This window comes from Perognathus longimembris, chromosome 6 (assembly GCF_023159225.1).
Source record: "Perognathus longimembris pacificus isolate PPM17 chromosome 6, ASM2315922v1, whole genome shotgun sequence".
In the NCBI taxonomy this organism is placed as follows: domain Eukaryota; kingdom Metazoa; phylum Chordata; class Mammalia; order Rodentia; family Heteromyidae; genus Perognathus; species Perognathus longimembris.
Window position 1 is genome coordinate 66,741,355 of NC_063166.1, and position 141,076 is coordinate 66,882,430.

The window sequence follows — 141,076 nt, forward strand, 5'->3', positions numbered from 1 at the left end:
CCTTTTATCTTGTATGTAAGTGTATCTGTTTTAGGGAGGGGAAGGAGGAGCACAGAAATGGTTGGACAAAGGGCTGGGAATATGGCCTAGTGGCAAGAGTGCTTGCCTCCTACACATGAAGCTCTCAGTGCAATTCCCCAGCACCACATATATGGAAAATGGCCAGAAGGAGTGCTGTGGCTCAGGTGGCAGAGTGCTAGCCTTGAGCGGGAAGAAGCCAGGGACAGTGCTCAGGCCCTGAGTCCAAGGCCCAGGACTGACAAAAAAAAAATAAAAAAAAAAAAAAGAAAAAGAAATGGTTGGACAAAGGGTGAACACGCCCTTGGCACACTGTAGGTCACAAGCAGGCTTGGGGGACAGCTCTCACCAGAAGGCAGGACGTGGCTGTTTGATTGCAGGTCTGTGCTTCCCTCTGCATGGGGCAGGGGGTGTCAGATGTGGAGTAGCTGTCCTCAGGGCCGTCACAGAGCCCCCAATGATGGGAGGAACTTGGTAGGTCAATGCCTGGGTGAGTAAACTGCCCAGGAAATAAAACCAGAGAGGAAGGGGCTGGTCTCCCACAGTTCCTTCAAGGACAGCCACCCCAGAGACCTAAGAGCCTCCCACGAGGGCCCACGTCCTAAGGGCTCCCCCACTTTCCAGCATCCACACTGCAGGGCAGGCCTCCAACACAAGGGGGGAAAGTCACCCAACCCCAGGAAGTGGCCGAGTCCTTCTTGGCCTTGCTTCGCCACTGGAACCACTTGCACCTAGAACCTTTTTTTTTTTGCCAGTCCTGGGGCTTGAACTCAGGGGCTGAGCATTGTGCTCATTGTGCTAGCACTCTATCACTTGAGCCACAGCACCACTTCTGGCTTTTTCTATATATGTGGTGCTGAGGAATCGAACCCAGGGCTTCATGTATGTGAAGCAAGCACTCTACTAGGCCATACTCCCAGCCCCGCATCTGGAACCTTTAAATCATCTGTGTTACGATAGTCTCTAACATAAGTGCCACACAGAGAGTTTATGTATTGCTAGGGAATAAGGGCAAAAATTCTGTATATAGGGCTAGGGATATGGCCTAGTGGCAAGAGTGCTTGCCTCGTGTACATAAGGCCCTGGGTTCAATTCCCTAGCACCACATATACAGAAAACGGCCAGAAGTGGCGCTGTGGCTCAAGTGGCAGAGTGCTAACCTTGAGCAAAAAAGAAGCCCGGGACAGTGCTCAGGCCCTGAGTCCAAGCCCCAGGACTGGCCAAAAAATAAATAAATAAATAAACTGTTTAAAAAAAATTCTGTATATATTTAGGATTGATGAAAAAAATTCAGAACGTTTTCTACTCATGGTTGAATTTTATAAGAGTGGAGCACTTCGCTAAGGAAGGCTGACCACAGCTGGGAGATGTGTGCCCCTTGTATGCAAATACTTGGCTATTCCCTCCCTCCCTCCGTCCTCTCTCCCTCCTTCCTTCCCACCTCCCTCTCCCCTCTCATCATCTGTGCTATATACATCTTGCCTTGCTCAGTTTGGAATGGCAATTATAAACACCTCTAAAGAGAAAAGGTGAATGGCTTTGAAAGCTTTACATCTTTTCCTATCTTCTGAACTCATTATTTTAAAATGCCTTAATGAAAATTGAGTTTGGATTTGGAATCCACTTGATTATAAGAAATATTATATTTGTTAAAGACAGAGCTACTTGAATATTAAAATATATTTTAAATGGTAAGCTTTGGGATGGTTTTAATTTTTCTTTTAGCATCTGCTTGAGGTCACACTGTCTTTTAATACTGACAACAAAAAAAATCTGAAGAGATTGACATTTACTAGTGGCCTTGATCAAGAATTAATCTTAGGGGCTGGGGATATAGCCTAGTGGCAAGAGTGCCTGCCTCGGATACCCGAGGCCCTAGGTTCGATTCCCCAGCACCACATATACAGAAAACGGCCAGAAGCGGCGCTGTGGCTCAAGTGGCGAAGTGCTAGCCTTGAGCGGGAAGAAGCCAGGGACAGTGCTCAGGCCCTGAGTCCAAGGCCCAGGACTGGCCAAAAACAAAAAAAACAAAACAAAAAAAAGAATTAATCTTAGAATTTTAATTGTAAAGCTGCATATACAAAAATGTGTATCATCTGTCTGTCTATCTGTCTGTATCTGTGTGTCTGTTTCTCTATCTCATTCTGGGAGTCAAACCTAGGCATGGTGTTAATTAAGCCTTGAGGCCTGGTGCCAGTGGCTCACTCCTGTAACCCTACTCAGGAGGCTGAGATTCGAGGATCATAGTTTGAAGCCAGCCTGGGCAGGAAAGGCCATGGGACTCTTATCGTCAGTTAACCACTAGAAAATCAGAAGTGGTGCAATGGCTCAAAGCGGTAGAACACTAGCCTTGAGTGAAAGAGCTCAGGGACAGCGCCCAGGCCCTGAGTTCAAGTCCCATACAACCAGAAAAAAATGTGCCCCAAATCAAGCTCCTTAATATATATATATATTTGCCCTCTTGAGCCACAACACCACTTCCAGCTTTGTTTATTGGTACTGAGAAATTGAACCCAGGGCTTCATGCATACTAGGCAAGCACTCTACCACTAAGCCACATTCCCAGCCCTCTTTTTAAAATTTATTATTGTCAGTCCTGGGGCTTGGGACTCAGGGCCTGAGCACTGTCCTTGGCTTCTTTTTGCTCAAGGCTAGCACTCTACCACTTGAGCCACAGTGCCATTTCTGTGTATGTGCTAAGAAATCGAACCCAGGGCTTCATGTATGCAAGGCAAGCATTCTACTGCTAAGCCACATTCTCAGCCCGAAATGTAATTTCATTTTATTGTTTCTTAAGAAACAATTTTAGATTTTTGTTGGCCGTGGAACTTGGTATCAGGGCCTGGGTGCTGTCCCTGACATCTTTCACTCAAGGCTAGCACTCTACCACTTTGAGCCACAGCACCACTCCTTGTTTTTTTTTTTGGTGAATTATTGGAGATGAGAGTTTCAGACTTTCCTGCCTGGGCTGGCTTTGAACTATGATCTTCAGATACAGCTTCCTGAATAGCTAGGTTTACTGGTGTGAGCTACCAGCACTGAGATTTTAGAACTATCTTATTTAGGTTTAGTCAAAGTTATTACTTCATATATATTATGAAATGTGTTTTATTTCTTTCATCAGCTAGGAAGTGTGTGGCCTTTAATGCAAATACAATGCTATTCTTTCTCTACTTCCCCCACTTCCTCTCCCTTCCCTCCCTCCTTCCCATGTAGAAATGGAATGACTTTTGTTTCCAATACCCATAGACAGTTCCTTCCAGCGCTTCTAGTGTTATTAAAAATTTTTCTGCATGCGTGATGGCATGTATAAGGATCACTGAGTAAAAAGTTAAATTTTTGTGAAATGTTATACAGCTAGGAAAAAGAATGAAGATAATAGCAAATTGATAATGGTTGAAGATGCCAAATGGATACGTGGAGCTTTATGTATGAACAACTTCTAAAAAGTTCATTGTACAGGTGGAAACAGCAAGGGCTTGGTGGCATTCAGGTGGCTGAGGTAGAAGGATCTGGAATTGGAAGCCAGTCTAGGCTACATACTGAAACCCTGTTTTAACACTAAAAACCATTTGTGTAAAATAAAAGGGGGCAGGAAGGAGATCAAAATCTATGTGTGTATTTCCCTGTGTGTGAAAATTGTTTCTGGAAGCATGTGCAGAATCTAGAGTGCAGACTTGAATGGCTAGGGTAGGGCCACCTTGAATGGAGGTGCTTAACCCTGGGAGGGCCAGGGCAAGTTCTGAATCTGGTACCCCAGGGTTTCAAGTGTAGGTATCCCTTCTGCAGATCAGGATGAGGCTGGAGGCCTTGGGGAAGGCCAGCTGTGGGCACTGAGCCACACAGCAACCTGGCTTACAAGTCACACCATGGCCACCAGGGGGCAACCAAGCCTGCTCCTGAAAGCCAGAGCCAGGCCTGCCCCAGCTGGAGATGGCCCTGAACTCCAGGAGGAAGGAGGGGTTTGCAGACCCAGCCCCAACCGCCAGCTTGGGCCCCGTGGCACCACCTCCTCCGAGAGAGTCCTCAGCTCAATGGCACCCACCCAGACCTCTTACCTCTATTGATTCACCTCAAATCGCACTCATCCATGGCTGCCTCCCTAACTCCATAGAGAGGGGGCATAGGGGTCTGCCAGGTGACCCAAGGTGACAAGCACATCTGGCCTGTTCACCTTCAAATCCAGTGGTTACCAACTCACTTTGTCCTCCACAGCAGCTGGAGTAGGTCTGTGATCCCCGAACCGCCCACCTTCTCCAGCTCTCAGGACCACGCTGAGACCCTTCACAATCCCCTGGCTTTGTGGTGAGGTCCTCTGGGCCCCACACATGCCTTTACCTCAGCCTGCCATGGGCTTGGGCACACTGCACGTGTGCTAGGGATTGAACCATGTCGCTCAGGGCTCTACTGGTCTCCGGCTCCCTTCCATAGCTCTGGATCCCATTCCAGCTCCCACCCAAGATGCTTCCCTGCCTCAGCTCCCCAAAACTCAACTCCCCGTTAACTTTGGCCGAAGGGCATCCACGAGCCATGGCTTCAAACAAGTCTTGTCTTCACAATTACTACGTCTCGCTGTTCCAAAGACTTTATCTTTTTTCTCTAGAGCTCTTCTATCTGAAGTTCTGAGACCTTTTCTTTTTCCCTCCTAGGTCTGAACTCAGGGCCTGGGCACTGTCCCTGAGCCACACTCCATTTCTGGTGATTAATTGGAGATGAAGACTCATGGACTTTCCTGCCCAGGCTGGCACCAAACCCCAATCCTCAGATCTCAGCCTCCTGAGTAGCTAATATAATGAGCATAAGCCACCAGCACCTGGCAAAAATGCTCGCTTCTGACTCCTCTGAAGTCCTTTATGTTTGATCAGAAAGCTGTAACAGATCCTTCTAGAAGAGCCAAGGCAGCCAGAGCTGGACTTGTGTGTCTTGTCTCCTCTCCCCCACTGGACCTTCTCCAAAAAGCCATAGGCTTTGTTAGCTATAGAAGCCCCCGGGTACTGGGCCGAGTGGGGGTTCAGCCAATACTGGCTGAGTGGCTATTTGATGGTTGTTTGGGCTGGGCGGCAGCCCCAGCCCCAGCAGGTAGGTACTCCATCAATGCACACGGCCCTCCTGGAGGGGGAGGAGGGACTTATCTGAGTCCCCCCCAGCAGATCAGGCAGGAGGCAGGACTGACCTCCAGGAAGCTGGGCAGCTTCTGCTTTCCCCATCTCCCCTTTTCCCTTCCCCATGACCAAGCACACATAGCCCAGGCTGGTTATTCACCAAGTCAACACAGTTTATTACCGAACTTCACTTTCACCTTCACACAGACTATTTCAAAGAGCTGGAACAAGTGGGGGGCGGGTGGGGGTAGGAGAGGGACAGGTGCCCCTCAGGAGCCAGGACCCCTGGCTTCCCTGGGCCAGGGCAGGGAAGGAGCATTAGGCCGTCAATCTCCGGGCACCAGCTCTCCACGTGCACGCGCACAGCAAGCCAGCAGCTCCTCACACATAAATACAGACACACTTAACAAAAATAGTATATCATCTTCACAAGGAATAAAAACTAGTCTCGAATATGTACAGCAGAGAGCCCGGGGCAGCCAGAGCTGGGCTGGGACCCCCCCAGGGATGAGACAGGCCGAGGGTGGAGCAGAGGAGAGGGAGGGAGGCCTAAAAGGCTCTGGGGCCAGGCCACACTGACCTTGGCAACCCAGCTGCCCAGGCTGGATGGGGATGGGGAACAAATCTGCCCCGCAGGGTAGGACAGAAACCTCTGGTCAGCCCCCACCACCCTGGGCAGCAGGCTCTCCTCCTGCACTTTCTGCCTGAGATAGGGAAGACCCCAGGCCTCCCACAGCTGCTCCCGGTAGCTCCCTTCACTTCTGGACCGAGGCCCCTGAGCCCCAGGTCCTACAGGCAGCAACTCAAGACAAAGATGCCACAGGCTGGTCTTGCAGGAAGCGAGGCAGCTGGAGCCATAAACAGCTCTGGGACACCTGTCTTGGGCCCAGTTGGTCCCTCAGTCATGGTGGTGGGAGCCAGGAGAGAGGGGTGGGGAAGGGACTTGGGGTGGTGCTAAGACCGAGAGGGCCACCCCAGCTTTAGCATGGGTGCCTCGGGCGGCTATGGTTCCTTCCCTCTGGGGTGGGGCTGGCCTCCAGGCTGAGAGGCCTTTGGGGAACATTCAGACTAGGAGTTGGGGACTTGACTTTGGCCAGGCCAGAGGGGGGAGGAGTCCTGGTCCTTGCTTTTCCATCTCAAGCAGCCCGAATGCTTAATTAGTGAAAAGCGGCCTCAAAAGGCTCCTGGGGGGTGGAGATGGAAGGAAGTGGGGTCCCAGGTCCACAGGGGAATGGGAAATGGTCAATTCTGAGGCCACAGACATCAAAACAAAGGCAACCTAGTCTCTCTTTCTGGGGGGAGAGGTCCAGAAAACTTTCCAGCTCCCTGCCAAGAAAGCATACTCAGGAAGCTAAGGGGTAATACAGGTTCTATCCACGAGGCAGGCCCTCCTGACCCTGGCCCCTCCACCTCATTCTTACCAGCCTCCTTGGGGCGAAAATTTTGTGGTTTTTGAGGCCAAGAGGATTGAAGTACAGGGGAAGGTGGCTCTCATAGAAGCGTGGTGGATTCTAGAAAACTAACAGCAGGGGACCAGGTCTAGACCCAACCCTGTGGTGGGGTGGGGTGGCGCGTGGGCTGCATGTAGTGGTTCTCCTGGTGGCAATGGTGGTGAGAGGAAGGGGTGTGGCAGGGGCAGGGCGGTGAGTGAGCGGTCAGTGTCTGGTCATTTCCGACTGAAGAGCGAGCCCAGCAGAACCACTCCTGCCACAGTCATGCCCGTCAGGAACCAGCGGTTGAAGCGCTCCTGGCCCTTCCGACTCTCAGCAGCTGCATTGTTCCCGTAGAGTTCCACAAAAGTGTCCTGAGGGGAGAGAGAAGTGGGAGTACCATGTGAATCCTTCCACAGCAGGGGCTTGTGGGAGAAAGGGGACACCTGGTGACAGGGTACTTCTGGGCAGAGGCTCCTTCTAGAAGGAGCCTGATGGTTGGCCAGGCTGGCAGTTGTGTGGGTAGGGATAACAAGGACAAGGGGGAACACGCACGCACAGCCCCTCCCAGGAGGAGGTGAGCAGCAGCCCCGCCCCAAGCTTAGTCAGGAGAAAGGCACATGACCCAGGAAGGGGGCGTGGGCTCATTCAGCCTGAGGTGCCAGGGCGGTGGAGCTTTGAAGACAGCCTGGAGCACCTTTCTGTGAGTAAGGGAACAGCCCCATTCATCCTCATCCTCCCACAGGGCTGCACTAGGCTCTCCTCCAAAGTACAGAACAGGAATGCGGTGTGCCAGTTACCTAGGTAACAGACTTGGGGGGGGGGCGCATCTGCACAGAGCCCTCCTGGGGGTGGACTCTACACTGATCTTCCAGGCTCAATGTCCAAAACTGAACCCATCTCTGCTACCCTCTAGTCTTGATTTTCTCAACACTTTTTTGTCCTTTCCTTGTTTTTGTTTTTGTTTTGTTTTGTTTTGCCAGTCCTGGAGCTTGGCCTCAGGGCCTGAGCACTGTCCCTGGCTTCTTTTGGTTCAAGGCTAGCACTCTGCCACTTGAGCCACAGAGCCACAGAGCCACTTCCGGCTTTTTCTGTTTATGTGGTGCAGAGGAGGAATGGAACACAGGTCTTCCTGCCTGCTAGGCCAGTACTCTACAGTGAGGCCACATTCCCAGCCCCCTCCCTTTTTTTGAGGCAGGGGCTCACGGAATTTTCTACCCTTTGCTTCAGCCTCCTGAGTGCTGGGATTGTAGGGTTGCTCCACTGTGCTCTGCTTTTTGCTCTTCAGCACTTTTCATAGGCTGGCTATATGCTGTGCTCTGCAGTGACTGGTGTCCTGTAGCAGATGGATCTGGATGAAGGTAGAGACCCTGTCTTGTCCCTGTATATCAGTACCCAGAATCGGCTCTGGCATAGCTCCACAGCCATGGGCTACAGAATGTCATCAGACCTTTTTGTGTGTGTGCCAGTACTGAGGCTGGAACTGAGCACGGCCCTGAGTTAGCATGATCTGTTCAAGGCTGGAGGTGGAGGGGATTAGGAGGAAACAAAACAAAAAAGAGGAAGATGTGGTTCTACTTTTGTGCTTTGTGGTGGTTAATTGGAGATAAGAGTCTCAGACATTCCTGCCTGGGCTGGCTTTGAACCACCATTCTCAGTTCTCAGCCTCCTAGGTAGCTAGGATTATAGACTAAGCTATCCAGTGCCTGGCTGGAGTGGCTCCATTTTTTTTTTTTTTTTTTTTTTTTGCCAGTCCTGGGGCTTGGACTCAGGGCCTGAGCACTGTCCCTGGCTTCTTTTTGCTCAAGGCTAGCACTCTGCCACTTGAGCCACAGCGCCACTTCTGGCCATTTTCTGTATATGTGGTGCTGGGGAATCGAACCCAGGGCCTCATGTATATGAGGCAGGCACTCTTGCCACTAGGCCATATCCCCAGCCCGGAGCGGCTCCATTTTAATGGTGATCCTAGAACATTAAAAGTGGAGCCGAAGAATTCCTGTCGCCTGGCCTAGTGCAACTGTGGCTCTCATAATGTTCGGGCGCCGTGCCTTCCTCTCCTTGCCCGTCTGTGAGGATGCTGGCAAGAGCCAGCCAGCTGGGCTGCCTGTCACATGAGAGCATAGCCCTGATCTTCCTCTTCCTGCAAGCAGCCCAAGGTGCCCTGTAAAAATGGTTACCTTCTTGACCCAGAAAAATGTCACAAACTCATGCACATCAGGATGCCTGTCTAGCCAGCCTAAAGATGGGAGTTCAAGCCTCAGGACTGCCCTAGTCCTCACCATCATGCAAATCAAGAGGTTCAAATCTTCACTTTAACAACACTAGAGAAAGGGGTGCGAAGTGAGGTTCCCCAGTGGTAGAGTGCCTGCCTGCCTAGCAAGTTTAAGGCTAAGAGTTCAAACTATCTACTACCACCAAAACAGCAACAAAAAGCAAACCAGAGAAACTGCCCAGGCTAGGAAAGGTTTGTATATCCCAAAGTCAACAACATCTGAATGCTGTCACTGTAAAGCAGCAAGCAACAAGTGCCATTCTAATGTTATGATGGCAGAGTAAGTTGAATCCAGGCCAAAGTGGGGCTAGACACAAGTCAGTGGCCCAAAGTACTGAATTTTTACTACACAGAGGCAAAAACACAGAAAGCAGTGCTGAACTGGAGGTTTTGCACGCAGATCCTCTGGTCGCTGAACATAGCCAAGTGACCAAAACATTCATCGTGCACCACAGGACCTACAAGGGCTCCTGGTTAACGAGATGATCCTCCCTGAAAGGAACACTGTTCCTATACCACAACAGGAGGTTGCACAGGAGAAACAGGTCCCAGAAGAAACTTAGTGCAAAGGGATAAATTCAGCAAAACAGAAATACAAATAACAGTAGCACACACTTGCTGGCTCCAACCCCCATCTTCAGATCTCAGCCTCCTGAGAAGCTTAGGCACGAGCCACTGACATTCAGCTATACTATGGGCTTTGTTTTGTTTTGTTTTTGTTTGCCAGTCCCAGAGCTTGATCTAAGGGGCCTGAGCACTGTCCCTGGCTTCCTTTTGCTCAAGGTTAGCGCTCTACCTCTTGAACAACAGCGCCACTTGTGGTCTTTTCTGTTTATGTGGTGCTCAGGAGGAAAGGAACACAGGGCTACGTGCATGCTAGGCAAGCACTCTACCACTAGGGCATATTCCCAGCCCTGATGAGACTCTCATCTCTAAAGCTGGAAGTAGAGATGTGACAAGTGGTAGAGGGCTAGTCCTGAGCAAAACAGCTCAGGGAGGGCACCCTAAATTCAAGCCCCAGTACTGGCACAAGAAGAAAAAACTTTACTATATACAACTATGGTAGTGTGAGCACAGTACCAGCTTTAGATGCTAAGTGTTTGCCCTACTCTGAATTACGTCATTTTCTGTGTTACCGTTTAGGATTGGTAAGTACACTCTGATGTTTATGCAATAAGGAAATAGCCCAACAACACATTTCTCAGTTCACATCTTGGTTAAACAAAAACGTACTTAAGGGAACACACGTCCTGCATGTCCACTTAGCACCGGTCACTGTAATTGCACAACTGCATTCCGTCAGTCCTCCAAGGAGGACGTGCCCCATTTCACGGATGAGATGCCTGAGGCTGCCTGAGCTGTCCCTCCATGGGGAGCGTGCCTAGCCTGTGCTGGAGGTGAAACCCAGTGTTCCAGCCTGGGCTGCTCCAGCAGGACACTTCCTTTCTGCTGGGGGAGGAAGTGGCCCGTCAGGTCAGCAGTGAGGGAAGGGTTATGTGGAAGGAAAAGGAATGTGGCCACAGGGCTGAGGTGGGGCCCAGGACAGGACAGTGGCCGGCAGTGTCTCCATTCCCTCCCCCCCCCCCCCCAATCCTGGCTGGTCTCTGTGGGTGTTGGCAGAATAAAAACCAAAAACCAAAACAAACCTCTTAGGAGAGGTCTGATTTTCCTGCTCCCAGGTTAGGTGGGCCCAGAAGACTTGATGGTGATGGGGAGAATTCTAGACTGTGTGAAGCAGAGACCTTAGGCCATGGCCAGAAGGCATGGGTTAGCCAATGTCCCATACGGAACCAGGGATTCGGGGGTCACGGGTAGATCAGGAGAGGCCTGGCTCCTTCCATGGGAATGTTCCTCAGGCAGAGTGCTGGCAGCCACAGGAAACTAGGCTCTGGGGCTGGGCTGGAGTAAACAGGCCCTGTCCCTGCACAGGCACAAAGTGTTCACTGTCCAGAACGTCATTCCGGGGTGGAGAGGGCGTCTGCGTTCCAGTGCCACAGAGAACAAGGCACTGATGGGCTCTGACGTGTGAGCAGCTTCTTGCCAGGACAATCTCCACTTCAGAGCTCCTTTTCCTGGAGGGGAGGGCGGGGGTGGAGGCAAGGGGGTGGCTTCCTTAGTGCTTCCAAGGGTTTGCTTCTAAAGGGAGCAAGCAGAGTGGGGTGTGCTGTTCTAGGGCGGGGGCTGGAGAGGTGGTGGTGTGGGTATATTTAGCCTGCAGTTCACACGACATACTTGGAAACAAACAGCCATTTTCTCAGTGGGCGGCTGCTCTGGGTAAATAAACAGGATTGCAGAGTGGCCCTGGCCTGAAAAAGCAGAGATAAGCCCCCATGGCTCCCTGGGTGGTGGTCACTGATTTTAGTTAGGCCTAGCCCAGTGGGGAACAGGAAAGATGGAGGTGGAATCTCTGCAGCACTCAGCCTGAGTGAAGTTTCTCTTTGGAGCTGACTGCTGCCCTGGGACCCACGTGGGAGTTTTTAGGACCCCGGAGGACAGGCAATAGCTAAATGCTCTCCACAAGTCACCGGGATGCCTAGCCAGGCAGCCTTCACACACCAGGAAGGGCTAGACCGCCTATTCTTAAGTGTCTCACAGCAGGGTTCTGGAAGACTTCGGGTCTCTTGACTCAATCTCTAGGAAAGGCCTTGGCTGGGACCACTTTCAAAGTCCTTCAACACTCCAGAGCTTCTGGCAAGTTACGGCCACACCTGGGGATGGCTGAAGTTCCTGTCTGTGTGCTTGTCTCACCTACTAGTCTTGGAGTTTGGTGTAGGTGGAATAACCTGACTCCAGGCAGCTGTCCAGAGGCAGCCAACTACACGACCTAGGTCCATTCTGCAGGACACAACCACGGGGACAAGGCTGGCGTGATGTCTAGAGGGAGAGAGCCTAAGTGCAAGAGACCACCCACCCATGTCACCTAGGGTTGAACTAGTCCCTGCCCAAATATAATCTCTGAATTCCTGTCCTTTTCACCTCCCACATTTGTGCTTCATAGTATGGTTGTGAGCAACTTACATCACCTCTCTATTCCACATTATCTTCACTTATTAAACAGTAAGAACAAAATAATAACTGTTGCTATGATAGCTGATCTTTTGTCAGTATCTGAATATTTTACTTGTTCCAGGCATTAAGCTAAAGCACTTTCTCCTACTTGGCCATCTTTCCCAATTACTTGCACAATCATACTCACTTAAAATTATTTGTCCTGTTTCCCCTACTGAATTGTGACTTTTGTCACCCATATATCTAGAACCTAGTGTTACACCTGGAACACAGTAGATGCCATTCTAAATGAATTCTGGAATATTTTCATGGTGCTTCTCAATAGCCTCTTTGCAAATCTGGGAATGGAGGTCTTTTTTTTTTTTTTTTGCCAGTCCTGGGCCTTGGACTCAGGGCCTGAGCACTGTCCCTGGCTTTTCTTTGCTCAAGGCTAGCACTCTGCCACTTGAGCCACAGCACCACCTTTGGCCGTTTTCTACATATGTGGTGCTGGGGAATCGAACCCAGGGCTTCATGTATACAAAGCAAGCACTCTTGCCACTAGGCCATATTCCCAGCCCGGAATGGAGGTTCTAATTTATACTTAGCCCCTGTCTAGGCTGGGATCTGTCAGAGTTCCGGCCTGCAACTCATTCTGATTTCCCATCTTGCTATCTCAGTCCCTGCTATCACTTCCCATAGGAAAACACAACCCCCAGTGGCAGCAGCTGACACCTGCCCAGAGATGGTCTTCTCTACTTCTGCAGACCAGCTCACTAACCATCTCCACGTACTACCAGCAGGTACCACCATTACCCATCAGCTAATGGCTCCGAGACATATAAAGGATGTATGTCTAACCTATACTACCAGCAGGTACCACCATTACCCATCAACTAATGGCTCTGAGATACATAAAGCATGTCTAACCTGCTCAAGGTCATGCTGCAAGCTCATGGCCTGGCCCACACCAACAGTCTGGCCCAGTGCCTTTGTTCCTAATGATTCAGCCTGTTCTGCTCCGTTTCAAAAGGACAGAACTTCTCTGGCCATCATCATGGACCAAGTACATGCACCTGTGTGAATAAAGGAGGTTCTCCTTCGCAGCTCAGGTGAATAGAGACTTAAGATGCTACGAAACCTGGCCAGTGGAAAGCCAATTTTAAGTCCCAGTAATGGTTAGCAGCAAACTCTAGATTCTGGGCCTGATTCAAGGCCCTGAGAGTGAAGTGGCCAGAGGCTACCAGGCAAATGAATGAGTGCTGGCCTAGCAGTTGAGATGTACCACCAGGGAAAGGACATAATGAAAACCAGGAGGGAACGGGAAACCCTTCTCTGGGAACAAGCTCCTGTGCCAGACTGCGCTTCCTTCCTCTTGGGTGACTCTGGAGCTCACCAGGCCTGGGCCCACCACTTCCTTCCTGTTGGTTATTTTGGGAAAGAGGTAGGTGGAGAAGAGGAAGGGGTTGCTGGCAGCCAGGGAAAGTGCTAGTGACATCAGGTCAGTACCTTGCCCTGGCCTTGTCACAGCCCTGTATAGTCAGGCTGAGTCACTCTGCAGAGTCACTTTCTCCTCCTGGCCTCAGTTTCTCTGAGGGCAAAGCTAACAAATGCCTGCTCAGTGGACAAACAAGGCTGTGTTAGGAGGTGCTGGGTGATGGCAGGGAGGGGGAGGGGCCACCAGAGAGGCCTTATCATTGTCTCTTGGCAGGAGCTGCAGTCCTAGACTCGGAAGAAGTGAGGTTTGTGGTTGAATTCCACTTCCCTTGGCTTTCCTGGGGGAGCTGTTGGCCTCCGTGATGTGAGAGGAACAAGCCTTTCTTCTCTGCCCTGGGGAGCCTAAGCCTGGATGTGGGCAACTGAGTGAGAGGCAGCTCAGTGGGGCTTCAGGCGAGGGTGTGAAGGGGTGGAGAGCTAGACAGTGCAAGCCTTTCGGCTCTCGAGACTCATTCTCCTGCACTGACCTCACAGGGTGAGAAGAGGGGCAAAAGCACTTGGTGAAGCCAAGTGACCTCAGGATCACTAGCTCCACACGGTGTCCTGAGGGGCCCACGCCAGCTGGGTTTCAGGGAATCTTTGCGGCATGCTCACTACACACACTGTGTTGTGTTAATCTTCCTTCAAACTCTGCCTTCCGCTGCCAGCCTCTCCTCTCCACAGTTGGTTCTAAGAAGCGGGGCACAGATGTGCTCATTTCTCAGAACAGGAAGTGGTTGTGCAGGGTGAAGATAACACCTCCACTGGGAAATTGAGAGAGCTATCAGGTGGCCCACAGTATGAGTGGGGCACTCATCTCCCCAGCTGGGAACCAGGCTGCTGGGCTTGTGGCCTGGAACAGAATTCAAGCAGGCACTTCCTGGGACAGAGCTCAATGGGGGCTCACGAACAGGCTGATATGGGAGCAAAATGACAGTGGATATTCACTAGGCAAGTGCCTCAGGTATAAACACACTCTCAGTCCTCAGACAACCATTCTCCATGTGTAAAGAGGTAAGGTCTACACTGATCACTAGTGTGGAGTCAGAATCCCTGCAGCCGGGCTCCAGAGCCCATGCACTCCACCCCTCCTGGTGGTGGCTACACTCACGGATTCTTCTCCTGAGTGTGAGATCTCTTCTCGGTTTCAGTGTCCCTAGATCATTCCTGGCGACTATTCTGTCACAAGTAAATGGCCACAACTTTCCATTCCCCTGCCAGCATTTTGGGTGTGAAGGTCCAACGTGCGCTATTGGAGCAGGCAGAGACTCAAGCATGACCTTCCAACTCCATCTCGGCTGGAGTTCGGAGAGTGGAGTGCCAGGCCACACAGGGGTTGTTTCCTGCAGGTCAGCTGCACCGTACTGCGGAAGTTCCTAGCTATCCCCTTGGCATTCCCTGCCTATACATATGTGATGTGGAGCTCCCCTCTTCCCCCATTCCTCTTTCCTCATGGCAGGCTGTGGCTCTGGCTCTCTGTTCTCTGCTGCTTTCTTATAAGTCTGTCCTAAGAGCTGTACAAGAAGGTAACACTGAACTGGATGCTGGTGCTCACATCTGTAATCCTAGCTACTCAGGAGGCAGAGATTGAAGGCAGTTCAAAGCCAGCCCGGGCAGGAGAGTCTGTGAGACTCTTATTCCCAATTAACCACCAAAAAGCAGGAAATGGAACAGTGACTCAAGTGGTAGAGTGCTAGCCTTAAGCAAAAGAAGCTTAGGGACAGCACCCAGGCCTTGAGTTCAAGGCCAAGGATTGGCACAAAAAAGGTAATACTGGCAGGCAGAAGCAGCCAGGCCAGCCTTGCTCAGAGCCTAGGCCAGGTCCTGCTCCTTGTTTCTTGTGTGTGATGGAGGTGCTTTCTGAATGAGAACAGGCTGACTTAATTTCTCCCACCAAGTTGGGGTCAGAGCACAGAATAGGCAGGCAACCAATAAGTCTGGTAACTAGAGTAAATTGTTTTATTTTGGACTACATCTGTAAAATGGGATAAAAATGATATATGTCCAAAAGAATACTGTGAAGACAAACAGTAATATAAGCAAAATTCTTGGAACTGTGAAATGGGGAGGAAACTTTGAACTGTTACATTTTTTTTGGCCAGTCCTGGGGCTTGGACTCAGGGCCTGAGCACTGTCCCTGGCTTCCTTTTGCTCAAGGCTAGCACTCTGCCACCTGAGCCACAGTGCCATTTCTGGCCGTTTTCTGTATATGTGGTGCTGGGGAATCGAACCCAGGGCCTCATGTATAGGAAGCAAGCTCTCTTGCCACTAGGCCATATCCCCAGCCCGAACTGTTACTTTTCTTTTAGATCGAGTTTTGGCTAGAGTCTTGGTGTTCTCCATGGCTCTGAAGGGTTTCCTCGGCTTCATCTAGTCATGGGCAGAGAGTACCTAGCCTGAGGGACAAATAAGGCCTGGGACAGACACATATGCTTCTCATCCACTGTGTGTGTGACCTGTCTGCTGCCTGTAGCAAAAATGTTATATGACCTGTAAATGTTATAAATATGCAAATAGCCTTTGGTATAAAAACGGTCCCCACCCTACACAGGGCCAGCCAGGCTGCTTTACTCACATACCATGTTCTGTTGGCCTCAGGACCGGTCCTTCTGCCTAGTTCTCTTCTACTTATCTCTTACGGTTACATGTTACTCGTTAAGGCTGTCCATTTTGTCCTCCATTTGTCTATGTGCTCTGGCCCCTGGGCCAGAGAACATACTGAAGAGAACAAAGGCCAGTTGCCTCTCTTCATCCTTATCCTAACTGTTTGACAAAACTATGAGGAGGCCCTGAGATATCAGGCAATTGGGCAGGGTATCTAGCATTTTCCACATACCAAGTCCTCTTAGGCTCAGGTAGGGGGACTTTAATAGTAATCCACAAAGACAAGAGCCAACCTGTTCCCTAAATACAACTGCCTTATGGGTGTGTGTGTGTGTGTGTGTGTGTGTGTGTGTGTGTATCTTTTAGCTTTTTCACTCAAGGCTGGTGTTCTATCACTTGAGCCACAGCTGTACTTCCAGCCTTTTGGTGGTTAATTGAAGACAAGAGTCTCCTGGACTGGCTTGGAACTTGCCTAGCTATGATTACAGATATAAACTGCCAGTGACTAGCTTCCTTCTGGGGTCTTTGCCTCTAAGTGTGCCATGGTTCAAAGTAGCTTCTCCATCCCCTTTTCTCAAAGCCATGTTCTCTCTCTCTTCCAGGGCAGCTCAGGGCAGGCTGCTGGGGGAGGAGCACTTGGCCCACAGGTGGTGCAGGTGGGTTCTTGTTAACCCAGGCAAACTAATGACGAAGTTGGGAAGTCTGTTTCTGCCTAGGACTTTCCCCAACTATGATGTGAAGATCAGCTCATGGCTCCTACCAGGACTGCAGTGTACAGAGGAGAAAGAGGAAAGTAACTCACAGGGGGACGAATGAATGACTACCTCAATATTCAAAAGATCAAGTCATCAGTGCAACCAATCAGAGTAGAACTTGTTGCTACAAAAGCATCTGATCCTCTTCCACCTTAAAGCCTTATTGCACCTGGCCCTCAAGCCTACAGGAATGCCAGGAAAGGGAGAAGCAGCAGACCCAGCACAAGCCCTTCAGAGTGGCCTCTTCAGAGGTCAGCCCAGTGGCCTCGACCTCTTCAACCCAGCACTGCCTCCAACTAGTCCAGACAAGTCCTGAGTATTTTCAGCCAACCTTTATCTGATCGGAAATGTTTGGAATTCCACAGCAGAAGGCCAAGCTCTGGAGGATTTGGGGATGGGTGCAAATTTCTGCAACACCCTTCTTCCTGCTCTCCTTCCCCAACTAAATACAAATACTCTCTCACATACTCCAAGTAACCCAAAACTCAAAGGTCAAAGCTCCCAGGGGTTGCATTTCCTACATTCCAGTTTCTTTAGTCTTCTTTCCTTTTCATCTCCACCCACCAAGTGCACCACCTACACAAGGTGCAGAACTGCAAGATGACAGAAAAGGTACAGCTTGTCTGCAGCTGCCCAGGGGTCCAGAGGTATGCTGTTCCCAGGCAATGACTTCCCAGTGCACTGACAAACTACAGCACACTCCCCATGTGACAGGGCATGTGGGCTGTTCAAAGGCCTCAATGTGATTGAGCTGTGGCTCATGACATGCCTGAGTCAACTCCCTCTCTGAGCAGATGGGACACAGACCCAGAGGTGGTGAGGGGACACCTCCAGAGGCCACTCACAGGGTCAAAGCCCAGACTCAAGACTTCTGACTCCTGGAGTCAGAGTGGCTTCTAAAGCATGTTCTATGAGGGCCAGGCTGCAGGACCTGCGCAGCAAGCCCTTTACCTGCTAAGCACAGGATGAAAACAGCCACACCTACTTCATGGGTGTAGCAGTCAAGGATTAAATGGTACATGGTAAGTGCTCAATAAACACTGGCTGTTATTATTATTGTTATTATTTTGTCAGTCCTGGGACTTCAACTCAGGGCCTGGCCACTGTCCCTGAGCTTCTTTTGCTCAAGGCTAGCACTCTACCACTTGAGCCTCAGTGTCACTTCTGGCCTTTTCTGTTTATGTGGTACTGAGGAATCGAACCCAGGGCTTTGTGCATGCTAAGCAAGCACTCTACCACTAAGCCACATTTGCAGTCCCATTTTTATTTTTTTGTACAGCTAAAGATGAGTAGCCCCATTTGGGCTTCTCATAGTACCTTTTACCTCTTGCTGTAAACAGACATGCTCACAAGTGTGAAAAAGAAGGCTGGAGCTGATAGCTGCTCTCCTTAGTCCCCTCATGCCTGATGGGACTCTACTAGGCCAGCATTTAGAGTTCCTCACTGTACCTGGTCAGTATCTTAGAAACAGGTGTCCAGTAGCTTGGGTGGCACTGTTTACTATGTTTTCTAAGATGGGACACAACTTGTTATGACCTTCATACATTCATTCATTCATTCACTAACTCTACATGAAGTGCCCACTAAGTGACAGGCACTGTGGTTGTGCTGGAGATAGAGCTGTAATAAATCAGGGAAGGACACAGGCAATAAATATGTCATAAGCGTTAAAGTGTAAATGTGAGCAAGGGGTGGAAAAAAACACAGAAGACAAGATTTGATTGTGTGGTCAAGGAAAACTTCCTGAGGAGGTAATGCTTGATCAGAGTCTGAGTGATGCTTGGGAGCAGGTACTGCGAGGACCTGAGCAGAGGCAGTGGGCATAAGGGCACAGGCCATGAGCTCCGCAGGAACATGCTCTTAGGACAAAAAACCCACTTTTCAAAGTAAAGCTGAAAGAACTGCTGATGGACTGGATTAGATAGACTGTGCTGTGGGAGCTGCTGCCTTTCTGGTCCTCTTTCTCATCTACAAAAGGTAGAGAAAGGAAGTGGAGCTGTGGCTCAAGTGGTAGAGCATTAGCTTTCAGCAAAAAACTCAGTGCCCAGTCCAGGTCTGGATTCAAGCCCTGGGACCCACACCAAAAAAAGCAGAGCAAGAGGCCCTTCAGGATCTTCTAACTCGCTAAAGTATGGGGACCTAGAAAAAGAGGGAAAACTAGTTCTGCTGCTCCTATGAAGACAAAAACTACGTGCTGACCTTGAGCACTGGATGGCAGGGAGGAGGAAGCCAAGGGCTGAAACACAGAATGTGGGGTACAGGGAAGGCAGGGGTCTGCCTAGCCAGGGCTGCTCTACTTTCAGCACATAAACTACCAGGCACATGCTGGGCCTCAGAGTAACAGACTCAGGTGGAGACAGAGGTGCCTTGTGCTTTGTGCTAGGAGAGAAGGGGCCATCAGAGCTGTGTTCAGACCTCTCACACAGTGGGTGCTCTGTGATTGGTCAACTGAATGAATGAGTGAACAAGGCAATACTATAAGACCCAAGATGTGTGCAAGAACTTCCCAAGTCCTTCCAAATACAGTGAGCTTGGTCCAAGGGATTCCTCTCCTGTAATTCCTGTGTCTATTTTCTGAGTCAAGTGCCCTTCTGCATGAACAGGAGACTAGCTAGTCTGAGACTGGGAGCTAAACAGACATATCTGGTCCACTCTAGTTGCAATTTCAGACATTATTTTGGTCTTATCCACCTCCTACCTAGTATTGTTTGCTTAACAATTTTCTATGATTTGATTTACTTGACTTAGGTGAATATATTGATAATCCCTATTTTCAACCTTAGTTCTCTTAACAAAAAAGGCTGCTTTTCCTGTATCTTCCTCCTTTTTAGTAAATGGTAGCTGACACCCAGAGCTTAGAGTCACCCCTCAGTCCTCTTCTCTGCCAGTACATCCAGTGGATGTATATCCTGCTGTATCTAAGTTCAGCACTGCTTACGCCTCCACTACTGCCATCCAGTCTGAGCCCGCACCACTCCTTGCCAGTCTTGTAGCAGTCTCCTCCCTGGGCCCCAGCTCTTACCCACCCCACGATCCCTTCACCACCAGTAGTCACAAGTGTCAGCAAAGTCTGCTCCTGTCTGCTCAAAACCTCCTTAATCTGCCTATCTCACCCAGAGGAAGAATCAAAGCCTCTCAGCATGGCTCACACTAACCTTCATTTTTTTTTCTTTTCTTTAAACTACCCTCTCCCCTGCTCAGGGTTCTGGCCACACCTATTTCTTTGACTCTCCCTCAAACATACCAAGCATGTCCTTTTCACCTTGGGAACTCAGTATGTATTTCCTCTATCTGGAATATTCTTTGCAACTGTTTTAGTTGACTTCTCCAGGCTACTCCCTACATAGAGGCACTGCCATGCCTTTAGCTCAGAGGCGTTTTCTAATCACTCTCTAAGACAAATATCAAAGACTGCCTCCCTTTCCCGCTCATCACTCTGTCACCCTGACCAGCTATAAACCCCAGGAAGACAGGTGTCTCCAGTAGCTACATTTGGTAAACGAATAAACAAAAAGACAATATATTACTACAATAAATAGAAAATGAGTATCATTTGCCATAGTTAGAAATCCAGATAAATATACTATTAAAATAAAACTGCTGGAGCTGGGAATATGGCCTAGTGGCAAGAGTGCTTGCCTTGCATACATGAAGCCCTGGGTTCGATTCCCCAGCACCACATATATAGAAAACAGCCAGAAGTGACGCTGTGGCTCAAGTGGCACAGTGCTAGCCTTGAGCAAAAAAGAACCCAGGGACAGTGCTCAGGCCTTGAGTCTAAGGCCCAGGACTGGCAAAAAAAAGAAAGAAAACTGCTGAGTCAGGTGCCAGTGGCTCCCACCTGTAATCCTAGCTACCCAGGAGGCTGACATCTGGGGATCATGGTTCGAAGCCAGCCGGGACAGGAAAGTCCATGAGACTCTTAACTCTAATCAACCACCAGAAAAAAGGAAGAGGCTCAGGTGGTAGAGTGCTACCCTTGAGCTGAAGAGCTCAGGGGCAGCGCGCAAGCCCAGAGTTCAAGCCCCATGACCAACAAAAATAAAATAAAGCAAAACTTCTGTTTGTAAATCACCTCCAAGTCTTACTTGTCCAACACCTTACTGAAGAGATAGGTGAGACCAGGGGCAGGAGAGAGCTGAGGCAGCACTGGACTTTGGCTGGTTCACTGGCCTGAGCTTCTTCCTGCCCTGGGCCTTGCATATCTCCCTGGAAGATTCCTATGTAAGGGTGTAGGGTGGAGATCAGTAAGTATATGATCTGCAAAGTAACAAAGAGATATACTATGGACAACTTTGGACCCACAGCCTTGCTCCCCCAAACACAGACAAAAGACAGGAAGTGTGACTTGGGCTGGGACCCAGGAAAAGTAACTTGGGCTGGGTCCACAGTGCCTGCCTGAGGACCAGAAAAAGCCCTCCTGTGCCAGGCACAGAGTTGTCAGTTATGCTGAGGAGAACAAAGGCAAAAGAGGAGTGTGCCAGGCTAGAGGGCCTCATGGGGCTGCATTGTGGAGGACGGGCACGCACAAACCTGTACGTGAAGTCCATGGAGACCAGACAGCTGAGAGTAGAAATGAAAACAGGTTGAGTCCCAAAGGGTGGCAGCTTCTATCCCGTAAACACTAACCAGACAAGCAAGGGGGGTCAGGTGCAGGTCAGGGGACCCAACTAAGCCCAGGGGGAAGATGGGACCTCCTAGTCTCTTCTGTTAGTGACAATGACTCTAGGTTGAGAGAAGAACCACCAATCCAGCCACCAATCATACTAGGGGCAGAGCTACCACACCAGTCTCCACCTTTCAGATCGCCTCTTGCAACACTCTCTGCAGTTCCAACAAGCTCTGCCTGGACTGTCCCTTGAAGATGTGATCTCTATTTAGAGGGGACCATTCCTTTCCTATCCTCAGGGGCTCAGCAAACATGGCTGCAGGTGCAGGCATGAAGCCAGAGCGGCAGTAACTGCCCAGCCAGCAGTGCCTGACCTACATCTCATGGTTGGCTGCATGAAAGAAAAATACCAGGGATTTCCGTTGGTGTTCACCAGATGCAGCTGGTTTAAGGAAGTCTGGGTGCCTGCTGAGAGTAGGGCAGGACAGTAAGAAGCCAGCTGGGGCAGGCCTGAGGCCCCCAAGAGCTCTCCAGGCCTTAAGAGATCTATCTAGACTTCACACTATCGTCATCTTTCCGGCAAGGTCCTCCACTATGGCTTTTTTCTTCTAATTATTATCTGTATTAAGAATGAGAGAAGAGAGGCTGAGGAGAGGACAAGGGAGGACAGCAAAAGGAAGGGGTAAAGAGGGCATAAAAAGCAAAGGGAAAAAGAGGGAAGGGAGGGCAAGGATGGAGAAGAGAGGGGAAAAGGGAGGAGACAGAAATAAGACCAATTCATCTGGGAAAAAAGTTCCCCAAACTAAACAGTTGCTCTTCTTATAAACCAATGGTAGTTGCAGAGGGTTTACTTCCTCAAAGTGGGAGAGAAGAAAGCAATTTGAGGGAATGTGGCGTAGCGGTAGAGTGCTTGCCTAGCACACATGAAGCTCTGAGTTCCATTCCTCAGCACCACATGAACAGAAAAAGCCAGAAGTGGCGCTGTGGCTCAAGTGGCAGAGTGCTATCCTTGAGCAAAAAGAAGCCAGGGACAGTGCTTAAGCCCTGAGTTCAAGCCTCAGGATATTTTTTTTTTTTTTTTTCTGCAGTGGCAACCTGGCTATCATCATCTCAGCTGAACACTAGGGGCCTCACTTTCTATCTGGCAAGTGCAGAGGACTGGTCAATGATCTCTAAAGCCCTCTGTCTAGCTCCAAAGCCCTATAACATTAAGAAGCAGTGGAGTCTAAGAGAAAGGAAGCTTTCTAGGCTGACAAGAGACAGCTTTAATTCTAACACTGCCTGCTTGCCTGCCTGCCCTCCTTCCTTCCTTTCATGTTAGGGACTGAACTCAAGGCTTTGCACATGCTAGACCAGTGCTCTACCATTGGGCTACACTTCCAGCTCTAGCACTTCCATTAATTAATTATTGAGATACTAGTGTTCAAACTCAGGACTTTGTACCACTAGGCAAGCATACTGTTTATCAGCTGACCCACTGCCCTGGCTCTACCATTTAATTGTATGGCCCTAGAAAAGTCCCTTCTTGGGGTGTGGCTCAGTGGTGGAGCACTTGCCTATTAAGTGCAAGGCCCTGGGCTCAAATTCCATATGCCACCAAGAAGAAAAAAAGCTCTGTTACCTTGATGGCATCTTGCTTTCTTCATCTACAAACCCAAGGCCAGAAAGCATGTGAAGCAGATACTGCAAGCAGCTTTGGTACTGCCAGGCCTCCCTGGTGCTGTGTACCCATCAGCATGCCCCAGCCTCCCAAAGGGCTCATTCTTTATGTTGTGGTCTTTTCCATGGGCTTGCAGTCTCATGAGCTAAGCTGTCAAGAGCTAGGCCTTTGATTTATACTTCTCTCGCCCTGTGTACTACCCCCATTTGCACATCTATCTTTGAGAATGAATATGTTCCAAGAGGGCTGGAAACATGACTAGTGGTAGAGTGTTTGCCTACCATGCATGAAGCCCTGGGTTCAATTGCTCAGCACCACCTAAACAGAAAAAGCCAGAAGTGGTGCTGTGGCTCAAGTGATAGAGTTGCTAGCCTTGAGCAAGAAAGAAGCTCAGGGACAGTGTGCCCAGGTCCTGAGTTCAAACCCCAGAACTGGCCAACAAACAAACAAGCAAGCAAACAAACAAAACAAAAGAATATGTTCCAAGAGCTGTGACACAGGAACCTTACTTCTGTAGTTGGGAAAGCGTTAAAGATCACAAAGGTAAATTCCTTGCTCAGGACCAGGAAGTAGGGTTCGGAGCCCAGGTGTGAGTCTGAAGGCAGAGCCTGTGCTCTTCCAATCTTCCATAGCAGACACGTGGATGAAGGTGGACTATGGAAAAAACTTGGAACTCAAACTCTCAAGACTTCAGTAGCCTCCAAGGGAAGAGGAAGACCCCATCTACCTATCCTGGGGAGGCCAGAAGCTCAATGAGCTAATGGAAGCATAAGACAAACTTTAGTTTGTGATTTTATCCTATTACTTTGTATCCAAAGCCTATGTTTGCCCACATTCAAGGAGAGACAGGAAGGGGCAAATCTGTTGATTACAGGCCATTTCTGTTCTCTAGCATCTAGGCCTCTTTTCTCTTTGCCACACCTGGTCCATCCTTCCAGACTTTACCTGGAACCTTCCCCGGCCACAGAGTGGAGGAGTTCAGAGTCTCAATGGTATCACTTTTTTGCTGTGCAACTGTGGGAGGATCATTTATACTCCGAATCTGTCTCAGCATTAACCTGTTTGCTAAGGATTCTCATTATGGATGCTCTTTCTCTTTTGACCTTCCCTGAACTTTGGAATAAGGGTTATTCCTCCCAAGAGGCAGTCTGGATGCTCCTTAAGAGCACAGGTCTTAGGAGATTAACTTGGGTTTAATTCTAGTTTTCTGCCACTTACTGGCTGGGCCAGTCACCATGGCATACTATTTAACCCTTCTAAGCTTTAGTTTTCTCATCTAAAAGCCTTCTTTTGTTGGTAACTTTAGACTGCTAGACAATGTGCCTGGGGCTGTATACAGTAACAATTTCACTTGATACATGGAAGTGTTATTTTGTATTTAGGGCCTGGTACTAGAGGACACTCAATAAATGCCCACTCAAATGCCCAAAGGAAGAGTACATAGAGGCAAAGATTCTCCTGTAAACTGGTACTGCTACAGGTCTAGGCTGGCAATATTTGTTAAGATCACCCAGCAATTCTACTTCTGGTTTATCCCTCACAGCTCTACTGTATTCACAACATAAGGACCAAATGAAGAAGAAGACTACTCATGGATTACCACTATTATAACTGCAAAAGACAAGAAATAAGTATCTACCAATGGGAATGATTAAAGAAAATAATGAAAGAGTACTGTGTGTGGAATATTATGCAGCTATCAAGGTATACAAAGCACTGGGTATGTAGCTCAGTAGTAGAACACTTGCTGAGTATGCATGAAGCTCTGGGTTCAACCCCCAACATGGCCAAAACAAAGAATGGGGGAAAAAACTTTAGGGACTCATACATAATGATCTCAAGCAATTCTGTAGAGTGAGAAATTGAGTCCTAAGAGCACATAGTACATAATCATTGTGTAAAAACAGGGAACCTGGCAGGGGCAAAAGGGAGACAACCACACAACTGGTTATCTATTCTAAGAAAAAAAATACTATTGTTGGGTGAGGGGAGTCCTCTCACAATACATCACTCCTATAGTGTAGCCAACTACACTAGCCAATCTCGACTCGTTGGTCCTCAGTTTCTGTCAAACTAGAAGGGACCAGAATCAACGATGAGGATCCTCTATGCTCTGGGTTACATCTGCCCAAGTAGAAGAACGGGGGAAAGGTTCTGTTCCTTCCCTTTCTTTCTCTAACCCCCTACTACTCTCTCTCTGGTTGGCTATTAGGACTTCTGAAAGCAGATGGGAGACTGAACTGGCTCTGGAAGAAAAATAAATGTCTACTAAAAGGATGCTCTACATCTCAGAAATAGTCCATGAAAATGTAAAAAAAAAAAAAAAGAGTGGTGGGACATTGCGCTGGTGGCTCATGACTATAATCCTGACTACTCAGGAGGCTGAGTTCTGAGGATCATAGTTCAGAGCCAGCCCAGATAGAACAGACTGAGATTCTTATTTCCAATTAACCATGAGAAAACTAGAAGTGGAGCTATGGATCAAAATGGTCAAGTGCTAGTTTTGAGCAAAGGAGCTCATCCAGACCCTGAGTCCCATGACTGACCAAAAAATAAATAAATAAAATAAAAATAATTTTCTGGGGGGCTGGGATTATGGCCTAGTGGTAGAGTGTTTCCCTCATATACATGAAGTCCTGGGTTCGATTCCTCAGCACCACATATATAGAAAGAGCTAGAAGGGGCGCTGTGGCTCTAGAGGTAGAGTGCTAGTCTTGAGCAAAAAGAAGCCAGAGACAGTTGCTCAGGCCCTGAGTCCAAGTACCAGGACTGGCAAAAAATAAATAAATACAATCAATTTTGGGGGTAGCTAAAACTCCAATAGTGGGTCCTGTGCACTCATTTAGCTTGCTTGCTTGGCTGGCATTCTTACTACTGAAGCCACATCTCTAGCCCAGATGTTTGCTGGTTATTTTGGAGATGGTAGTCTCACACACTGGCATCTGGCTTAATGTTATAGAATCTATAGAGAATGTTTACAAGCCAATCAATCACTTTGAAGTTCTACAGACCAGGATGCACTCAGCTCAGTGTTAGACTTTTTTTTTGGTGCTCCTCCTGGGGATTGAACTCAGGGCCTAGGCACTGTCCCTGAGCTTTTTTTGCTCAAGGCTAGTGCTCCACCACTGAGTCACAGCTCCACTTCTTTATTTTTGTAGTTTAGTGGAGAGGGTCTCCGGACTTTCCTCCCTGCCCTGGCTTTGAACCATGATTCTCAGATGTCAGCCTCTTGAGTAGCTACGATTACAGGTGTAAGCCACCAGTGCCCAGCAATGTTAAGACTTTTTATATTTTTATAAGGGAATTATTTACGGGTCAGCCAACCACTTTGGAGGTTTAGAGACCATGATATAGATTAAACTTGTCATTCAAATTGGGATGTTCTTGGTATATGATGCTGAGAATCAAACTCATGGCCTTTCACATCTTATCACTGAGCTTCATCTCCATCACTATATGAGACTTAAACATGTACTTTGAAAGTAGAAAGATGTAGTTGGTGCTGTAGTTCCAAGAATTCAATAGTCTGAGGCTCAGGAGTTTGAGATCAGCCTGGGCAACTTAGCAAGACAAGATGATAAAATGAACTCATCACTCAGCTTTTACAATTATCAATTTGATGCCAATCTGATTTCATCTGTTCCTCAACAACCCTTGGACTTATTTTGAAGTAGATTCCAGACAATCCTTAATGTACTTCTAATAGGCAAGGAAATTTAAGTACAAACACTCACTAACCACAATGCCATTAGCATGACTAAAATTTGAAAAAAGCCAACAAAAACCTTGGAAGGGTTTTAAATGTGATCAAAACTCTTTCCCAAAGAGGGCACCTTTGTTCAATATGAAATATTAATGCAGTGTATATAATAGGCCCTAGGTACAAGTCAAGTCATAAATAATTCAGATGTGTAGCCATTTAAACCTACTGAAATAAAAGTATTCCACTAACAAAAATACTAAAGTGACAGAAGAGTCAATTCGAGATCTATTAAAGGCTTAAACGTGAAAGGCAAACTTAAACACCTTAAGAAAATACAGACAAAAGTCTTCAGGGACAAGTGAAGAACGAAGGATTTATTCAATAAGACATGAAAGTTGTAAACCATAGAAGAAAATGCTCAACTACATTAAAAGAAATTCTAGACAAGACACAATAAAAGTAGAAAATAAACCACAACCCAGGAGATGATACATTTATAACGTATAGACAAAATACTAATATTCAGAATACTTAATAATGTCTATAAATCTACAAGTGACAGCTAAAAGCTAACTGAAAAGAAAACAACACGAAGACCTAAGCAGACATTTTACAAAGAGGAAATATGGTCAACAAGAGTCAAGATTCTCAGTCCCACTTGTAATCTGAGAAATGCAAATGAACATCTCACACATACCAGCTCCGTGAAAATGTCTGTCCGTTATGACAGATGTAAATACAATGGAAAACATATGCTGTCCTGACAGAGTAAACACAGGAAAATGATGTGGCACTGCCTTCCAATCAGGTGATTCCATTCACTGAACACCTTTATAGTAGTGATTCTGAAAGGGAGGTCCCAGGACCAGAGGAGGAGGAGCAGCAGCAGCTGAGAACCAGTTAGAATGCAAATTCTCAGGGCCCCAACCAAGACACAAACAAAAACTGAGGGGGAGCCATCAAAGCCATATGACTTAAGTCCGGGTGATTCCAATGCGCAGCTAAAGTTTGGCAATCAGTGACTTAACTAGGGAACTTTTTTTCCCCCAGTCCTGGGGCTTGAACTCAGGGCCCGAGCACTGTCCCTAGCTTCTTTTTGCTCAAGGCTAGCATGCTACCACTCGAGCCACAGCACTACTTCCAGCCTTTTCTGTTTATGTGATGCTGAGGAATTGAACCCAGGGCTTCATGCATGTTAGGCAAGCCACATTCCCAGTCTCATCTAGGGAACTTGCGTGTGCACAAGGCAAGAAGCACACAAAGGCAAGAAGAATGCAATGCTATTGTATTCACAATAGCATTGCCTGAAATAGAAAAACTATAGAAATGACCTAAATAACCATTAACTGTAGAATGGATACATAACTTCAAACAATCATACAGAGGGGTATGAAAAATGAAAAGACAAACATTAACTACAGCTGAATATGAATGGAGATCACAGTGCTGAATGAGAACAGCAAACCGCAGAGGAGCACACACAATTCCACATCTAAATGAAAGAGTTCAAGAAATACTACCCCAAGCTGGGCACTGGTGGCTCATACCTGTAAACCTAGCTACTTAGGAGGCTGAGATCTGAGGATCGTGGTTCAAAGCCAGCCTGGGCAGGAAATTCTGTGAGACTCATCTCCAATTAACCATCAGAAAAAAAAAACACACCAAACAAACTGGAAGAGGTGCTGTGTCTCACAGTGGTAGAGTGCTAGTCTTGAGCAAAAGAGCTCAGGGACAGCACCCAGGCTCTGAGTTCATGAGCTCCCTCTCTGAGTTCCCATGACTGATGAAGGAAGGAAGAAAGGAAGGAAGGAAAACTCAGGTCAATGAGTAAGGGAGTGACAATGACTGGGGAGGGGCATAAAACTGGGTGATGAGTTTTTTTCCCCTGGTCTTGAGAGTGTATATTTAAACTACATACTTTGAGATAAATTTCCTTTAAAATTATGAATTGGACTAGTGCACTACTGCTAGCTACAACTATAGCCCATAACATGCTGTGTCTAAAGGGTTAAACCTGTTTCTCCGCCTGTGGGAGGGAGGGCAGGCAGCAGCTGGGGCACTGTGGGAGTTCCTGGCTCCAGCAGGCTCCAGCCTGGATCAAGCCTCCCACCCCGGGAACTGGCACCTGGGCAGGGGGGAGGTACAGTTCTGGACAGGTGGCACCTGCAGCCCTTGGTGACCTGATACATGTGAGAGGAGCTGGGCCCAATTTGATAGACTGTGGGCTTCCTGTCAGAGCCCCTCCAACTGGAAAGTTTGTAGGTGGCAGCCTGGGCTGGTAAGAAGGGGATGAGGGTCTAGGTGGCAGGCTGGGGGGGTGGGTGGATGAGGAAGTGGGTGGGCTGGGCTCAGATACCAGGGGAGGTGGTTGGGATTAGCACCTGCTGAGAGTGAGATTAGGTTTCTTGGGAAGGGCTCATCTATCTAATGCTCTCTGAAAGCTGTCTCTCTGTGGCTTTTCTCTGCTGGACAGATGGTGTCTGAGTGGCCTCTTGGAGAGGGCTCCTTGAGGAAGGAGATGGCCTAACAGGCCTGGGGACTCCCTGCTTCCAACAGTAATAACAATGGCCTCCACTAATTATTACTCAGGATGACAGGCACTACCCTAAGCACATGCCTATTTAATTTTCATAGCACCCAACTGCCCGTGGCCCCGACAGAAGGCCGTACATTTGGGGAATGTGAGGGTTGAAGTTAAACACTTGCTCAGTTTCCAAAAGCAAGCAAACTAGGACTTGAAATTAAGCAGTCCAACTCCAAGGCTCTGACAGGAAACCATCATTGGCTATGAAATCTTCCTTTCCTTTTCTTTTTTTTTGCTAGTCCTGGGGCTTGAACTCAGGGCCTGGACACTGTCCCTGAGCTTTTTGTGCTCAAGAATAAGGCTCTACCACTTTGAGCCACAGCACCATTTGCAGCTTTTTAGTAGCTATCTGGAGATAAGAGTCTCATGGGCTTTCCTGCCTGGGCTGGCTTTGACCTCGGTCCTCAGATCTCAGATCTCAGCCTCCCAAGTCAGGATTACACAGGCATGAGCCACCAACATCCAGCTGGTATCCTTTTCTTATTAAGCAACTTCTGCCACATCTCTGCCTTGATATAAACTACTGCCATCACCTGTCTGACTTCTCACTGGTCTCTAGCTCCTGCTCTTGCCTATATACATTTTCCAGTGACCAAAAAGATCCTTCTAAATCTTAAATCAGAACCTGTCAGTTCTTGGCTCACAATTTCTCACTGCCTTGCTGCAGCTCCCAAAAAAAAGCCAAGTCCTATGTGGCCCTCCAGATGTGAACCCTAGCTACCTCTCAGGCCTGATTTCCCACACTTCTCTTGCTTTCTGCCTCACTGGCCTTCAGGCTGCTCTTTTTTGGGGCTTGGCTAACGCCTCTATCTGTAATGCCCTTCCCGGCAAGTGTCTGCAGGGATAATGACCTGCAATCAGATCCAATGTCACCTTGTCAAAGGCCTTCCCGACCACCCTAGCTAAAATAGAAACATTTTCTTTTTTTTTTTTTTTTTTTTGCCAGTCATGGGCCTTGGACTCAGGGCCTGAGCACTGTCCCTGGCTTCTTCCCGCTCAAGGCTAGCACTCTGCCACTTGAGCCACAGCGCCGCTTCTGGCCGTTTTCCGTATATGTGGTGCTGGGGAATCGAACCTAGGGCCTCATGTATCCGAGGCAGGCACTCTTGCCGCTAGGCTATATCCCCAGCCCCAGAAACATTTTCTTATCCCTATGCCTTTACCCTAATTTATTTTTGTCTGTGGTCCTCCTTCTACCTGACATGCTATTTAGAATTTTTCTTCCCTACTAGAATGTCCACTTGGCGACAACAGAGACTTTGGTTTGTTCACAACGTATGCCCAATCTGTATGTAGCATACAGCAGAAACCCTTATTTGTTCATGAACAAATGAATGAATGAGCAACATCCCTTAGGAGATGACTCAGACTGAGGGGAGGAAGGCTGTTGGAGTGCCCTTGGCTTTCTATCTCCCATGATCTTTGGTAAGCCCCAAGGCAGTGGTCAATGTCCTTCCCTATTGTGAAATGTCCTGGGTGCACAGTATCAGTGTCATCTACTAGCTGGCAAATATGCACACAAACAGGGACACAGGGACAGGGAAGTTGCAACAGGGCTGGTTCTGAAAGGATGAGCCTGACACTTGGAAGCCAGAGCCAGTGGGCTCTAAGACATTTATTTCTACCTGTGTATCCTTGCCTTTACTATGTTGATTCAGTCCTTGTACTATCTACACTTGGGTTTTTATTCTAATGAATAGTCACTGAAGCCAGGTGACAGTGGTTCACACCAGTAACCTAGCTACTCAGGAAGCTGACATCTGAGGATCATGGTTCAAAGCCACCCCAGGCAGCAAAGTGCATGAGACTCATCTCCAATTAACCATTAGAAAACCAGAAGTGGTGCTGTGGTTCAAAGTGGTAGAGTGCTAGCCTTCAGTGAAAAAGCTCAGGGACAGTGCCCAGGCCCTGAGTTCAAGCCTCACAACTGACAAAAATCATTGGATGGCTGAGTATGGTGGTGCATATCTGTATTTCTAGTTGGGGAACACAGGCAGAAGGATTAAGTTTGAGGCCAGACTTGGGTACATAGCTAAGACCCTGTCTCAAAAACAAAACAAGAAAAGCACAAAGAGACCAGGAAGGAGGAGAAGTGGTATCCTGGTCTAGGTAAGCCACGATAGCAGATGCCAGAGATGATAGATGCCCTCTCACATTCTGCTTCCCAGCATGTGCCCTGGCTATTTTGCCTGCCAAATAGGAAATGACAATAGCACATGCTGAGACATTATATAATTTTCCCACTTACTAGTACAACCCACCTCATCAGTCCTCCTAACATTCATGAGATGGGTCCTAGAAGGGTCCATACGTTACACAGAAGAAAACTGCGTCTCTGAAAGGCACAGACACCTGTTAAAGATTATACCAAACAACTGTCAGCCTCCGAAGTCTGCCTTTTCCACCTGATATGCCTCTTCTAGGCAGCTATCATCTATGTCTTACCCAGGTTCCAAAGTCCACTTTCAAACCAACCTTTTCCAGAAAGCCTTCCCTGATATCATCCAATGGCTCGTCCCTCTGTGGAGAACCTGTCAATGACCACATCTGGCACTCCCCTAGTTCTAGGTGCACTATGCTGTCCAGGCTGGCCTCATGGGAAGACCTATCCTCTCACCCATGTCCATTCAAGAGGCTCATGCTACTGTGCTTGGCTTTGAAGGCTTGTGTAATTTCATGTGATATGCCACTGACCTCAGGAGTCATGTACCCTGGGTGCCATCTACTTTGCACGTGAAAATAGTATATTGCTGAGAGAGGCAAAGTCACAGTCACAAGTCTCATGATGTCCCATCACTGTATTATCACCTTTTATTAAAAAAAGAAAAAAAAGTACAGGGATGGGGATGTGGCTTAGTGTAGAGTGCTTGCCTAGCATGCATCAAGCCCTGGGTTTGGTTCCTCAGCACCACATAAACAGAAAAAGTGGCATTGTGGCTCAAGAGGTAGAGTGCTAGCCTTGAGCAAAAAGCTGGGGACAGTGCTCAGACCCTGAGTCCCAAGACTGGGGGAGGGGAAGAGTACATAATTTACTCTTCTTTTTGGTCACTGGGTCAAGATACCTCCAATACATTGTACCACGAAGACTGTTCTGTAAGCAGGATTTTTGTTTATATTTTTGTTTAATACGGGGACCAGATACTAAAAGCCTTAAGGTCAAAACCCACACATACCATTTTGTTTGTTGACCCTACAGTGCTGAGAACAGGGAAGATCAGAAGGGTCAAGAATCTTGTCAGGGTCACAGGGCTAAATGAAAATAGATAAGAGACAAGGAGTCTTCCTAGGAATCCTCCCTGCACCTCAAGGACACTGACCCTTTTCATAGGACAGCTTTTCCCACGAAAACTAACCTCTTAGCTCCTTAAAAAGCAGCGAGCATCACTGGTTCTAGTCATGACCCTGAAGAGGTAGGATATCTATGGCCTTCTCATTCAGAAGCTTACAGAGCAGGAAGGGGCAATGACTTTCAGTTCCCGTAATGTCTAGAGCGGCAGCTGATTCAGCTAGATGATGTCACTTTCCCAAACCTCCTGACCAGCAGCTGAGATGGTAAAAGCAGGAAATGGGGGATACTCAACTGGCTGAGTCCAAACATGCTTGCGGCAAAGGCCTGTTACAACCCCAAGCTGGGGAGGCATCCTTCTGCAGATGAGCTTTCTCAGAAGGGCAGTCAATGTCCCCCAAGACCTTTGCTCTGAGAGCCTTTTGCTAAGCAGTTTTCTGTACACCCTGAACCATGCCATTTCACTTATTCCCCCCTTTTTTTCTTTGCTGGTCCCAGGGCTTGAACTCAGGACCTGAATGCTGTCCCCAAGCTGCTTCTGTTCAAGGCTAGCACTCCAATCAACCCCTTGAGATATAGCTCCACTCCTGGCATTTTTTGGTAATCTATTTATTTATTTATTTATTTTGGCCAGTCCTGGGCCTTGGACTCAGGGCCTGAGCACTGTCCCTGGCTTCTTCCCGCTCAAGGCTAGCACTCTGCCACTTGAGCCACAGCGCCGCTTCTGGCTGTTTTTCTGTATATGTGGTGCTGGGGAATCGAACCTAGGGCCTGGTGTATCCGAGGCAGGCACTCTTGCCACTAGGCCATATCCCCAGTCCCTTTTGGTAATTTACTGAAGATAAGAGTATCACTGACTTTCCTGCCCTGGCTGGCTTTGAACCACAAATCTTCAGATCTCAAGCCTCCTGAGTAGCTAGGATTACAAGCCACTGGGCCCTTTTCAGTTATTCTGAGGGTGAAGCAGTGTGGAAAGAGTGGCTTTGGAGCCAGAGCAATCAGAGTCTGAATCAAGGTTTCACTGTATTCAAGCTTAAGGATCTTTTTTTTTTGGCCAGTCCTGGGGCTTGGACTCAGGGCCTGAGCACTGTCCCTGGTTTCTTTTTGCTCAAGGCTAGCACTCTGCCACTTGAGCCACAGCGCCACTTCTGGCCATTTTCTGTATATGTGGTGCTGGGGAATCGAACCCAGGTCCTCATGTATATGAGGCAGGCACTCTTGCCACTAGGCCATATCCCCAGCCCAAGCTGGAGGATCTTAAGACATAGGTTCAGCTCTCTGAACCTCAGCTTCCTCTGTGGGAAATATAGTAGGACTACCACTCCACTTATCATGCAAGGTAGGTGGGAGAATAAAGGCCTGGCATGGGTTAGGTGCTCAATAAATAGTAGTCACCATTATTCCCAATGGATCTCCATAGTTGAGATTGGAAAGATCATCATCTTTAGCACAAAAGGGAAACAAAGGCCCATGCTGGGCCCACCAGTATCAGAGCTAATTGTGTAAATGGGCCCAAGTTTTGGACAAGTCAAGTTCAATCCTGCCTTGCTTTTCTCTTTGCAAAATCTCTGCTCAACAGCTAGGAAGGTGGCTTAGCGATAGTGTACTTAACTAGCATGCATGAGGCCCTGGGTTCAATTCCTCAGTACCACATACACAGAAAAAGCCAGAAGTGGTGCTGTGGCTCAAGTGGTAGGTAGAGTGCTAGCCTTGAGCAAAAGAAGCTTAGGGGAAGTGTTCAGGCCCTGAGTTCAAGCCCCAGGACTGGCAAAAAAAAAAAAAAAATCTTTGCTCAAAATACTCCAAGGCTGGCCATCTCCTCAGTCTACTCTGGGTTCAAATGTCAATTTTGGCAGACCTTCCCAACCAGTGTGTGTGGTATATAGCTATTCCCTCAGACAATCTATTACATGACACTACAGAACTTAACCTACTACCTGAAATCAGCATATGTATTTGTTTCTGGGTCTCTGTCTCATGAAAATAAAGGGTTCAGTAAAAGCAACATTCTTGAAAGCCTGTTTGTTCCAGCCCTATCCAGCTCTTTGCACAGTGTCTGGCACATAGTCTGCTATAAATATCTGCTGAATCTCTAGATGAATGAATGCAAAGGCAAACCGACAATGGCCCTACACTTACTCCTCTGCTCACTGTTAGTTCAAGGCTCTGATTCTCCTTACAGATGCTGGGACTGCCACCTGGGAATCGGTGGCCTAACAGGTGGCGAGTATAGGCATCTGTGCTTGGCAATGATTCATCTGACATACTGTACCAGGGTTGCTGCAGAGGACCTCAAGCTCCCCACCTGACAGTCCTAAAAATGTGGTTCTAGTTTCTTTCTGATTTTATCACCTAGCAAAAGACATATTCTAGACCAGACACAGGCTCTACACATACTCCAAACTATGGCCCATGAGCGTCTTGAGTCCAGGTCTACCCCATGTCTTAGCTCCCATGGGTCTCTTCCCCAGCCATGTAAGAGGGTCCAGTAAAAATCAACCTCTGCCTCCCTTTGCTAGTACCAGGACTTGAACTCAGGACCTCATGTTTTCACTTTACTTGCTCAAGGCTAGTGCTCTACCACTTGAGCCATACCTCCAATCTAGCTTTTTTCCTGGTTAATTCAATGGAGACAGGGATGTTTGCATTATGACCCTCCAGGTTCCAGCCTTCTGAGTAGCTAGGATTACAAGTGCCTGGCTGCGATTAGATTTTCTAAAACCACAACTTTCAAGAATCTAGACAAGCTGGTATGCCTAAAGTTCTAGCTGCTAGGAAGAAGACATGAGAGGAACACTTGTGACCAGAAGTTAGAGATCAGCCTGGGCAACATAGCAAGACTTCATCTTAACAAAGATTCAAAACAACAAAAACTCGGGCAAAAGTTATCATAAAGGATGGTAGGAAAAGTTGGTTTAGTTCAAAGGGAGGTGAGGTATGCATATGAGTGAACTAATCTTAATCCTGGCTCTTGTTTTTCTTACTGATATTCTCTCTCCACCTGACTCTCTAGGCTGATTTGGGGGGGGGAGGGAGTGGGGGGTTGCTGGGCCTGGGGCCTAATAAACTCAGGGCCTGAGTCCTGTCCCTGAGCATTTTTTGGGGGGGCTCAAGGCCAGGCCGCTACCAGCTCCACTTCCAGCTTTTTGGTGGTTAATTGGAGTCTCAAAGACTTTACCAGGGCTGGCTTTGAACCTCAAAACTCAGATCTCAGTCTTCTGAGTAGCCAGGATTACAGGCACCAGCCACTGGCACTGGACTTATATTTCTGATTGTATGAATTTTCCTATGTTGCTTCCAACTCTATAAAACAGAGTTAGGTTCCAAGAAAAAAATAAGAGTTGATCCAATTTTCTATTTGAGGCTAGAGTGGTGCATGTTAAAAAAAAAATATTCCAAACAACTCATTACTTATTATAACAATTAAGGGTAAGTGACAAAAAAAAAGTAAATCACAGAGTAATGAGCATTCAAAATGAAAGAACATAATTCCCAGTAGCTTCCCTTCCCTGGGCCTCAGTTTTCTCAGGTCTTAAATTTGTTCATTTGTTTAATCATTCCAAAACCATTCACAGAATGTTTACTACCTACAGAGAACAGTTAGTTGTGCGCCAGAGACACAATGATGAGCAAACCAATGTTCCAACAAATCATGGGACTTGCTGGGGGTGTAGTTCCATGATAGAGCACATGCTCATGAGCATATGGCATTGGTTCAATCCTCCTCCCATCCCCCAGCAAGGGAAGAGAATCATGAGGCTTAATTCTACTAGAAGACACATTGGGGGAGGGGGGGAAGGGAGCAAAGACTTTTCAGATAGAGATTATTGCTATGGCAGAAACATAAAAAAGGAAGAGACTAGAGAGTGATTTACAAGTAACCTGGTTACTTTAAAGATCAAGGAAAGCCTCATAGAAGAGATGACCTGTGAGATAAGCTGGGCCAACTGTATGAACCAGAGAAGTAACAGCAAGGACAGAATATTTTGGGCAGAGGAAATTAAAAGGGACAAGGATTTAGGACCAGAATGGAGCCGGAGTGGTTTGGGGAGAGAGAAAAGGGATATGATGAGGAGATAGCTACAGCTCATACAGACCTCAAGTTTAGTAAGGATTTAATGGAGGGCCAATGGAGGATGGTAACCAAGAATGTGATAAAAGTTGAACCTGTTTTTTTTTTTTTTTTTTTAATGTTTGTTTTGGGGCTTGAACTCAGGCTCTGGGCACTGTCCCTTAGCTTTTTTGCTCAAAGTGGGTGCTCTACCACTTGAGCCACACAGTGCCACTTCTGGCTTTTCAGTAGTTAATTGGAGGTAAGAGGCTCACAGACTTTCCTGCCTGGGTTGGCTTCGAGCTGTTATGGGAAATCCTCAGATCTCAGTTGCCTGAGTATCTAGGATTACAGGCATGAGGCACTGGAACCCAGCTCAGCAGCTGATTTTTTAAAGACACTTCTGGCTTCAGTGTTGGAGCAGGAGTGATTTTTCTAAGGTCCTTTTCTGGCCCTAATCTTCTGCCTTTTGTCATGTCATTCTGTGCTCCCATGAACTGGTTGCCTGGGCAAGAAAGATGAGAAGGAACTCTAGTGACAGGAGATGGGTGGTTCCAGAGCTGGGCAGGAAGAACAGGCAATCTGGTAACTTGTTCAGCAGATAGTGGGAGTGGCCCACTCTGGGAGGGGTGAGAATCCTGGCTTGGAAAACATCTCTGAGCCACCTGTATTGTTTCTACCTCCTGTGTGGCAGTTTCTGCCAATGACACAATACTCAGGAATGCACACCCCCACATACACACTCTAATCTTCCGTTTACAGAGGCATAGTTGTACTTTGCATTCCTCCCAGGATTTAGCTCAAAGGTAGCCTACAGGAAATGGTCGATAAAGAGCTACTGATTGATTAATGAAGAGAGGGAATAATCTCAGCCATTAAGCAAATATTAATGAGAACTATGAGTACTCCGTTGGTCTCTGGGGGGTGCAAGGTGATTAAGATGGCTTTCTGGTTTTCACTGAAGTCAGAATTCAGCAGAGAGACCAAACACCACAGACTGCTACAAAGCTGGATACAACAGTTAAAGCAGCAACACTTCCTAGACCCCTTCTTATCCAGAGGTAGGAGGAAAATGACTTCACACAAGGTCTTAACTTCTCTACACCCCATGCTCCTACAAAAAGGAATTAAGAGTACCTATCTCAATGAATGAATTACAAAACTTAAATGTTGATTGGCTTTGTTAAAACTACTAGAACATCTGTGCCAAGCACATGTATATCTCATTTCATCCTTAACAAAAACCCTGTGAGGTAGCTATATTTATTCCCAACTAAGGCTCAGAAATGGGCTCAATGTCCAACAGCAGGTATATGATGAAGACCATATTCAAACCCAGTGCTATTCAATTTTAGCACCCATACTTCACAATAAAATGATCCCTCTCTCATATACACAACAAGGATTCCATAAAGGAATCTTATGTTCTTCCAGAGAGTAGGTATTGTGAAGTCCAGAAAAAGGCCTTTTTCTCTTTCACTTAGAAGGACTCTAAAAAGGGTTTAAAGGGGTTAGCCTAGGTTGTCAACTGTAGGCTTTGCTATGGAGTCCAGATCTCTCTTATTAAGGCTTGTGGTAGTAAATATGGAACCCCACTTGCCACTACAAAACCCAATCCAGAAATTTGCCCCACACACCCAGCCACCTGCAAGGACAGGCAGGCAGTTTCCTCTGTGCTGACTTCTTGTCTGGTCCTAGAGGCCTCTCAGTTTCACCACTAAGCCACCAACCTGAGACCTAATACTTGCACCTGCTGCTTGACCCAGTCCCAGGAGACCCAGACTCAGTCTTGGGCTCCCTCCCTGGAAGCTGCCCTAAAGGGTCATCTCTAAGAGGCTCCCTGAGGGCTGTCCTGACATGGTAACTCCTAGGGTTCCACCTGAATGTTGGTGCTGTGGGCACAGGGACATTCTCCTCCCTGAGAAGCAAAAGGAGCATAAGACAAGGGCCAGTTCTTATTCTGAATCAGAGGTGAGCGTGGGGTGAGGCTGTTCTGCTGTTAGTTTTATGTTCAAGCAGCACTTGAGCTCCCACTCAGAAGTCCAGCCTAGGAATACAAGGATATCCTAGGCTTAGGAGTCACACCCATTTTCTACTTCCCATCTGAGTCATACTCAAGAATCGAAGCTTGCCTATTAACTTTGATGGCAGAAGGTGGCCAATGGCTCAGCCATGGATTACCAAGCCTCAAAGGGAGAAAGACCTAGACTTCTACTCTGCACTACTACATGTATTAGACACTTTACCCACACCATTTATTTGTTATTAGGAATTTTTTAACTTGGCCACCAACAGTCGGCCACCTAGTGCTAGGCCCAGTAGTAGCTGCTGAGAGTGAAAAAGGTTACATTTTCCATTCCCAATAAACTCAGAGCACCCCATCTTATAAAGAATGACTTATTTTTTTATGGGTGTCTAGGCTTAGAGAAGTATCTTGTCCAAATTCACAAAACCAGGTAAGTGATAAGATACCGCTTCTATTAAAACCAGGTCTTGTTGGCTCAATGACTGAATGAATGATATAGCTATTGCTGGGATCTGAGTCAAGGAGCAGCAACAAATGCAAACATTTATAGTTCTCAAAGTGCTTTCTCATCTATCACCTCCTTGGGGCTCCCTGCTAGCCCAAGAGAGAGGGGCAAGGCATGTGTTATCTTTCTTCAACACACGAAGCAACAGGCAGAGCCTGGGCGAAAGGCTTACACAGCCACACAGCAAACAAGGGGTGGAGGGGTGGGTCCTAGACAAACTCCAGATTTCCCATGATGCTCTGTTCAACCACTTAAACTCATGTTAAACACCTACCGTATGGCAGGCATTTTCCTATTTCACTTTATATATTTAACTTATTAATGCTTCCAGTAAGTCAACAAACAGGGAGGAGGGTCACTGCCTTCCTGGAGATCCTTAGCAAAGATCAGAGAAAATAAGCCCCATTGCCAACTGCCTAGTCAACAATATTGTACAAACTGTACACGTTATGACTTGTGGCCCCGGAGAGGAGGTGAGCGAAGACCCCTGGCTTCAGAAATCTTAAAAATCTCCAAGCTCTTAGGCCAGTCTAAAAGTTTGCTCTTGGGGAGTAGCTCCACCAATAATCACAGCAACTTGAACACCAATCTGATAATAGGAATAATATAGTAGCTGTCGTGCTGAGTAATTACTATATGCCAGGCTCCAGGCCAAGTGCTCCATGCTGAATATCCATGCAGCTTGTCTGTTATTTTCATGCCTACAAGAGGGTTTCATGAAAAGCGCTATATATTATCCTCTTTTTATAGGTGAGGAAACTAAGGCTGAGAGCGATTAAGCAATTTGTCAAGGATAACTAGTGAACAAGTGGGATTCAGCATTCATTTGTCCCAATTTGTACCTAATTCTACCAGCGATGGAACTTCTCCTGGCAAAGTAGGCATCAGAAACACCAGGAGCTTCCAAGAACAGCAAGGGTGTCTAGAGTCCCTATGCAGGTCTTCCCTTCTCTGTTGACTCTAAAATAAAGACATTTGTAACTGCTACTGGCACCCACCAACCCTCTACAGAGGGACATAGGGGAGTGGGAGCAGAGACTTTTCTCCCTAGGACTGGCAGGGAGGAGTAAGGAAGTAAGTCTGTTCTTTCCTTCTTTGGGCAAGAGGCCAGTCCATGTGACAGGATGCATGTTCTTTGTAAAGGAACCCCTTGAGGGACATGCCAAAGCACTTTTTGGACCCCAAAAGCCTAAGAGAATGGCACAGCCTTGAACAGCAAGCTAAGCTAAGTATCTGTATGCATGGTAACTAGGTCATCAGGTTCCTGGAGAAGCCAGCTGTGGCTGGGGGAGGGGAAACTTTACAGTCTACCAAGATCCCTACTTCCCTTCAGGCCCCACCCTCCCTGAAATCTGCACCTGCTTCCAAATAGACTCCTCCCCCAACTGGGCCCAGCTGTCAACAGGCCCCCAGTGCTCCACTATGCCCTTCCTTGAACCTGAAACATTGTGTTCCTTGCCAGAAGATTCCTTATGGTCACCTGGGCCCTTTGGAGAAGGTACCATGAGGCCAGGAAGGGGTGGCCTCTCTGGGAAGCTAGTTTTGCTTCACCAGGTAACCAAGAAAAAAAGCTGGGCCCCTTTGGTCTTGCCCAAGGCACCTTACTGCCATTGTTGCAGCAGGTGGCAGGAGACAGGTGATGTTTACCCTGTGGAGGCCAGAGTTGCCAAAAGGCTTCAATCAGTCCTTTGAATCTGCACCTGGCTCTTAGCCCCAAAATAACCAGGGCAGCCTACCTGATCTGCAGGTCACAAGTGCCTTTGGCTTTTACTTCCCTGAGGCTCTGCCTTCTGAGCCCTGCCAGGAAAGGAATCTTTCTCTTGGGGGTCAGTGGAGACCTGACTGCATCCCACGGGTGTTCTGGGCCTCTCCCTTCTGAACCTACCTGTACCATTAGCCACCTCCATCCCTTTGCCCCAAGTGCACTGTCAGCAGCCAGTCACAGGCTCCTATTAACCGGACTAGCTTCCTATTTTTTTTTTCCTTTTTTGTGTGCCAGTACTGGGGCTTGAACTTAAGGCCTCACACTCAAATGCTTTTTGCTCAGCTTTTTTGCTCACAGCTGGCAAAACTTGAGTAAACTACTAACTGGCTAATTGGGGATAAAAGTCATGCAAATTTGTCTGCTGGAGATGGCTTCAAACCAAGATCCTCAGGTCCCAGCCTCCTGAGTAGATAGAATTACAGGTGAGAGCCATGGTACCTGCCCTGCTTGACCAGCTCTATTGTCAGCTCAGATCTTTTTCATCTCTAGCCAGGTTGCCTGGTCACCCATATCCCAAATTCTTCAAACATACCCATCCTCCATATCTGGCTGGCTGGTTCTCACCCATCTAACTTGCCTCTGTCATATTCTTTTGGAGCTGGGCTCATGCAGTAATCCCAGTGACTCAGGAGGCCAAGGTAGGAGCATCAAGGGTTCAAGGAGATCCTAGGCTACCTAAGGGAAACAGTCTCACAGTAAAAGGGCTGGGAATGTAGCTCAGTAGTAGACCTCTTCCCTAGCAATGCCTTGGGTTTGATCCCTGCTACCACAAAAAAAAAAAAAGCAAGTTTTTATGGTCTACTCCTTCCTAATAGGAATTAAGTGACTTTAATATGCCAAGCATTTGTTAGATACCAGAAATGAAGGCATAAAGAGAAAGGTCCTATATTGTGGGAATGTATGCTTTCCTGAAAAAGACAGTTGACACCTGAACCATAAAGAGACATCCCTCATGAGATCTGGAGACAGGTCTAGTGATCAGGAAGTATGTATAGTACAGAGTCACATTGCTGAGAAACCTACGGCTAGTCAAGCCATCAGTGAGTGACCTCTTCCCTTCCTGATTGTTTCCACTGTTGAGGCAGAAAAAATCTAAACTGGCACTGCAACTGGCTAGGGGAAAGGTGTAAGGTGCTGATAGAGGCTGAGGGTGGAGGCCTATGGGCCAAAGAATCAAGTAGGTAGCTGATGGTGGAACTGGGCCCATTTGGCAGAAGCCCAGGGCACCTGTAGGATGTAGCTAGCAGGTATAGCCTCTTCCACTGTTGGGAGTCTATACCACAGATTTAGTACAGCCATTCATCAAGAGTTTTTGAGTCTACTACAGCTTCAGATGAGTTGGCACAAGGCACGTCTCTAAGACTCAGTTTTGCCTCTTACCGGGTATATTACTGTGGAGCCTTTCTGAGCCTCTGATTCTCCTTCACACCAGAAGTTGTAAGGAGCAAGTAGGATGGTTATATTAAAGACATAAGTGCAGCACCTGATAGAAAGCAAGCTTGTGGCACACAATAGCTTTTTTTGGCCAGTCTTGGGCTTGACCTCAGGGGCTTGGCACTGTCCCTGGGCTTCTTTTCGCTCAAGGTTAGCGCTCTACCAACCAGAGCCACAGCACCACTCCCAGCTTTTTCTGTATATGTGGTACTTACTGAGGAATTGAACCCAGGGCTTCATACATGCAAGACAAGCACTCTACCACTAGTCCATATTCCCAGCCCCATACTGTAGCTTTTATCATTACTAAAAACACTTCTGCCTTTCACTTTCTCACATCTTGCTTACTCTGGTAAGTTGGCATTATCCTTTCAGGCTAGTTTTTGGTGCCAGTGAGGAGTCAAACTGTTTCAAATATGAGTTCAGAGTTTTGTCTATATGTCTGTTGGAAGTGAAGAATACATTTTTTTTTTTTTTTTTTTTGGCCAGTCGTGGGCCTTGGACTCAGGGCCTGAGCACTGTCCCTGGCTTCTTCCCGCTCAAGGCTAGCACTCTGCCACTTGAGCCACAGCGCCACTTCTGGCCGTTTTCTGTATATGTGGTGCTGGGGAATCGAACCTAGGGCCTCGTGTATCCGAGGCAGGCACTCTTGCCACTAGGCTATATCCCCAGCCCAAAGAATACATTTTGGATACCCCAAATAGCAGATTTCAGAGGCAAGGGCCCTTAGAGATGACTGAATCAGGAGGGACCTGACCCCATCAACGGATTAATCCAGTCGATTCATAATAAGTTATTGGATGGCATTCATTAATAAGAAAAGAGAAGAGAGAAGACGAAACTCCCAGGACACCTCTGAGCAATGAACCTAGCCTTGAGGGAGGCAGGTGGCATTGGAAACACTAAAAGCCTGAAGATGATTTCTATGTCCTATGAAGCCAAGTGCTGTGGGAACTAGCCTCACTGTCTCTATTTCCTTCCTGGAAACCCATCTCACCTATCTCGTCACTGCCTAGAAATGACAAACACAAAGGAATCTGGTAAATTATCAAATATTATCATGTACATAAAAGGAACTGTCATTATGTTTAGACTAAGGTGGTGGTAGTGTTTTGAAGCCAAACACCCTGATTTTGAATACTAGTCTTCCTGGTATTACTCGGAGAGTCCTGGGCAATCACTTTTCTTTGAGCCTCTGTTTTCTAAACCCTAAAATAAAGATACCACCTATCTGGTAATTTGTAAGGATTTGAACTAAAAAGTATAGGCTTCAGAGCAAGACAGACTTGGCTTCAAATTCTGAGTCTACCTCTTGCTAAGTATGAGCCTTCTCAAATCTGTGTCCTACATTGACAAGGTTGTGGGGATAGTAACCCACAAAGCTGACGTCAGTCAGTAAAAGCCTGTCATGTAGTGAGCACTGGATAAATGCCAGCAGTCATCTAGACACCAGTGAACTACGGACAAGAACACAGTGCAGTATTTATAAGTAGGAGCTTTGAAGTTGCCCTTCCAAGCTTGACCACTTACTAGTTGTGCAACCTTTGTGTGTACCTCTCTCTCTCTACCTCAGTTTCCTCATCTGGGAAAAGGAGATGATAAAAATAGGACTTACTTCACAGTTGCTGTGAGAATGGAATCAATTAGTACATGTTAATGCACTTTGAACAATGCCTGGCATAGAGTAAGCACTCAATAAATGTTAGGTGCTATTAATAGCAATGCTAACAATAATTATTAATCACCAAGTGGAATAAGAGGGAAGGGCTGTTTAATGCTGGGACGCTGGCATCCAATGGAATAACTTCAGAGAAGTGCCTGGGCAGCTATTTGTGGCCAAGTTTTCAGCCTGCAGGAAACTCATCTGTGGAAAGGACACGAGGCTGGGGGCTCCTGGGCAAAAATCCCAGTCCCTCTGACCAGAGGCCAGTCTCTGGGGAGGCGAGCCAGGTTCCACGGAAGGGACACTGTGTACCCGGTGGTGCCTGACTCTGACTGGGGAACAAAGGCACGTGTGTGGCCAGGGAGGAGGGAGGGGAAAGCTTCCCTTGAAGAGCAGAACAAAGGATCTGAAGCATAGTTGAGTGCATTCCAACCCCTCCCAGGCCAGCTCCCATTCCTCAGATGATTGTCCAACAAGGTTTTCAACCTCCAAGCTTCCTCCAGAAAGGTGGGGGGGAGGGGCATTTCACTCCACCCACTGCCGACTCCACCCTCCATCTCCAAGAGGCAGGATTTAAGTATACCCAGCCCCAGAATCTCAGGAATCTGTCCTATTCAGGAGTAGGCAGGAACCCCTGGGAGATGGCACTGGACACTCCCAACTGACAGGTTTAATGCTCTCTAGGGGGAGTCTGACTAAAACTGCTCTCGAGGGAATGAACGAAGGAGGGAACCCAGGAGTTCTGACAAACTCCAGGAGCCTAGATTGGGGTGTGGGGAATGGCCTGGGAGAATTAAACAGAAAGGCATTTTTCTCAATCTTCAAGAGAGGATCACAGGCTAGAGGGAAAAGTTAGGAGAAGGGGGAAGGGAATAGGAGCAAAGAAAACTGACAAGAAAGGGAGAGTTCTGTCCCAAAAAGTAGTTTGGGAAACAGGGAGGGCGAAGGCAGGAGACACGCGTGCACGGGGTGGGGGTGACTCTAGGGACATCACTTTCCCGTTTCCACACTCTTGCCAACAGAAATCCGGCTGCTGGGCTAGGACAGGAAGTAGTCCATGGAAGTCACTGCAATGGCATTTCCTGAAGAGCAAGAGAAAAACCTCTAGTTCCAAGGGGTACTCTGGAGTCTGCCCCCAAAGCTTAGAGCTTCCTGCAAGCTTGGCCTGAGTCTCCTAAGAGTTGAAACCAAATGGCAAAAGGTCTCCTAGGTGGTCTCTACAAAAACATTGACAACAATCAATATGTAATAAACGGGGGGGGGGGGGGGGGCAACCAAGCACTTGGTGACTCATGCCTGTCGTCCTAACTACACAGGAGGGTGAGATCTGGAGGATCTCAGTTTGAAGCCAGCCAGGGGCAGCAAAGTCTCAGAGACTCCATGTTCAAAATAACAGGAAAGAAGCTGGACTGAAAGCATGGTTCAAGTGGTAGAGCATCAACCAAGTTTGTAGGCCAAGTGAGCAGGAGATACTGACTTTGAATCCTGCTACTAGAAAAAATAATGAAAATAAAAAAGGAAAATAAAAATGGGAGGGCAGATATGATTAAAGGAGAATTAGCTCATTGAATCCTCAGAACAAAGTATTGCTACAGTAGCCACTTCAAATTAAAAGACTTGTGCCAGCATCACTGAGCAAATGAGTAGTGAGGTCACTTCATCTCTCCTGTAAAAAGGAGATGCCATCCTTCCTGCCTACCTTCCTGGATTTAAAAAAAAAAAAGGCAAGGTGAAAGAATAAACAAGCACTTTGTAAGCTGTGGGCTTTGTCAGTGTAAAATACATTCCTGTGAGCCAATGAAAAAAAGACTATGCCGGTGCCAGTGGCTCACACCTGTAATCCTAGCTACTCAGGAGGCTGAGATCTGAGGATCATGGTTCACAGCCAACCCTGGCAGGAAAATCGAGACTCATATCCAATTAACTACCAGAAAACCATAAGTGGCGCTGTCTCAGGTGATGGACCACTAGTCTTTGAGCTAATAAGCTCAGCGGACAGCACCCAGGCCAAATTCAAGCCCCACTACTGACAAAAAAAAAAAAAAAAAAAGGCTGTAGGCCCTGGGGTGAGGTAAGATACAGCATACAGCATCTGTCCATACAGGAAGCAGAACCACCTTGATGGAATCTGCCACAGGCGGAAGGCCAACAAGAACCTGGATTCCCTAGGCTGTCAACTTCAAGGCTCACATCTTGCAGAGAAACTGGGGGCCTGGGAGTAAAGTGATTTTACTTGGCTAGAATAGGGAGCAAAGTCAGACCAGGGATTATGGAGCTTCTACCAGGACAGAAATGCTGTTAGGGACTGTGCTGAGGGTGTGCTTGTGCATTGCTATGAGAAAAAGGGAGGTTGGATACTTAAAATTCTATGAAAGGTTGTATGAGTTCTGTAGTGAAGACATTAAAAAGTATTACTGAGCTGGGTGCTGGGTGGTTCATGCCTATAATCCTAGCTACTCAGTATAAGGTTTACTAAAGTAGGTAACCGATGAAAGAAAACACGCAGTATTCAGGCAGGAGAGAAGAGTTTAGCCTGTGGCCTAGAAGAGAGTATTCAAGCCGGAGAGAAGGGGCGACCAGGGCGACCACCCACCCGTGCCTTATCTAGAACAGGGGCAGGGAGGTGTGGCCAGGTGAGGGGTGGTGGCTCCCTCTAGGTATGCTAGCTACCTAGGTAATACAGGTTCGTACTGGGCAGAGACTTTAGACAGGCAGGGGCATCTGCATCGAGCCCTCCCAGGGGACTCAGGAGGCTGAGATCTGATGATGGTGATTCAAAGCCAGCCCAGGCAGTAAAGTCACTGTGAGACTTATCTCCAATTAACTACTCAAAAAACTGAAGTGGTCTTATAGCTCAAAGTGGCAGACCACTAGCCTTGAGCAAAAAGAGCTCAGGGACAGGGCTCAGATGCCGAGTTCAAGCCCCATGACATCTTCCCCCCCCCCCCCCCCTGCAAATTATCAACATGTACCGCAGGCATACATATTTTTTTGGTCCTAGCACTAGGGCTTGAACTCAAGAGTTTTTCACTCTTGCTTGGCTTTTCTGTTCATAACTGGCACTCTATCACTTGAGACATGGTTCCAGTTTGAGCTTTTGGTGATCAAAAATTGCAGATTCTCTCAATGAATTGCAGTCTCCCAAAATGTCTGCCCCTCTGGCTTCTAATCAAGTTCCTCAGACCTCAGCATAGTTTGAATGGTCTTCACCACCACCTCTAAGGCTCAAGAAGGTCAAAGGTTACACAGCTAGCCAGGGAACACAAACAAGCTGCTGGGGTTTTTGACAAAAATATTTCTACAGTGGAGAACCATACATCATAATACCACAACATTTGCAGAGAACTGAAGATTGGACCCGAGTCTGGGATCCACAAGTGGCTACAAAACAGTTTCCAAGGTAGAGAGATGGATTCATCAATAAATACAGCATTTGCATGGTCATACTATCTGAACCTTCCTATCTCTTCTACATCAAAGCTACTATGCCTTTTCATCTGGCAGTTGGACCAGCCTCTCTTTTGGGTTCCTGGTGAGAGCATTGGGCTCTCATTTACAGCTCAGTTCTTACTGTGGTTTGTAATGCCCCTGGCCCCAGCTACCTTTCCCTTCTCCCCTAGAACCATAATCTCTGCCTTACCTCCTACTATCTGCCCCTTGCTCTTTCTTCTCTGTCACACTAGCCCTTTTGCCCATCCCTGAAAATGCCAAGCAGATTTCCTTTGGAACACACATCTACCATCTCACCTTCACAGGTGTTGGGGGCTCAGGACATACCAGCCCAAAATATGACTGAATAGACAACCTTTGTTTTTCTTTAGCATATTTTGAGCTGGCTATTCTGAGAAAATACAGGCACAGAAGGAAGTCTTAAAACTGTCAACTTTATAAAAGAAACAGCTAATACAGGAAATGTAATCAATAAAAGTATTACTTGTCTGCTTCAGACAACTTCTATTACCTGAGACACTTCATCTGTATAACAAAATAACCCTGACCCCCTCTGTACATTTTCCCCTCACCTTCCCAGAACATGGCTCCACCTTACCAGCCTCAAGTCTCTACTCCTTTTTTACTTTTTTGGAGGAGGCAGGTACTAGGGCCTGAACTAAAAGCCTTGCACTCTTGGCTTTATTGCTTCCGGCTGGTGTTCTACCACTTCAGCCACACCTCTTCACTTCTAGCTTTTTGCTGATCACAGGTTAAGAGTCTCAGACATTTCTGCCTGGTGTGGCTTCAAACCACAATCCTCAAATCTCAGCCTCTTGGAGTAGCAAGGATTAGAGGCTTGAGCCACCAGGCCAGATGGCTGGATCACAATATTTATTTATTTTGCACTGTCCCTGGCTTCTTCCTGCTCAAGGCTAGCACTCTGCCACCTGAGCCACAGCGCCACTTCTGGCCGTTTTCCATATATGTGGTGCTGAGGAGTCGAACTAAGTGCTTCATGTGTCGGAGGCAAGCGCTCTTGCCACTAGGTCATATTCCCAGCCCCTGGATCACAATTTTCAGCTTTAATTTTGTTGTCAGCTTCATACTTTGGTAGGCTATGTTCTATGCCTCAACCTACCTTATCTTCAAGGCACTTATTGCTACCTGCTACACATATGGAGTCATACATAAGGATATTTTGTGGTAGTACAAACATTAGATTGTACTCATGTAAACTAAGACAGCTTCAGTGTCACCAGACCATATAATCTTATGGGACTGCTGTGCTATATGCATCCTCTTTTGACAGAAATGCCATTATTATTGTTGTTGTTATTGTTATTGTTATTTGGTCTCTGTCCCCCACAGTGAGTACCATGAGACAGAAACTCAGTTTTGCTTACTGCCCAGTGCCTAGAAAATCCTGGCATAGAGGAGCTCAATACACCCTGAATCAAAGAAAAAATGTCTTTAAGTTAAAGGGCCACTTCCATTACCATTACTCTTTCATGAGGCATCTGTGTGCTTAAGACCTGTGCTCAGTGTGGAGGAAACTAGTAAGGGGGCAAGGTATGGACTCTACCCTCAAGAGGCTCCCAACCTTGCAAGACAGTACAGCAGTTAGAAATGTCTTCCCTGCACCAACCAACTGCTGCCGCTGGCCTCTTCCTTGCACAAGGTATATTGGTGACCCTATCATGAAAAAGACTGAGTTTCCCTTCATACACAGGAAGCTGTTGACATATTCTTCCAGGCTAAACACAGAAGATCCAGTAGAACTGTCTAATTCCAGTGTACCAACTGGGAATGATGACATGCCAGGCCGCTGGGACAGAAGAGAAGAGGATCAGGACATAGTGATCCATTCATGAAAAGAGGGAGAGTCTTAGGAAGACCCTGAAACATAGGTTGGAGAGAGACAGAGATCTTACTAAATCAAGGTAGTAGTAAGATCCTTTTTCTGCAGATGAGTTCACTGGAAATTACCCCTAAATCGCTGCACATGCAGTGAAGTGAGAAACAACCACAGTTGCTAAAAGAAAGCCCCGTGATGGGAAGACACAGGAAAAACCAGGGAGGGTGAGCATAGAAAATGCTCAAACATAGTGGCTTTAGGACAGGTGTCTGTAGAGGAAGCATCAGCTAAGCAATTGCTATTTCATGCAGCCCACACATGTCTGGTGGTCACCCACAAAAAGTCAAGAAATTCTTCCAGGTTCCACTGGGGTCCTTAAAAATTACCTGGGTAATTTTCAAACAGCAGAAGGGCTGTTTCCAGACTTCCCAGGAAGTCTGGAAATCCCTGTGATGGCAACAGACTTTAAGAGCAACCTAAAATGTACATGCAAAAGAAATGGGTGTTCCAAGGGGGAGCCCCTGAGACATGTCTACCTCATTTGGGGATCTGAATAAGATTACTGAAAATTTCCACGTTTGGGGTTTCTAAGGGGGTTTCCCCAAGAAAACCACAGACGCTCCAAATTTGCAAAGGGAGCTGAGGTATTTTAAGCACGTATCTGTGATGATGAAGCCCCAAGAAATCACCTATAGATGTTAAGAGACCCCAGAGCCATGTGGCCTGGGAAATCCAAGTTAGGTTTTCTCCCCACATTGTGGGCCATTGATCCCTCTCACCAACAGTGCTTCCATCAGGTAAAAAGTTTCTCCAGAGGCAGCTAGACCAAAGTGGCCTAGCCCTCACCCTCCTTCCCATTGGAAAAGACCCAGAAATCCTTCCATCTAGGGGGAAGATCATAATATTCAGTAAATATTTCAGGAATTGGCTTTGTTTCCTAAGGAGTAACTGCAGGGGGTAAAGTTCAGTCCCCAGAAGGAGTAAACCCATTCATTAAAAGAAGTGTTTCCACCCTACAATTAAGCTAGGGAAGGGCTTTTATTCTAGATTCTTTACTGGAGTCAAGCTATGGCAGGTGGGTATCATTATTCCATTTTACAGGTGAGAGAGACCGACTACAGAGACAAACAGGTTCAGCTTTTTTCCAGGTGACTCAGGCAGGCAGCAGTATGACTAGAGGCTGGAATTCCAGTCCTTAGAACATCATCCTGCAATTAAGCAGAGATACCAGGGGCAGGCCACCTCCCTGTACTCATATGGCTGTCATCTACTGAGGGCCTGAGTAACAAAAACAAACCCAGAAAACCACCTGACATCTGAAATGTCTGAGTTTCACCAGTGCCTGAATTTGTGGCTAGGCACACCTTTGGGAATTTGCCACCAATGACAAAGACACTGTCCTTCATACTGTTACCTCAACAATACCAAGATCACAGCTTAGAGCTAATACCGTCACAAACCATGTGTTCAGTCCAATAGCATCTCTGTTCTCTATGCCAGTCTCTTTGGGTTACTTCACTACTTCCTGAAGAACTTAGCATGGATGGGAAGAGGCCAAGCATGGTATAAATTCTTACTTAGATACTTAACTGGCTTAGAGACAATCTAGGATCATTATCCACTAGGAACTTCACTAGGAATAAGTCCATCTACCTTGGAAGATTAATGTGTGGAAAACATCAAAGAACATGCATTTCGGGGATGGGAGATACCATCTCTGGTTGACTATCACCTAGCACCTAGCACACTGCATGCCTTACAGGACATGCTCAATAAAGAATTGAACACAAGCCGGGGTGCCAATGGCTCATGCCTGTAATCCTAGCTACCCAGGATGCTGAGATCTAAGGATCACAGTTCAAAGCCAGCCCGGGCAGGAAAGTCCGTGAGACCCTTATCCCCAATTAACCACCAGAAAACTGGAAGTGGTGCTGTGGCTCAATAGTAGTAGAATGCTAGCCTTGAGCACAAAAGCTCAGGGACAGTGCCCAGGCCCCATGACCACAAAAAAGAAAAAAAAATCTAAACTGGACACAAAACCTAATAAGAGGCAGGTACTCAATAAAGGCTAAGTTCCTGGCCCTTTCCTGTAGAGATGCTAAATTTAGAGTACATCAAGGGTAGAATGACCGGAACACCTACATTCAAGGAACTCCCAAGCTGCAGTGTCACGAAGGTGAGGGATGTTGTAACTACTGCCCTGCTCAGAAGAGGGTACCTGAGAAGTGGGCAGGTACCTTCTTCTAAGACTCAAAGGATCCTGCGTTGAATGTTCTTTACCTCCTGGTCTTGGGGGAATAATTTGTACACCCAGAAATGATTCTGCCATAACCAGCTTTTCTGCACACATCCCTTTTGTCCACAAGTAGAAGCAACATGTTACAAGGTATATTGCCCAATGGGTTCTGGTGACTGTTCAACAAAGATAGAAGATGGCATTTTAGTCCCGGAGAGGCCTAGTGAACTTGCCCAGAGTTGCTGTAAGCCCTCTTTCACTGGGCATCACGGGGCAACTGGCAATTCTCAGTTAGGGTACCCTCTATAGAGGCTGGCTGGCAAACCAGGCACCTCTTCCCATTTGCCTTTTGTTTGTAGATGGCAACAGCCCACCTAGTAATAGGACCAAAGGCCAATTCAGCAAGATAGGTAAAGGACCCTAGTCTTACTTGGAGATGCCTCAGAGGGTGTGTCGGAAGCACAGTAATCTGGTCCCTCCCATAAATAAGTAGAACAAATATTTGATCCCAAAGAGAATCAAAGGAGGGAAAATACAAGGTAGAGGCACCCACAGGAACAATTTAATCATTTATCTTCCAGGGAGTTCATTTACAGAAGGCTTTCCATTGTGCACCCAGAGCCAATCACCTTTACCTCCCCCAAGCCTTTCCAATCATCTGACATTCATTCACCTGACCCCTTTGCCTTTCACAAGAGGAGGCGGGAAGGATGTAGTAGGGGGAAAAAGAGGTGTGTGTGTGTGGGGAATGGAAGAAGGGGTGGGGGCTGCAGAGCCAATCCAGGAGGTCTCCAGCTTGTGAGTAAAGTGCCTTTACCACACCCTGGCCTGGCCTAAGGATAACTGCATTCTTAACATTCCTGGGTCCTCAGTGCGTGGCCACTTCCACCTCAGCTCCTCAATGGATGACTTATTTTCCTTAGCTAGTTAGTTTTCTGCATATTCTGGGGGGGGGGGGGTAGAATACTTCTGGAGCCCTGCACCTCCCCTAGGCAGAGAGATAAGCAGGGAAATGGAGCAGAGTTCATCAAAGACAAGTAAAACTTGCTACAGGACCACAGGAAAAGAAACTAGCCTCTATCTCATCCTGAGTGATGGGCAGGAGGTCTGCTGTGTGGAAGGACACTCAGTGAGGTCTCTGCCCACATTATCTCTATGAGTTGAACACTCTGCAAGGCAAGCAGACTTGTCATATTTTTCTAGTGGAAGAAACTTAAGGCTCAGGAAGGTAAACCAGTCTGCCCAAGGACACACTGCTGGTTAACTGACTGGGCCAGGACTCACATACAATCTGCCACATCTTCATGATGTACAAAGCATCACAGATTGGGTTCTTTACTTTGCCAGCAAACAGTACTAACAACAACAACAACAAAGCCCCAGGGCTGTGGGTGGAAAGTAACAGAGCAGCCGGAACTTCCCAACTAACCCCAGGCAGGGAGTTGCAAACTAAGTCCTGGGGCTTAATGCATGACACAGCAAGAGCTCTACAAACAAGCCAACCACCCAGAAAGTTGCACACTTTGGGGAAAATGAATTTAGGGGCACAGCACAAATACAACTAGCACAGACTACACTGGCTTAAAATCTGACAACTCTGAGCCATCCAAGGCAGTGGGAACACCTGCCTGAACAAATGGTCTGAGAGAAGTTATCAAGCATGCATACTCAAATAACGGGGGCTTGATTTCAGGGAGAAAGCCAGGATAGGACGGAGACTAGTGAGGGGCTGGAGGGGCTAGAAGGTCAGAGGCATCTCCATGCATTATGGCCATTGCCTTGCGTGTGGGAACCACTGCATCCAAGTGAAGGGAACCCTGGGCCAACATGCCACTCTCAAAGGTTTTGACCTAAATGAACACACAGTATGTTTTCCTTTGCTGAGAAACTGGAATGCAAGTATGAAGCGTGGGGTCGCGAGGGTGAGTAGAATAAAAGATGGGGGTTCCTTAACTAGGCCATCGGTCTTTTGAAAGAGTTGTTAACCTCAGTGAAATGAGGCCAGGCAGGTCTCCTTAACAATCACCATCTCCAACAATCACCCAGCACTAGGAAAAGGAACCGAAGGGAAGGACAGAGGGGATCGCCGGAGAGAACAGGGAAACACAAGGGGCGTGGTTCTTACCCAGCCGCCGTGCTCCTGGATCCAAGGCTCTAGGTGGTCATTCAGGTAAGTGGCCATCCAGCTTGCGATCCGACTCACCAATACCTGCATCTCCTTGTCTACGCTTTCCACACACAGTGCCCCGCCGAAGGAGAAAAAGGCCACAATTCGACCCCAGTTTACCCCATCCCGGAAGAGTTCGTTCACTACCTGTTCAAAGCTCTGATACGCTGTCCCCGGGGTGATATGGAGCTGGGATGTCAGGTCACTGAATGCCCGTCGATACCGCAATTCAAACTCGTCGCCTGCTTCCCTCAGTGCTTGCTTCACAGCTGCCATGGGAATCACCTCGCGGGCTTCCGAACTGCTGCTGTGACCCGTGGCTCCATTCACCACCGCCGGGCTGTCCGCCGGGTGCCAGGATGGGTTGCCATTGATGGCACTGGGGGTCTCCATCTCCGATTCAGTTCCTTCTGGGGCCTCAGTCCTGCTCTCTTCCATATCACTAAACTGACTCCAGCTGTATCCTTTTTGGGAAAGCTTGTAGGAGAGAAAGTCAACCACCAGCTCCCGGTTGCTCTGAGACATTTTTAAAAAAAATTTTTTTATAACAGAGATGGGCTCAACCAGTCCATTGTCCAAAACACCTGCTTCACACACAGAGTCTGGTCTCTGCTTAGTGATTCTCTTCTAAGATCCAAAGCCAAGATAAGGTTCTGAAGAGAGAGAAAGAGCTTCAGGAAAAAAAAAGAAAAACAACACACAAAAATAGATAAATTAAATTGCATATGCCCATTTACCCTTACCACCACCCGTAGTCCTCCTCTAGGAACCAGACCTGGTTTCTTTGTAGCTCGGAGGAAGGAGCTCTGAGTCCGGGTTCTAAGGGACTTCAATAAAGTCAAATGCAAAGGACTAATGAGCTCTGAATGATCCCATCTGCCTTTTTCTTTCTTTTTTTTTTTTTTTAATCCCAGCCACCACCACCACCCCCGGTTTCTCCGAAACACCTTCCTTTCGGAAAGTCACCCCCGTGGGTGGGCAAGTCCCCCTTCCCGCACCACCTACATTCAGATCCGTCTCAGGCAGGCAGGTGCAGCCCCCGGAAGGTCTTTTGTATCATAGGTCGGCGAGAGGAGGGTGGCAAGCCGGCTTCCCCGGTCACTCAACCGGCCTCGCGGGCGGCTGGCAAGAGCACCAGCTCCGGCCGGAGGAGGGCTCATGCGACCCGGTCAAAAGCAGAGAGCCCGGAAGGCCGCACGGGCACCGCGAAGCTTTAGGAGCCCGCGCCCTCGCTCGCTTCCTCCATCGCCCGCCGGGATCGAGGCGGCCTCTGCGCTCCGCTCCGCTCCGCAGCCTCCAGCCGCCCGGGAGCCCAGCCCCCTCGCGCTCGCACGCCCCTCGGCTCGCCGCCTCCTACTGGGAGCCGGGAGAACTCCCCCGGAGGTACGGGCTCCGCCGCCTAGTTGGCTTTTTTTTTTTTTCCCCCTCCTCCTTCCTCTTCCCTCCCCTTCTTTTCTTCCTATTTAAGCCGCGGCCCCCGGCGAGGCTTCGGGAAGCCGGGAGCGACTCGCGAGCCGGGCTCAGGGTTTCCCGGGGAGACGCGGGGGGTGGCGGCTGCCGCCACGGCTCGGCGCGCGCACTTCAGAAAGGCCGCCCCCGGGTCTCTGCGGGAGGCTGGGGGTGGGAGACCCCCCACGAACGCCCCTGGTGCTCTCGGAATTCTCCAAACGCTCCGGGACCCGGCGGCGGGGGATTGCCAGGTCCTCCATTCCCCACCCGGACACAATGGCCGCCGGCACCCGGCACAAAGACAGACGGGGGTGGAGGGGCGGGGAGGCGCCGGGCCTCTCCAACCGGTCAAGGAAGAGGGGTCTGGGCCTGCTCGGGGCCGCCCCCTCCCCACCCCGCCGCGGGGACCACGTTTTCCTGGGCACGGGCCCAAGGCGGCTTGCTTAGAGTTCCTCCCCCCCGGGAGGGCTCGAAGACGTGGTGGGGGGGGAAACGGAGGACGGACACTGCACCTCTCGGGAGCCCCGGGTGGGTGGGCTTGCAGCCTCGCGCCGCCTCGCGCTGGCTAGGCCGGGTACCCGCCGAGCCACCGCCCAGTTGCTAGGCAACCGCCCTCCCTCAGGGGCGCCCCCGAGACCTTTCAGGGAGGAGGGGTCTCGCCCCCGACAGCCCGCCCCGGCGTAGCCAATCAGAGTGTCGGCTCGCTACGGAAGCGGGACGGCGAAGGATCCTATTGGGCTCAGTGGCTGTCACGCAGCGGGGAGGTGGCGCTCTCACCTGCGAGCCCAGCGAGCCATGGGGGGCCACATCCCCCTTCATCGGCCCGGTAGCTTCCCGACCCGGAGGCTCTTCGCTGCCGAGTTCTGCGCCGCGGACCTAGGCCGGCCTACCTGGCTGACTGCTCACGCCGTCTCTTCCCGAACAAGCCGGCCTCAGTTTCCCCTGAAGAGACCGGGGGAACTTGCAAGCGCAGTCACTTCCGGTGCCGCGGCAGCGCGCGCGAGCCCGAGACGCACAGGGAGTGCGCGCCTGGAGCGACTGGCTTTAAGCCCTGGGAGAGAGCGTCCCCTGGCGGCAGATCTGGGAAACCCACAGCCGCTAACAATCAACCAGGTCGTAGTCACATTTCCATTCATTCCATCTGTCGCGTCCATGCATCCATCCGTCCATCCATCCATCCATCCACTCACTTTGTGTAGAGGAAAAAGCGTGCGCGTAGTGGCTAAGCACTTTTTTTCTAGCTGGGCAAGTTTTTCAGTTGCTCTGTACCTTCATCAACTGTAAAATGGGAAATAATGTAACACCAACTTGTCATTGAACACCCTTGTTAAGAGTAATTACTTGTAGCTGGGCGCTGGTGTCTCACACCTGTAACCAAAGCAGCTCAGGAGGCTGAGATCAAAATTTGAAGCCAGCTAAGGTTCCTATCTTGAGATAATTGCTTCTTAGCAGGACAGCTTTGGTTCTCATCACAAGGAAATAGCTACCCGTTGGGGGAAACAGTCCTATTAATACCAGAGTTGTAGACCCTTGCCCAAACTACAGTAGAGCCACATGTTGGGGCCAGCCACTTGTCCCTATATGCCAAACATGAAGATATGGTGAAGGACAGAGAAAGATTTATTATATGGCACAGGCAGCCACAGAAAGACATCAGTTCATCTTCATCTGTCTTCAGGGCACATTCATGAGCTACAGGCTTAAATAGATTTTTCTTTAAAAAAACTAGGGAAGAGAGGTATGCACAAACAGCCAGAGTCAGGTGTGTTCCAGTGGTATCTCAGTCCTATTGGGAGGGATTTTGGAAGAAGTCATTTTTACTTTATTACTTGAAGAAAACGGCCTGATCAAAATAAGCAAGTCAGAGTGATTTCTGATCTGCTGCCTAATCCTTCCTGGATTCCAAGATGGCTGAAAATTGACTGCAGGAGATACCAGTTCACAGCACAGGACACTGGAAAGAAGAGGTTGGGATGCCTAACATTTATTCTGCTTTCACTTTCCCAGTATATCTGCAGGTCCAGGCAAACAATTAGTGCTTTTTAGCAAAAGCAGCTTCTAAGCCTTTATTCCAGTAAGTATGATGAAAATCTAACCTGTGCGTTGGAAGCCCAGCAGAGGGCACAGGAACTGTGTCCAGAGACATGCCTTTGTGACACAGTAAATGTATATTTGATGTTCACCTCCATTTCCTAGCATAAAACTCCTTTAGCCTTTGGAATCTTCAAAGTGGTAAATGTCTTCCTGCATGAAAATGAACTGACTGAAGGCTAGCAGCTCTTAGGTAGCCTGCAATAGGAAAGACCAAGGCAGGACTAGAGAGCTGGGATGCAGTTCTTGCACTTAACCTTCAGAGGTTAAATAGATCACCAATGACCAGTGATTTCTTTAATTGTGCTTATATAATGATGCTTCCAGAAAAAGACTGGGCTCATGGGTGCCAGAGGAAGTAGTGTTTCCACACAGATGCATGGAAGTGACCATCTCTTCTACCATACCTTACTCTAAGAATCTGTTGTGTGCTGGTGTGCCAGCACCAGAGCTTGATCTAGAGGCCTCAAGATCTTTCTCAGCTTTCTTACTCACAGCTGAGGCTCTATCACTTGAACCACATCTCCAGGCTGACATTTTGCTGGTTGATTGGAAATGGAGTGTCTTGGACATTCCTGCCCAGGCTGGCTTCAAACTTTGGTCCTCCAGGCCTCAGCTTCCTAAGTAGCTAGGATTACAGATGTGAGTCACCAGTGCCCAGTTTAAGCATCTCTTTGTGTGTATCTTTTATAATCCCCCTAACACTAAACCACTTAATGTGTTTCTGCTGTAGCAAGTTAATGGCACTCAAGGACAGGATTGAGGTAATAAAACTAATTTATAATGGAGTTCAGGAGTGTTCACTAGAGAAGTAGGGGTGGGTACTCAACCTGTGTGGGAGGTGTCTGATGTTACCTCCAGGTGAATAACATATCAGCATCCAATTGAATTTGAGGATACCCACACTCGTGTAAGACATGTAGCAGGAAGCAGAGGAGCAGCTGGCTAAACAGAAAAGGAAGGAAGATATTTATAATTTGGAGAGATGGGGCTGGGAATATGGCCTCGTATACATGAAGCCCTGGGTTCAGTTCCCCAGCACCACATATATAGAAAATGGCCTGAAGTGGTGCTGTGGTTCAAGTGGCAGAGTGCTAGCCTTGAGCAAAAAGAAGCCAGAGACAGTGCTCAGGCCCTGAGTCCAAGGCCCAGGACTGGCCAAAAAAAAAAATTTTTTTTTTTTTAAAGATGGAGTCTTTTGGGAAAGGAGCTCTGTGATTTTTTTTTTCTTTTTGTCAGTCCTGGGCTTTGGACTCAGGGCCTGAGCACTGTCCCTGAGCTCTTTTGCTCAAGGCTAGCACTCTACCACTTGAGCCAGAGCACTACGTCTGTTTTGTTTCTGTTTATGTGGTACTGAGGAATTGAACCCAGGGCTTCATGCATGCTAGGCAAGCACTCTACCACTCACTAAGCCACATTCCTAGCCCCTTACAGTACTTTTAAAATAAGTTATTGGAAAAAAAAAACACACACACACACACACAGTTGGATACAGTGGCTCATGCCTATAATTCTAGCTACTCAGAAGGCAATGGAAGAATTGTACTTCAAGGCCAGCCAGGCAAAAAGTTTGAGAGGCTCCATCTCAACCAATAAAAACTGTACCTGGCAGCGCATGCCTGTTATCTTAGCTACACAAGAAAAGTAGCCTAGGCATAAATATGAGACCTTATTTGAAGAAAGGTTTGAGCTCAAGTAGTACGGTGCAAAAGCAAATTCTTGAGTTCAAAACCTAATATATATAAATCTATCTATCTATCCATCTATCTATACACACACACACACACACACACATATATACACACACACTTTTTAATTGGAACTAAAAGGTCTCACAAACTTTCCTGCACTGCTGGCTTTGAACTGCTGTCCTAAGATCTCAGCCTCCTGAGTAGCTAGGATTACAGACATGAGCCTCCAGTGCCTGGCATTAAGATTTCTTTTCTAAACTTGGTAGTTTTTGTTGCTATTTTATTTTTGCCAGTCCTGGGGCTTGAACTCAGGGCCTGAGCACTGTCCCTGACTTCTTTTTGCTCATATTCCCAGCTCCTTTATTGCTATTTTAAATGAGGCCTTTTGCTTTCATTGTTGTTCTTTTTCTCACCCCCCCCCCGCCCCCACCCCCGCCCCGCCTTTTTGTTTGCCAGTCTTGGAGCTTGCACTCAGGTCCTGGGCATTGTCCCTGAGCTTCTTTTGCTCAAGGCTAGCACTCTACCTCTACCACTTGAGCCATAGCACCACTTCTGGCTTTTTTTGTTTATGTGGTGCTGAGAAATCAAACCCAGGGCTTCATGCGTGCTAGGTAAGCACTTTACCGCTAAACCACATTCCCAGCCCTATTGCTATTATTTTCTAATTAATTGATGATGTATGATATTCTTCAATTTCTGTCTCCTTCACTTATGTGGCTTTAGACAAGTTTACTCAACTTAAAAATTTAGCATGTATTAGTTGCCTAATGGGGGTTCACTGTGGAATTTCCACTCATCTATACAATGTATCCCCATCAACTTCACCTCACCTCTTCCAATACTCAGATTTACTCAACTTAAAAAAAAATTTTTTTTTGTCACCCCTAGGCTTGAACACAGGGCCTGGACACTGTCCCTGAGCTCTTTTTGTTCAAGGCTAGCATGATTTTGAGCCGCAGCGCCATTTCTGGTTTTGTGGTGGTTAACTGGAGATAAGACTCTCATAGACTTTCCTGCCTGGGCTGGCTTTGAACCGTGATTCTCTAATCTCAGCCTCCTGATTAGCTAGGATTATTGGCATGAGCCACTGGTGCCTGGCTTAAATTTTTTTTTTTTTTTAGTTGTGGGAGGGCTGAATAATTATGCCGGGAATACAGATGGGGCTAAAATGAAGGTGTTGGCTGGCCAGATGACTCAAATGTAGAGCAGTTGTTTAGGAAGCCCAAGCCTCCCTACATACAAACTTTAGTCCCCCACCCTCCAATCCCTTCACCAAAAAAATTAAATTAAAAAGAAAGTGTAAGGTTCTTTCCCAGAGGGTTACAAGCAGATGCCCCCACCTGGTTTAGTCTCCACCCAGTTACCTGGGTAACCCGGATACCTGGAGGCCGTTATCTCCCCCTTCCCTGAGGTCACATCATGGCCACACCTCCCCATCCCTCCCCTACATAAGGGTGTGTGTGTGTGTGTGTGTGTGTGTGTGTGTGTGAGTGAGTGACTGAGGCACTGTCTTGCCTGCCTGCCTCCTTCACCTTGGGCTTGGGAGCAGATCAGCTGAATAAACTTTTCTCTCCTGCCTTGTGGTGTGGCATTCTCCTTTACCAGCTACCTACTTTAAAAAAACTAACAGAAAGAAAGAAATCCAGGCAGCGATCAGAAGACTTTCAAGATTGGGAAGGGAAGCTGGGGAACTATATTCTCTATATGTTGTAGGTAGGAATCTCCTCTGTAGTCTATTTCTATAAATATTCAAAATGCACAAACATAACAGCAATTTTCTTTTTCTTTCTTTTTTGCGTGCATGGGCAGGCTAGTCCTAGGCCTTGAACTCAGGACCTGGGCGTTGACCCTGAGCTTCTTACTCTATCATTTAAGCCACAACACCACTTCCGGACTTTCGGTGGTTAATTGGTGCTGTCCAGGCTGGTTTCGAACTCTGCTCCTCAGGTTTCATCTTACTGAGTAGCTAGGATTACAGACATGGGCCATCAATGCTCGGTCAGAATTTTAGTTTTAAAAAGTCTGCTTTCGGAAGTGGCGCTGTGGCTCAAGTGGTAGAGCGCTAGCCTTGAGCTGAAGAGCTTAGGGACCAAAAAACAAAACAAAAAGTCTGTTTTCGTAAATGCTTTGGAGAAGGGCAGCATGCTGGTCCGGATTCCCGACTTCTTTACTTCTTGGCCCCACCTTTCCTAAATAGTTAGGAGCAGTGTTCAGGGCTTTGGAGTAAGGTCCTCAGGAGACTCATCCCAATGGCCTTTCCCCTCCCCTCCCCGGCCGCCGCTTAAATGCGTGAGACTACATTTCCCCGAAGCCTCCCCGGCCGGTTGTTTACTTGTCCCGCCTCCTAACTTCCGGCGACGCTATGTTCTCAGGGCCAATCAGAAGGAGGCGATTTACAGTTCCAGGCTCTCTGATTGGCACATTTGACTAGGCTGTCTGAGTTCAAAATTTCAACGGTACTGAGAGTCCGGCGGAGGGCTTGTGCCGCTTGGCAGTCAGAACTGTGGCCAGGCAAGGTGAGGTGAGCCGCGGGGTAGGAGGAGGGGGGGCCCTGGGGCATCGGGGTCCCTTCTCCCTGGTTTTCGAACGAGTAGAGGTCGCTTCTCAACCCTTAGCGCTTTCCGCGCCTCTCAGCCGGGCCTTGCAGACGGTTTCGCGCCTGGGCGCCGCCTAGGTTGAGTGTGGTGAGGGCGGGGAGCCGGGCCACCGGTCTCTTGGTGGTGACAGGGCTTTGTCTTGATGTCTGTCGGGGAAACAGGAGATGCTGTCGGCTAATTAGCCACAGCTAGTGAATAAAATAGTTGTTATAATCACCATAACGCGTGGACTGGACTGAGCGCCCAGCGTGCGCTTTCGCTCCCGGCCAGGGCTGTCTACCTACGCCCCCCCCCCCCCCCCCCCGCCTTTCCAGAGCTGGAAACCGAGGCCCAACTTCTGAGAAATGGACGGAAATGATAGGTCTAACATGTGTAAGGTAGGAAGGTAAATTGAGATGATGTGGCCACGAAGTTGATGGAGAGTTCGATTCCACTTGGAGTTGCCTTCTAGTTGGACTTAAAATTCATTTTGTGTTATTTGTATCTGTCTAGCTCTCTCCCATTGCATCGACTCACTAGATATTGCTTCTATAACTCTAACTTCCTTTCTTGGAACAATTTATAGATTGGAAGGCGGGGAGGGAAACTGACCCAGGTTATAATATTGTAGGATTCATTATCCGTAATTACTTCCTTTTTTTTTTTTTAAACTACCCTCTATTTTTTTGTGTGTTTTCGTGCCCTCAGAATTTCCTATTCTCAGCATTTTCATTCCTGCTTAGAATAAAAGAGGGCTTTTGGGGTTTTTTTTCGAGGAAGGGTCCCACTATCTAGCCTAGGCTGAAATTCAACCATTTCCCAACCCCAGCCTCCTTAGTGCTGAGATTGCAGGACTAAAGAGACTTTTGACTCCCCTGATTTTGTTTTTTAAAGTTCATCTACTGATGCACTTCCTGGATTCATCCTTACTTTCTTCACAGCTCAGGGCCTTTCTTTGAATTTCTCTCATCAGATGTTATTTTAAAAAAATTGTTGAGAGGGCCCAGGCACAAAAGAAGGAGGGAACTGTTTGCTGCCACAGTAAGACCATTTTTTTCTTTTTGTATAGTATTGGCGTTTGAACTCAGGACACCTTGCAAAAATTCTGTCACTTAGGCCACACCTCTAGCCCAAGAATATTTTTGTTGTGGCTTTTGTGTATTGTACTACCTGTCAAGCTGCCCCCAGGATCATACTTGAGTTACTTGGTTTGTTTAAGTGTATCTGTTTAGTACAATAGTATAACCTTGGTATCTGTGGGAATATGTTCTAAGAAGACCTCCATAGAGAAAAAACTGCGAATGCTTTAATACATGGAGGTCAGTACTCTAAAATTACAGTCAGCAGATTATACAATGGTTTAAACACAAGTGATGTTAACAGAGGAATGACAGCTTCCCATCAATGGGGCTGTGTAAGGGGCTGAGGATTTTTTTTTTTAGTCTCCCTTGTTCAACCACCTGTAACAATCAGTGTATTAAAAGAATTCTTCTCTAGTTGTCATTCTTGGTTCTGTGGCCAGTTAACTTAGTTAATTGTCTTTTATGGATATACTGTATACTCAGATTGGTGGTAGATACTGTAGGTATACAGATGTGTGATGTAGTCAAGGGTTTTCTGGTATGCTTGGGGACAAAAAGGTTGATTCACATTGACAAGGGACTAATCAGAACAAAAGACTCATGTGTTTTATATTGTAAATGTTCTGGCAATTTAGAGGGGAGGGAGATCAATGAGGCTTAAAACAGGCAAGGGTAGCTTCGTCAACGAGGTAGGATGTAAACTAGCCTTTAAAAAGCAGAAGTTGGTCAGATAGATTCTAGAACAGTTTTGAAGCATAGGAACCACCCACTTAATATCTGCTGAATTGGATAGCTAGGCGGGCACTATCTGTAATTACTGCAGAATTGCAGGTGTGGAAAACTAGATACCATTCAATTAGGTTGGTAAATGTGCTTAAACTTTCAAAATATTTAATCATGTTTAATGCTGATGGAGAGCACACTAACTTCCTGGTTATGATCTGTCAGTGCTCCCGATTATGTGCATTTCAAATTAAGTTTAAATAAAATAATGTTATTTTGGCCCGATTTATGCTGAAATCTGTGTATTGCATTTTGGGTAAAATTAAGCTTGCTCAAATTATGTGGGAGAGTCCTTAATTTCTTGTTTCCGTATCAGGCGCCCGTGTGTGCGTGCGTGCGTGCGTGTGTGTGTGTGTTTTGTGTGTCTGTATCTGTGTGTGTCTCCTGGAGCTTGAACTGAGTTCTGACGCTGAGATTTTTACTCAGGACTAACACTCTACCACTTGATCCACAGCTCCACTTCTGGCTTTTTTTTGGTGGTTATTTGGAGATTAGAGTCTCAAGGAGGGGCTGGGAATATGGCCTAGTGGCAAGAGTGCTTGACTCATATACATGAAGCCCAGGGTTCAATTCCCCAGCACCACATATATAGAAAACGGCCAGAAGTGGCACTGTGACTCAAGTGGCAGAGTGCTAGCCTTGAGCAAAAAGAAGCCAGGGACAGTGCTCAGGCCCTGAGTCTAAGCCCCAGGACTGGCAACAAAAAACAAAACAAATAAACAAAGAGTCTCAAGGACTTTCTTGCCCAGGTTGGCTTCAAACTGCTCTTCAGATTTCTGCTTCTTGAGTAGTTAGAAGCATGAGCCATCTCCCAGCTTTCTACATTCTAAATTCATGTGTATTTGCAAAATCTTTCCTGCTCCCTACTGTTTTTAGCCTGCTGGAAAAGCAGGGTGTAATTTGTTGTTGTTTTTTGTTGGTCATGGGGCTGGAACTCAGGGCCTGAGCACTGTTCCTCAGCCTCTTTGTGCTCCAGGCTAGCTCTCTTACCACTTGAGCCACAGCACCACTTCCAGTTTTTTGAGTGGTTTATTGGAGGTAAAAGTCTCATGGGGACTTTTCACCCAGGGCTGGCTTTGAACCGTGATCCATAGTTCTCAGCTTCTGGAGTAGTTAGGGTTACAGGCATGTGCCCTTGGTGCCCAGCAAGGGTGAAGATTTAAATGTTATTTGACAGTTTTCTTTGCTATAAATACTGTTATGAAGAATTATCTATAGGGTGATTAGCTCAACTTACCTTTGAATAGATCTGTATTTGAGAGGGACAGATCAGTAGCTCAAAGTACTCTGTGAAAAAGGAATAAATAAGTTGAGTAGTTGTTTGCTTGCATGGAGAAATAGTAAAGAGGAAAGAAGTTAAAGGTTAATAGGTATAAAATTATAATAGGCTACTTTAGCAATTTAGAAAATTTAGCAATAAAAAGGTAATACGTTTGGGCCTGAGAATATGGTCTAGTGGTAAGAGTGCTTAACTTGTATACATGAACCCCTGGGTTTGATTCCTCAGCACCATATATATATAGCCAGAAGTGGCGCTATGGCTCAAGTGGCAGAGTGCTAGCCTTGAGGAAAAGAAGCCAGGGACAGTGCTCAGGCCCCTGAGTTCAAGCCCCAGGACTGGCAAAAAAAAAAAAAAAAAGATAGTAAGTTTATATTTTAAGAACTTGTTATTTGTGATTTGAATAGAAATGTACCCTATTACCCCTCTATGTCAGTGTTTCTAAATTGTAGACATTGTGTAAGTTGCTTTACAGTGAGGGGGTAAAACAACATATATACACTAAAATGTTTAAGAACATGTTTGTACTGATAAAACAATCATTTAAGCAGAGCATGTTGGGAGATCCATGTTGTTTAGCTCTCAGATGTACATTTATGGGTTTTTGTTTTTGTTTTTGTTTTTGTTTTTGCCAGCCCTGGGGCTTGAACTCAGGGCTAGCACTCTTACCACTTGAGCCACAGCACTGCTTCTGGCCTTTTCTGTTTGTGGTACTGAGGAATGGAACCTACAGCTTCATCATGCATGCTAGGTAAGCACTCTACCGTTAAGCCACATTCCTAGCCCACCTTTAGGTTTTGAGGGTGGGTATCTTTAATTTTCTCTAAGTTGCATGTAGGAGACTTCCTGATAAAAATGTCAACAATGCATTACAAACATAGGAGGGAAGGATAATTTTGAAAGTACAGTCAAAAAATTAAAATTTGGGGCTGGGAACATGGCTTAGTGATAAAGTGCTTGACTAGCATGCATGAAGCCCTGGGTTTGATTCCTCAATACCATATAAACAGAAAAAGCCTGAAGTAGTGCGGTGGCTAAAGTGGTAGAGTACTAGCCTTCAGCAAAAGAAGCCAGGGACAGTGCCCAGGCCCAGAGTTCTAGCCCCAGAACTGGCAAAAACAAACAAACAAATAAATTTGAACATTTCTCATTGCTTTTCTCCTACTTCCAGGTTCTTAATAAGAAATATCTGCCAGACATCAAGATCTAAGAAGAGACAGGAAAGTGTGTTGTAATTTGAGTCACGGCTGTAGACAAGTGGACTGGATAAATTGATTAAAACATAAGGTAAGACTAAAAAGTTAGACTAAAAAGAAATAAGAGATCACTTCATAAGTGTTTAAATAACTTTAATATGCCTTTATTTTTATTTTTATTTATTTTTTATTTTTGGCCAGTCCTGGGCCTTGGACTCAGGGCCTGAGCACTGTCTCTGGCTTCTTTTTGCTCAAGGCTAGCACTATGCCACTTGAGCCACAGCGCCACTCTGGCCATTTTCTATATATGTGGTGCTGGGGAATTGAACCTAGGGCCTCATGTATACGAGGCAAGCACTCTTGCCACTAGGCCATATCCCCAGCCCCTTTAATATGTCTTTATAAGGTAACATAGTTTTGGAGGAGATTAATATAAATTGGAACAACAAAAAGAAAATAAAATTATGTATTATCTCACCTCTTACATGAGATTATGGGCAGTGTTTTGGTAGATTTTTTTTCTGTACCTGTATATTTCTTTCTCTTTCTCTCTTTATTTTGTGCCAGTCCTGGGCACTGTCCTTGAGCATCTTTTGCTCTGTGGCTCTACTACTTGAGCCACAACTCTACTTCTGGGTTGTTTTTTTTTTTTTTTTTTTGGCCAGTCCTGGGGCTTGAACTCAGGGCCTGAGAACTGTCCCTGGCTTCTCTTTGCTCAAGGCTAGCACTCTGCCACTTGAGCCACAGTGCCACTTCTGGCCTTTTCTATATATGTGGTGCTGAGTAATCGAACCCAGGGCTTCATGTATACGAGGCGAGCACTTTACCACTAGGCCACATTCCCAGCCCTACTTCTGGGTTTTTGTTTGTGTGTTTGTTTCTTGGTAGTTAATTGGAGGCAAGGGTCTCATAGACTTTCTTGCCTGGACTGGCTTTGAACTTGCAGTCCTGAGATCATAGCCTCCTGAGTGGCTGGGATTACAGGCATGAGCAATTGATGCCTGGCTGCTATATGTTATTATTTTTTAGTATATAATTTTATTGTTTTTATTAAGGTGGTATACAGAGGGGTTACTATCTCACAATTTAGGTAATGTCTACATTTCTCTTTTGGACAGTGTCACCCCTTCTTTTGCTTTCCTCCAGTTACCCCTCCTGTCTCTGCCCACAGGTTGCATAGTTTGTAATTATTTATTTGTGCTGGTCCAGGGAATGCATGCCCTGGTCTCTGTCCCTGTCCTTTTTGAGCTCTACAGTATAGCTCCACTTCCAGATTTTTGGGTAGCTTAATAGAGATAAGAGTCTCATAGACTTGCCTGCCTAGGCTGGCTTCAAATTGCCATCCTTAGACCTCAGCCTCCTGATTAATTACAATTACAGATGTGAGCAGATCAAGATAAAATAAAAAATTCATAGTTAGAAATCTCTTCCAATCCTATCCCAGTCAATCTCTCCATTACTTAAAGGTAATTACTTTTACCATGTTCTTGGATTGATGTATATGTGAATACATATGTATATGTCTCATATCCCAGGCTGGCCTTAAACCTGAGGTCCTTCTGACTCTTCTGGAGGTTGTAGCCTTGTGCTACATGCTAGGCTCAAGTGGGAATGTTTTGGAGGGTATAAAATCCTCCATGACTGAGTGATTACCATCTGATGAGGTGTGTAACTTCCTGCAGCTCCATGTCAACTTTCTCTTGGCTTCTTAGAACACTAGTATACTTTGGGATATTGCAAATATTTCTTTATGGAAGCCATGCCATTTTTTTGGTCTAGGAATTTTTTGTTGTTGGTTTTGGGGCTTGAACTCAGGTCCTGGGTACTGCCCCTGACCTCAAGGCTAACACTCTGCCACTTTGATCCACAGTGCTACTTCTGGGTTTTGAGTGGTTAATTAGAGATAAGAGTCTCATAAACTTTGCTGCCTGGGCTGGCTTTAAACTGAAATCTTCAGGTCTCAGCCTTTGGAGTAGCTAGGATTACAGGCATGAGCCACCGGCACCCAGCTAGCATCATCGATTTCTATATGACTTTGTCTTTTAGGTTTATTGAATTCTATGCCTAAATTAATGCAGTAGTTACTGCGTTTGTGAGCCTTTAGGAAGGGTGATATGAAACCTACAGGTTTGAAAAGAAATGATAGGGGGCTGGGAATGTGGCTTAGTGGTAGAATGCTTGCCTAGAATGCATGAAGCCCTGGGTACCACATAAACAGAAAAGGCTGCAAGTGGAGCTTGCCTCAAGTGGTAGAGCACTAGACTTGAGCTGAAGAGCTTAGGGACAGTGCGTAGGCCTAGAGTTCAAGCCCCACAACTGACAAGAAATTTTAAAAAATGGAAATGATAGGAAAGTACATTTGCTTGTGGTTTCTAGACAGTCTTGAATTAGAACAAGTGTCTGTGTGTCCTGTGATACCTCCTGAGTGTTTGGACAGTTATGGATTTTAAATTAACCCAATTTTGGAAGCTTCATAAATCTGTTTCTGTAAACAGATCTTATTTCAGCATAGAGGTTAGCAAACATAAATGTGGAAACATGAAATCCGTTTACCTTCCTACTTAGTTTATGACTGATTAACAGTTAAAATTGCATGCTGGGTTATGTTACAATTTACTGACTCCTGCTAATCCCTTATGTACGGGAAAAGAAAAAGGTAGATGTTTTTCCCTTGGGTAAAATGAGAATCACTGTTGCTTATGGTAATGTAACAGGATCTATTATCCCTGTGAAAATAAGAGGTATTTCTGGGGAAATGGCATTGCTTCGATTATTTTAACTAGCTACTCCTAAATACGTACTCATGTTTTCTTTCAATAAGAACAACAAGGAACATCTCACAAACTGGATTGGAAAGTACTTGAGCATCTGCCATACCAAAGTCTTTGTTTTTCTAGATGCTGCTCTTCCACTATTTCAACCCTGCTTAGCATGAGCCCTCTACAGCTTTCCTCTATCCACTCTGGACTGGCATCTTTTGATTTATACAGCTTGTCAATGCTGGTTATTTTTGGTTTGAGAGTGAAGAGAGGTAGGTAGGAGGCAATGGGAGATTAATTTCACATGAATGTGGAAGCAAGTTACATTGCTTCCTCTGCAGTCTTCCACAGGTATATTTTTCTCCATTTGTTTCCCCTTTCTACTGTTTTTTTTCCCCCCCAGAAAAAGCCAACATTCATTTTTAATGTGTAGAACTGTGAAGATCTGTCTGTATCCTTTCCAAATCACTTCTAGAAAGCCTTCATTGGCTGTCCTTCCCCCTGTTCTCTGTACTTCCTGATTGCCCTCTGTTTATGCCTATTAGAACAAGGATCATCCTGTATCCTAATTGCTGTCTATAGTCTCCATTCAGCTGTGAGTTCCTTAAGGGAAGAGATTTTATAACAAAATTGTGATTGCATGCCAGCTTACATTGCCATTTAGTGACTCATGCTAGTTCCTATGTTCAAGAAAAAAGTAGGTGTTTTCTCTGTCTACAAAATGAAAATGTGTGTGTATGATGGTCTTTTTGTTTGTTTGTTTTGTTTTTGCCAGTCCTGGCCTTGAAATCAGAGCTTGAGCACTGTCCCTGGCTTCTTTTTGCTCAAGGCTAGTACTCTGCCACTTAAGCCACAGCGCCACTTCCGGCTTTTTCTATATATGTGGTGCTGAGGAATCGAACCCAGGCCTTCATGTATACAAGGCAAGCACTTTACTACTAGGCCATATTCCCAGCCTGTATGATGTTTTTTGAAAACAAGAATTGGGCATTATGATTAATGAGTGACATTTAAGGGGAAGGCTTAAAAAGAATCTTGATATATATGATAGGCTTTTCCCTCAGGTTTCTGGTAGGATTCTTGGTCATTAATAACTATTTTTCCATTGGTAATCATATCTGAGTTTTGTGGGAGTCTTAGCTATGGGAGATTGAGATAATTTTGAAATATGAAACTGGTTCTCTTCTCTTGCTTGGCATCTTGGCAGCTTGATTTGTTTGGGGGAATGTGGTTGACGCATGTGCTTTTTTTCCCCTCCCTTCTATGAGACCTGTTGACAGAAATTCAATCTTGATTAAGGGGGTGCAGGAAGGCATCCAGTTCCCACCATGCCTAGAGTTCTCTCATTTAAATAGTTGCCATTAACTCTGACCTGTTCCATTTCTCAGTAGTCCTATAGACTTTAATTTTTTTTTTGCAGTCCTGGGGCTTGAACTCAGGGCCTGACCACTGTTTCTGGCTTCTTTTTGCTCTAGGCTAGCACTCCACCACTTGAGCTATAGCCCCACTTCTGGCTTTTTCTATATATGTGGTTCTGAGGAATTGAAGCCAGGGCTTCATGTATTCGAGGCAAGCACTCTTACCACTAGGCCATATTCCCAAGCCCTTAGACTTTACATTTTGAAGCTATTCAATCCTAATATTATTTTTGGAGAAACAGTGTGGTAAAACTGTCATGATCCAGCAATTCCTTTTGGTGTTCTTTATGTCCTTGTGCTATAAGCTTTTATTGAAGAGAGTTCTCAATGGATACATATTTATTGTTCCCATTTTGGGGTGGGGAGCAGTATGATATCCTGAGTTGACTGTACTAGACCAGAAGATTGCTCAAAAGAAATGTCTAGAGGGCATGTTAGAAACAAATAATGGTTTGGTTTTAAATTTTTACTTAAGTAAATGTATTTGGGTTTGAGCCTTATTCTGTTTACTCTTGCAGCTCTTCTGATGCTTGAAACCTGCTTTGTAGTCTTTTTTTCTTTTTTGGTGCCAGTCATGGGGCTTGACTCAGGACCTAGGCACTGTCTCTGAGCTTTTGTGTTCAATGGTAGTACTCTACCACTTAGGCTTCACTTCTGGCTCCTATTGTGGGTAGAGGTAGCTAACTGGAGGTAAGAGTCCCACGGGTTTTCCTGTTTGGGCTGGCTTGGAGCTGTGATTCTCAGGTCTCCTAAGTAGAATTGTAGGTGCGAGCTACCAGTGCCCAGCTCACAGTCTTTTTTTTTCTTTTAGAAAAGTTCTTAGTAATTTGTATCTATATATAAGAATAACTTTATATGCAAAAGAATATACCTAGAAAGAAGGAATGAAAGGGTGTCTTGTTTATAGGAAGATTCAGCTCAGTGCTTTCCCAATATAATTAGAGAAGGGTTCCTAATTTACCAGTGATCTTTTTTTTTTCCCCTTCAAAGTCTCATTACAAATGTGAAGCCCAGGCTGACCTCCATCCTCTTGGCTCAGCCTTTGGATTACTAAGATTATATGACTGCACCCAGCTCCAAAGTTTTCTTAATGACCAACTTGTCATGGCTGTTTAGAGTAGGATTTATATGCATATGTCTTAACAGGTTAGTATGATTTAAAGGTTGGTAACCAATAAAACATTTCTGAGGGCTGGGAATGGCCTAGTGTTAGAGTGCTTGCCTTGCATACATGAAGCCCTGGGTTCGATTCCTCAGCACCACATATATAGAAAAAGCCAGAAGTAGTGCTGTGGCTCAAGAGGTAGAGTGCTAGCCTTGAGCAAAAAGAAGTCAGAGACAGTGCTCAGGCCCTGAGTCCAAGCCCCAGGACTGGCAAAAAACAAAAAACCGTATCTGAAGGAATGTTTATAGGAAAAACCCTGTGTAACAAGAGTTCAGATTTTTTTCTTAACTGGTCTTTCACAACATACCTACTAGTTAGCGATTTGGGAGTAGTACTTCTCTATCTTGTTTCCTTATGGTACAGTGATGATGGTAATGTCTATTGTTATTGTGGCTTAAATAAGGCGATTTATGTAAAGTATCTGGTAAGGTAGTTGGCTTCAATAGACAATATTTGTTATCTATAAATGGTTTTGATTCTGGCACTATGACATTTCTAGCCAGGCACTGGTGGCTCATGCTTGTAATCCTAGCTACTCAGGAGGCTGAGATCTGAAGATCGTGGTTTGAAGCCAACCTGAGCAGGAAAGTTTCTGTGAGACTCCGATCTCCAATAAACTACTCAGAAAAAGCCAGAAGTGGCACTGTGGTTCAAGTGATAGAGCACCAGCCTTGAGCAAAAAAAGCTGGGTGTGGTACCTTGTCTATAATCCTAGCTACTTGATGCTGAGGTCAGGAGTCTCACAGTTTGAGGCCAGCCTGTGCATAAAGTCCCAAGATTCTATCTCATCCTGTCATAGCTGGATACAGTTGTGTATGCTTGTTATTCCAGCTATTTGGGAAGCATAAGTAGGAGGCTCCTGGTCCATGCTAGCCTGGGCTTAAATGAGACTCTATTAGAAAAATAATGAAAGCTGAAAGGGCAAGTGAGTGGCTCAAGTGGTAGAGTGCCTGTCCAGCAAGCACAAGTTCCTGAGTTTAGTTCCTGTAACTGCTGCCTCAAAAAACGTATATTAGAAAAATATGAAGTACTAGGTGATAGTTGCTCACACCTGTAATCCTAGCTACTTGGGAGACTCTGACGATCCTACTCTGAGGATCCAGGTTGGAAACCAGCCAGGGCAGGAAAGCCCATGAGACTCATCTCCAATTAACCACTAAAAAATTGGAAGTGGAACTGTGGTTCAAGTGGTAGAGCACCAGCCTTGAGCAAAAAAAGCTCAGGAGATTGGGAATGTAGCTTAGTGGTGGTAGAGTGCTTGCCTAGCATGCATGAAGCCCTGGGTTTGATTCCTCAGTACCACATACACAGAAAAAGCCAGTAATGGAGCTGTGGCTCAAGGGACAGAATGCAGGGACAGTGCCCAGGCCGAGTTCAAGCCCCAGGACTGGCAAAAAAAAAAGAAAAAAAAGCTCAGGAACAGCACTCCGATGTAGCACATGCACACACATAGATACAAATAAAAAAAAAATGTGGTGCCATTGGATAATATCTGTAATCCTAGCTACTTAGGAGCTCCAGAGGCAAAATCAGCCAAGATAGAAAAGTCCACAAAACATTATATATAAAACAACCACCCAGAAAGCAGAGCTGGAGGCCTGGCTCAAGTGGTAGAGTGCATGCAGAACAAGCATGAAACACTGAGTTTAAGCCTCAGTATTACCAAAAAAGGAGGGCGGGGGTGGGGGGAAGGCAAAGAAAGCTGTGAGGGATTAATTTTGAACACTTTCCCCAGGAGGTTTTTTTTTTTTTTTTTTTTTGTTTTTAGTAGCATGCTGTGAAATCATGGGTTTCAGAAGGCTGAGTGGGATTGCTGCCTGTTACATTCCCATCTCTTCCCTCCCCCAGTTTTGGTTGTCTTCATTACATTCTGGCCTGGGAATAGTTCCCAGTGACCTTGACTAGGCATTAAGATCATGGGAATCCAAGATTTTCCCATGTTTTTTAGCAAGTTTGTTCACGAGAACAAGGAGACTTCCTTCTTGAAGCCAGGAGATTTTAACCATTGTCAGTCACTAGGGTCTGTTGAATAGAAATGTCATCCAGGAGAGAAAAAATATCAGTAATCCAAACAGTAGTGGTAAAATCTTAGGTTTTTGGTGTTGTTTTTTTTTTTTTTGGCCAGTCCTGGGCCTTGGACTCCGGGCCTGAGCACTGTCCCTGGCTTCTTCCCGCTCAAGGCTAGCACTCCGCCACTTGAGCCACAGCGCCGCTTCTGGCCGTTTTCTGTATATGTGGTGCTGGGGAATCGAACCTAGGGCCTCGTGTATCCGAGGCAGGCACTCTTGCCACTAGGCTATATCCCCAGCCCCTTTTGGTGTTGTTTTTAACCAACTTTGTTATTGTTACTTTTATATGATCTTAGAGAACCTTTTTTCTTCTCATTTTAAAAACTATAGAAGTTAGCCAGTGCTGGTGGTTCACACCTGTAATCCTAGCTACTCAAGAGGTTGAGATCTGAGGATTGTGGTTTGAAACCAGCCTGGGCAGGAAAGTCTGTGAGACTCTTACCTCAGTTAACCACCAAAATGGCAAAAGTGGAGCTGTGGCTCAAGTGGTAGAGCACCAGCCTTGAGCAAAAAAGTTTAGTGCTGTCCACACCCAGATGCTGAGTTCACATTCCATGGCTGACACTAAGGGTGGGAAAAAAGTAGAAGTTAGGTGTTTTCTATAATTCTTCCCATTTTTTTTAGAACTTCATGTTTCTACATTAAAGACTTCAATTAAAACATTGATATAAAGGTATTTATGGGATTCTGACCATAGTGAGTTATCACAGGAAGAAGTTCCCTGGAGTGGAGATTGATGTTAGTGTATAAACCAGATGTTTGTTAAAAGTATTTTTGAGGCACTAGAAGGCCCAGAAATACCTTCTGAATTACTCAAGTTTGCTGAGAAGTTAATGAAATGCTACCCAAAGTACTTAGCTGCAACATAGCGTGGGTGATTTATCTTCTGGTATAGTGTTAGTGCTATAAATTAGATAAGATGAGCCTGCAGGCTGTGAGTGCACAGAGGTGGGAGGTTTGGGGAATTGGCATAATCCTCTAGTAAATGTAAGTGGGCGTTGTTCTAAGGAACATTTTCACAGTGCGTATCAAGAACCTTTGACCCAGCAATGATACCTTTTAATATTTAGGGGGGAAAGTATGCATATGTATAGAACATTAGCTATAAAAATATTTTAGCAATGCCTTTATGTGAAAATATTGGGAAAAGGCTAAAAATAGTAAGTAATTATTGTACATTAGTTGATTATGTCCAAATTTATTGGCAGGAGAAACATTCACAATATGCAAAGCAGATTCAAAATAATCAATGATCATTAAAAAAAAATACGGTTGGGGCTGTAGCTCAGTGATAGATTGCTTGCCTAACATGCTTGAAGTCATGAGTTCAATTCTAAAGCACCATAAAAACAAAATAAGACAAAGTGAAGATAAAATGATAGTTTGTATGTATATGATGGAGAATAGTGTAGCATTACAGATTTTTCTTTTTTTGAGGGGGAGGCTGTGTCCTGAGGCTTGAAATCAGAGCCTGGGCGTTGTCCCTGAGCTTTTCTTGCTCAAGAATAGTGCTCTACCACTTAAGCCACTCGGACTTCTAGCTTTTTGGTGATTAATTGGAGTAAGAGCCTTGGAGGCTTTTAGCACCCAGGCTGACTTTAAACCACAGTCCTCAGATCTCAGGATTATAGGCATAAGCCATCGACATCTAGTTTACAGATATTTATTTATTTATTTATTTATTTTTGTTGCCAGCCCTGGGGCTTGAACTAAGAGCCTGAGTACTGTCCCTGGCTTCTTTTTTGCTTACAGCTAGCACTCTACCACTTAAGCCACAGTGCCACTTCAATTTTTTTCTGTATATGTGGTGCTGAGGAATTGAACCCTGGGCTTCATGCATACTAGGCAAGCACTCTACCACTAGGCCACATTCCCAGCCCCCAGAGTATTTTTATAAAGCTTTTTAATTACCTTTTTTTCCCTTCTTATATTGGAACTTAAACTCAGGGCCTGGGTGTTTTTTTTTTTTTTTTTTTCCTCAAATTTTTATTATCAAACTGACGTACAGAGAGGTTACAGTATCATACGTTGGGCATTGGATACATTTCTTGTACTGTTTGTTGCCTTGTCCCTCATGCCCCCCTCCCTCCCCCCCTTTCCCTCCCCCCTTGGGTGTTGTTTTTGCTCAAAGCTCTGACTCTACCACTTGAGCCATGTCTCTACTTCTGGCTTATTGGTAGCTAATTGGAGATGACAGTCTTGGGGACTGGCCTGCCAGAGCTGAGTTTAAACCGCCCTCAGATTAACGTCCTGGGATTATAGGCATTAGCCTCTGGTACCTGGCTAGTTATCTTTTTAAATGAACATGTATTCTTTTTGTTTTGTTTTATTTTTTTGCCAGTCCTGGGGCTTGAACTCAGGGCCTGGGCACTGTCCCTGGCTTCTTTTTGCTCAAGGCTAGCACTCTACCTCTTGAACCACAGCACTACTTCTGGCCTTTTCTATATATGTGGTGCTGAGGAATTGAACCCAGGGCTTCATGTATACAAAGCAAGCATTCTACCACTAGGCCATATTCCCAGCCCCTGAACATGTATTCTTATAAAATACAAGTTTTATAAAACAAGAACTTAAAGCAAGGTATTAATTTCATAAAATGTCGATATACGTCATCATTGGTATTCACTTTCCTTCAAAGATCTTCTATCTAAAGATACCCTTTTGGGTACATGTTGCTCTCTGGATAAAGACAAAGGGCCTACTGGGTTTCATAGTCAAATTATTTGTCAATGAGTGTGTTGTTTAGGCCATTTTTCATAATACCTCCAGCTATTTTATTAACTACCTGTAACTGGAGTAGAGACTTATTTTAAACTTACAGAGGTTTCCACAGGATAAGAGTGGAAAATTGGGCTGGGAATATGGCCTAGTGGTAAGAGTGCTTGCCTCGTATACATGAAGAAGCCCTTGGTTTGATTCCCCAGCACCACATATATAGAAAACGGCCAGAAGTGGCGCTATGGCTCAAGTGGCAGAGTGCTAGCCTTGAGCAAAAAGAAGCCAGGGACAGTGCCCAGGCCCTGAGTTCAAGCCTCAGGACTGGCCAAAAAAAAAAAAAAAAAAGAGTGGAACATTTTGTACAAAGAATTTGGGTGGGCTCATATTGTTGATTTTTTTTTTTTTTACTTTGTGTATTGTGCCTTTTGTATGTATTATGAAATCATTTTCTTCATGAGTGAAAATAGTTATTTTTGGCCATGCTATGGATTGAACTCAGGGCCTCTCACTTGTTAGACAGAAAACCTGTACTGAACAATTATTGGGGGGAAAGGGAAAGGAGGAGGGGGGAGGGGGGAAATGAGGGAGGAGGTAACAAATTGTACAAGAAATGTACCCACTCACTGCCTTATGTTTGAAACTGTACCCCTCTGTACATCACATTGACAGTAAATAATTATTCAGGAAAAAAAAGTATGGCTGTCTAGTACTATGTATAAGGTATGTATAAGGTAAGGTATGTATAAGGTATTGTCAAGTACAATTCATTCTTGTCTTCAGGAACTTAAATAAACTGGGAGAGACATTTACATAGCTGACTAATTAAAATTGGATGTTAAATTTTATAGCATGCCAAGGTCTGATGACTCATGCCTGTAATCCTAGCTACTCAGGAGGCTGAGATCTAAGGATTGTAGTTCAAAGCCAGCCCTGGTAGGAAACTCTATGAAACTCTTATCTCCAGTTAACTGCCAGAAAACTGGAAGTAGCTCTGTGGCTTAAAGTGGTAGACTGCCAACCTTGAGTGAAAAAGCTCAGGGACAGTGCCCAGACCCTGAGTTCAAGCCCCATGACCAACAAAACAAACAAAAATCCTCAAAGTATAACAGAGATGTAAATAAAGCACCATGGCTTTGGAGATATTACAGTTGCAATAGGTGAAAACTGGGAAAGTCCATAGAGATTTGCAAGCTCAGGGAGGGGCTGGGAATGTGGCTTAGTGGTAGAGTCCTTGCCTAGCATGCATGAAGCCCTGAGTACGATTCTTCAGCACCATATAAACAGAAAAAGCTGCAAGTGGCACTGTGGCTTAGTGGTAGAGTGCTAGCCATGAGCAAAAAAAAGGCAGGGGGGCTGGGAATATGGTCTAGTGGCAAGAGTGCTTGCCCCATATACATGAAGCCCTAGGTTCAATTCCTCAGCACCACATAAATAGAAAAGGTCAGAGTGGCACTGAGGCTCAAGTGGTAGAGTTCTAGCCTTGAGCAAAAAGAAGCCAGGGACAGTGCTCAGGCCCTGAATTCAAGCCCCGGGACTGGCAAAAAAAAAAAAAAAGGCCTCTTTTGGCCTGGTACCAGTGGCATCTAAGGATCATGGTTCAAAGTAATCTGTAAGACTCTTGCCTCCAGTTAACCACCAAAAAGTTTGAAGTAGAGCTGTGGCTCAAGTGGTGGAATGCCAGCCTTGAGTGAGAAAGCTCAAGGACAATGCCCAGGACCTGAGTTCAAGCACTGGCACCTCTTTCCCTTCCCCCAATCAAAAAAAGAAAAAGCCCTTTTTTGGTTCTAAACAGATCCCTAACCACCAAACAGCACAATAACAAACCCCTTAACTTTTATATTGATTTGACACAATGACATGTATTTTCTTGATGCTTTTTAAAATTACAATGTGGTAGTAAAATCAAGGTAGTTTCTAGGGAAATCTGTACCTTATATTAATGTGCAACTAAATTTCTGAACCATTCTTCCCTCAAAAGGTGGCCTGTTAAGAAGAGTGACCGTAAATACTGGGAAAATCTGCTCTTCTATATAAGGGTGACACAATGTCACAAGTTACAACTCCTTATTCCTTTGATGCCCCCTCGGACTTCATCAATTTTACCTCTTTGAATACTGAGGAAGATACTGAAAATGTAGACTCATGGTTTGGTAAGTGTCTTGTTTCTTTGGTTATTCGAAGTGTTAGTGGCTTTCTTTGTGCAAGGTTGCAAAGATTGCAAGAAAATAACTAGAGCTAGCACAGGTGGCTCACACCTTAGCTACTCTGGAGGATGAGATCTGAGAATTGTAATTTGAAGCTAGTCCGAGCAGGAAAGTCCATGAGATTCTTACCTCAAGTTAGATTCAAAAGCCAGAACTGGAGATATTGCTCAAGCGGTAGATCACTGCCCTTTAGCATAAAAGCTCAGAGATAGCCAGTGCCCAGGCCCTGAATATAAGCCCCAGGACCAGCTCAAAAACCACAACGACAACTACCTAGAATATGAACTTCTTCTATTTGTACCAAGAGACCTTGTGTTGTGTCACCAAGAAACCTAGCAACAGCACTTCTTGCAGCTTTTTCTGAATAGCATATTGGAGATAAGAGTCTCACATACTTTCCTGCTGGGACTACCTTCGAATTGTGATCCTCAGATTTCAGCATCCTGAGGTTAGGAACATTACTATAACAATAATGTTAAATGCAGTTTCTATTTTTTTTTCCTCTTTCTGGCTGACAAATTTTTATTGTCTAGAAATATATACATACATATATATATCCCACAAAAAGGCACCATTCTCTCCTGTCCCATCTTTTCCTTCAGCACACCTTTGTCACAGTCAGATTGGAAAAATTATTGTCTAGAAGAAGAATATATAGATTCCCCAAGTGGCTATTCTCTCATTTCCCCCCTCCTCCTTCATAAAGGACATGTTACACCTTATTAGAAACTTTACCTAGGTGTCCAGACAATGCACCATCGATGTATTTTTCTGTATTTGCAAGCTGCATGTTCATATAGCTCTCTACAGATAGCAGGTAGTCTTTGTATTCCATTCCCCATTTAAGCTTCACCATCACTGGCTTTCCTGTTAGTCCATTGAGGAGAGGTTTGGGATTGAGAGATAAACTCATTGGGAATACTGGCCATGCTGCTGGTCCCTCATGACTGGAGCCGCTTCTGGGAGCCCAAAGCCAGGAGGGAAGAGAGGAATGGCTGCCATAGAACCTAATTTTTGTTTGTTTTTTTTTTAACTGTCTTGGGCTGGGCTTGAACTCAAGGCCTGGATGCTGTTCCAGCCTCTTTGTGCTCAAGACTAGCACTCTACCACTTGAGCCATAGCACCACTTCCAGCCTTCTTTTTTTTTTTTTTCCATGTGGAACCTGTTACATTTTATTTGTTAAAAATGAACAGCTTCACTTCAACATCAGATCTGAATCCTTGAAACTACTGAAGGACAGAGAGCTAGAATTTATAGACACAGGAAGGAACTTCCTGAATAGAGTCCCAGGGGCACAACAGATAGGGGAGAGACTCGACAAATGGGACTAGTACAAAATAAAAAGTTTCTGCTAAAGACATAGCCACCAAACTAGAAAGACAGCCAACCATACGGGAAAGGATCTTTACTAGCACAGCAACAGACAAAGGCCTAATAGCCGTCATCTACAGAGAACTCAAAAAACTAAGCCCCTCCAAGCCCAATAAACCAATTAGGGGGCTGGGGATATGGCCTAGTGGCAAGAGAGCTTGCCATGTATACATGAGGCCCTGGGTTCGATTCCCCAGCACCACATATACAGAAAACGGCCAGAAGTGGTGCTGTGGCTCAAGTGGCAGAGTGCTAGCCTTGAGCAAAAAGAAGCCAGGGACAGTGCTCAGGCCCTTAGTCCAAGGCCCAGGACTGGCCAAAAAAACCAATTAGGAAATGGGCAAAGGAGCTAAAGAGAGACTTCACAAGAGAAGAGATAAAAATGGCAAACATATGAGGAAATGTTCAACATCCCTGGCAGTAAAGGAAATGCAAATAAAAACAACCCAGAGATACCACCTCACTCCAGTTAGAATGGCCTATACTCTGAACTCAGGCAACAACAAATGCTGGAGGGGGGATGTAGGGAAAGAGGAACCCTTCTCCTTTGTTGGTGGGAGTGCAAATTAGTACAACCACTTTGGAGAACAGTATGGAGGTTCCTCAAAAAGCTCAACATAGACCTACCCTATGACCCAGCCATACCACTCCTAGGCATCTATTCTGAACAACAGGTCCCAAGATATCAAAAAGACATCTGCACTTCCATGTTTATCACTGCACAATTCACAATAGCCAAAATATGGAAACAACCCAGATGCCCCTCCACAGATGAATGGATCCAAAAAATTGGTACCTATACACAATGGAATACTACATAGCGATTAGGAATGGTGAAATACTGTTATTCGCAGGGAAATGGTCAGAACTTGAACAAATAATGTTGAGCAAGATAAGCCTAGAACACAGAAAACAAAGAGGCATGATCTCCTTGATATATGACTGTTAAGGTGGGGGGAGGGGGAGACAGTAGAGACCAGGTCTGTGAATCCAAAAACTTCTTGTCAAATGGTAATTCCCACAGGATTGGGTCAGCGACCCTACATTATGTAACTAAAACCAAACAACTACTCAACATATAAAGGTCAAAAATAGACCTCTCAGTGGATCACAATAGCCCAAAAGCTGTGTATTTATGTTCATATAAGATAAGGGTAAGCAAACTCTATTGTTGACGTTACATTTAAAGTACTAAGTGAATTTCTTTTGGTGTAGGCCACGTGGATACTGTATATGTTTTTGGTACACTGTGTGTTGTATATATGTCTACCTGATCTAGGGAAGGGAAAGAAAAACAGGGTGTAAGATATCACAAGAAATGTACACACTGCCCTATTATGTAACTGTACCCCTTTTGCACAACACTGTGTCAAAAAAAAAAATATATATATATTTTTTTTGGCCAGTCCTGGGCCTTGCACTCAGGGACTGAGCACTGTCCCTGGCTTCTTCCCGCTCAAGGCTTAGCACTTTGCCACCTGAGCCACAGCGCCCCTCTGGCCGTTTTCCGTATACGTGGTGCTGGGGAATCGAACCTAGGGCTTCATGTATGGGAGGCAAGCTTTCTTGCCACTAGGCCATATCCCCAGCCCCCCAAAATATTTTTTAATTAATAAAAAAAAATGAGCAGCTTCATAGTAGATCTAAATGGAACTTTTCCAAAAAACACCAAAAATTACAATGTAAAGCACCTCCTCATTAAATACAAACTTTCATTTGTGATGCACTGCATCAATGTTTTGCATACATCTTGATGCAAAAGAAATTTCAAATGGCATCTTGTTTTTAAACAACCTAACTGAACTGAACAAAAATGACTACATTTCAAAGAAAAGAAAATTTCCTCTAACAAAGCATATTGTTTTGTTTATATACAGTATGTTAGGACACAGTGTTTTAATCTAGTTGTACCAAAGGCAAAAACCACTTTGAATGAAAATTAAATTACAAAAGCATGAAGAGCAAACATCTAATATACCAATGACACTTAACTTCCAGCCTTTTCTGAGTGGTTAATTGGAGACCAAAATCTCATGGACTTTCTTGCCCAGGCTGGCTTCCAACCACAGTCTTCATTCAGATCTCAGCCTCCTGAGTTCCTAGGTTTACAGGCTTGAGCCACTGGTACCTGGCTGTAGTTTCTAAAATTTATCCCATGATTTTTCAAACTTTAATTCTAGCGTATTACTTTGTGGTTTTCTTTCAAATAGTCATATCAGTTTATATACAGTTGAAATCATAGTTTATATACACAGTAATTATTACTGGGCTGACCCATCCTCATCCTCTCCATGGACTATAACCATTCAGTGTTTTGCCCTTACCTTTGGACACAGCACAACCTAAGATAAAATTTCTTGAGAAAACCTAGCCTTGCTTCACTCTCACGTACCCCACATTCTTGTCTGATCACCCCAGCTGGTGAGAAACATTATGAGTAAAAGATGTCCCTTGTAATCCTTCAGTTTCTGGTGGTTACAGTTGCTTTTTTTTTTTTTTAAAGGAGCATGAACATGATGTATTTGGGTGGTAGATAAGGCCAGACACTGTTTGTATAATTCTAACTGTATCAACAAAGATAAGGAGCTATTAACAATAGAGAATCTGAACTTTGCCTTTTCTATAGTTTAATGTTGCTAGTTTTCTTGTAATTTTACAGTCTATCTCTGATATATAAGACACACATTTTGGTTGCTAGAACTTCACTTGTTCTTGCTAAATGAGTTGGAAGAGTGCTGGAAAGGGGTTTTACTCTCCATTTTAAATGCATGGTGCTGACTTGTTTTGCTTCCTGAATGATAGTTTGAATGATCTTACCTTTTCACAGACAAGAAGGCCAACTTGGAGAACACGTTTCCTGGGAACAATGGGATCGGGGAGCTTTTTCCTGCCAAGACTTCTTTGAGAAAAGCTAAACTTCAGCAAGGTGGTACCACACCTTTGAAACCAGGTAAGAAAACGTTTTAGAAAAAAACTTTGTAGTTAGAAAGGTGAGAAATGTTCTGGGAGCTTGAGGATCTGGGAAAATAATCTTAAGTGCCCTACCTGTTGGTTTCTTATTGGCGAAATAGGCTATTTTTTTCCATGATGAAGATGTAACTCTTTGAACTTAAGGTAATACAGAATTTTACTGCCAGATGCACAACTGTTGTCTGTTTTTTTTTGGCCAGTCCTGGGGCTTGGACTCAAGGCCTGAGCACTGTCCCTGGCTTCTTTTTGCTCAAGGCTAGCACTCTGCCACTTGAGCCACAGCGCCACTTCTGGCCATTTTCTATATATGTGGTGCTGGGGAATTGAACCCAGGGCTTCATGTATGCGAGGCAAGCACTCTTGCCACTAGGTCATATTCCCAGCTCCAACTGTTGTCTTTTTAATGACAAAATTTAATGTAACCTAACTTAGGTCTTTTTAGGAACAAAATACCCTGAGAAAAGAGTGTACTGCTTAACACCGTACAAAAATTCTTTGAGTCATGTGGCAGTTACTAAATTTGTAAAATATTGTCTGATCATGAGAATCGTGCTTTAAGAGGTCATAAATCCTCTTAAAAATGATTCATTAAAAAATAGTTCCATTTAGTTATAATTAACCCATACATAGTATATATATATATGAGTGTTTTTCACTGTATTCAGAATTACACAACTATTACCATAATCTGTTGAGAGCGTTTCAAAGTTATTTTGAAATTGTCCTTAATCCCATCTTATCAGAGCCATATTTTCAGTGAATATATGTAGTTTATAGTCTGAGCTGCTAGGTGGACTTTCAAATAATGCTTGGGTACAGTGATATCTATTCAGTTTAGAATCTGAACAAGAACTGTGGTATCCTTCCTTTTTTTTGGTTTTGTTTGTTTGTACCCATCCTGGGGCTTGAACTCAGTTCAGGGTCTGGGTTCTGTCCCTGAGCTTCTTATTGCTCAAGGCTAGCACTTTGCCACCTGAGCCACAGCACCACTTCCAGCTTTTTGTAGATAAAAGTCTCATGGACTTTCTTGCTGGGGCCTTCAGATCTAAGCCTCCTGAGTAGCTAGGATTACAGGCGTGAGCCACCAGTGCCAGGTTTGGTATTTATTTTTCTTGCACAAGGACTTTAGCACTAAGTGGAATATTTTACCTGACATAGATGAAATGGCAGTGGCTCACACACTATATCTTTAGGGAAGCTCATTCAGTGTGGTAAATTTTCTATTATAGTCTTTGTGTTTCTGAATTTAAAAAAGGGTTGCAATTTAAAAAGGGTTGCAGTAGTAACTCATTTATGCTACTATCACTTTCAGTTTAAGGCTGTTTTACATCCAGTGATTTCTATCATTGAATAGAATAAAAAAGCCTTAAAGTTTCAGCATAAGATTTTACTGGAACTGGGTTGGGAATGTGGCTTAGTGGTAGAATGCTTGCTTAGCCTGCAGGAAGCCCTGGGTTCCATTCCTTAGTACCACATAGACAGAAAAAGCCAGAAATGGTGCTGCAGCTCAAGTAGTAGAGCACTAGCTTTGAGCAAAAGAAGCTCAGGGACAGTGCCCAGACCCTGAGTTTAAGCCCCAGGATTGGCAAAAAAAGATTTTACTGGAACTAATGACTTCATTGCTTAGTAAAGAAATATGTGTGTGTGTGTGTGTGTGTGTGTGTGTGTGTGTGTGTATGATTTCAATCTAGTTTTATATTGTCATATGCAGACACGCATGCACACACACACATATCTCCTTTCCAATTCATTTCTTTGGGATTTGAGTACTGACTAGTTTTTGTTCTCCCACAGTTGACAACACTTATTATAAAGATGCAGAAAAAGAAAATCTTATAGAACATTCTGTTCCATCAAGTGTTTGTTCTTCCTTGGAACTTGAGGGAGCCATATCAAAACATACTCCAGCCCAGCCTCAGAGGTAAGATTGTTTTTAGGAACTCAAAAGTTGTTAGTATAATAATGTTCAGAAAAAGATCAACCGATCAACTTCTTGGTGTCCATACTAAGATTCTTTATTTCATTTAGCATTTAGGAATTGCAGTCTGTAAGCTTAATTTAGGTAAGCTCATAGATATTAAGTTGCAGAGCCAGAATTCATGCATGATCTAAAAGCCTGTTTGAATATAATTTTTACATTTTTCTGATGTAAAATAGCTCCTTTTGTTCCTTAGTATTAAACTTTTTTTTTTGCCAGTCCTGGGGCTTGGGACTCAGGGCCTGAGCATTGTCCCTGGCCTCTTTTGCTCAAGGCTAGCACTCTACCACTTGAGCCACAGTGCTACTTCTGTTTATGTGGTACTGTTTATGTGGCTTTTTCTGTTTATGTGGTACTGAGGAATTGAACCCAGGGCTTCATACATGCTAGCAAGTACTCTACCACTAAGCTTCATTCCCAGGCCTGTTGTTTAATTTTTTTATGGTGACAAATGGAGATTGAGCCTGGAGTACAGTCTTATCACTGGGCCACATGCCCAGCCTGCTTTTGGTTTTGTAGTCTATGTTCTTGGATAGCACTTATCAAGATCTTGCTTTTATATCTAGTCTGATAATCCTGGCTTTTGGCTTAAAATTTTTATAATTTATGTTTACTATTTTTGTATTATAATTAATATAGCAGTAGCACATGATTAATACATTAATATAATTTTTATTGGCAATTAATATTATACATTAATATTAATATAATTGATACATTTCACCTGTTTTTTGTTATTGTTATGTTTCTACTTTATGTCTTTTAAATATTTACATAGTCATATATGCATTAATTTATTCATTCATGCAGGGGATGGAACCCAGTATCTTGCCTATGGTGGGAAAACATTCTAGCACTGAGCTGCATTCTCAACTGTTAAGCAAATACTTGTTAGTATTTCAGTATTTTGACTCGCCTGTTGGTTAACCTTGATCCTTTCGTTTTTTAGCTTCCCAGATAGTTGGGACAATTACATATGTGAGCACCAGTGCTGGGCCTTATTTTTTCCCTCCCCTCCCCTCCCCTCCCCTCCCTCCCCTCCCCTCCCCTCCCCTCCCATCCCCTTTCCTGCCATTGTTTTCTTTTTCTCTGCTTTCTTTTTCTGCTTTTTCCCAAGTGTAAAGTATATTTAAATGAGGTAAGCCAGTGTCTGAGAAACCAACAGCCCATGTTTTCTCTCATGTGTGGGAGCTAGATCTAAAATATACCAGCACATGATAAATTATACAGGACACTAGGGATTCACACATAGTGAGAGCAGAGGAGGAACACAAAGGCGCAATGCCTCTGTGTCTCTGATCATAATAAAATAATATTTATTGAAATGAATTCCAGGAAATGGAAACAAGAAGGGTTTTGTTGTTGTTGATTTGTTTTGTCTTCTTTGTTCATTTTGTCCTTGAGATAAGGAGGGGGCATAGAAATAGAGGGACAAATAATGAACAAATGCAACAGTTATATTCACTAGACACTATGTTGAAAATAGACTATAAAACTTCTGGGTAGGAGCTGGGAATATGGCCTAGTGCTAAAGTGCTTGTCTCATACACATGAAGCTCTGGGTTCGATTCCTCAGCACCACATTTATTTAGAAAAAGCCAGAAGTGGGGCTGGGGATATAGCCTAGTGGCAAGAGTGCCTGCCTTGGATACACGAGGCCCTAGGTTCGATTCCCCAGCACCACATATACAGAAAACGGCCAGAAGCGGCGCTGTGGCTCAAGTGGCAGAGTGCTAGTCTTGAGCGGGAAGAAGCCAGGGACAGTGCTCAGGCCCTGAGTCCAAGGCCCAGGACTGGCCAAAAAAAAAAAGAAAAAGCCAGAAGTGGCATTGTGGCTCAAGTGGCAGAGTGCTAACCTTGAGAAAAAAGAAGCCAGGGACAGTGCTCAGGCCCTGAGTTCAAGCCCAGGACTGGCAACAAAAACCAAACCAAACAAAACTTCTGGGTGAGGATGGGAGGAACAAACTGGGAGACAGTGAAGGAAGGGTAACATTGTCCAAAAAGAAATGTACTCATTACCTGACTTATGAGATGGTAACCCTTTTGTACATCACCTTTATAATAACAATTCAAAAAATTTTAAAAAGCATGTTGTGGAATAAGCTGGTATAACTAATAAAAAAATTAACAAGGATACATCTGTATTAAAAAACTTGGAATGTTATGTATATACCAAAATATTAACACTGTTAAGGAGGTTAGATTTCTGAAATAAAGATATTAGTAGCCCTTTGTAGTTGGACCAATTTTCACATTTTTGAAGAACATATCTATAGTAGATGTATTCATTATGAGATAAATGTTGTGAATTACTCTCCCATAGAAGATCTACTAGACTCTCTGCTCAGAAGAATTTGGAACAGAAGGAAAAATGCCAGGTTCAAATGAAAGCAAAGAGATGTGCAACGCCTGTCATCACCAGTGAAATTCCACCTTCCAAGAAAATGAAAGTGTATGTAGCCACAGCTTCTTACTACTAAAGGCAGGCAGGCAGGCAGGCAGGCATCTTATGGCTTACAGACCAACTGTCCTGGACTTACATGTATATCTTTGAGTGAACATAGGAAAATTACAAACACATACCTCTGTAGTATGTTTGGGCAGAATTCATATTAGGAAAATGAGTTTTTTCCCAGAAACCCTTAAATTATGTCTTTTTTTTTTTGCCAGTCCTGGGCCTTGGACTCAGGGCCTGAGCACTGTCCCTGGCTTCCTTTTGCTCAAGGCTAGCACTCTGCCACTTGAGCCACAGTGCCACTTCTGGCCATTTTCTATATTATGTGGTGCTGGGGAATCAAACCCAGGGCTTCATGTATATGAGGCAAGCACTCTTGCCACTAGGCCACATTCCCAGCCCCTTAAATTATGTCTTAGTTGTCCAACCTGATACTTGGGCCTCCTGTTTGCAAGAGAGCTTATTGAGCTAGGTAAAATACTTATATCTTGTTGAACTAGGTAAAATATCTTGGATTTGTTGCTACTATACTCTAAATTGGGATTTTAGTAGTAAGAAAGGGATGGAATAGTTATTAGCATCTAGGTAACTATGTGCCCATAGTTTGGTGATGAACAAGTAGAATCCCTTTGCACTTCCTGTATCACTACTGCACAGCTCTCACTTGGACCCTTGTGGGCTTTCTCACAGTTTACTTAGTGGAAGCATTGTTCTATATGATCTGATGATGCTTTTGGGAGTATCTTGTAGTCTAAGCATGCTTGTTATCCTAAAAATGAGGATATTAGAGCCGTATGTAGTCAGTTTGGGGAGGAAGGTGCTATGGAATATACTTTTAGGAATTCAAAGTGTATTTTTTTTGTTTTGAACTCAAGGTCTCACAGTGAAAAGAAACCAAAGGAGGATGAAGAAGACAGTGCTCAAGGTACTTCCAAAAAGAATGGATCTTCCCCAGAGAAAGCCAAGGGCAAACAGTCTTTGACTTGTGTGCCACCTGTAAGGTAAATGACTAGAATACAAATCAGTGTATTTGTAATATAATGCACCTAGAGCTTGGGAAAATATCCTGGACAGGAAAGTAGATGAGACTTTTCTCTAAATAACCACCAAAAAAGCCAGAAGTGGAGCTGTGGGTCAAACAGGTAGAGTACTAGCTTTTAGCAAAAAACAAGCTCAGGGATGGTGCCCAGGCCCTGAGTTCAAGCTCCAGGACTGGCATACACACAAAAAGTACAACAGGAAAAGGTTAGTTAAAGCTCTTTTTTATTTTGGCCAGTCCTGGGCCTTGGACTCAGGGCCTGAGCACTGTCCCTGGCTTCTTCCCGCTCAAGGCTAGCACTCTGCCACTTGAGCCACAGCGCCGCTTCTGGCCGTTTTCTGTATATGTGGTGCTGGGGAATCGAACCTAGGGCCTCGTGTATCCGAGGCAGGCACTCTTGCCACTAGGCTATATCCCCAGCCCTAGTTAAAGCTCTTAAGACCAAAATTACACAGTTTTTTCAGCTCCATTGGGTCTTAAGAAAATATACTTTATTTTCACAGTTAATAAACAACCTTTGGGTTCTGCTATGTATGGTTGTTAATTCTATCAATATAGATATTTTGGCTTTGTAGACATTGATCTTTGTTACCAATCTTATTTGTGAAATTTTTCACAAAAAATGAATATGAAGTGTACTTATTTAAATTTTTTTTTTTTTTTTGGCCAGTTCAGGGGCTTGGACTCAGGGCCTGAGCACTGTCCCTGGCTTCTTTTTGCTCAAGGCTAGCACTCTGCCACTTGAGCCACAGCGCCACTTCTGGCCGTTTTCTATATATGTGGTGCTGAGGAATTGAACCCAGGGCCTCATGTATACAGGGCAAGCACTCTTGCCACTAGGCCATATCCCCAGCCCAAGTGTACTTATTTAAAAAAAACTTTAATGTTGGGCATCATTGGTTCTCACACCTGTAAGCTACTCAGGAGCCTGAGATAGGAGGATCACAGTTTGAAGCTAGCCTAGGCAGGGAAGTCTTATCTCCAATTAATCACAAAAATAGTCAGAAGTGGCACTGTGTATCAAAGTGGTAGGGTGCTAGCCTTGAGCAAAAGGAGCTTAGGGATAGTGCTCAGATCCAGAGTTCAAGCCCCAGGACTGACAAAAAAAAAGGCTGAAGTGGAGCTGTGGCTCAAATTATAAAGTGGTAGCCTTTAGCAAGGAAAGCTCAGGGACAGTGCCCAGGCCCTGAGTTCAAGCTCCTGGACTGGTAGAAGAAGAAGAAGAAGAAGAAAAAAAAATCAAAGCTCATATGTGTACTAGATAATATTTTTTGTTTTTTATTATTATTTTATCATAGATTAAAAACAGTCTTTAACAAGAAATGTACTCACTACCTTATTATGTAACTGTACCCCCTCTGTACATCACCTTGTCAATAACATTTTAGTAAAAGAAAAAACCAAAACAATCTTTAATACTTTGCCTATAATAACCTTCAAATTATTCTGAATCATTGAGCCCCTTTCTCCTCTTTTGCTCTTTAGGCACAAAGTTCTAAAAAGTACTGAGGAGCAAGAGTTAGAGAAAACATTGAAAATGCAGCAGGAAGTGATGGAGATGCGGAAAAAAAATGAAGAATTTAAGAAGCTTGCTCTTGAAGGAGCAGGTCAGTTTGGCTGTGGTTGAATCTAATTTGTGAGAAGTGCTTCTTATAACCTTAGTAGTGATTTGTGTGTGTGTGTGTGTGTGTGTGTGTGTGTGTGTGTGTGTTTGGCCAGTCCTAGGGCTTGTACTCAGGGCCTGAACACTGTCCCTGGCTCCCTTTTGCTCAAGGCTAGCACTCTGCCACTTGAGCCACAGCGCCACTTCTGGCCATTTTCTATATATGTGGTGCTGGGGAATTGAACCCAGGGCAAGCGCTCTTGCCACTAGGCCATATCCCCAGCCCTTGGTAGTGATTTTTTAGGAGTCCCTAAGGCCTAAAAAACGGTCTTGTCAGAGGGCCACATAAAAAGATGAGTTTAAAAATTTTAAAAGACTGGATGAAGGCTACATTTATACTCCAATGGTTATGTAGTAAAACAGTGGCCATCACCTCTTAAGAGCCATTTTTTCTCTTCATATTAGGAAAAGAGGAATTGGTATTGAGGCAGAAGATAAAGTAATAGGGCAAGTCAGGGTTATTTATTTATTTTGTGTTGTTGGTGGTTGTGTTGAACTCCGGGTCTGGGTCCTGTTCCTGCTCCTCTTTGTGCTCAAGGTTGGCCCTTTATCACTTAAGCCACTGTGCCATTGCCAGTTTTTGAGTGGTTAATTGGAGATAAGAGTCCCATGGGAACTTTTCTGCCCAGACTGGCTTCGCACTGAGATCCGCAGATCCCAGCCTCCTGAGTAGCTAGGAGCCACAGGTGGCTGGTGTGGTTTTTTTTTTGTTGTTGTTGTTGTTGTTGCTGTTGTTGTTTTTGTTTTATTTTATTTTTTTTTCTCAAATTTTTATTATCAAACTGATGTACATAGAGGTTACGGTATCATACGTTGGGCATTGGATACATTTCTTGTACTGTTTGTTGCCTTGTCCCTCATGCCCCCCTCCCTCCCCTCCTTTCCCTCCCCCCCAGTTGTTCAGTTCACTTACACCAAACAGTTTTGCAAGTATTGCTTTTGTAGTTATTTCTCTTTTTTTTACCTTGTGTCTCTCAAATTTGGTATTCCCTTTGAATTTCCTACTTCCAATACCAGTAAACACGGTTTCCAATATACTCAGATAAGATTACAGAGATAGTGTAGGTACAACCATAGGAAGGTGATACAAGAACATCATCAATAATAGAAACTACACATACACATAGGACGTTGAAAGTAGTTACAACTGTGATATATCACTTGTTTCCATAACATGGAGTTCATTTCACTTAGCATCATCTTATGTGTTCCTAAGGGTATAGCTATTGGGCCTTGTGATGCTCTGCTATGGCTTGCCTAAACCTGTACTAATTATTCCCAATAAGGGAGGCCATAGAGTCCATGTTTCTTTGGGTCTGGCTCACTTCACTTAGTATAACTTTTTCCAAGTCCTTCCATTTCCTTACAAATGGAACAATGTCATTCTTTCTGATAGAGGCATAAAATTCCATTGTGTATATGTACCACATTTTCCTGATCCATTCATCTATGGAGGGGCATCTGGGTTGGTTCCAGATTCTCGCTATGACAAATTGTGCTGCGATGAACATTGTTGTGCTGGTGGCATTACTGTGATTTTGTTTGTGGGCTTTTGGATAGATACCCAACAGTGGGGCTGCTGGGTCATAGGGGAGTTCTATATTGAGCCTTCTGAGGAATCTCCATACTGCTTGCCAGAGTGGCTGAACCAGTTTACATTCCCACCAACAATGAAGTAGGGTTCCCTTTTGGCCACATTCCCTCCAACAATTGTTATTATTAGTTTTCTTGATATATGACATTCTTGCTGGGGTGAGATGGAATCTCAATGTTGTTTTGATTTGCATTTCCTTTATGGCCAGTGATGTAGAGCATTTTTTCATATGTCTATTGGCCATTCTCATTTCCTCATCAGAGAAGTTTCTTTGTAAGTCTTTAGCCCACTTGATGAGGGGGCTATTGGTTCTTTGCGGTTTTGTTTTGGAAGAAGGTAATTTTTTTAGTTCTGCATATATTTTAGAGATGAGGCCTTTGTCTGTTGAATGTCCGGTAAAGATCTTCTCCCAGTCTGTGGGCTTTCTGTTTATCTTGAGAGCTATGTCCTTTGCCGTGCAGAAGCTCTGCAGTTTGATGCAGTCCCATTTGTCCAACCTTTCTTTGATTTGTAGCCTTTCAGGGTCTTTGTTAAGGAAGTTCTGTCCTGTGCCAAGGAGCCCAAGTGTTTCTCCTACTCCTTCCTTTAGTGTTTTCAGGGTGCCTGTTTTGTTTTATTTTTTAAATGCGATAAAGCAAGGCACTTAATAGACACATATATTGTTAAGGGAAATGACAGGCCTGAGGCCAGAGACTCAAGAGCCCAGTCCAGTTTTTCTGTTAACTGTTACTCCATTTTGACCTAAAGGCTGAGGAGAAGAGAGCTGAGGCAAATTGTAGCTACTGAGGAAATGATATAATGAGGGAGGGGAGTGGTCACAGTTCTTTGCTCTGACAGGCATAGAGTTCTTTTTTTTTTTTTTTTGCCAGTCCTGGGGCTTTGGACTCAGGGCCTAAGCACTGTCCCTGGCTTCTTTGCTCAAGGCTAGCACTCTGCCACTTGAGCCACAGTGCCACTTCCAGCCATTTTCTATATATGTGGTGCTGGGGAATTGAACCCAGGGCTTCATGTATGGGAGACAAGCACTTTTGCCACTAGGCCAGCCCCTAGAGTTCTTTTTATTATTTGTATAGCCAGAACCCTAAGGTTCTGCTTTGCTTACTCATTTAGAAAAGAACCTCTTGGAGAGGCTGAGTTTAGTTTTCTTTTTAAGTCGGTCCTTAGGGTTAAGTCAGTCCATCCATAGGGTTAAGGAATGTAGTTCAAGACTTGAATGGAATTGGCTAGCATGCATGAGACCCTGGGCAAGACACACAACCAGACACACACACACATAGCACATGTGCACACATAGAGTAAATCCATCCGGTGACTTGTCTTTTCAGAGCTCTGACTATAATGAGATTTCTTTCCTCCCTGTGTTACCTGGTTTATATCTGACCAAAAGGCTTCACACCAAATAGGACTCATCTATTAGTTAGTGTCCCCGACTATTGTTTCAAGTTTTGTGTTATAGATCTATAGTGAACAAAGGAGATACGTGGTAACAGGAATACTAAAATGTCTATAGTATAAATGAGCTAACAATTGTTCTCTGTTCTTAATGTTTTTGGATGTTTTACTCTGCTCCACACTCAGGGCAACCTGTGAAGAAATCAGTGAGCCAGGTCACCAAACCTGTTGACTTCTACTTCCGCACAGATGAGCGAATTAAACAGCATACTAAGAACCAGGAGGAGTACAAGGAAGTAAACTTTACCTCTGGACTGCGAAAGCATCATCCTTCTCCTGTAAGCTGATAAGTTCCATGAATATTCTTTTTGCTAATTTAGGATTCAGGTGTAGCATTTGTTAGTGTTATTGAAAGAAGTCTGTTGTTTGAGTTAAGGTAGATAAAAATTCTGTTTTGGGCTAGGAATATGACCTAGTGGCAAGAGTGCTTGCCTCTTATCCATGAAGCTCTGGGTTCGATTCCTAAGCACCACATATATTGAAAATGGCCAGAAGTGGCGCTGATACCTTGGCTGTTAAAGGATTCTTTTTTTTTTTTTTTTTTTTTGCCAGTCCTGGGCCTTGGACTCAGGGCCTGAGCACTGTCCCTGGCTTCTCTTTGCTCAAGGCTAGCACTCTGCCACTTGAGCCACAGCGCCACTTCTGGCCTTTTTTATATGTAGGTGGTGCTGGGGAATCGAACCCAGGGCTTCATGTATATGAGTCAAGCACTCTTGCCACTTGGCCATATTCCCAGCACCTGTTAAAGGATTCTTTTTTTTTTTTTTTGGCCAGTCCTGGGCCTTGGACTCCGGGCCTGAGCACTGTCCCTGGCTTCTTCCCGCTCAAGGCTAGCACTCTGCCACTTGAGCCACAGCGCCGCTTCTGGCCGTTTTCTGTATATGTGGTGCTGGGGAATCGAACCTAGGGCCTCGTGTATCCGAGGCAGGCACTCTTGCCACTAGGCTATATCCCCAGCCCCTGTTAAAGGATTCTTGACAAGAAAACCTAAAGCTATTTCCTCTAAAATTAGGAACAAGACAAGTAGTATACCTTTCTCCTCCCCTCCTATTATTCAATAATAGTGCTGGAGTTCCTAGCTAGAGCAATAGACAAGAGAAAAGAATTAGTGATTCTAATTAGGTGATATTTGCCTAAACTTATGTGGACCCATAGGCATGGTGTTGGGGTTTTTTGTTCATTTTGTTTTGTTTTTAGTGGATTTGGAGTGGGATACCTTTCTACCATTGCAGCTTTTTCTTTAAATTCTAAGAAAGTTTGCTACTGACTAGTTGGAAACATTGACATCCTTGGAAAAACTGGCTATGTACTATTGCAGAATGTACTCTCTATTTAAGTGTTAGGCTGATTCTACCCTTGCTTAAGGATTGACAAACTTTGGATATAGTGATCTTGACTTTATATAGGTTCTTTTTACTTTGATTGCTATGCTGAATATGAGGCTTGTAGTAGATTTATACCCTTTTATAACATCTAACATGGGGAATAACTTCTCTTTACAGGCTAGAGCGACTAAGGGATGTACGATTATTAAGCCTTTCAACCTGTCCCAAGGAAAGAAGAGAACATTTGATGAAACAACTTCTGCATATGTGCCCCTCGCACAGCAAGTTGAAGCCTTCCATAAAAGAACCCCTAACAGATATCATTTGAGGAGCAAGCAGGAAGGTTTTAGTAAGTTTCCTTCTAGAAGCATAGCAATGATTATTCTTTGAAAGGAAGATGCAAAGTTGAGGGGAATGAGTGCAAATGCTGCTGACTTTGCAGATTTGGTGGTGACTATGTGAGAGAATTCTAAAGAATAATATAATAAGTCTGGGGCTGGGAATGTGGCTTAGTGGTAGAGTGTTTGCCTAGCATGCATGAAGCCCTGGGTTTGATTCCTCAGTACCATTTAAAAAGACAGAAGTGGCGCTGTGGCTCAGATGGTAGAGTGCTAGCCTTGAGCAAAAAGAAGCCAGGGACAGTGCTCAGGCCCTGAGTTCAAGCCTCAGGGCTCTCAAAACCAAATAAAAATTGTTCTGGGGGACCAAGAAGGCTGTGTCTAATAAAATATGACTTCTGATACATTCCCCCTAGATAAAAGGGTTAGAGAGAACAGCCCTCATTGGAGAAAAGTCTCAGGGCTGACTGTCCTACCAAACATTCTACCAAAAAAACAAACTGTGCAGTGTCAGATGCTGGTGGCTCACGACTATAAATCTAGCTATTCAGGAGGCAGAGATCTGAGGATCTAAGCCATCCCAGGCAGAAAAGTCCCAGTGAGACTTTTATCTCCAATAAACTGCTATGACTCAAGGGGTAGAGCACTAGCCTTAAGCACAAAGAGGTTCAGGGATAGCACTCAGGCCCGGAGTTCAAGCCCCACAACCCACAGAAATAAAACTGTACAGTTACAGCTAAATTATTGTTACATGTGGTGGTGCCTTTGTTCAGCATGCCTGAGGCTCAGTCCTACAAAGAAAAGGAAAACACGCAAGTATCCTTAAAATACATACATATTTGAAACTTTCTCTCTCTCTCTCTTTTTTTTTTGTCTGTCATGCAGGCTGGCTTTGAACCACAGATCCTCAGATCTCAGGAAAGTACTTGAGTCTCTTATCTTCAACTACCAGAAAGCCAGAAATGGAGCTGTGGCTCAAGTGATAGTATACTAGTATTGAGCAAAATTTTAAAAAATAGCTCGAGACTATTGCCCAAGTGCTGAGTTCAAGTCCCAGAAACAGAACAACAACAACAACAGAAAAGTTTACTTATTTTAGAAATAAGACAAGTTGTAGCCTGGCGGCAGTGGCTTGTGCCTTAAGTACTTTCCTGCCTTGGCTGTTTTGAACTGTAATGGTCAGATCTCCGCCTTCTGAGTAGTTAGGATTGTAGGCGTGAGCCACCAGGGCATTAGGTGTTTTTTTTTCCCCTCCATGGGGCTTGAACCTGGGCCTGGGCTCTGTCCCTGAGCTCTTCAGCGCAAGGCTAGTACTTTGCCACTTTGAGTCATAGCACCACTTCCAGTTTTCTGGTGGTTATTGGAGGTAAGAGTCTCTTGGACTTTCCTGCATGGGCTGGCTTTGAATAACAATCCTCAGATCTCAGCCCTTCTGAGTAGCTAGGATTACAGGTGTAAGCTACCAGCAGCTAGATTTGGTTTTTATCTTTCACTGTTATATAGTCAGATCTACTAAGAGACTCATTAGAAATATTTAGGAAAATTGTGAGGATTGTCTCTCTTTAGATAAATGAATGATGAATGGTAATGATGGCATTAGTGCATTCGTGTTGTTGTTGTTGTTGGGTATTTTTGTGCCAGTCCTGGAGCTTGAACTCAGGGCCTGGGCACTGTCCCTGAGCTTCTTTCACTCAAGGTTAGCGCTCTACCACTTGAGCCACAGCACCACTTCTGGCTTTTTCTGTTTATGTGGTACTGAGGAGTGGAACCCAGGGCTTCATGCATGTTAGGCCAGCACTCTACTACTAAGCCACATTTCTAGCCCCAACTAGATTTTAAATTTAGAAGGTGGCAAGAGAGTTTACCTAGAGGCTGCCTACCTTCACCAAAGGTGACAGGAAGAAGGGAGTGAGCATTTATCTGACATAAGCTGAGCTGAATATAGAGGGCCAAGTACTCTTGACTTACCCATTTCTCATCTGCCTATTTGAGTCAGCACTTAGAAGATAAATTGGATCTTGCAGAACTAGGTGAATGTCTGTGATCTCTGTTTTACAGGCCTCTTACCCTCCAAGTCTTCTGTGACCAAAATCTCCAGAGATCCTCAGACTCCAGTACTGCAGACGAAATTACGAGCAAGGCCTGTGACATGCAAGAGTGCTGCCGAGCAGGAGGCAGAGGAGCTTGAGAAATTGCAACAGTAAGTCCTACTGGCAGTGTCTGAGGAAGAGTTCTAATACTTGCCTGATTTCTCTGTTTTTTGTTTTTTTGTTTTTTTTTTGAGTTTGGGTTCGGTAATGTATAACCCTGCTACTGTGAAAAGACTGAAAGTATGCAGATGTCCTGGATTGTAAACTGGTAAAAAACCTAGTGAAGAGATGAGAGAATGAGATAACTACAAATCTGATTCTTCCTTTCTTTTGTGCTAGGGATCAAACTCAGGGCCTTATGTATGCTAAGCAGATATATACCACTGATCTACATTACCAGCCCTTAGAATTCTAATCAAGGAATGTCTTTTGGGGTTATTGATAGGTCTCACTGTGTAGCCCAGGCTGACTTTGAACTCACAGTCTTCTAGCTTCAGCTTCCTAAGCACTGGGATTATAGGTATACACCATCACACCCAGCCTTTGTGCTTCTATTTGAGGAGAACTTTCTCCATGAATAGAAACCTTAATCTTTTAAAGTAGTTAAGGAATGATAGATAGTAAAATATAAAACATAGCTCTATTTTTTGCTCTTAAATAATACATTGAAATCTGGAAATTAGTTGTCAGAATAGAATGCTTTCATAATTGAAAACATAATTATGAGCTAAGAACTGTTTACAATTTTGAAGAACAGCCATCCTAAGCCCTTTTTTTATTTCAGTGAGTGAGTAGAAGTAGAATGAAGAGTTCAGAGTAAGTATTAGTGAGGAACTTAAAGCCATCTCTTTCTTTAGTTGAATATAATGGAACAAACTCATCTAAAAGGTGATTTAAAAAATACCCATTTTTTTTTTTTTTTGCCAGTCCTGGGGCTTGAATTCAATTTTTCACACTATCCCTGAGCTTCTTTTGCTCAAGGATAGCACTTTACCACTTGATTCACAGCTCCACTTCTGGCTTTTTCTGCTTATATGGTACTGAAGAATTGAACCCAGGGAGGGCTTCATGCATGCTAGGCAAGCACTCTACCACTAAGGCACATTCTCCGCCTCTAGATCATTTTTTAAAAGCTCAAGATTAAACCTTGCTTCAAAGCTAGGCTAGGCAGAAAAATCTATGAGACTCTGTCTCCAAAATAACCAGTAAAAAGCTGGATTGGAGGCATAGCTTAAGTAGTAGAGTGCCAGCCCTGAGCAAGAAAGACAAATCAATCAAGAAGTCCTGAGTTCAAATCCCTATATAGGTGAAAAATAAAAGCTTGAAATTAGAAATATTACATACTTAGAAATCTTTACAAACTTAGAGTGAATTACTACTAAGTTGGCAAACCATAATGTTGGCCCAAATACACATGAAAATTTGTGTATAAATATTTGCTACAGCATTGTTATTAGTATCAAAACTGGAAACAAGGCCAGACACTGTGTCTCACATCTGCAATCCCAGCTATATGGAAAATATAAATAGAATTGTGGGCCATGCTGACCTGGGTATTAATATAAAACCCTACTTCAAAAATAAAGCAAAAATGAGCTGCAGTGTATGGTTCAGGTGGTAGAGTATCTGCCTAACAAGTGTGAGGCCCTGAGTTCAAACCTCAGTACTACCTTAAACAAAAAATAAGATTTAGTGTATGGATATGAAAAAATAAGTAAAAAGAAAAATAGAGATTTTGGGACCACCTAGAATATAGAGAGTAGAAACTGTATTTTCTGTGGATGGTCATTTTAGTGATTAGTTTTTGTTTTTGCTATACCTTGTTTAGTTTTCATTTCTTCTTTTTCATCTTGTGGTTGTCATTTAAACACTCATTTTACAGATACAAGTTCAAAGCACGGGAACTTGATCCCAGAATTCTTGAAGGTGGGCCCCTCTTGCCCAAGAAACCCCCTGTGAAACCACCCACCCAGCCTATCGGCTTTGATTTGGAAATTGAGAAAAGAATTCAGGAGCGAGATTCAAAGAAGAAATCAGAGGATGAACACTTTGAGTTTCATTCCAAACCTTGCCCTACTAAGATTTTGGAAGATGTCATGGTAAGAATAGTTGAAGCCCCTGAAACATTCAAATGATACTGTATACAGGGCATTATTATATTAGTAGCTGGAGGTGAGAATACATAACATAACCTTGCGTAGCATTTACATTGTGTTAGGCATTATGAGTAATCTAGAGATGACTTAAAGTATAAGGAATTTAGAGAGAATGATTCAGAAGATTTGGAAGGTACTTTATGAAAGAGGCAGCCTTTGAACTGACGTTGACAATGTATAGTAGAGTTATCATCATTGTGCTGTTGTCATGTTCCAGGAACTGCTCTGTACTCATTCAGATACCATGGCTCTTTAGTATCTGTGGGGGATTGGTTACAGGACCACCCCTCAGATACCAAAATCTGAAGATGCTCAAGCCCGTTAATTAAAATACTGTAGTACTTTCATGTAAACTATACATGTCCTACCATATAGTTCATTACTTTAGTTTTCTGAGATGAGGTCTCTGTGTTGTTTGGTTTGGTCTTAAGCCTGAAGGCTCGAGAGATCCTCTTGTCTCATCTTCCTGAGTACTTGGGAATATAGGCATATGCTACCATGCCTAGCTTACTGTCTTATCTTTGGCTTGCTTTAGAGTCAAACATTTTTTTGGTGAAACTAAAACAACATATTACTTTTGAGCCCTACTTTTGTTCATGCTATTTTTTTTTTTAAAGTAAGTGAAAAGCATCCTGAAGTTAATATTTTTTTTCCAGGGTTAACAATTAGCTGGGCAGGGCTGGGAATATGGCCTAGTGGTAGAGCGCTCACCTCGTATACATAAAGCCCTGGGTTCGATTCCCCAGCACCACATATATAGAAAACGGCCAGAAGTGGCGCTGTGGCTCAAGTGGCAGAGTGCTAGCCTTGAGCAAAAAGAAGCCAGGGACAGTGCTCAGGCCCTGAGTCCAAGACCCAGGACTGGCAAAAAAAAAAAAAAATTAGCTGGGCACTGGTGGCTCATGCTTATGATACTAGCTTCTCAGGTGGCTGAGTTCTGAGGATTGCTGTTCAAGAACAGCTTGAGCAGTAAAGTCCCTGTGAGATTTTTATCTTCAATTAATCATTCAAAAACCAGAAGTGGAGCTGTGGCTCAAAGTGGTAGAGTGCTAATTTTGAACAAAAGAGCTCAAGGATAGCGCCAGGCCCTGAGTTCAAGCCCTATGACCAACCACAACAAAAAAAGAGTACATTTATTTTTGATAATGTTATCCTTTCCCTCGCTCTCTCCCAGAAGTATAAGCAATTTTGTAGACACAGTCTGCCCTTTGTGGGATCTGTATCTCTGGATTCATCCTCTGTAATCAGAAAATACTTGGGAAAAAGTACATTCATACTGAACACACACAGACTTTCTTCTTGGTCAGTATTCCCTAAAAACAACTGTTTGCATAGCATTTACATTGTGTTAGGCATTATGAGTAATCTAGAGATGACTTAAAGTGTAAGAAAAGATGTGTATAAGTTATGTGCAAATATACTGGGTTTTGTTGTTGTTGTTTGTTGTTGTTGGTCGTGGGGCTTGAACTCTGGGCCTGAGCGTTGTATCTGAACTCTTCAGCTCAAGCCTAGTGCTCTACTACTTTGAGCTACAGCATCACTTCTGGTGATTAAATAGACATGAGAGTCTCATGGACTTTCCTGCCCAGGCTGTCTTTGAGATCCTCAGATCTCAGCTTCCTGAGTAGGATTACAGGTATGAGCCACTGGCATCCGGCTAAATACACTGTTTTGTAAAGGACTGGAGCATCTGTGAATCCTGCGATCCATGAGAAGGTCATTTCCGTAGGCCTGGGAGTGGAGGGGATCTATTGACATGATACATGAAATTTTCCTTAAGGAAAAGGATTTTAATCTTACACAGCCTAGTGGAGGTTGTTCTATGATGTCTGAATGAGTTGTGTATTCCTTCTAGGGTGTTCCTGAAAAGAAGGTTCTTCCAATTACCGTTCCTAAGTCACCTGCCTTTGCATTGAAGAACAGAGTCCGAATGCCTACAAGAGAAGATGAGGTGATTCTTTGGGAGTACAGTTGTTCTTTTTCCTTGTGCATAGTCATGCTAAGCCTTAACATTTAATCAAAGGCAACCACAGTTGTCTGGAGTTTTTTTTTTTTTTTTTTTTGCCAGTCCTGGGCCTTGGACTCAGGGCCTGGGCACTGTCCCTGGCTTCTTTTTGCTCAAGGCTAGCACTCTGCCACTTGAGCCACAGTGCCACTTCTAGCCATTTTCTTTATATGTGGTGCTGGGAAATCGAACCCAGGGCTTCATGTATACGAGGCAAGCACTCTTGCCACTAGGCCATATTCCCAGACCCTGGAGTTTTTTTTTAGAATGATATTAGCCTGGCACTGGTGGCTCATGCCTATAATCCTGGCTCCTCAGGAGGCTGAGATCTGAACATAATAGTCCATGAGACTCTTCCATTTAAGCACCAAAAAATCCAGAAGTGGACCTAGGACCTATGGCTCAAGTGGTAAAGTGCTACCTTTAAGCACAAAAACTCAGGGACAGTGCATAGTTTCTGAGTTCAGGCCCCAGGACTGGCACACAAGAAAAAGAATGACATAAATGCAGCAGCTGATTGGTAGAATGCCTGCCTAGCAAGAACGAAGATCAGAGTCCAAACTCCAGTGCCACAAAAAAAAAAAAAAAGATACAAACATTTATTACTGGAGGCATAGCACAAGTGGTAAAGGCCCTGAGTTCTGTGTTCTGGTGTAGAAAAAGAAAATAAATAAAAAAAAAATTTAATTCTCTGAGAGCATCTCCTTGATAGCCCACAGGTCACTTAGATAACTGTGGTGATATTTCATCAAACTGAAATACTTAATCTGTCATTGACCATGTTAGCTTCTTATTGTTTGAGTTTTTATTTTAATTTACTTTTTTGTGTGTGTTTTTTGGTACTGGGGATCAAACCCAGGATGTTGCCCTTGCGAGGCAAGCACTCTGCCACTGAGGTACATCCCAGCCCCATATTAGTTTCTTATTACGTCTCCCATTTTATTTATAAATATCCAGAATTGTGGTAATTTTATAGCAGATCTCAATCACAAGCCTTTTTATAGGTTTATTTGAAACTAAAATACACACTAATCTTATGTTACTTACTCGAACACAAACAACTTACTTGGTCCTATTTTGGGTTTGGCAACTATTAATTCCAGTCACATGTTTTAGTGGAGTCTGGAGGCTGGATCAGAAAAGAGGCCAAAGTGTATATATGTTTGGTTAGGATGTGTGCTTTCTTCTCATCTTCATTTTACTCATATGTCTAATCTTATTAGTTTTCCAACATTCCTATGAAAAGCTTAAGATCTTCTGAAAGTAATTGTGTTAGTTCTTTACCAAATGCTTCCACATTGCTTTCATCCTTGTGATGTGGTGGTGGCTGGCTTTTGCAGTCTCTCTTTGATAGAAAAGGAAGCTAAGACATGTAAGGTTAAATGACTTGCTTTAGTTACTGACGTATCTCATATAGTGTCTCTTTTGCCTTCACATTCAGAGTGAGGAGGTGGGAGAAATGAGAGTCTTGTTTATAAACTCAGTTTCTCTCTTAGGAAGAGGATGAACCAGCAGTGATAAGAGCTCAACCCATGCCACATTATGGTGTGCCTTTTAAGCCTCAACTCCCAGAGCCAAGGTCTGTGGAAGTACGCCCCTTTTCCTTTGACTCTCGGGACAAAGAACGCCAGCTACAGAAGGAGAAGAAAATAAAAGAGCTGCAAAAAGAGGAGGTAAGTTTTCATTTTTTTGTGTGAAAATGCAAATTCTAGTTTATTAGACATCTAAGTCATTAGAGAAGCTAGGACCATAATCACATTTTCTTTTTTTTATTTGTTTATTAATTGAACATAAATTTTTTTACAAGGTGTTGTGCAAAAAGGGTACAGTTACATAGTAGAGCAGTGTGGCAGTGTGTACATTTCTTGTGATATCTTACGTCCTGTTTTTCTATCCCTTGTCTAGGTCAGGTAAACATATATGCAATATACGATGTATCAAGAACATATACAGTATTCACAGACTTGGTCTCTACTGTCTCTCCGTCTCCCTTTGTTAACAGTCATATATCAGGGAGATCATGCCCCTTTATTTTCTGTGTTCTAGGCTTGTCTCGCTCAACATTATTTGTTCGAGTTCTGACCATTTCCCTGCGAACAACAATATTTCACCATTCCTAATCGCTATGTAGTATTCCATTGTGTATAAGTACCATATTTTTTGGATCCATTCATCTGTGGAGGGGCATCTGGGTTGTCTCCATATTTTGGCTATTGTGAATTGTGCCGCGATAAACATGGAAGTACAAATGTCTTTTTGATATCTTGGGTTTTGCTGTTTAGGGTAGATGCCTAGGAGTGGTATGGCTGGGTCATAGGGTAGGTCTATATTGAGCTTTTTGAGAAACCTCCATACTGTTCTCCAAAGTGGTTGTACTAATTTGCACTCCCACCAACAATGGAGAAGGGTTCCTCTTTCCCCACAGCCCCTCCAGCATTTGTTGTTTCCTGAGTTCAGAGAATATAGGCCATTCTAACTGAGGTGAGGTGGTATCTCAGGGTTGTTTTTATTTGCATTTCCTTTACTAGCAGGGATGTTGAGCATTTCCTCATGTGTTTCTTTGCCATTTTTATATCTTCTCTTGTGAAGTCTCTCTTTAGCTCTTTTGCCCATTTCCTAATAGGTTTATTGGGCTTGGAGGGGCTTAGTTTTTTGACTTCTCTGTAGATGACAGATATCAGGCCTTTGTCTGTTGCTGTGCTGGTAAATATCCTTTCCCATATCGTTGGCTGTCTTTCTATTTTGGTGGCTATGACCTTAGCTGTGCAGAAACTTTTTAATTTGTAGTAGTCCCATTTGTCGAGTCTTTCCCCTATTTGTTGTGCCCCTGGGACTCTATTCAGGAAGTTCCTTCCTGTGCCTATAAGTTCTAGCATCTTTCCTACTCTGTCCTTCAGTAGTTTCAAGGATTCAGGTCTGATGTTGTCCTTGATCCATTTTGAGTTGATCTTGGTGCATAGTGATAGGTTTGGGTCTACTTTTGAGTTTTTTGCATATGGCTGCCCAGTTCTCCCAGCACCAGTAGTTGAAGAGGCTATGTTTATTCCATTGTATGTCTTTAGCTCCTTTGTCGAATATCAGTTGGCTGTAAGAGTGCGGTTTTATTTCTGGGTCTTCAGTTCTAATCCATTGGTCTTCCGATCTGCTTTTATACCAATACCATGCTGTTTTTGTTATGATGGCCTTGTAGTAGAGCTTGAAGTCTGGTATTGTGATACCTCCTGCACTATTTTTTTTGCCTAGAATTGCTTTGGCTATTCTAGGTTTTTTGCTGTTCCATATGAATTTATGGATTGGTTTCTCTATTTCAGTGAAGAATGTGGCTGGGATTTTGATAGGTATTGCATTGAATTTGTATAACAATTTGGGCAATATGGCCATTTTCACTATATTGATTCTGCCTACCCATGAGCATGGGAGGTCTTTCCATCTCCTTGTGTCTTCTTTGATTTCCCTTATTAGATTTTTGTAGTTTTCATTGAATAGGTCCGTCACGTCCTTGGTTAAGTTGATCCCTAGGTACTTTATTCTTTTTTTTGGCTACTGTAAATGGAATTGTTTCCATAATTTCCTTTTCTGTTTGTATATTGCTGGTATACAGAAAAGCTGCTGACTTTTGTGGATTGATTTTGTATCCTGCTACTTTGCCAAATTGGTTTATTAGGTGTAGGAGTTTGGGTACTGAGTTTTTTGGGTCCTTCAGATATAAGATCATGTCGTTTGCGAATAGGGATAACTTGATTTCTTCCTTGCCGATGTGGATCCCTTTGATGTCCTCCTCTTGCCTTATTGCTATGGCTAGGGATTCCAGCACTATGTTGAACAGAAGTGGGGAGAGTGGGCATCCTTGTCTTGTTCCTGAGTTTAGGGGGAATGATTTAAGTTTCTCTCCATTTAATATGATATTAGCAGTTGGTCTGTTGTATATGGCTTTTATTGTTTTGAGGAATGTTCCATCTATTCCTGTTCTCTCCAAAGCTTTTAATAGGTATGGATGTTGTATTTTGTCAAAGGCTTTTTGGGCATCAACTGAGATAACAATGTAATTCTTAATTTTAGATCTGTTTATGTGGTGAATTACATTGATTGATTTACGGATGTTGAACCATCATTGTGACTGAGGGATGAAGCCTACTTGGTCATGATGTATGATTTTCTTGATCAGTTTCTGGATCCTGTTAGCTAATATTTTATTGAGGAGCTTTGCGTCTGTGTTCATTAGTGATATTGGTCTGTAGTTCTCTTTTTTTGTTGGGTCTTTGCCTGGTTTGGGAATGAGTATGATATTAGCTTTGTAAAATGAGTTTGGGATTTCTCCCTCTGTTTCTATTTCGTGGAAGAGTTTGAGGAGTATTGGTATTAGCTCCTCACTAAAGGTTTTGTAGAATTTGTTGGTGAATCCATCTGGGCCTGGGCTTTTCTTAGTAGGGAGGTTCTTGATTACCCCCTGTATCTCACCGTAAGTTATTGGTTTATTTAGTTGATTTATTTCTTCTTGGTTCAGTTTGGGCAGTTTGTACTTCTGTAAGAATTGATCCATTTCTGTAAAATTATTGCTTTTTGCTGAGTAGAGGTTTTGGAAATAGCTCCTTATGATTGTTTGAATATCGTGTGTACTTGTAATTTTTCCGGTGGAGTCCCTGATTTTACGTATATGAGTCTCTTCTCTTCTTTTTTTTGTAAGTCTTGCAAGGGGTCTGTCAATTTTGTTTATTTTCTCAAAGAACCAGCTTTTAGTCTTATTTATTTGTTGAATGGTCTTTCTATTTTCAATCAGATTTATCTCTTCTTTAATCTTTGTGATCTCTCCCCTCCTAGTTGTTTTAGATTCTGTCATTTCTTGTTTCTCCAGTTGTTTTAGTTTCATCGTGAGGTTATTCACCTGCTCTGCTTCCATTCTTTTAATGTGGGTGCTGAGTGCAATGATCTTGCCCCTCAGTACTGCCTTAGCTGTGTCCCGTAGGTTTCTTTGTGATGTGTTTTCTTTGTCATTGTGGCTTATGAATTCGTTGATTTCATCTTTAATTTGGTCTGTGGCCCAAGTGTTGGATAGCAGCGTGGGGTTTAGCCTCCAAGAGTGTGTATAGCCTCTGTGGTATCCTTTGTTGTTGAGGGTTACCTTTAATCCACTGTGATCAGATATAATACATGGGATGACGTCAATACTTTTGTATTTGCTGAGGTTCTTTGTGTGGGCTATGACGTGGTCTATTTTGGAATATGATCCATGGGCTGCTGAAAAGAAGGTGTATTGGGTCTCTATAGGGTGGAAGGTTCTAGTTCTATATAGGTCTGTTAGATCCATTTGGGAAATGGTGTTATTTAGGTCCTCAGCTCCCTTACTAATTCTCTGGGTGTTGGATCTGTCTCTTGGAGAGAGAGAGGAGTATTAAAGTCACCCACTATGATTGTGTTTGCGTCTATCTTGTTCTGTAATTCTGTGAGAATTTGCTTGACATATGTAGGGCCTCTTTTGTTCGGTGAGTATACATTTATCACCGTGATTTCTTGATTCTGGATTTTTCCTTGTATTAATATGTAGTGTACTTCCTTGTCTTTTTGAGTTGACTTTAATGAGAAGTCCAGCTTGTCTGAAATCAGAATGGCTACACCTGCCGTTTTGGTGGGTGCATTGGCTTGGTAGATCTTGCTCCATCCTTTCATTCGAAGCCTGTTTTTGTCCCTTGCTGTAAGGTGGGTCTCTTGTAGACAGCAGATGTCAACTTTTTGTTTGCAAATCCATTCTGCCAGTCTGCTCCTCTTTATTGGGGAGTTTAAACCATTTATATTTAAAGAGATCAAGGATAAGGGTGTTTTTTCTCCTTCCATTTTCTTGTTGGGCTGTTTTTCCTCTTTTTTTTTTTCTTGTCTTTAGTGAGCTGGTCTTTCTGCTGGACTTTGGCTATTGAAGTTTCTTTCTGATTCTGTCTGTGTGTGTCTTTTACGATCTCTGTTGGGTGGGGTTCCCCTCTTAAAATTCGCTGTAGGGCTGGTTTTTTATTCACATACTCCTTTAGCTCCTCTTTGGTGTGGCAAGATCTGGTTTTCCCTTCGAATGTGAACTCCAATTTCGCTGGATATTTGATCCGAGGTTGCAAATTGTTATTCTGAAGTACTTGGATGGTGTTCTTCCTCTCACTTCGAGCTTGGTAAGTTTGTGTGGATAAGTCGGATGTTATTCGAATCCTCTTCCCATTGAAGAAAGTTTCCTTCTTCGCTTTGGCTGAATTCAGAATTTGCTCTTTAATCTTGAGGTCTGTAGTCTTGAATATTATGTGCCTTGGGGTGGTTTTCCTGGGGTCTGGCCTGCCAGGTGTCCTATAGGCTTCGGTTACCTGGATGGGGTCCCCTGTGAGATTGGGGAAGTTTTCTGCAATAACTTTATTGAGAACATGATGAAGCCCTCTGCTCTGGTATTCGGCTCCTTCTTCTATTCCAGTTATTCGCAGATTATATCTCTTGTCTTTGTCCATTAGTTCCTGGATTAGTCTTCCCTGAAGCTTCACCTTTTCTTGGAGTGTGGTCATTTTCTGGTTGTTGTCGGCTGCTTCATCATCCAGGCGAGAGATTCTGGATTCTATATGGTCCACTCTTTGTGTTATGGTTTCAATTGCGGAGTTTATGGATGTCAGAGAGCTATTTATCGTTATCATATCAGCTCTGATCGTGGAAATTTCTTCCTTTAAAGAGTTGTATTTTAAATCTATTTTTTCATGCATTTCAATTCTCAGGATGTGGAGATTTTCTTTAAAGGAGGCTTTCATTGTATCCATTTTTGCTTCCATTTCTTTCTTGGCTTCCTGGGTGTCCTTCCAGATTTCCACTCTAAACTCCTGGAATTGTTTTCTGATTTCATTTCTGACACTTTCGATCATTCCTGTTAACATGGCCTCATTTTTTTTTTTAGTCTCCATCTCCTCTTCAGTCGTGCTGCTTTTTGGAGCTGGCGAGTTGGCTTGCCCTTTAATGAACTGAGTTATGTTTCTTTGTGATTTGCGCATCTGGAGATCTGTGTAGGTCTTCCCTCCCTCCTGTGTAGGCGTGTCTACGGCAGCAGGTGCTGTCGCTGTGGCCCCGCCCACCAGTGCAGGGTACGCCTACCAGAGCGGGCGCTGTCGCCGGGGGCCCGCCCTCCTGTGCGCTGTGCGTCCACTACAACAGGCACTTTAGCGGGATATGCCTCCCAGAGCGAGCCCTGGGTTGTTGGGTTGTGTTTGCGCCCTCCCGCGAGTCCGTTGGGGGGGGGCGGTATGTGTGGGGCCCAGTGGGATCGGCTGTCCGGGTGTGGGTTAGCACCCTCAGACCTTGCCTCCGCTGCGAGGGGGGGGACGTGATCAGGCCCAGGTGTCCCTGCTGGGCTGGTATTGCCCACCAGCACCTGTGATTTTAGTTGTAAGAGTCTGCGAGGTTCAGGCGCCTCAGGTGGGGCTTGCACTGCCGGCCATCCCCCGGCCCCTGTTGGGAAGGGGGCGGGGCCGGTTCTGCCAGTTCAGGAACCTGTGGGGCCTTGGGGCTGCTCCGCCCTTCCCCTGCTAAACTGGCTTCCTAGCGCCTGATGGGAGCTCCCCGCCTGATTTGGGGGTTCTTTGTTCCCTTGGGGTGGGGAGGGGGAGGGAGGGAGATCTAGCTTCTTTGTAGGGCTTGGGTCTCTGATAGCTGGTCTCCCGTTGGGGGAGGGGATAATGGGGGACTCACTGTTACTGCTTTGTGTGTGTGTCCCGCGCAGCCATTGGTCCTTCAGGGGTTGGCTAAGTGTCGTGGTGGCTTCTCCGGTTCCCTCTTTCTGCCGCGCTGGGTTCCCTTGTCCAAACCCGGTGTGGACCCGAACTTCTCGTCGCTGCCGGTGTGGGTCTTGGTTCGCACCCTCCCTTGTGTCCGTGGGGTCTCCCGCTATCTGAATTCTGCGCTCCTGGCAGCCTGTCTGCCGATCGCCGGGTTCCCTTTTCCCAGCCTGGCCCTGTTTAGGCCAAGGTCCGCTGGTGGGGGGAGGGTGCCCTGGAGATTCTCCGGCTCCGTGTAGGTTTTCAGTTCTTCTTTTTTGCTCCTTTTTGTTTTCCTGCGTTTCTCCACTGCTTCTGGCTGCTGGTTTTGCTGGGTTCTTGATGGGGTGTTGGGTGTTGGAGTTCCCAGCTCGCTATTCAGTTGGAGCGAGTCAGGGTGCCTCCCTATTCTGTCGGCGCCATCTTTCTCCCCAAGTGTTTTCATTTATTTACAAAAAGGAGCATGATACTATTCTCTGATCCGTCAAGTTGAACTTTTCTTTTTTCTTTTTTGGTCGTGGGGCTTAAACTTTGGGCCTGTGAGCTGTACCTGAGCTCTTCAGCTCAAGGCTAACGCTCTACCATTTGATAAGAGTCTCATGGACTTTCCTACCTGGGCTGGCTTTGAACCATGATCCTCAGATCTCAGCCTCCTGAGTAGCTAGGATTACAGGTAAGACCTGCAGGCGGCTCAAATTGTACTTTCATCTACATTTGCAGATAGTAGCAGATAGTGCTTTTTTGTTTTGTTTTTGTTTTTGAGATTGTGTCTGTCTTGGCAGCCTGAGGGCTGATCACAGACTTTGGAATCTGTGTGAGTGCTAGGATTACACTTCCCTGGTATTGTGCTAGGTGAGAGTTCTTTTTTTTTTTTTTTTTTTTTTGGCCAGTCCTGGGCCTTGGACCCAGGGCCTGAGCACTGTCCCTGGCTTCTTCCCGCTCAAGGCTAGCACTCCGCCACTTGAGCCACAGCGCCGCTTCTGGCCGTTTTCTGTATATGTGGTGCTGGGGAATCGAACCTAGGGCCTCGTGTATCCGAGGCAGGCACTCTTGCCACTAGGCTATATCCCCAGCCCTAGGTGAGAGTTCTTTATCTTAAGTCTCATTTTATTTTTTATTAGGTGCCCAAGTTTAAGGCACTTCCCTTGCCTCATTTTGATACTGTTAACCTGCCAGAGAAAAAGGTAAAGAATGTGACCCAAACGGAACCTTTCGTCTTGGAGACTGACCGAAGAGGTGCTCAGAAGGAAGAGATGTGGAAACACCAGGTGGGAGATGGGAAAGTAGCCAAGTGTATGTTGGTTATGTGGTTGGTTGTCTGTCACTCAGTCAGGCAGACTACTGAAAGTATCTAGGCTGACATACTTGGTTATAGTAGTATATGCTTAGCTAAGAGGAGTCAGCGCATTTTTCTGTAAGGGTCTAGATAGTAAATATTCTAAGTTTTCTAGGTTACATGTGGCCTCAGGGCTGTGTGTGTGTGTGTGTGTGCGCGCGCGCGCGCACGTGCGCGTCTGTGCATGTGTACATGTATGACATGCACATGTAGTTATAATAAATCATCTATCTTTTTTTTTTTTGCTGGTCCTGGGGCTTGAACTCAGGCCCTGGGCACTTTCCTAAGCCTCTGTGCTCAAGGCTAGCACTCTACCACTTGAGCCACAGCACAACTTCTGGCTTTTTCTGTTTATGTGGCACTGAGAAATCAAACCCAGGGCTTCATGCATGTTAGGTAAGCACTCCACCACTAAGCCACATTCCCAGCCTTCAGCTTTTTTTGAGTAGTTTATTGGAGATAAAAGTCCCATGGGGACTTTTCTGCCCAGGCTGGGCTTCAAACTTTGATCTTCAGATCTTAGCCTCCTGAGTAGCTAAGATTATACATGTTAGCCACTGGCACCCAGCCTATCTTTTTTTTTTTTTTAATTCCAGTACAGGGGCTTAAACTTAGAACCTTGAGCCCTTGTTTAATTTTCTTTTGGCCAGTCCTGGGCCTTGGACTCGGCCTGAGCACTGTCCCTGGCTTCATTTTGCTCAAGACTAGCACTCTGCCACTTTGAGGCATAGCACCACTTCTGGCCATTTTCTATATATGTGGTGCTGGGGAATTGAACCCAGGGATTCATGTATACAAGGCAAGCACTCTTGCCACTAGGCCATATTCCCAGCCCCCTTGTTTAATTTTTTTCTCTACCATTTGAACCACGTCTCCAGTCTGGATTTTTGGTGGTTATTTGGAGATAGAGTCTCTTGGGCTTTTCTGCCTATACTGGCTTTTGACTGCAGTCTTCCATGTCTCCACCTCCTGAGTAGCTAGGATTACAGGTCTGAGCCATTGGCAATCGACTCATCCGCTGTCTTTAATGAGAAAACAATTCAGAAACATTAGAACTTGAATTATTGCTGTGGTAGTCATGAGAATTTATGTACTTGCCTGACTGACTTTCTTCTCAACAGCTGGAGGAAGAACTGAAACAGCAGAAAGAAGCAGCTTGTTTCAAGGCTCGTCCAAACACTGTCACCTCCCAGGAACCCTTTGTTCCCAAGAAAGAGAAAAGATCTGTTGCTGGTAGTATTCTATACACTATTAGAGGATTGTGGTGAATTGTCAGAATTTCAGGGGAATACTGGACTCAAGTGCCAGGGCAATGCTGTGCCAACCAGACATGCTAACTAGAGGATGGTAGCTTTTTTTCCCTACACCCACCCAGTCTTTTGCTTTTGTTGGGCCCTTATAACTTCCTTTGAATGTAGAAAGTATTGGTTCCAGCTTGGTGGTAGAAGCAGCTGCCATTTCAACAAGTTACACATTTTTCCCACCCAAAGTTAGAGAGAGAGGCCCCAAAACATCTTTTCTGCAGATCATCCTGAAGCAAGCCATAGATGTAAAGCATTGGATTTGTTAAGCATTGGTTAGTGTATTGGGAAATAGAATTTCTTCTACATCTGTCTTTAAGCCACCTTGTAGTTTTGAGCAAGCTGCTTTACTTCTATGGGTGTTGCTGCCTTCCCACTTATACTAGATGATTTCCAGAGGCCCTTCCAACTTTTAAAATTCCAGGACATGTTACAGGTGATTTACTCAACCTAAATTACTCAGGCTTTTGCTTGTTGCTTTGGTGTGCCAGTCCTAGGGGCTTGAACTCAGGGCTAGGCACTGTCCTTGAGCCTTTTTGCACCAGCTCCACTTCCCGCACTTTTTTGTGGCTACTTGGAGATAAGAGTCTCATGGACTTTCCTGCCTGGGCTAGCTTTGAACTGTTTTCCTCAGATCTCAGCTTCCTGAGTAGCTAGGATTACAAATGTGGCCATGCTCAGGCTTTTGTTGTTGTCTATGTCTCTGCCACTTGTCTCAGTCCTGTTGGGGGGAAAGGGATGTTAGGTTTATGCACGTACTGTCAGTGCACCAATATTCTCTCTCTGTGCTTAGAGGGCCTTTCTGGTTCTCTAGTTCAGGAACCTTTTCAGCTTGCCACTGAGAAGCGAGCCAAGGAGCGGCAGGAACTGGAAAAGAGAATGGCTGAGGCAGAAGCCCAGAAAATCCAGCAGTTGGAAGAGGCCAGGCAACAGGAAGAAGAGCAGAAGAAGGAGGAGCTGGCCAGGCTACGGAAAGAACTGGTAATTGGCCAACATGCATAGTGACTAACCCAGATTGTCTCTGGTTTTCTGTTTTATTTCTGCTGTGCCAGACTCTAATGCATGCAAAGTAAGCGCTGTTATCACTGAGCTCCATCCCCAATCTTTTCTGATTTTTTTTGTTTTTTCTTCAATGTTTGGTCCCTATTAAGAAACCTTTCTAAGAGAATTTTTAGAGTAAGCCAGTGGCAGTATTTTAAAGCACAAATGATGCCAGTGCAACCGATCTGGCCCAATTTAAACAAAAGGAATAGATGGGACATGTCTTCTCCAGCAGCCTTTCCTGTTTACTTCCTCTTTATTGTTGGGTTTTGGTTTAGTCCATGTTTTTGGTGAATACTAAGAATCTGCCAGGGGCTGGGGATATGGCCTAGTGGTAGAGTACTTGCCTCGTATACATGAAGCCCTGGGTTCGATTCCTCAGCACCACATATATAGAAAAAGCCAGAGTGGGCACTGTGGCTTAAGAGGTAGAGTGTTAGCCTTGAGCAAAAAGAAGCCAGGGACAGTGTTCAGGCTCTGAGTCCCAAGTCCCCACCCTGGCAAAAAAAAAAAAAAGAATCTGCCGACCAGGTGCCAGTGGTTCACACCTGTAATCCTACCTACTTGAAGCTGAAATCTGATCCTCAGAAATCTGAGGATCGCGGCTTGAAGCCAGTTCCAGCAGGAAAAGCCTTGAGACTCATATCTCTAATTAATCACCAGAAACAAGTGGAACTGTGGCTAAAGTGCTAGCCTTGAGCAAAAGAGCTCAGGGACAGCGCCTAGGCCCTGCTTTCAAGCTCCACAACTGACACCTCCCCCCCCCCTCAAAAAAAAAATCTGCCTAGGCACTGTCCCTTCAGCTTTCTCACTCAAGAAGGCTGGTAACTCTACCATTTAAGTGTTGAGCCACTGCTCTACTGTTTTTAATTTTACTTTTCCTTTTTTTGGCTGGTTAATTAGACATAAGTCTCCACCTTTTTTTTTTTTTTGCCAGTCCTGAGCCTTGAACTCAGGGCCTGAGCACTGTCCCTGGCTTCTTTTTGCTCAAAGCTAGCACTCTGCCACTCTAGCCACAGTGCCCACTCTGGCCTTTTCTATACATACGTGGTGCTGAGGAATCGAACCTAGGGCTTTTCATGTATACGAGGGGAGCGCTCTTGCCATTAGGCCATATTCCCAGCCCTAAACATTTTTAAAGAAAATGAAGAGCAGCTATAAGCATACTTCTCTCCCATCATATCCCTGTCCATGGTAACATTGATTTCCTTACTCTGCAGGTGCACAAGGCAAATCCAATACGCAAGTACCAGGCTCTGGAGGTGAAGTCAAGTGACCAGCCTCTGACTGTGCCCGTGTCTCCTAAGTTTTCCACTCGATTTCACTGCTAAGGCCAGCTGTGAGCTTACGGATACCATGTGACAACAGACACTGCTTTTACATCACACCAGGCATGGAGAAAACGTCTCCAGACTTCGACCCATTTCTGACAGAGCATCCCTAAGAGCTGTGAACGTCGATTTGCTGAAAAGTGGTTTTTGTGCATTTTTGAGGCTAATAATGAGACTCAATCCATCTATGCCTCAGTCAGACTTGTTGTAGTTATGTCCTTTAAACATCACTTGACTCAATATAATCTTAACTAGTATTTCAAGTCTCTGTGTCAGCACAGTGCAATTCTGTTTCCTCTTATCCCTTTCCTTTTTTATATTTGTATTTTACTTAGGAAATAAACGTAGTTAAGTCCTGCGATAGGATTTAAGTAATGGTTTTACTGAGGAACAGACTGTTCTCTTTTCTGCACAAAGTAGCTAAGGAGCCCTGTGCTGTGGAGAACTCCTTCTGCACAATGTGGAAGAATATTACGTGGACTCAAGTTGCCATTTGGCAGGCTTTGGGCAGAGCCGCTGTGAAGGCACATTCTTTGTAGGTGCCAATAATAACAGAATGGTGCAGCATACATCTGAGATCTGGCTCAGAATAAATACGTTTTTGTCTTCCCATCTCTGCTTTTGTTAGTTGGTGCTTTTGAATCTGTCAAGCCCCCTTTAGAAATCTTTTTTTTTTCCTTTTAATTTGGTCGTGGGTTTTGAACTCAGAGCCTGGACACTGCCCTTGAGTTCTTCTGAGTTCTTCCGCTCAAGGCTAGTGCTTTACCACTTTGAGCCACAGCTCCACTGCAGGGTTCTGGTGGTAAATTGGAGATAAGAGTCTCATGGCTTTTGCTGCCCAGGCTGGCTTTGAACTACAATCCTCAGTTCTCAGCCTCCTGAGTAGCCAGGATTACATGCATAAGCCACCAGCACCTGGCAAGAAATGATATCTTTTTGGAGAAGTTAGTAACTTGAAAGATGTGTCTAGAAACTTTCAATCCCTAGGATCAAGACTTACTAGTCTTGTGAGTTCATTTTTAGTAATTATGGAGGACATGCAGATATCACTCCAAACAGAGGTCGGGCCCTGGCAGTCCTTGTACTGTGAGAAATCTCATTCAGTTCTAGTGCATGTATTTTTGTTGTAGATTCTTGAAGCTTTTCTTTCTTTTCTGGCCACCTCCTCTCGGCCCCCCACTGCTCCACTTCTGATTGTTGTATGGGTCCCTCCTGTGTAGGTTTTCCTCTCCACTTGTGTCAGCACTTCTCTTAACTGTTCACAGAGGCTCTTCCATTTACATCTGGCATCATTTTCTCATATGTCTTTTCTGCTTTTTATTGCTCAGGGTGGGACAGTAAATTCAGCCCTCAAAATGAGGGTTGATTTTTCATCATTTCTTTTTAGCACAATCTTTTGTGTAGTGTTGAGCTCTCTCATACTGGACTCCTCATACACCCTCCTGTTTTCCCCAGAAATTCAGACTTCTGCTTTTAGTTTACACAGAAGTTCATATTCTTTATCCCTTTAGCCATATCCTTTCCACATTCAGACATTACTTAGGAATTTTCCTAAGCAAAGAAAATAACCCAAGATAAAAATGTACTGAGTTCTGTTAAGAAATCTGGCTGCCACTTGGGGAATTTTGTGACATTCTTAATACATGTGTACATGCAAATTGTTGGAATTTTCAGTTTCTGGGAAGGACACTTTTCAGAGTGGTTTTTACTTGGTACTGTTTTCCATTGCTAATACTTGTGCACAAATTCATGTAAGATTATTATACTCTCTTAGCTTGGTGGATTGTTTTGTCCTCAGTAGGGCTTGGTTGATATTCAGATTGCTCATTTTTTTGTTTTTGTTTTTTACTGGTTATTTGTCATGGAGTTTTGTCCCTAAAAAGTAGAGCTGGAGTGGTGGACAGACTGCAGTTGTATTAATAGATGAGACACGGATGCACATCATTATAGAGCCAATGAGATGACTCAGTAATGTGAGACAGTGCTGTGGGAATTTATGAATTTTCTTTAGAAGTGAACTTGGAGTTCATTAAGAATGCTTTTGTTTGATAGTTTGTTGGTGGTTGCAGGACTTGAACTCAGAACCTGTGTGCTGTCCCTGGGCTCTTGCTCAAAGCTGGTACCTTGTACAGCTCTACTTGGAGTTGTTTTTTGTTTTGTTTTGTTTTTTTCTTTGTCAATCACGGGGCAGGCTTGGACTCAGGGCCTGAGCTGTATCGGAGCTCTTTTGCTCAAAACTAGCACTCTACTACTTTGAGCAACAGTGCCTTTCCTGGGTTTTTTTGGTAGTTAATTGGAGATAAGAGTCTCACAGACTTTCCTTCCCAGGCTGGCTTTGTACCACAATCCTCAGATCCCAGCCTCCTGAGTGGCTAGGAATACAGGTGTGTGCTACTGGCACCTGGCTTCCACTTGCAGTTTTTGAGTGATTAATTGGAGATAAGAGTTCTAGGGGAACTTTTCTGTCTAGGCTGGCTTTGAACCATGACTCAGATCTCAGCCTTCTGAGTAGCTATATTACAGGCGTGAGCTACTGGCACCTGGCTCTTTTTTTTTTTTTTTTAAAGTAAAAGTTGCAAAAATTGTATTGCTACCCTAGAAATAATTAAAGTATAGACTGTCTAAAAACATATATGTGTCTTTTTTTACCCACTGCTCCTACTGGCTACGTATAACCCATCATTTGCAATTGTATATTTTTCCAGGATTTTTTTATGTGCATAGACATTTTTTCCCTTTTTAAAAAATAAGTTTGGGGGCTGGGGATATGGCCTAGTGGCAAGAGTGCCTGCCTCATATACATGAGGCCCTGGGTTCGATTCCCCAGCACCACATATACAGAAAATGGCCAGAAGTGGTGCTGTGGCTCAAGTGGCAGAGTGCTAGCCTTGAGCGGGAAGAAGCCAGGGACAGTGCTCAGGCCCTGAGTCCAAGGCCCAGGACTGGCAAAAAATAAATAAATAAATAAATAAGTTTGGGGGCTGGGAATGTGGTTAAGTGATTGAGTGCTTGCCTAGCAAACATGAGGCCCTGGGTTTGATTCCTTGGCACCACATAAACAAAAAAAAAAAAATGTAATTAATTAAAAAAAAAAAAAGAAGTGTAGCTCAAGTGGTAGAGCACCAGCTGTGAGCAAGAAAGCTAAGAGAGAGTGTAAGGCTTTGAGTTTAAGTCTCCAGCATTCACACACACACACTTATTTATGACATTTGCATTAAAAATTAAGGATATATATTCAAATGGTTTAACATTCAAAAACAGAAAAGAAAAGAGGGGCTGAGAATATGGCCTAGTGGAAAAGTGCTCGTCTCATATACGTGAAGCCCTGGGTTCGATCCCTCAGCACCACATAGAAAAAGCCCGAAGTGGCGTTGTGGCTCAAGTGGCAGAGTGCTAGCCTTGAGCAAAAAGAAGTCAGGGACAGTGCTCAAGGCCTGAGTGCAAGGCCCAGGACTGGCAAAAAACAAAACAAAACAAAGGACAGCGCTCAGCCCCCGAGTTCAAGCCCCAGACTGGCAAAAATAACTGTCCCAGTTGCCCTCCTCAGATAGGAGTGTTTTTCCCTTACAGTTTCTGCACATACATGCTCCTACTCCCCCTGCCTTCATTTCTGTACGCAAGTCCTATGGTATTTTGTACCCTCTTTGCTTTTTGTTTGTTTGTTTAAATGATGTAGTTGGACCCTACCTGGAGTGTGTTCTTAGGCCGGAAGCCTCTGGTGACATGAAGTGACCTTGTATTGTGTGCTGAGCTAGTGACTGAAGCCCTGCGACGCAAGTGCAGGTTGGTCACCTCTGATTGCTCACTCCTGCCTGTGTACTTGATTATTATGCATGTTTGAGATAAGTTGCAGTATTGCTTTTTCTTCGATTCCTGCTTAGAAGTTTCACAGAATCTCAACTGCTGGGGAAGTTCCTCAGTGCTGAGCATAGCAGTTAAACTGGTCAACATCCTGAGTCCTGAGCTGCCATCTGCCTTGCAGCCTGCTGAGATATTCAGTTTAGACAACATATAAAGTTTCCTCGAGACGGGACAAACCCAGGCCTATGGAAAGAGCAGGGAGGTTACAGTGTGTGGTGTTCTGAGCAGTGACGAAGGCGTAACCAGGGAACTGACATGTTTGCTCCAATGCCAAGAATTCCAGGACAATTTGTTATCTAGCTAAAGCCAGTGTGTTAGCTTTAGAAAAGAACCTGGGAAGACAAAAAGCATAGTTTCCCTTGCTTTCTTACATACCTTCTGTTTCCTAATACTGTAGGAAAGACTGCTGATGTTGGATGTGTCTGATGCTATTCTTCATCTTGTATAAGAATAAAAGGCTGGGTTCAGGCCAAGATGGGCTTAAGTGCTAAAGGTATTCATTTTTAGAATGGGTTTCACAAGTGATGACATTTCACTCTGAGAAATTATACTTGAGAAGACAGGTTAATGGTTTTTATCAGGAGAGCAGGATTTCTCCTAACTAAACCTGGCCTGAAGGCATCAATTTTCCTTCTTAAGAAAGTTTTGTTGGAATTATTGGGCAGAAGAAATGCAACATTTGTCTGATCTAGAGACCTATGTAATTCTGAGAATACCATTCTAGGATATTATAGACAGATGGGTAAGCCTGTTAAGGAAGTGTGGCTCAAGTGGTAGGACACCAGCCTTGAGTGAAAAAGCTAAGGGACAATTCCCAAGCCCTGAGTTCGTGCCTCAGTCCCAGCAAACATACACACACACACACACACACACACACACAGTCCCAGCAAACACACACACACACACACACACACACACACACACACGCCAAATGCCCAGCTTGTTTGGGCACCGATAGTATTCTTGGCCTTTCAGGTGGGAGAAGTAGACTTTGGAAGGCTAAAATACTTTGTTAAGCATAATATGAAAAGCAGTTCAGGATTGCATCATTTATTTTTCATGTAGGGTCTCATGTATTTGCTCTGGGCTGGCCTCAGACCATTGTCTTTCTGCCTCCCTTGTGGCTGGGCTTACAGACCTGCCCCATTACACCAAGTTTACTGATTGAAATGGACTCTCACTGGCTTTTTGCCTGGACTGGTCTTGAACTGTGATCCTCCTGATCTCTACCCCCCATATGTAGCTGGGATTATAGACATGGGCCATCACATTCACTGATCTGGTGTTTTCATAGGTGAAACTTTTGCCTGTATTATATATTGTACAGGTTTTCTGTGTGTGTGTGTGTGTGTGTGTGTGTGTGTGTGTGTGTGTGTGTGTTGTCCCTGATTTTTTTTTCACTTAGCATAGTAGTATCACAGTTTTGCTGTATTATTACATACTTTGTAAATAGCAATTTTAAGAGCAATATGCTATTCTTTTCTGAGTTTGCTTTTTCCCCTGTGAAAATTCCTATTTTACAAAGCATTTTTCTGGGCTCTTCATAGGACAGAATTGTCTGCGTCTGCTTCCTCCTAGTGTGTCATGTCTGTATCTGAACTGTAAATAGCTGCCTTCTAACCACTTACCATCTTTATAATATAAGCTCCAAAGGAAATACAAGCTACTCTTAAGAGCATAATCAGCAACATTATTCCAGCATGCATACTTGCAAAGTGGGAAGATCCTTTTGGCTGGTGTGATGTCAGCATTACTAGTGCTCAGGCCCAGCAAAAAAGATGTATTGAGACTTAGCAAAGCATATGAGGATAATTCTAGTCACTGACTGGAAAAAGTATTCCAGAACTGGAGGCATGGCTCAAGTGGTAGTGTGCCAGCCATAAGAGAGTGTGAGGGACTTGAGTTCAAGCCCAGTGCCAGTTTAAAAAAAGAAAGAACAATATCCCCCTTTCAAGGCCTTAATTTCCATCTGTCAAGAAAGATTGAGGTTTGGAATATGGCCTAGTGGTAAAGTGCTCACCTTGTAAACATGAAGCCCTGGGTTCGATTCCTCAGCACCACATTTATAGAAAAAGCCAGAAGTGGCTCTGTGGCTCAAGTGGTAGAATACTAGCCTTGGGTAAAAAGAAACCACAGACAGTGCTCAGGCCCTGAGTTCAAGCCCCAGGACTGGCAAAAAAAGAAAAGAAAGATTGAACCAGAACAATTAATAAGGCTTTTTTTTTTTTTTCAGATTTGGGAGTGGGCAGCTTGTTTAAGCCCCACCCATTGGCCAAACTTTCTTATTTATATTTCTTCTACAAGCCAGCTGCAGAAGTGAAGGCATGGTTCAAGTGCTAGAGCACTAGCCTTGAGCAAAATAGCTAAGGGAGAGCATGAGGCCTTGTGTTCAAGTTCCAGTACTGACACACACACACACACACACACACACACACACACACACGTGTTGTATAGCCTGCTACTCAGTTGCTGCAAGAGTTGCCTCTCCTTTTTTTTTCCCACATGAGACCAGTGTGCTGTCTTGTTGAGACTTTCCAAGGGTTGTTCTGGAAACGGAAATCTAGACCAGATCCCTCCAGGGGACTAATCCCTGAATGATATCCTAGGGGACGGACACACACACACACACACACACACACACACACACACACACACACAGTTTAAACCTTGGAACTGCTTAAAGACTGCACAGAACATTCAATTCTTGCAGACTACCACGAGTTCCCCTCCCCCATTCATGATGTGATTTTTTTTTTTTTTCCTTAGAAGCAATCTTTCACTTGTTGGAGGTAGTTTATGGATGCCACAGTAGAAGGGATACCCTTTTCTAGTTCTTTCCAGGGCAATTCAGTTTTTACAGTGTTGGTGGTCAAGGAAAATCTGGATTTTTTTTAAAGGTAGTACTGAGAATAGAACTCAGGGCTTTGAAGCTTGCTAAGAATGTGCTCTACCACTTGAGCGACGGCCCCCACCCTGGGTTGCATTTGTATACTTGGCAGTGAATCCTAGATTGGGAGTTAGGAGAGCTGTTCTGGCTCTGTGGCCTTGAACATGACATTTGAATTTTCTGGGTCTCAGTCTCGTGGTAGTAGAAGTTAGATCAGTTTCCAGGAAGGATTCTTCCTTCAGCTGGGTGCAAGAGAGTTTCCCCTGGCTTTACCGTGACCTTAAGGCATTGTGGGCAGCCATGGTGAGTATTATTCACCCCTGCTGGCTGCTGTGGCTTAATGTGACCATTCTTGAGTCCCTATTAATCGTCAGTGGGTATGTGTCACCAGCTGTTGCCAGAAGCCCCTGCTGTTTACTCACGGCTAACAACCTGACAGGAGAGGGGTAACAGCTGCTAGTTAACAGCCAACTGAAAGGAACAAGGAGCTGTCTTTGTATGAAAGGAGGCTCCTGGGAGTTTGTGCAGGCCAGAGAAGCTGGGGATGGATTTGTGTTGAGCCTGTAGAAATCTCATTCCCACTTGTTGGTTGATGTTGGCACTGTAGGCCTCACTGGGTTGGAAATGATCTCCTGTTTGGGGGCTTTTTAAATTTTATTTTTAATTTGCACATGGGCCTTTTCCTCCGGCTTACAGTTTGTGTACCAGCAATAGAACACGACGACTGGAAGCCACACAGCAAGTGGCTAGTCAGGAAGTGGTCATGGGTGACCTTTATGTGCATCGCTTTCCCTGAAGTGTTCGCTGTACTGATGCTGCTCTGACAGAGTGTATCTGTTTTCCTGTTGTCCTCTCTCACTGACCACATGGAATGAGCAGGAACAGGAAACCTCGTTACATCCTGGGCTGGGATTGTATTCTGAAACAGAGGTCCTCACGGTGGTCTATGCACCTCATCCCGAGCATCACCCAGAGCCAGGAATGGAAATTCCCCACCCTTCCCTGGACCTAAGGAGGCTGGACCTCAGGGCTCAGCAACGTGTGTTGGTTTTGCTTAGTTTTTTTTTTTTTTTTTTAATGCTGGTCCTGAGGCTTGAATTTAGGGCCTGGGCTCTGTCCCTAGATTTCTGTGCTCAAGACTAGAGCTCTACCACTTAAGCCACAGCTCCACTTCTGACTTTGGGCTTGTTGATGGTTACTTGGAGATAAGAGTCTCACAGACTTTCCGGCCGGGGCTGACTTTTAAACTGTGATCCTCAGATCTCAGCCTCCTGAGCAACTAGAATTACAGGAATGAGCCACAGGCACCGGTTCAGCAGTGTGTTTTAACAGCCATCCAGGGGCTTGCATACCCAGGTGTGAGGATCTCAGTGCCACGAGAGGCCAGGGAGCCAGTGGCTGCTCCCTCCTTGTGACCCTCGACATGCAGGCCAATCAAGAGCCTCTCTAAGGAGAGCACTTTCCTTTTTGGCCCAGTACATGGGTGTTTGTGTGGTGTCTCTGCTGCTGAGTTTGTGCGATAGGATTTTCTTCTCAGCTGGGACTCCTTGCCTGGGATAAAAGATGGAAAGACGAATACTTTTCCATATATCCTTCCAGCAAGTCTCAGGACAAATGAGGAAACAGGTTCAGAGTTACTTACCCAAAGTCACATTGCTAGAAGTGGCACAGTCAGAATTTGAACCCAGGTCTGTCTGCCAACTCCCCTTCCTACCCCAGCAGCTTGCATCTATGGAGCTGAATGAACCAACTCTAGGGGACCAGTATCCCCAGGAGCTCTTGGAGAGTAGGGGCCCAGATCTTTTTGAGTGTGAGTTAGAGCCCTCTTTGCACTTTCGTTGTTGTTGTTGGTTGTGGGGTTTGAACTCAGGGCCTGGGTGCTGTCCCTGAGATCTTCAGCTCAAGGCTAGTGCTCTACCACTTTGAGCCACAGTGCCACTTCTGATTTTCTGGTGGTTAATTGGAGATAAGAGCCTCATAGCTTTTCCTGCCTAGGCTGGCTTTGAACCAAGATCCTCAGATCTCAGCTTCCTGAGTAGCTAGGATGAAAGGTGTGAGCCACCAGGGCCCTAGCTCTCTTTGCACTCTTGCGGGGTGGGGGTCGGGGGGGACTCCCAGCTAAGCTTTGTAGAGGCTTCCAGAAAGGTCCTCTCCTGGCTTTCACCTGCCATCGGCCCAGCAGGCCTCTCAGAGTGTGCGGATGCTTAGTTCCTGTCAGGGATGAGGCAGCTGCCAGGTAGCAAAGATGCCAGATGGTCTACAGCCAGGAACTTCCCCAGCCCCCTCCTCTTTTTTTGTGTGTGCGTGTGCATGTGCGTGTGCGTGTGTGCGCACGTGTGCATGCGTGTGCATGTGTGTGTGTGCTAGTCTTGGGGCTTGAACTCAGGGCCTGGGCACTGTCCTTGAGCCTCTGTGTGCTCAATGCTAGCACTCTACCACTTGAGCCACAGCACCACTTCTGGCTTTTTCTGTTTATGTGGTACTAAGGAATTGAACTCAGGGCTTCATGCATGCCAGGCAAGCACTGTAGCACTGAGCCACATTCCCAGGCCTCCTCATTCTTTTATTTGGATGCTCTTCACTATCCTAGGCAGGGCCCCCTCCTCCCAGCAGCGTCTCAGAGTTTGTTATGCATCATCTCATTCTTATGGTCACCCAGTTCAGCAAATGGACACAGAGTTTTATAAATAGCACAATGGCAGGCCAGGAGCTGTCTGTCCTGTGCAGCGGGACAGAACATGCATTCCCGCTTCTTGAACCATTTCCTGGGATCATGTCCCAGGATTGACTTCTAGTGCAAATTGTACTCCTAGAGTCAAATTGTTCCCCACTCCTGTGTCTGTGCTCCTTCTCAGTCTTGCTTCTTTCCGTGTTTCACCCCGCTGTGTCTTGTGTTTCTGCCTCCGTGTGAGGGTGCTTCTAAGTCTGTTCCTGGGACACTTCCTGTTCTTGGAACAGCTGCACCAGCCTGGGGTACCCTCCTGCTACTTGATCTCCTAGCTAGGTATCCAGTGGCTGTGGGCAATTTTCAGATGACCTTGTTCCTCTGACGTCATTGGGTAGCTATTTTTAGCTTTGCTGTTTATGCTGCACAAGTTGGACAGGGGTGGGGGAGAAGGAGGAGTAAAAGAAGGACCCAGCTTAGCTTTCTGTTGTTGCAGGGCTGTATCAAAGTTAGGAGCATTCGCTCTTCCGCGTTTACAGAACACCTACGGAATGTCAGGATGACATAGCTCAACATTCTTCACTTGTACATGTGTTTCACTGGGCATTGTTTTGGGGTGTAGAACAGAAATTAAGCCAGATAACTGGGGTAAAATTCTGTACTCACCCTGTACCTCTGACGCCTCAGGTAACTTCCCTCTAGGTGCTTAGGATACAGAGTTGAGTGAGATCTGGCATCTGCATGCATAGTCTCCAATCTTGGAGCACATCAGAAGGAACACCTTCCATGTATGTGTACCATTTTCTCCTTATGGGAGCTGGTTAGAAATTGTTAAAAATATCAGCAGTCCATGTCCACCCCCAGATGCTCTGCTTTCACTGGTCCGCGTTCAGGAGGGGCTAGAATTTCATGTGTTATGAAAGGGTTTCATAACTGTGAGGGTTTCTAGTATTCATATGGGCTGAGAAGCAGGGCCCCGAGCTGTAGGGCCATGTGGTCCTCGAAGCTCCCCCTGGCTGTGATGGTGTGACGAGACTGGCTTCTCAAAGCTGGGCCTCTCTGAGGGCTCTTGTGATATATTCCAATGGATGGGCTTGGCAGCTCTCAGATGGGTTTGCCTACAAAACCACCTGAAATGCCTGTCATAAAGACAGATTCTACGGGCTGGGAATATGGCCTAGTGGCAAGAGTGCTTGCCTCCTATACATGAAGCTCTGGGTTCAATTGCTCAGCATCACATATGTAGAAAATGGCCAGAAGTGGTGCTGTGGCTCAAGTGGCAGAGTGCTAGCCTCAAGCAAAAAGAAGCCAGGGACAGTGCTCAGGCCCTGAGTTCAAGGCACAGGACAAGCAAAAAAAAAAAAAAGAGAGAGAGAGAGAGAGAGAGAGAGAGAGAGAGAGACAGATTCTAGCCAGATGGTGGCTTGCATCTGTAATCCTAGCTGCTCAGAAGGCTGAGATCTGAGGATCACAGTTCAAAGCCAGCCCATGCAGGAAAGTTCGTGTGACTTTTATCTCCAATTAGCTACCAAAAAAAGGCTGGAAGTGGAGCTGTGGCTCAAGTGGTAGAGTGCTAGCTTTGAGCAAAATAAGCTCAGGGACAGCCAGGTACTAGTTAACTAGTTAGCTACTCAGGAAGCTAAGATCTGAGGATTGTGGTTAAAAGCCATCCACAACAGGAAACTCCATAAGACTTTCCCCTCAACAAGCTAGAAGTGGAACTGTGGCTCAAGTGGTAGGGCACTATCCTTCAGCACAAAAGCTTAGGCCCAGTGCCCAGACCTTGATTTTAAGCAAGCAAACACACAGTGCAGGGCAATACTCAGTCCCACAGTTCAAGCCCCAGGACTAGCATACACAAACAAAGATGGGAATCCTAAGGCCCTGTTCCATGGAGCTCTGGTTTTAAACCAAATGGGTACTTAAGCACCGAGAAATCCCAAGGGAGCTGAAATATGACTCTCTGAGAGAGAAACCATGCATCTGGCCAAGAAGTCATCCCTGACCATCAATCCCAAAGGCTGCTTCCAAGGTGATTTACATTTCATCACTCTTCCCATTTCCTGCCTTGGTCTGGGTCCACGTTCATACTGTTTTGACTTATAACATGTTTTAAGTTATTAGGGGTCATTTTTTAATTGGAAAATCTAGAATAAGAGTGAAAATAAGCTCCATTCCTATACCTGTTAAAATGTGTCTATATCTCTCCAGATGTCTCTATGAATATCTTGAATAACAAGGTGGTTCTACTCTATGGATGATTTTCTTGTATGTGTACCAGTCCTGGGGCTTGAATTTAGGGTCTGGGTGCTGTCTCTTGAGCTTTTTGCTCAAGGCTAGCACTCTACTACGTGAGCCACAGCTCCACTTCTGGCTTTTTCATAGTTAATTGGAGATAAGAGTCTCACAGACTTTCCTCTCCTGGGATATCTTTGAACCACCATTCTTATATCTCGGTCTCCTGAGTCGCTAGGATTACATAGGTGTGAGCCTCTGGCACTCAACTTTACGGCATTTTTATTAGCTTGCACTAATTATACACTATGTGGTGATTCTAATGATCAGTTCATCCTTGGTGCAGCGTAGAGCCTTCAGTATATAATCCTAGCCATAAAGTCTTATAATTCAGGTACAGGACAGTGGTTGATGGGGCTTCTGGAGAAACTGGCATCTCAGCTGTTACAAGGATGCCAACAGGTTTCTTCCTACCAGCCTTGCAGCAAGAACAGGATCTTCTACAGAGACCAAGCCTTACATAGGGTTTTTTCCAGAGGCCTGGGAGCTATTGCCTGGAGCTACTGCCAAGGCTCTGAGCTCAGAAGCCCAAGGTAGGAGAGGGCAAGAGACCTCAGACTACCAACTTCCCTGAGAGGCTTTAAAACTAGGAGCAGAATGGAGAGTTGGCTGCTCTCTTCTGGAGGCAAAAAGGTTGTTGCTCAACTCCTTAGATTTTTCCATCACAGCAGAGCAGGGAAAGGGTCAGGCGGGAATGTCTCCTCTGAGCAGGTCCTTTTAAAGCCTCTTGGCTAGACTGGTTTCCTCCTAAGAGCCAAACAAGCAGTGCCCAGTAGACTTAACCCCTCTACTCCCAACAAATTCACCCAGAGATAGAAGGGCCTGGGAGCCCGGGCTCCTGGAAGGCAGAGCCACCCAGGGCAAAAGGCCTAAGGAGCCGTGAACGCTGGCTGGAGAAACCTTCCCCCTGGCCTTGTTAAATCCAACAGGCATAATTGCATCCTGCTGACCTTAATTCCCCTGGCTGGGTTTAATTGGTCCTGGCATTGCCCCACTTCCGGTCCTGTCCCTGTAGAGGCGAGGAGGGTGCCTGCACAGCTGGTGTGGGGTGGGGAAGCCCCTTCGCAAGGGTGGGCAGGGGCGCTGGCAACCCCCAGCTGGGTGGGTGGAGATTTCCCTGGGCCCCACCCCGGTGCCTCCAAGGGAGATTTGAGAAGAAGCTTGGGGACTCCCTGCAACAGCTGGCTGGAGCAGGCAATCCCGAGGATCGGAACCAGGCCAGCCTCCTGTCCCAGCAGAAGGGACTGCCACAGAGGGGACAGGAATAGCTGGGGCCTCTCACCAAGGCTTCCACCGCATGACCGAGCCCCCTGGCTGCAAAGCACTAGGCCAAGCGCGACTCCCAGCCACCCTGTCCTTGAGTGGAAGGTCAGAGGGTAGAGCGGATGTGAGCTAAGTAAGCCTTGGGTTTGTTAGATGGTGCCAATCTCAACTTTGTGACGTGGCCCTGTGACTCAGTTTTCTTGCCGCATCTGTAAAATGGGATGGAATTGCTGACATTCCCACAGGATGACCTGTGCGTTCCTGAACCACTCTAAATGCTTTGTTTACCTTCCCCAAACAGCCACGGAAGGCACGTGGCGACCACACAGACCCGTGCATTTGAATCTGTGTAGATTAAAGCCACTTACTAAGTTTTGTGACTTGGGGGACAAGCCACTTACCCTCTCGGAGCATCCATCTTTGTGGAGTTGTGGTTCAAGTGGTGGAGCACCAGTCTTGAGCAACAACAACAACAACAACAACAACAAAAAGCCAAGCAAGCTAGGGGGTCAGTGGTTCATGCTTGTCATCCTAGCTACTCAGGAGGCTGAGATCTGAGGGTCAAGGTTCAAAGTCAGCCTGGGCAGGAAAGTCTGTGGGACTCATCTCTAATTAACCACCAAAAAGCCTGTAGCGGAGCAGCACTCAATGACTGACTACTGATAACCACGGTGGCAGCCACAGACGGCAGCAGGGGAGCAGGGGTAAAGCAAGGCTCTAAACTCCAGGCTGGAGCCTGGCGGCCACTCAGACATTACTCATCAAATGCTGATTGACAGTCATGCTCGGTACTGGGGATACATGTGAGTGAGCATCATGTGCCCAGCCCTTCAACCCACGATGGGATCAGCCTGGGGCACTGAAGGGGTGGGCATGCCCAACATTTCCAGAAAGCCCCAATTATAGGCCAGGACAGGAACCGTTTCACCCTGGAGAATACTGATATCCATAGGGTGGGGGCGGGGTGGGTAGCCAGCAGGGAGAAGGAGACAAAGTACGTCCTGGGAAATTTTAGTGAGGAAAGAATACTTTGAAGAAGTACATTTCTGACTCAACTCCATGATGTGTGTGTGTGTGTGTGTGTGTGTGTGTGTGTGTGTGTGTGTGTGTGTGTGTGTGTTTTAGTGCAGGGAAAATAAACCACAGGCCTCATGCCTGGGCTAAGCAAGTGCTCTAAAACTGAGCTCCACCTCCAGCCCTCCCTTCTTTGCTGACTTTAGGTACGCTACCCATTCCTTTAACTCTCCTCATCCAGAAAATGGGTGAGCACAGCTCACAGCGATTACCCGGACAATGTGTGAAGACAAGCTGGATAAAGCCAATGGTGGGCGCTCAGTGACTGGCAGCGGCTACCCTTAGGAGAGACGAGGGCTGGGGCCCAGCTCAGGTAACTCCTAAGCCAGGAGATGTGGGGCAGATTATTCAACCTGGCCTCAGTTTCCCTCTATAATTGTACTTGCCTCAAAGAATGATCTACACAGAGCCAAGTCATTGCACATGGTAAGTGTTACCATGCAGGCACCTGGAAGAGGCAGGCCGTCCACTAGACTGAAAAGAGAAATGGAAGAGAGGAGGGCCAGGCTGCCCACACAGTCCAGACTGGAACAGGATCTCCGACTCTGGTTTTACTATCTTGTATCAAGTTCCTTGCTTCTGAGCTGGGTGTTGGTGCCTCACACCTGTGAGCCTAGCTACTCAGGAGGCTGAAATCTGAGGATCATGGTTCAAAGCTAACCTGGGCAGGAAAGGCTATGAAATTCTTATCCCCAACAGGCTATATGGAAAACGCTGGGAGTGGCGCTGTGGAAAGATCAGGGACAGTGGCCAGGCCCTGAGTTTAAGCCCCATGATACACACACACACACACACACACACACACACACACACACACACACACACTTCTGAAAATTAAAATAGGCTCAGGTTAGGTGGGTGGGTGGGGTTTGAATGGAAGGGAAAGCTGGGTGAAGACAGTGATGAGATTGAAAACCCATTGAAATCATTTTAAGGAGAAGGGTGGGAGAGAGTGATAAGGGCGTGATGTTGATCAGGATACATTGTTTACATGTGTGGAAATGTCGCAATGAACCCCCCTTATATGCTGACATACTCTAATAAAAACCTTGCATTTTCTTTTTGGGGGGGGGAGTTATTCCTTTCAGAACATAATGATTTACATAGTTTCTAGTCCACGTGAGAAGGTGGGAGGGGCTGGGCTTGGTGGGGCCGCATCTGGAATCCAAGCTACTTGGGGGCTGGGGATATAGCCTAGTGGCAAGAGTGCCTGCCTCGGATACACGAGGCCCTAGGTTCGATTCCCCAGCACCACATATACAAAAAACGGCCAGAAGCGGCGCTGTGGCTCAAGTGGCAGAGTGCTAGCCTTGAGCGGGAAGAAGCCAGGGACAGTGCTCAGGCCCTGAGTCCAAGGCCCAGGACTGGCCAAAAAAAAAAAAAAAAAGAAAGAAACAAGCTACTTGGGAAGCCAAAGGATCACAATTTCAAGGCTAGCCCAGGCAAAGACAAATACAAAACCAAAGGGCTGAGGGTATGAGCACCTGAGGTCCTGGCTTCAGCCCCCAGTACCCTCAACCCCAACAAAGTAAAGCCTCCATAATGACATCTCCCTCCTCCTGTCCCCAGTTTCTTGCTTGTCCTAAAGAAAATTCAGTTCTTGGGCTGGGGATATGGCCTAGTGGCAAGAGTGCTTGCCTCGTATACATGAGGCCCCGGGTTCAATTCCCCAGCACCACATATATAGAAAATGGCCAGAAGTGGCGCTGTGGCTCAAGTGGCAGAGTGCTAGCCTTGAGCAAAAAGAAGCCTGGGACAGTGCTCAGGCCCTGAGTCCAAGCCCCCCAGGACTGGCAAAAAAAAAAAAAAATTTCAGTTCTTTTCTCCCAGTACCAGGGTTTGAATTCAGGGCCTCATGCTTGCTTACTTAGTGTGCTTGCTTGGCTAGCACCTTCCTGATTATTGAGAAGAACAGGTATGAGCCACTGACACGCGAATCAATTTTTTTTTTTTTTTTGGCCAGTCCTGGGGCTTGAACTCAGGGCCTGAGCACTGTCTCTGGCTTCTTTTTGCTCAAGGCTAGCACTCTATGGCTTGAGCCACAGCGCCACTTCCAGCTTTTTCTGTACATGTGGTGCCAAGGACATGAACTCAGGGCTTCAGGTATACAAAGCAAGCACTCAGTACCAGTAGGCCATATTCCCAGCCCTTATATCAAATTCGTCTCTGTGTAAACAAATTCCACGTCATCCTCTTCCCCTGTTGCACACATGGTAACATCCTCTCCATGCTGTTGGCTGGCTTTGCTTTTTCTCCCCTCCACCTGGGAAGTTGTTTCACCCTTCATCACCTTCTCTGTTCTCACTCCTCCGTCCTCCCTCACTCCCTCCTCCACGGCAGGGCAGTCGCTGTTTCCTCGGGTGCTGGAGAGAATAGTGATAGGATGGTTGGCCACAGTGGGAGCCTGAGCCCAGATGAGCACGGCCCTGGCACGTGCACAGGGAAAGCTCACTGAAGGGAGGCCCCTCGGGGCAGGGCACTCCCCAGCCCATCTCGGCTGAGCACCTGCAGCTTTGCAAAGATTCCACCAGCCCCTGCTTCCAGGCAGCCCGTCAGCTCGGCCCAAGGAAGGAGCTGCGGGCATCTGACAGGCACTTAGCCTCTGTGACCCCAGGGGCCTGAGAAATACAGATTTGTTTTTTTTCCAAAGCAAGTATTTCCAGGCCCGAGGCAATTTCTTACCCTAAGGTGGTCCAAGTAGGTCCGGATACCAGAAGCACAGAGCTGGGCAGTGGGGTCCAGGTGGTTATCCTGGGCCTGCGTGGCTCTCCCCGGTTCTGGGGAGCCCCAGGGGCTGTGGCATGCTACCGAGGAGCCTGGGCAGAATCTCGCCCTTCTGCACCGCCCGAAAGCCTCTCTTCCTTCCAAGGACCCTCTCTGATCCTGTCCAGGTTGGGGGTTCTGGAGAAGGCCCAGGGAAAGGGCTGCCCCCTTTTCTTTTCCTGCTGGTCCTCACACCATGTTACCCCCAGTCAGGCCGTGGGAAGAATGCCGTGTCCTCTGAACGGGGGCCAAGAGTGACAGGTGGTGGCAGCCCGAGTGGCGTGGCCCCCGGTGTAAGAGATCCTGTTCCCCGTCCCCGCCTCCGCCGCCCGCGAGCCTGCCTCCGCCTCTGCCCACCAAGCTCAATCCCTTACAACCCCTGCTCCCAGCCGCCAGCAGCGCTGAGACTCGGCCGCCAGCGGCGTGTCCCTTCTCTGCTTCAGGTCTGTCTCTCCCCCTCGGCTTCCTGCACAGCCATTGCCACAGCCAGACCAAGAGGAGGCCATCCGACAGCCCCGGCATAGCTCATTTGTCTCTCTGCAGCTAGAAAGACTTGAGTTAGACTCAGGGAAGCACATCCTCCACACCTCATGGCCACGGAAGACGCCGCAGTTGAGCTGGAAACCCAGCGCCCATCAACAGGTGCCAAGGCCTGACAAGGGGTGGAGGAGGAGCCAGGGAGGGGGTGTTTGACTTGCTCAGAGGGAGCACTGTGCCTGGGGTCCTGAGAAGTCAGGGTGATCTCTGGGCGGGGTTGGGCTGCGTCCAGGGCCCACAGGTAGCCCTCCCTGGAGAGGCCTGGAAGATGCCGTGGGAGGGGTGGATGCGGGGGCAGCGAGGCCCACCCAGAAAGGCCCAGAACCCCCCAAGGTCCTGGCAGCCCATCTCATCTTCAGGGCCGCCAAGCGGTCCCAGCGGCTGGGCGGGACAGGCATTGGCCGGTGAAGGCCTTGGGGGAGGGAGAGGCAGGCGCAGAGCCGGGTGGGAGGAGGAGGAGGAGGGTCCTGACGGCTGTCTCACCTCCTTTGCAGACAAGGCGCCCAAAGGTGACGCAGGGGAAGGACCCCTCGCTCTAGAGAAAGACCCTAGTCCCCCAGACACAGAAAAAGACCCAAAGAAAGACCCGCAGCCATCCTCCCGGAAAGAAGACGCTCAAAGCCCTGCTCCAGAGAAAGGGGGTGGCGCCCTGCCCCCGCCCCCACCTAGCAGCCAGGGCCTGGAGGGGGTGGGCAAGGGCGATGGGGGTGGGGGCCCCGCCGAGGGCAGTGCCGGGCAGCCAGCAGCCCTGCCCCAGGAGACAGCCACAGCCCAGGCGGACAGCAAGAAGCCTGAGGCCGAGCGGGGACCCCCAGACCCCCAGGAGCCCAGAGAGCCCAAAGCGAGCAGGAAGGAGGCCGAGAGCCAGGTAGCAGTCAGGCGGGGCTCACCTGCCTTCCTGCATAGCCCCAGCTGCCCAGCTGCCATCTCAAGGTGAGTGCTCCCGGCCCCAGCGCGGGGTCAGGCCCGGCGCTCAGCGGGTTCGGTGCCGGGCAGGGCAGCGCGGAGGCTCCACAGCCTCTGTGCTGGGCGGGGGCTCGAACACCCGGTCCCTTTGAATGCCAGCATGCCAGGCGGGCGGTGTGCCCTGCAGGCCATCCACGCTGTGTTTCGCTGGTCTTCTCGAGGCTTCCGGGGCCCAGAGTGCTCTTTATTCCATGGGCTCGGGTCCAGTGAAAGACAGGGCCACCATGTCAGGAGGAAAGGCTAGCTTTTGTGAACACAATGATTAGTACAATAGGTAGAGATGACCACTCCGTGATGCTAAAGGGAGGTCATTCATGATATAAACCCCAATAATGATCAATTTGGTGATCGTGCATTCATCTCCATTAATAGCCTCAGACATTTTATGAATCAAGAGCTACATAGCTCCCCGTTTTATGGATTAACCCTACCTACAATTCTCTTCAGAGTTATTAATGATTTTGAACCTAAAGTGGGAAGTAATGGGCACACACCTCCCTTGATTTCCTACACGGTGAATGTGGATACACCGTGGGAGGTGTGGAAGGCAGGCTTGTGTTAGCTCTAGATGACAGGGAGGGTTCTAGAACCATCAAGACTTGCCTCAGGCACTTGGCCTCTTTTCTCACTTTCTAGTTCTGAGAAGCTGCCGGCTGCGAAGATCCTGAGTGAGGCATCAGAGCTCATCTTTGAAGGGGTGCCTGGGACCCCTGTCCCTCCAGCTCCTGGGCCAGCCAAGGCAGAAGAAGGGAAGAACACCCTGGCGGGGAGCCAGGAGGAAGCAGCACAGAAAGCCCCAAGCCAGGCTGGCCAGGCTAAGGTGCAAGGGGACACCTCGACGAAGATCGAGTTCCAGGCTGTTCCCTCAGAGAGATCAGAGGTGGGGCAGGCCCTCTGTCCCACGGCCAGGGAGGAAGACTGCTTCCAGATTTTGGGTAGGCTGGGGGGAGGGTGGCAGCTGGGGCTCCCTTGGGGAGGGGGAGGGGAGGGGGACCCATCAATCCCAAGTAGCTCCTGTCAAGGGCTGAATTTGGCCTCAGGCAGACTCAACCTGTCTAAATGACATGGAAATGGAAAAGGGGGAAATGGCGGGTTTGAAAACACTCAGCAAAGACAATCTTTTTTTTTTTTTTTTTTTTTTTGCCAGTCCTGGGCCTTGGACTCAGGGCCTGAGCACTGTCCCTGGCTTCTTCCCGCTCAAGGCTAGCACTCTGCCACTTGAGCCACAGCGCCGCTTCTGGCCGTTTTCTGTATATGTGGTGCTGGGGAATCGAACCTAGGGCCTCGTGTATCCGAGGCAGGCACTCTTGCCACTAGGCTATATCCCCAGCAGCAAAGACAATCTTAACTCTGCCGCCTACTTTGAATTTTAGCTTGATTTCTTAAACCCAGGTTTTCAAACAAGGTTTTAAGAAATCATGCCGATAATTGGAGCAACACAAACTTGTCGGCAATAGAATTGGGGGGACGATCTGTAAAGACCTTTGGTAAACTCCATCATGGGGTGTCATGGAAGCCACAGCAGATTCACGAGCTGAGGAGCGCAAGTGTTTGTGTGCAGGTGCTGAGACTGGGCTTGTGAGATGGGGCAGGGCCAGGTACGGCTATGGGGCTCTGAGTTGAATATGATCCAGCTTGAGGAGCTAGGGAAGAGGGAAGGGATGCAGCAGGGGTGCATTGGGGTTGGGGATGAGACGAGATGGGGTCAGAAGAGGGCAGGCTGTCCTGACACCCCTTCCTCCGGGCCCTGCTGCCCTGGGAGACCCGCCAGTCTGCCTGGTGACCGGCACTGTGCCACCCAGACTGGGTGGATGGACCTGGCGGCTGGGCGGCAGCCAGGGGCCCTGCCTCCTGCCCCCAGCGGCGACAGAGACCTCTGCTCCACCCAGAGATCACATCCTCGGGGTGACAGGACCTGAACCACCTCCAAGGGCTGTCTGATTTATCACCAGCCCGGCTTCCCTGGCGTCTCTAGCTATTTATAAAGAGGTTTCCATTCCTGATGACTCAGCCCACGGCCTTCAGGGCCCGCAGTTCCCCACAATAGCCACTAGATGGCAGCCTCTTCCTACCAAACAGCTCTGTCCCAGGGTGGTAAATCGAGGGGATGGTGGGCAGGTCCCATCCTTCAGACACGAAACCCTGCTCTCTGAGATTCCACTTCATGGCTGCTATGTAGGGTAATTTTATTTTATTTTTTAAAGGAAATGCAGATAGCATGGGATGGTGCTCCCCTATCTTACAATAAAGGTCAGAGAGGTCCACTCAGCTGTCTCATTCTTCTACCAGGAGAAGCTGGGTCCCCTCTGACAGGGGCAGACACTTTCCAAGGCTATTTTGGGTGTCAGTGGAAGAGCTGAAATAGGAACCTGGGTCTCCTATCCCCTATCCTGGAGCCAGGTGTCCCCCAGGTATCACATAATGAACTCAACTTCCCCGGAGGGAGGGGGCACCCAGATCGGGGAGGGTGCTCACTGTCAAGCTTGATCCCCCAGAACTTCTGGCAGTGACCTCAACTCTGCTCTGCCTCCCCAGATGACTGCCCACCACCCCCGGCCCCCTTCCCGCATCGGATTGTGGAGCTGAGGACGGGAAATGTGAACAGCGAATTCAGCATGAACTCCAAGGAGGCACTGGGAGGGTGCGAAGCGGCCAGGGGTGGGGAGCACGGGCAGGGGAGGAGGCCTGGGGCATAGGACATGGGCCTATGCAGATGCCTTCGCTTCTATGTGGGTGCCCGTGTGGTGTGTCAGCTGTCCTGTGCTGGTATATAGTGTGTCATTTCTACAGACACCATTCAGTGTCCCAGAGGAAAGAGACAGCATTGATCTCTGCCTCCATTACAGGCACCACAGTGACCCCTCAGGACAAGCAAGCACTGGTTTGGGCAGGCGCCCCTAGCAGAGAGTTACCATCCTGCTACCCAAAAGGGGCTGCCCCAGTACCCCTGCCCATGCCCACACTCCTTGGGAGCCTGGGGCACACACACAAGGTGTTCCATGCACTGGGTATAAGTGGTTCAGAGCCTCCTCCACCCCTTATCTTGGCACACCTATGGCTCCCGGCTCCAGGAGAAAGGTGCAGGGCTGGCAGTGGTGAATGTTCTGACCTCTAGGGGCCTGGGATGAGATTAGAATGGAGCACAGTCCCCTGGGGAGCCCCGTCTTCTCAGACCCCTGTCAACCCCACCTCTTCTCTCCCAGTGGTAAGTTCGGAGCCGTCTGTACCTGCACAGAGAAAGCCACAGGCCTCAAACTGGCAGCCAAGGTCATCAAGAAGCAGACTCCCAAGGACAAGGTAGCGGGGGGGGGGGGGGAGCGGGGAGCTGGTCCTGCAGGAAACAGGGGTCTTGGGGCGGGCACCTCTAATCTCCCTCAGCCTACACCGCTGAGCCAGGGCCGGGGTGGGAAACGTGCTGCATTGAAGGTATGAGAGAGACAGAGAGAGAGAGAGACAGAGACAGAGACAGAGACAGAGACAGACAGAAAGAGACAGACAGAGAGACAGAAAGACAGAGAGACAGAGAGAGAGGTGAGAAGTGGGTATATGAGAGGTGAGGAGCGTGTGTGTGTGTGTGTGTGTGTGAGGAGCAGGTGTGTGAGGCAGTGAGGAGTGGGCATGTGTGTGAGGAGGTGAGGTGAGGAGCCGGTGTGTGGGTGTGTGAGGCAGTGAGGAGCGGGCGTGTGTGTGTGTGAGGAGGTGAGGAGCGGGTGTGTGTGAGGAGCAGGTGTGTGAGGCAGTGAGGAGCGGGTGTGTGTGTGAGGAGGTGAGGTGAGGAGCAGGTGTGTGTGTGTGTGTGAGGAGGTGAGGAGCGGGTGTGTGAGGCGGTGAGGACAGCCCTCCTGCCGGCTCTGCTCAGAGCTTAACCCTGGGGAGGCTGGGGGTCCTGAATGAGGGGGACTCGGCCTGGGAGCCCGAGGAGGCTTCCTGGACCGGCTTCTCCAGGCTGAAGAAGGCTTTGCAGAGAGAGAATGGATGAGAAGAATGGAGAAGAAGAGAGTGGGAAAGAAGAGGAGAAATTGGGAAAGAATGGAATAGTATAGAAAAGAGTAGACTAGAATGGAAAAGAATAGAATAGAATCGACTAGACTAGACTAGAATAGAATGGCAGCCAGGTGCTGGTGGCTCACACCTGTAATCCTAGCTACTCAGGAGGCAAAGATCTGAGGATTGTAGTTCAAAGCCAGCCCAGGCAGGAAAGTCCATGAGACTTATTTCCAATTAACCACCAGAAAACCGGAAATGGAGCTGTGACTCAAAGTGGTAGAGCACAATCCTTGAGCAAAACAGCTCAGGGACAGCACTCTACCATAAGTTCTAGCCCCACGACTGACCAAAATAAAAGGATACAATGGAAAAGAATAAAGTGGGAAAGAATGCATAAGATAGGATAAAATGGAACGGGAAAAATAGAATACCATAGGAAAGAATAGAATAGGATAGGACAGGACGGAATAGAATAGGAGGGAAGAGGAGGAAAGGGAAGGGAACGGAAAGGAAGAGAAGGAAGGGTAAAGGACTGAGCAGCTAGAGGAGGAAAGGCCTTCAGGTCAGAAACAGCAAGGATGCTGAAAAGCGAGGTTCGGGGAGCTGCAGGCACAAGGGTAGAGCGCAGCATGGACAGGAGAAGCGGCTCCTGACCTGGGCAGCCCGGAGCCCCTGGCAGCTGTGAGCACAGTGCGAAGGAGCATGTTTCCAATGCAGCGCGTCCAGCTGTCTCTCCGTAGCCAGTGCTGTTCCCAGGCCTCTGTCTAGGGCTTGGTTCAGTAGATGCTCAATGCCTATGCACGGCATGAGTTTATTGGCCCCAGCCACTGGTTAATGGATGGCTGTGCATTTTTCTTGCCATTCACTGTGCTGGGTGCTGGGTTTGACATGTAGGAGAACCAGGGCACGGTAACTAGAAGCTAAAACAAAGTAACAAGGCATTGTGGCAGGGACTGAGAAGAGAGAACACGTGGCTCATGGTGGTCCCTGTGGATGGGGTGGGGGGACGGTGGGAAGGTAGGACAGAGCTCAGCTGAGAAAGAGGCAGTGAGGCGAGACCTGAAGGGATGGACAGAATCCAGAGCAGCCTTGCGGTGCCTGGTGTTGAACCTCGGCCCTGGGTGCAGCAGCTGCGGGGAGGGGCCTGATAGTACACGGATTTCCACGGCGTGAATATTCCTAGACAGTTGCGATCCGCCCACTACTGTGACAACCGGCTCGCAACCGTTCTGAAAGTGACGGATAATGGTGGCTTAGGTGCGGAGAGTAGAGATGCACGTAGTGAGAAGCGATGGGGTTTAGAATGGAGTTTGAAGAGGGAGTTCATCCAAGGACTTACTGAGGGGCGGAGCCCTTGCAGAAGGGGAGGGAGGGGAGCGCCGATGACGGGTACTCCTGGCCTTTTGTCCTGGGTGCGTGGGGCAAGCCTGGTAGCCTTCTGCTGGCAGGCAGGCTGGGGGCGGCTCACCGGGAACAGTGGCATCATCAGGGGCTTAATTTTGCGCACGATCCATTTGAGATCCTCTTCGCCATCCAAGGACCATGGCAAAGAAGCAGCTGGATATTTTGAAATCGGGCGGAGCTATAGGATTGCAAAGCAATCATGTTTGTGTACAGTGTCAAGGCATGGGCTTGAGGCAGAGGCCTGACAACTATCAGGAAGTGGGGGTGGGTGGGAGAGGGAGGAGGGGGAGGAGAGTGAGAGAGAAGTCAGGGCTTGGTGGCTTGGTGGCATGCAGGGTACCGCGGGTACCACAGGAGGGCGCTGCCGTGTAGAAAGTCTTGAGTGCGGAAGCTGATGACGCTCCCCTGGTCCCTCCGACTTCTCTGACCCCCAGGAAATGGTGATGCTGGAGATTGAGATGATGAACCAGCTGAACCACCGCAACCTGATCCAGCTGTATGCCGCCATGGAGACCTCGCACGAGATCATCCTGTTCATGGAGTAGTGAGTGGCGGCTGTGGGGCCGGGAGCTGGGGCGGGCGGGGCGGGGGGGTGTGTGTGTCTAGGAGCCAGGCTCTGGGGGTCTCGCAGCCCAGCACCCAGGGCTGCAGAGAGCGTCTCTGTGCGCAGCATCGAGGGTGGCGAGCTGTTCGAGAGGATCGTGGATGAGGACTACCCTCTGACAGAGGTGGACACCATGGTATTCGTCAGGCAGATCTGCGATGGGATCCTCTTCATGCACAAGATGAACGTTCTGCACTTGGACCTCAAGGTGCGGTGCCCAGGGCCCCCGGGAGGGGTTCGAGGAGCAGCCCTCCACCTTCCCAGCTGCCCTTCTCCTCCTGCAGTCCTCTTCCCATTCACAGACTCCCAGTTCAGAGCTCACCACGCATGCCGGGAGCTGGGCACGAGGTGGGCAAGGAGGATGCCCAGCTCTCCTGTCACTTCTAGCCTAGCACTAAGTATTTCCCCCGATCACGAGCCCCACGCTTAGGTCTAGCCCGCGTTCCTCAAGCGCTCACCTACCTCAGTGTCGGCCTGTGACAAGTGCTGAGAGTCCTGGCTCATTCATTCAGAACCAACACACTGGTGCGGAGGGGCTGCTTTCTGTGGCCAGGGTGCTAGGTGGGGTGATTCAAGGTCCAGATGACTAAGTTAAAATCCCGGCTGACAGCCAGTGGCTCACACCTGCAATCCTAGTTGCTCAGGAGGCCGCGAGCTGAGGATTGTGGTTTAAAATCAGCCTGGATGAGAGAGTCTGTGAGGCTCTTATTTCTAATCCACCACTAAAGAAGTAGGAAGCGGAGTTGTGGCTCAAGAGTGTTAGACTTGGGAAAAACCAAAAAAAAAAAGCAAAAAAAAAAGCTAAGGAACAATGCCCAAGCGCTCTGAGTTCAAGCCCCTGTGCTGGCACACATGCACATGCGTGCACACGCATGACTGTGTACGGCAACAGAACCACGCGCACCCTTTCCTGAGCTGTCTCAGAGCCAAGCACACAGCAGCGCTCCTCAAACACCAGTTGGCTGAAGCTTAGGGAGGCCTGCCCGGGGCATGGCGTGGCGCAGGGAGGGGCGCGGGGAGAGCTCATCTCCCAGCAGGTGCATGTGGGTAAGTGGCGAGGTGAGATGAGATGCTCATGCTGAGGGGTGGGAACCCCCTTCTCAGCACTTGGGTGGCCCTCCCACTCATTTCCTTGATAAGCTGTGCTGAGCGCCTGCTGTTGGCAGCTAAGACCCCCATGGTAAGACCACCCTTGGCCTGGGGCCTTGCCTTGGGAACCACGAGGGACCTGTGAAAGCAGACGTGACTAATTGAATGGCATTATACGCCATGAAGAGGGTTAGGAGCGGGTCTGTGATTGACTGGGAAATGGGCCAGGTCTGGAGCTGGAGCCGTCAGCAGCTCCACGGATTCTATGGGGATCGCTGGCGCTGTCCAGGTTTGCCTGGTGTTGGTGCCCCTGGGAGGGAGCACTGATCCTCTGAGAGCCCGCTGCTGGCCCCACCAACAGATGAGGAAGGAGATGCGCTCCTGTGGGGTCAGGGTGGGAGCCTAGACGGGCCTGGGAGGCCGGGGTAGGGAGCTAGCAGGGAAATGATGGGCAGGGTTATTGTGCAGACAGGGCAGCTGACTGAGGGTGGGGGTAGTTGTAGCTAGGGCAGAGTTAAGGGGGCACTCTGAGGTCCTGGGGCGGCCTGCTGCTCCCATGTGAAGGCTGGTTTCTTAGGATTCCCCAATTAAAGTGAGGATCAGGAGAAAGGCCAGCCTTTGGCTTGTCAGGATAGCCATCACACCGGGATTTTCATGGTCCAAAAAGCTGGGGACACACACCCACAGGCCATACCCAGATCTCTTGGCCTCAAGGTTTTGGAGGAACCTCGTGGGTCCTCACTAACTGTCTTCAAAAAGAAGTGTCAGCCTCGTCTCACACACGTGCATCTTTCTTCTCTTTCCCTGCTGTGGCGGGAATGAGGGTGAACTCTGTCCTTTCCCGAGTGACAACACTGGTTCTGATAACTCTGGGAAGCCAGCTGGGTGGCTCACACCTGTAATCTTAGCTACTCAGGAGGCTGAGATCTGAGGATCACAGTTCAAAGCCAGCCCAGGCAGGAAAGTCTGTAAAACTCTCCAATTAACTACCAGAAAACTGGAAGTGTCGCTGTGGCTCAAGTGGTAGAGCACTAGCTTTGAGCAAAAGAGCTCAGGGACAGTGCCCAGGCCCTGAGTTCAAGTCCCATCACCAACAAAAAAAAAAAAAAAAAGAAAAAGAAATGAAGTGGGGGAAAACTGTGCAATCCAATCACTTGAGAGGCCAAAGCAGGGTCACTTGAACCCAGGAATTTGAGATCAGTATAAATGACATAGTAAGACTCACCCCTGCCTTAAAAGAATAAATAAATAAAAGAAGGCTGGTTCTAACAGTTAACACTTGTAATCCCAGCTAATTAGGAAGTGGAAATAGGAAGATCAAAGTTGCAGACATTGGCCTGGGCAAAAAGTTAGACCCCATTTCACAAAAACACCAGTCAGATACAGTGATATAGCACTTGTAATACCAGTTATGAGGGGGACATGAGTAGGAAGATTATGCTACAAGACCAGCCTGGGTAAAAGTGGGAGACCCTACCTGGAAAAATGCAAACCACAAAAAGGGGGGCTAGAGGCATGGCTCCGGTGGTAGAGCACCTGTCTAGGGTAGTGTGAGACCCTAAATACATACATACATAAACACACACACACACACACACACACACACACACACTAGCTGAATGTTACTTCTACAGCTCTGTCATTCACAGTTGGTTGTCATCAGTTCTAGTGGGCACAGGCCATGCGAGGGTGAGAGTTGGGGGAGCCAGGGCACACAGGATCCCTGCTCTGGTGTTTTCCTGCTTTCCTGTCTTTGGGGCTCCACGTCTTGGTGGGGTGTGAGACACCCTTCCTCTCTGAAGCCATGTTTCCGCAGCCTCGGGATTAGCTGGCTCTCCTACCTTTGAGGGAGGGAAATGGGGCCTTGCAGGGCCCCAGCGTCGCTGTGTCGGGGCAGGCAGGCGTGAGGGGCTCCTCGGGCTGACGGTCTGGCAGCTGGGGTTGCCGTGGCTAGCCTGGCTCATGGGTGGACCTGGTGGGAGAGGGCGGGTTAGCTGGCTCAGAGGCCAATCCAGGTCACCCCGTCTCTCCAGCCAGAGAATATCCTGTGCGTCAACACCACGGGCCACTTGGTGAAAATCATCGACTTCGGCCTGGCACGGAGGTACCCCGGGGGTGGGCAGGTGGGCAGCGTCGGTGCAGGGTGGGAGGGGCCTTGGGCACGGGTGGAGCCCTGAACTCTCCATCTCACCCCCAGGTATAACCCTAAGGAGAAGCTGAAGGTGAATTTTGGGACCCCGGAGTTCCTGTCCCCAGAGGTGGTGAATTACGACCAGATCTCTGACAAGACGGATATGTGGAGCATGGGGGTCATCACCTACATGCTGTGAGCCCCACGGGCGCGTGCCAGTGACGGGGTGGGTTGGGGCAGGTG

At 46.2% G+C, this 141,076-nt stretch overlaps 4 protein-coding genes and 1 non-coding gene across 10 annotated transcripts in view; 3 read left to right on the forward strand and 2 right to left on the reverse strand.

Annotated features, from left to right (window-relative positions):
- Positions 1–5,903: 5,903 nt before the first annotated feature.
- Bcl2l1 (BCL2 like 1) lies at positions 5,904–56,051 on the reverse strand. Of its 4 annotated transcripts, none has more exons than XM_048348968.1 (3): positions 55,848–56,051; positions 53,580–54,274; positions 5,904–6,924 (listed from the first exon to the last, which is right to left on the reverse strand). In XM_048348968.1, exons 2-3 carry the CDS (start codon positions 54,144–54,146, stop codon positions 6,787–6,789), a joined length of 705 nt encoding a protein of 234 aa, XP_048204925.1. In that variant the 5' UTR covers positions 54,147–54,274; positions 55,848–56,051; the 3' UTR covers positions 5,904–6,786. The 4 variants fall into 4 exon arrangements, with proteins under 4 accessions (XP_048204925.1, XP_048204923.1, XP_048204924.1 ...); XM_048348966.1 differs by lacking the exon at positions 55,848–56,051 and adding an exon at positions 54,627–54,816; XM_048348967.1 differs by lacking the exon at positions 55,848–56,051 and adding an exon at positions 54,627–54,816 and having other exon boundaries at positions 53,580–54,292.
- Positions 56,052–61,331: 5,280 nt separating this feature from the next.
- On the forward strand, positions 61,332–113,666 carry Tpx2 (TPX2 microtubule nucleation factor). 3 transcript variants are annotated; one of them, XM_048348964.1, is made up of 18 exons: positions 61,385–61,536; positions 65,744–65,857; positions 77,875–78,047; positions 82,301–82,423; positions 84,238–84,364; positions 86,745–86,873; positions 87,752–87,877; positions 89,401–89,522; positions 92,751–92,902; positions 94,127–94,298; positions 96,346–96,487; positions 98,260–98,476; positions 100,389–100,484; positions 102,035–102,211; positions 109,420–109,566; positions 110,756–110,867; positions 111,750–111,916; positions 113,197–113,666. In XM_048348964.1, exons 3-18 carry the CDS (start codon positions 77,942–77,944, stop codon positions 113,305–113,307), a joined length of 2,226 nt encoding a protein of 741 aa, XP_048204921.1. In that variant the 5' UTR covers positions 61,385–61,536; positions 65,744–65,857; positions 77,875–77,941; the 3' UTR covers positions 113,308–113,666. The 3 variants fall into 3 exon arrangements, with proteins under 3 accessions (XP_048204920.1, XP_048204921.1, XP_048204919.1); XM_048348963.1 differs by lacking the exons at positions 61,385–61,536; positions 65,744–65,857 and adding an exon at positions 61,332–61,373 and having other exon boundaries at positions 77,876–78,047; positions 111,729–111,916; XM_048348962.1 differs by lacking the exons at positions 61,385–61,536; positions 65,744–65,857 and adding an exon at positions 69,064–69,122 and having other exon boundaries at positions 77,876–78,047; positions 111,729–111,916.
- On the reverse strand, positions 78,814–79,015 carry LOC125352410 (small nuclear ribonucleoprotein F-like). The gene has a single exon (XM_048347500.1). The coding sequence runs from the start codon at positions 79,012–79,014 to the stop codon at positions 78,814–78,816; it is 201 nt and encodes a 66-aa protein (XP_048203457.1). The 5' UTR covers position 79,015.
- LOC125354017 lies at positions 94,645–94,772 on the forward strand. Its single transcript, XR_007211409.1, has one exon. It is a non-coding gene; the product is annotated as a small Cajal body-specific RNA 4 (non-coding RNA).
- Positions 113,667–130,387: 16,721 nt separating the features above from the next.
- The window catches only part of Mylk2 (myosin light chain kinase 2), a 13,185-nt gene continuing 2,496 nt past the window's right edge, over positions 130,388–141,076 (forward strand). Inside the window, exons 1-10 of the mRNA XM_048348972.1 lie at positions 130,388–130,558; positions 130,659–130,757; positions 131,147–131,585; positions 132,255–132,553; positions 134,154–134,259; positions 134,822–134,915; positions 137,444–137,553; positions 137,680–137,821; positions 140,736–140,806; positions 140,900–141,028. Of these exons, the coding sequence (XP_048204929.1) occupies positions 130,706–130,757; positions 131,147–131,585; positions 132,255–132,553; positions 134,154–134,259; positions 134,822–134,915; positions 137,444–137,553; positions 137,680–137,821; positions 140,736–140,806; positions 140,900–141,028 (1,442 nt within the window). The 5' untranslated portion in view covers positions 130,388–130,558; positions 130,659–130,705. The remainder of the gene's footprint in view (positions 130,559–130,658; positions 130,758–131,146; positions 131,586–132,254; positions 132,554–134,153; positions 134,260–134,821; positions 134,916–137,443; positions 137,554–137,679; positions 137,822–140,735; positions 140,807–140,899; positions 141,029–141,076) is intronic.

Excerpts from the sequence above, each read along its gene's own strand:
- LOC125352410 (XM_048347500.1), bottom strand. The coding sequence starts at position 79,014 with ATGAGTTTATCTCTCAATCCCAAACCTCTCCTCAATGGACTAACAGGA.
- Tpx2 (XM_048348963.1), top strand. The coding sequence starts at position 77,942 with ATGTCACAAGTTACAACTCCTTATTCCTTTGATGCCCCCTCGGACTTC. Across the intron at positions 78,048-82,300 it reads AAATGTAGACTCATGGTTTG|ACAAGAAGGCCAACTTGGAG; the intron begins GTAAGTGTCTTG and ends ACCTTTTCACAG. Across the intron at positions 102,212-109,419 it reads AAGAGCTGCAAAAAGAGGAG|GTGCCCAAGTTTAAGGCACT; the intron begins GTAAGTTTTCAT and ends ATTTTTTATTAG.
- Bcl2l1 (XM_048348968.1), bottom strand. The coding sequence starts at position 54,146 with ATGTCTCAGAGCAACCGGGAGCTGGTGGTTGACTTTCTCTCCTACAAG. Across the intron at positions 6,925-53,579 it reads TCCAGGAGCACGGCGGCTGG|GACACTTTTGTGGAACTCTA; the intron begins GTAAGAACCACG and ends CTCTCCCCTCAG.